The following is a 144,179-nucleotide window of genomic DNA, read 5'->3' as shown; positions in this document are numbered from 1 at the left end:
GGTCTCAGCGGAATAACTACAGAACCACATGACTAGCCTGCATTGGGGTTTGGGTGACTGACTGGCTGCACAAATTGTTGGAGCAATACAGCTGTTTGTGAATTCTGTGCTCACTTGTTTGTGCTTGATATTGAGCCAATGCTGGGTTGTCAGCTGTTACTTCCTCTGCTTGTGGTTCAAAACAGGCTACAAATTCTGCCCTCCCCTCAATCTTTGTTTAGAAAGAACCTACATAATTGATGTATGCCCAGTACAAAACAAAGTAAAAAAACAACATTTGTACATGTTAAATCAAGTTTATTGGGATACTTTACGGCATCGTTTAGAAAAAAACATACTGTTTTTTATACAGTTTTGTCAAGGGTTTTGGGCGGAATCAGATTTAGTGAAAGAGGTCAACATCTGTTACCAAGTTCTTGTGTCCTCTCCAGTTAGAATCAGTAAGCGATCCAGCTGCATGCTGGTTTGTATCTTGTCTGGGGTCCTGTGAATATTATAAATTGTCCACCAGATTGGTTCAACTCTGAAAACTTGTTTTTGCTTGTAAAAATTGTCCTGCTAAATGCGCTTTTTTATTGAGCGTTTTATCTTTCCCTCAAGGTAAATATACATTAAGGATTCAAATAAAAGGTCACAATGGGACAAGGTCTCTAGTTACTCATTCATCTGTGTATTATCGCACACCCGGCAGTAATGGTGCCTTGGCCTTGTAAGACCCAGAAATACATTTTCTGGTAATTTAATTACCCCTAGGTGTTTTTCAAGTCTTGACTTAATCAGTCTTCTTGAGTAGTTGTTTAAACAGTCAAAAGAATAGGACCAGAGACTCAGGCCTTTATAATCACAAACACACTGACTCGATCAGGCGAAGAACCAGCTGGCGCTTATCTGGTTGGCACATACTGAACAGGGGTGCCAAGGCCATCATCTGTAGTCAGCGTACTGGTTTAGGAGGAGAGAAGTTCACTGAACCTGGAGTCAAAAGCCCAGAGAGAGACAGGCTTGACTTTTAAACTTGAGAAAGTCATAGAAGGACAGATGTAAAAAAGGAGGACCGAGCACGCCCCCGTTCTAATCGACGGGCTGTAGTGGAGCAGGTTGAGAGCTTCAAGTTCCTTGGTGTCCACATCACCAACAACATTAGAATGGTCCAAACACACCAAGACAGTCGTGAAGAGGGCACGACAAAGCCTATTCCCCCTCAGGAAACTAAAAAGATTTGGCATGGGTCCTCAGATCCTCAAAAGGTTCTACAGCTGCAACATCGAGAGCATCCTGACTGGTTGCATCACTGCCTGGTACGGCAACTACTCGGCCTCCGACCGCAAGGCACTACAGAGGGTAGTGCGTACGGCCCAGTACATCACTGGGGCTAAGCTGCCTGCCATCCAGGATCTCTACACCAGGCGGTGTCAGAGGAAGGCCCTAAAAATTGTCAAAGACCCCAGCCACCCCAGTCATAGACTGTTCTCTCTACTACCGCATGGCAAGCGGTACCGGAGTGCCAAGTCTCTAGGACAAAAAGGCTTCTCAACAGTTTTTACCCCCAAGCCATAAGACTGCTGCCTGAACAGGTAATCAAATGGCTACCTGGACTATTTGCATTGTGTGCCCCCCCCCCAACCCCTCTTTTACGCTGCTGCTACTCTGTTTATCATATATGCATAGTCACTTTAACTATACATTCATGTACATACTACCTCAATCGGGCCGACCAACCAGTGCTCTCGCACATTGGCTAACCGGGCTGTCTGCATTGTGTCCCACCCACCACCCCCTCTTTTACGCTACTGCTACTCTCTGTTCATCATATATGCATAGACTTTAACCATATCTACATGTACATACTACCTCAAATCAGCCTGACTAACCGGTGTCTGTATGTAGCCTCACTACTTTTATAGCCTCGCTACTATATATAGCCTGTCTTTTTACTGTTGTTTTATTTATTTATTTACCTATTGTTCACCTAATACCTTTTTTGCACTATTGGTTAGAGCCTGTACAGTGAAATGCTTACTTAAAGTCTACACCTGTTGTATTCGGCGCACGTGACAAATAAACTTTGATTTGATGTACAACCTGAATGACTCTTATAGCCCATGCAACTGGAGGTTGTCATACAGTATCAGTAAAATATGGCTTTTGTTTGACTGGTGTTCACAAGTAAAGATAGACCAAGACTAGTGGCTACGGGATGTGTCTCCTCTCCCTGGACAGAGGATGGATGGTATGGATAGAACCTCATCAGCCTGGGGTGTGTGACTGGCATCCCTCAAGAGTAAGAGGGGAGTCTGATCCCCCTCCAATCGATGTTGAAGGACGGAGGACACATCTTTCAGCGTCCCACAGAGTCAATACCTGGCAGTGCCACAGAGAGAGATATTCAATAGGATATTTATTGATCCCCATTGAAAATTGCAGTGAAGAGGCAAGGTCTGATTAATAAATTCAATAGAATTGTCAGAATCCCACATTAATGCTTGTTATAGGAGAGGACAAGACCCAGACCAAGCCCCTCCAAGTCATATGTTTCCGTGGCCAACTGTCATTTTTCGAACATTGTCAATCATTTTCATATTGTTTTCATGTTGTTAATAATCTGACTGATTTGATTGAATTTGTATTGATGTCATTTACATTCTTTTTTTTTATTTAACCTTTTTTTAAACTATTAAACATACTGATTGAGTCTTTGTATATTAGTAGGGTTGCCTGAAATAGCATTGTGAATGTAAATACAAATGGTGCAGGCACCATTATATATATATATATACTGCTCAAAAAAATAAAGGGAACACTAAAATAACACATCCTAGATCTGAATGAATGAAATAATCTTATTAAATACTTTTTTCTTTACATAGTTGAATGTGCTGACAACAAAATCACACAAAAATAATCAATGGAAATCCAATTTATCAACCCATGGAGGTCTGGATTTGGAGTCACACTCAAAATTAAAGTGGAAAACCACACTACAGGCTGATCCAACTTTGATGTAATATCCTTAAAACAAGTCAAAATGAGGCTCAGTGGTGTGTGTGGCCTCCACGTGCCTGTATGACCTCCCTACAACGCCTGGGCATGCTCCTGATGAGGTGGCGGATGGTCTCCTGAGGGATCTCCTCCCAGACCTGGACTAAAGCATCCGCCAACTCCTGGACAGTCTGTGGTGCAACGTGGCTTTGGTGGATGGAGCGAGACATGATGTCCCAGATGTGCTCAATTGGATTCAGGTCTGGGGAACGGGCGGGCCAGTCCATAGCATCAATGCCTTCCTCTTGCAGGAACTGCTGGCACACTCCAGCCACATGAGGTCTAGCATTGTCTTGCATTAGGAGGAACCCAGGGCCAACCGCACCAGCATATGGTCTCACAAGGGGTCTGAGGATCACTGGCACAGGGCGCCAGTGGCAAATTTGCCAATCTTGGTGTTCACTTGCAAATGCCAAACGTCCTGCACGGTGTTGGGCTGTAAGCACAACTCCCACCTGTGGACGTCGGGCCCTCATACTACCCTCATGGAGTCTGTTTCTGACCGTTTGAGCAGACACATGCACATTTGTGGCCTGCTGGAGGTCATTTTGCAGGGCTCTGGCAGTGCTCCTCCTGCTCCTCCTTGCACAAAGGCGGAGGTAGTGGTCCTGCTGCTGGGTTGTTGCCCTCCTACGGCCTCCTCCACGTCTCCTGATGTACTGGCCTGTCTCCTGGTAGCGCCTCCATGCTCTAGACACTACGCTGACAGACACAGCAAACCTTCTTGCCACAGCTCGCATTGATGTGCCATCCTGGATGAGCTGCACTACCTGAGCCACTTGTGTGGGTTGTAGACGCCGTCTCATGCTACCACTAGAGTGAAAGCACCGCCAGCATTAAAAAGTGACCAAAACATCAGCCAGGAAGCATAGGAACTGAGAAGTGGTCTGTGGTCACCACCTGCAGAACCACTCCTTTATTGGGGGTGTCTTGCTAATTGCCTATAATTTCCACCTGTTGTCTATTCCATTTGCACAACAGCATGTGAAATTTATTGTCAATCAGTGTTGCTTCCTAAGTGGACAGTTTGATTTCACAGAAGTGTGATTGACTTGGAGTTACATTGTGTTGTTTAAGTGTTCCCTTTATTTTTTGAGCAGTGTATTTTGCTACATTGTGTTGGAGCCTTATTTCTTGAGGTCACAGGCTCTATGAATATGATTAACTGCTTGGTCTGTGTAGTCCTGTATGCCCCATGTTTAAAGGCCCAGTGCAGTCAAAAACGTGATTTTCCTGTGTTTTATATATATTTCCACACTATGAGGTTGGAATAATACTGTCAAATTGTGAAAATGATGATAATTTTGTCCTGCCTGGTGACATCACCAGGTGTTAAATCGGTTAATAGACCAATAAGTTCCAAACCTCTCTATTAATAACAGCTAGTTTTCAGTTTTCCCCTCCCCACTCAGACCACTCCCAGACAGTCTAGCTAAATTATTTATTGTAAAATTGCTCTTTAGCTATTTTCCTTTCTTTTTGAAAATTTTAATTCAAAATCACAGTAAGATACTTAATTGTTACCCAGAAATGATTTGATATTGAGATAAAAATGGCTGCATTGTACCTTTAACAAAGTTAGCAATAGGACTCCATTAGAGACAGACAGAGAGACACCGAGGAGGCGTGATAGAAGGAATGCTTTAGTTCTCCCATTAAAGCTGATTAAGAACAATAAAGGGAGTGTTTACAATCCTGACAAAGACGGGATTGATGGTGTTAGATGCGGGTAGGCCCTGGTGTTTTGGGCAACAGAAGATTAGTTTGTTTTATTCAACAGATAGCAACAGATATTTCCTTTCTCAGCAGCACAGAAGGGGACAGTGTCCTTTATAGGTTTGATACAGTCATGTAGTGGTAAGAAATAGGTGGGAAAACTCTGATTGCTGGTTATGTTGAAAACAATAAAGTTTCCTATACTCTCAATGCATTTTCCCATAAAAGGTGGGTAAACTGCATTTACTTGCGTTTACCCTCCACATACCACTGGTTTGATATTAAGCAATAAGTGATACTGTTTACCATGCATTTCATGTATTACATTCAATACAACAGTCACACTTAATGTGTCAAGCCATTTTGCTGTACATAAAGAGTACTGCCTTAGCATTAAGATTGATGCATACGCCCTCTAAGTCAAAGGCAATGGGACAAGTGGAGACATGCAGGAGGCGGAGCTAAGGGCAAACAGAGGTAATTATCCATGCAGATGTGTGTGTGTCCATATCCACACACAGTCAGTTGGCCATGGACTGACTGGCCTCATTCGGTGTGTGGAAAAGCTGCTGCAGAACTAGCCTATTGCAGAGGCTAGGCTGTTTGTTTTAGCACTGGTTTCCGTCAGACAGGTCAGGTGACGTCGACCCACATATGATACAGGCACTGGAGAGATGTATCACACAAACCACATGCCACAAGCAAAAGTGATTTATAGCGCTGGTAAAACACACACATAAAAACATTGAAACATGCTTACTTGCATTTTCTCAGTTAAAGGAGTTAGTGTGCTTGTGTGTTGGTGTCAACACATGCACTCTGTCACCCTCCTCCCAGTAGGAGCTCAGTCAAGGGCCTCCATTAGGACACTAACTTCAGTTTAATTGGCCAGTATTTGGCTACTGTGGTTCTCCATGCTTCATTACTACCACATGTTCTCCACAACCTTTGATAGCCACATGTCCCTGAGGGGGAGGACAGAGACAGTCAGACAGGTTTTATGACCATTCCTCTCTTCTCCCGCTGGGGTTGGCTGGAATCCCAGAGACTTCCTGAAAGGACAAGATGTCGAGGAATGGGTTTTCATGCCAATGTGATGCACTTGATAGATGCACCAATGTCTGATGGATGTGTCAACAGTTGGGATTGGTCTTTAGATACTCTGCCAAGGTGGAATGATCATAGATGTGGCCATGGAGCATGTGCAGTGTCAGTGTTCCAGGACCCAAGAAAACCACAGCATATGACAGTGATATGGAAAAGGATCAGGAAGCATGTATTCACTGAACTTCAGTGTTACCAGTGGTGTACAGCCACGTGTTCTTGGAACCCTACCAATGAAGCCTCAATCATAAGTATCTCCCCATTGAATCTGGCAAAGTGTTAAGCACTTGACTTATGTATGGTAAACTGACATAGCAGGAAGGTGAGGGCGTAACTATATGCAAAGGGCACAGCTCGACGTGCACACGCTTTCACAGGTTTCTCCAAGAATGTGCAAGACAAATTCATCAGCAGGCCAGAATGCGCTGTTTGCTAGGCCGGTGACTATGGTTACTACATAATGGGGCCAGTGGAGTGGTTTTGGTATCACTGAGGTAAGACAGCTTGAACTGTTTCCCGTAGTGGAGTTACTCTACGCTACATAGAAAGGGGAAGTAGGCAAAGAAAACAAAAGAGACAGTAAACGTGAACAATTTCACATTGCACTCTTGGCCAGATTGAAGTCTTTTGCTAGGCGAATATTTAACATGACCTTTGATAAACCTGTTGAGTGGTACAGCATTGTAGAAATGACCTCAGCCTGATCCCTGTCTATGGTGTTTAGGCTTACTAAAGCATCAGGCCTTGTGAGTAACTCACCTCTGTCCCACCCTCCTCTGCTCTTAGTTTGGGCTGTGAGTGTAGTCAACTGATGGTCCAATGCTGTAGCTTATGTTCAGCCACCACACCCAGGGGGATAATCAGTTTGTGGTTCGTGAGTCACGCACACACACAGTGATTCAGGCAGATTATTTTACATCTGCCAAGGGAGCCCCACTCTAAACCACATTCCACAAAACTCTGTTGGGTAACTGCTTATCCTCAAGAACAGTAAAACATCCATTATTCAACCCAGTGAGGGAACCTCTCTCCTCTGGTAATCAAATTAAATTGTATTTGTCACATGTGCCGAATACAACGGGTGTAGACCTTGCCATGAAATGCTTACTTAAAAGCCCTTAACCAACAATGCAGTTTAAGAAATATAGTTAAGAAAATATTTACTAAATAATAATAATAATAATCCCAACCCACAGCAAGTTAGCTACCTAATGCTACATTGTCAATAATCTACACACACACACACAGAGGTGCTCAGTTTAAAGCTGGGACAGGAAGTGGTTTGAAGTTAGCTCTGGGTTTCCTGCTGGGACTCATGAAGTCATACGTGCCTCAAGCTCTGAGCAGACCAGGGTGAAAATACATACAGCTGCTGGCTGTGAGCAAAATAGAGACTTTAGGTTGAGGATTGGTTATCACTAATGAATGTATGTTGGTGTAAATACCAGTGATGTAAAAAGTACCCAGTTGTCATACTTGAGTAAAAGTAAAGATACCTTTGTAGAAAATAACTAAAGTAATAGTGAAAGTCACCTATTAAAATACTACTTGGGTAAAAGTCTAAAAGTATTTGGTTTTAAATATACCTACGTATCAAACGTAAAAGAAAAAGTATAAATCATTTCAAATTGCTTATATTAAGCAAACCAGACGGCACAATTTATTATTTATTTACCGATAGCCAGGTACACACTCCAACACAAACAAAGCATTTGTGTTTAGTTGAGTCGGCCAGATCTAAGGCAGTAGGAAAGTATTTAGTCCCAGGGTCCTTAGCTTAGTGATGAGCTTTGTGGGCACTATGGTATTGAACGCTGAGCTATAGTCAATGAACAGCATTCTCACGTAGGTGTTCCTTTTGTCCAGGTGGGAAATGGCAGGGTGGAACGAATTGGAGTGGGTCTAGGGTTTCCGGGATGATGGCGTTGATGTGAGTCATGACCAGCCTTTCAAAGCACTTCATGGCTACCGACGTGAGTGCTACGGGGTGGTAGTCATTTAGGCATGTTACCTTCGCTTTCTTGGGCACAGTGACTATGGTGGTCTGCTTGAAACGTGTAGGTATTACAGACTAGGTCAGGGGAATGTATGGAGTAAAAAGTACATTATTTTCTTTAGGAATGTAGTGAAGTAAAAGTAAAAGTTGTCAAAAATATAAATGGTACAGTAAAGTACAGATACCCCAAAAAACTACTTAAGTAGTACTTTAAAGTAGTTTTACTTAAGTACTTTACACCACTGTTAAATACATAGTAAATATTGAAATGTGGTGGTCCAGTTTAGTGAGAATAAGGGCCAGAAAGTCATAGGTGTACACTGGGTATCGCTCCAGAATACATTCCAATCATATCTTAGGCCCAGGGTTACGTTATGAGAGAGGGGGGGGGGACAGAGAGGGGGAGAGACAGTGAGAGACAGAGAGGGAGAGAGACAGAGAGAGAGAGAGAGAGAGAGGGGGAAAGACAGAGAGGGGTAGAGACCGGGAGAGAAATAGCAAACAGTAGGGAGGCAGGGGTTGAATGGAGTCCTCTTATAAATGAGTAGCGACTGGTGGTCAGTGCTCTTTGGTGGACTGAGGCGGTGACATGAGCCTGTTAACCACCATAGCAATTTAATAAATTAAATGAAAGAAGAGCCCAGTCTAATTGGCAACTTGTGCATTGACCCATAATCATGATCGTTACTTTTTAACAGCGAAGCATTATGACTCACATAACACTCTTTTGTGAGGAACTCAGTAGGGGGCTTCTATTTATATCATATTATATGAAAGCCTGAAGTTTGTCCGTATAGGCCCTCTGGGGTATTGTAGCATGCCTATCACAGCTGTGTAAGGGTGTGAACACACAGAAAAGCTGATTTACAGTACTGTATATTTGTCCCAGAATGCCTGGCCTCATATGGAGAGAGCACTGTGTTTGATTAGCTGTACAAGATAAGGAGTAGAGAGAAGTGCTGGATCCAATGCTGGTCTCACTCCTTGATATGTGCTGTACAGTAGGAAGAACAGCACTTCAGACTACATCTGTTGTTGAGGGGAAATTAAGTAATTTCAAAAACTAGTTTATTACACATGTATAACTTCCTCATTGGATCTTTTACCCTCCACCTTCTGTGTGTGGGTATGTGTGCTTGTGTGTGAGTACAGTATGTGTGTGTTTTCTCTCTGTATCAGGTATTGTGAGTCAAAGGGCCTATATTTGTTCTGCACCTTTGTTCAAGACTTAGAGTGGAGGTGCAGCACTGACCTCTGTTATAATGGAATCACTTAGATTTACATATAGAACACAGACACTTCTCATACTCAGTTGAGGTTAACTTGACACTCGCAGGTGCTTTGAAGGGGGGGGGGGGGGTGCTCAGGAGTATTTCTGTCTGTAATAAAGCCCTTTCGTAGGGAAAAACACATTCTGATTGGCTGGGCCAGACCAACCCCTCCCAGGCCCACCGATGGCTGTGCCCCTGCCCAGTCATGTGAAATACATAGATTATGGTCTAATGAATTTATTTCAATTGACTGATTCCTTATATGAACTGTAACTCAGCAAAATCTTTGAAATTGTTGCATTTATATTTTTGTTCATTATATCTCTCATTATCTATATCATATACATATAAGTGGTGTTTGCAGCGACTGGTGGTTGCTCACTGATTGGCTCTTGCGGCAATGTTCAGGGACTAACCTACTCCACCAGTGACAGGGTGATGGAGATACAGCATTCACCGCTCAGAGACTTCTCATTACACTCCATCGACAAAGGAGCTCACCACCCCAGTGTCACACTCAATGACTGACTACGTCTGTGTGACTGACAGGATCCCATCTAATTGCAGTAGTGTCAGGGTTCAGAGTGACAGCTTGGCCCGTTATACAGCAGCCTCTGACTGCCTGAAGGAACTCCAGAGAGCCACAGCCCCTACAACCGGCCCGGCACGGCTTTGCTCACAGCCTCACACTACAGAGACTCAAACTGGTGAGAGGTAATGACTCAGGGAAACACTGGAACTACCCCCCCCCCATCCGCCTGCCTGCCTGCAGGGAGGGGTGGAGTCAACACTGTGGCTGCATCAGCTAGTTTTAACGTCGTTGGTCCATCCGTTTATTCTCTAGAACTGGGCTTTGCTCCATTGGCACTGTACACTCATTTTTAAATCAAATCCCATTTTATTCGTCACATGCATCATAAACAACAGGTGTAGACTAACAGTGAAATGCTTACTTACCGGCCCTTCCCAACAAAGCAGAGAGAAAAATAGAAAAATAATAGAAAGTTAACACGAGGAATAAATCCACAATAAGGAACGATAACTAGGCTATATACACAGTGTATCAGTACTGAGTTATTTTCTAGGGCTACGAGGTAATTGCGGTAGATACAGTGCCTTCAGAAAGTATTCACAGAGTTTGAATTTTTCCACATTTTGTTGTTACAGCCTGAATTTAAAATGGATTACATTTAGATGTTGTGTCACTGGCCTATACACAATACCCCATAATGTCAAAGCAATCTTAGGGAGGAGGTCTTTAGGGAGGGATTTAGTCATATCAGATTACCCCCACTTTAACACTCACGGTCTATTTTTAATAATCTCAATCTGATATCTATTCTTCAATTTCTATCTCAAGTAGAGCCCCACTTTAACCTTCCCGGTCTATTTTTAATAATCTCAATCTGATTTCTATTCAGTTTCTTTCTTAAGTAGGCAAGAAAATAAGTGTTCTTTTGTGACACAGAGACAGCATCTCCTGGCTGGGCTGAGCTGGAGGCAGCAATGTGATGACGATGGCACAAAGGCTCCTCTGTGTCACTGGGATGTGATGCAGCAGTCTCTCTCTCTCGCCACTCTCTCTTTCTCGCCACTGTTGTAGTTAGGGTGAGGCTGCTTCCTCATGTTATTTTGAGTACCCTTCCATAGGAACCCAGAAGAGGTATGCAGTCCGTGGAATTTATGCAAAGGTTTAGGAATGTGCTCCATAAGGGTGCAATACGTTTCTAATAGACACCAATAGTGTGTTAATAAAAAAATGTTTTCTACTCTAGCGAGAATGCTAAACACATTTACAGAGCACTTCCTAACCTGCGGATTAGGATCTGCATGCAAGACTGACACACAAAGATGGAAACGGTAGTCCCATCACATGGTCATCATCATAATGACTTCATGTTTTCCCTTTTCACAGAAACTGTGAACAAGGAGGATGTGGTACTTGGAAATAACAATGTGTAGGCAGGTTTTCAGAAGTATGCTCCACATGTTGAGGTTTTTGTAGTTATAGCGCCATCTGTTGGAAGAATTGCCTCAATACAGTATTTCCCAAACATTGGCCACCAGCAGTCCTTCTTGTTTTGCTGATCAGTATATTTCAAAAGGAAGTTATACCATTCACACATACAGCATAACTATAAAACTACAGAATGACATTTCCTGAAGAAATGTGTGTGTGCTTGCTAGTCTTGAAGTATTTATGGTTGTAAAATAAGTAGTGGTAGTGGTAGTGACTGCAGTGGTAATGGTAGTAGTACTAATGGTAGTAATAGGGTTGTCATAGGCCTATCAAGGCGAGACCCAGATGCAGACACAGGAGGCAGATGGTTGGAGTCTTACAATGTTTATTAATCCAAAAGGGGTAGGCAAGAGAATGGTCGTGGACAGGCAAAAAGGTCAAAACCAGATCAGAGTCCAGGAGGTACAGACAGCAGACATGCTCGTGGTCAAGGCAGGCAGAAAGGTCAGGCAGGCGGGTGCAAAGTCCAGAAACAGGCAAGGGTCAAAACCGGGAAGACTCGAAAAAGGAGAATGCGAAAAGCAGGAGAACGGCAAACCACTGGTTGACTTGGAAACATACAAGACGAACTGGAACAGAGAGACAGGAAACACAGGGATAAATACACTGGGGAAAATCAGCGACACCTGGAGGGGGTGGAGACAATCACCAGGACAGGTGAAACAGATCATAGCGTGACAAGGCCATGGTTTAGTTAAAGTGAGACATTTTCGGGTGGTTTGTAGGTGTGGAGTTATTATAGTGGGTTATAGGGGGATAGTATAGAAGGCTAGAGTGGTTACTATATTATCCTAAGCCATATAATGTGTATTTGAACTCTGAAAATGTTTTCGTTTTAACATTCTGAAAGGTCTGTGGCAGTGATTTCAGTTTGGCAAAGCCTGCATTCCGCCGTTGAAATGAATGGGGATACAACAAAGCAGTATAGTTTATAAAGAATAAATGATAGAGAAAAGCTGTGTTGAAGCAATCTATGTTGAGTCAGTCTGCACATGTCAACGTTGGGTTGGTGTTTGTAGCTGAAGCGGATCAAGTGCAGTGGTGAATCCAAATATTTCCCATTCAAGCCTATGGAGCTTTTATGAAGATATAAAATGGTTCTAGTTCAAAAAGTATAAATGGTATCAAAAAGCTGTATACAAGCACACTGTTACAGACCGGTCTGCACGTTTAAAAGTTTGAATGGCGTTTCTTGTAAAACAAATTGTCTACTAGTTATGACCGGAATTTTTACCATTCAAGTCTAGGCCCATTGAAATGCATTGGGATTTATGGAAATATGGTTGTAGTGTTAAAAGTATAAGTAGTATCAAAACGTTTTGTTTTTTTCAAGCACACAGAAGGCAGTCAGACTGCACGTTTTAAAGTTGTTTTGGTGTTGGTAGCTTTAACCATTTTAGTGCTAAAGGTGGCAGTGGAAAGAGAATAAGAATGAACTATTTCTAAAGTTGTGTTTGGCTTTCAGCAAGCACACCTTATAATTAGAAAAGGACATTTCCTGAAGTAAATGTGTGTGCTTGCTAGTATTGAAGTATTTATGGTTGTGGAATAGTAGTAGCAGTGGTAGTGACGGCAGTAGTAATGGTAGTAATACTAATGGTAGTAATAGGGTTGTCATAGGCTATGGGTTAGTTATAGTGACCTATTTTGGGGTGCGTTGTAGGTGTGTAGTTATTATAGTGGGCTATTACAGTAGGCTAGAGTGAGTACATGAAAGTTCTGTGATAGTGATTTCAGTCTAGAATGTTGATGCCTGCATTCCGCCATTGAAATGAAAGGGGATACAACAACATTTATAGTTTGAAGTATACTGTAGATGGTAGAGAAAAGCTGTGTTGAAGCAATCCAGTGGGGACCCGTCATTCAGGGCAGAGATTATTTGTGCCTCCCCGTTTTGTTTATTTAGCTTTGTGATGCAATTCCCTTCTTCATTCTAAGGTTACTGATAAGAAATTGCACATTATTTTCTGCTATGAGTGTGCCCATAGGAGCAAAGCAGTAAATTAAAGCATAAAATAAAAGCAGGAAGTGTACCCATCAATCTGTGCTCTAATTTGGTGAATCAACTCAACTGACATTACAAAAAATACATTCCATTGCATGAGGTCATCTGGCTTTCTCATCCAATGTGTTTTGAGAGAGGACGCAAGAGTATGTAATTGGGATCTTCCCTGTGTTTTGCATAACCCCACGGTGTAACGGCCGTCATCGCAATGAGACCAAGGTGCAGCGGAGGATGTGTTCATCATAAAGGATTTTAATAAACGAATGAACACTACAAACAAAACACGAAAAGAAACGACAGCCAAACAGTCCTGTCAGGATTAACACAAACCTAGACAGAAAACAATCACCCACAAACCCCAAAGGAAAAACAGGCTGCCTATGTATGACTCTCAATCAGCAACAACAAAGAACAGCTGTTCCTGATTGAGAGGCACACACGGCCAAACCAAAGAAACAAACCAACATAGAAAAATAAACATAGAACGCCCACCCATGTAACACCCTGGCCTAACCAAAATAGAGAACAAAAAAATCCTCTCTATGACCAGGGCGTTACACACGGTTCTCAAACCTTGTACCCAGAGAGCTACCGTCCTATTGGTTTTCAATCCAACCCAACCCTAATCAAGCTCACCTGTTGGAGTAGAAACCTAGAAGATGGTTGCTCTCCAAAAACATGTTTGTAAATCCCTGGTCTAACTAATGCTGAATGACAGTGTGAATGGCATAGTAACTGAGTAATTGTTTTGTTTTATAATAACATTACATTGGTTATTAAATGTTTTTTTACTACAATTGTATTTCTTGAAAATGTTATTAGTATAAGAAGTGATGAGCCTCCAACTTCCTGGAATCCATTGTAGCTGCTGTTGGGGTCAGGGTAGTTAGATGGAATTGCTGCCACCACAGAGGCTGGGAGTACCCATTGTTGGCCTTGACCTAGATGTTCTCCCTTCAGCATCCACTCCAGGGTGATCCGATAAGAGACCAGTCTATTGTCTGGAGAGACAATAGGCCTAGGCCTATACCACATAAAATATAACAGGCCCAGGGATAATTGCATATTCATTTATAAGCCATATTGATGATGGCACAACACATTTAGGTAATTTAGCAGACGAGCAACTAACAGGAGCAGTTAGGATTAAATGCCTTGCTCAAGGGCACATAGATTTTTCACCTTGTCGGCTCGGGGATTCGACCCAGCAACCTTTCGGTTACTGGCCCAAAACTCTGACCGAAAGGCTACCTACCTCCTGCAATGCTATTGACGGCTCTCTTGATCTTGTATACTTGAAGACTGTATAGCCAACTCATTGTTCAACGGGTGTTTGTAAGTGTGAGGCTGTTTTTCTTCCTTGTGTAAGTGTGTTTATACCATTAATAACCTAATTAGCCTATAAAAGCAAGACTGGCAATTGCAAGCAATATGTTATTCTCTACTAACCCGATTTACTTTATACTTCTTACACTGTTCGGTAATATACATTATTTTATGTCGACCCAGATTGTGGAGTGTGCGTCCCATACATTGTATTTCTATGGCACGCATCCACTCGTTCTAGACACTGTTCACCTAGCCAGCATGTCATTATTGTCAGACAAATTTGAAAGGGACTACAGTAGCCAGTTACATTATGGGGTATAGGCAGGACACTCAAACACAGTTGGAAGGGTGTCATTAGGTAGGCTATTTATTTTAATCTTGGAGAGTAATATAAATAACCTGTGAGTAATATTAGCCAAAACACTTACGCTTCAGCGAGCTTCCCATTGGCCCGTCGTGTGGCACTTCGTTTCCAGTTGCTCCTGGGCATTCTGAAGAAAGTCTCCAACACATCAGGGTTGATGAGCAACAAGAAATCAGAGTGTTTAGTTACACACGCGCCATCTTCTGCTGCATCGTCAGTCTGATGTTCTACCTCCTCCATTATCGGAATAATCTGGTCCCATTCTCGACAGCCGACCTCTGCCAATGTCTGTTGGTATAGGTAGGCATCTCCCACAACTGGTAGCACAAACGTCTGGCTCATATCTGGCCTGATTCCCGCATGCCAGATCTAAAACTGCTAGCCCAGGTCTGGCAGCTGGGTTCCGGCCCAGCAATGGCCCAAATCCACAGTATTCTACCCCCCACTAAAAAATATTTCTATAGGTAGTACTATAATGATAAAAAGGGATGCAAACTGGTGAGGGTTCAAAAAGGTGACAATATTTTCAGAGAATAACAACTACAGTGGCAAGAAAAAGTATGTTAACTCTTTGGAATTACCTGGATTTCTGCATAAATTGGTCATAAAATTTGTTCTGATCTTCATCTAAGTCACAACAATAGACAAACACAGGGTGCTTAAACTAATAACACACAAATTATTGTATTTGTCTTGTCTATATTGAATACATCATTTAAAAATGTACAGTGTAGGTTGGAAAAATATGTGAACCCCTAGGCTAATGACTTCTCCAAAAGCTAATTGGAGTCAGGAGTCAGCTAACCTGGAGTCGATGTTCATCAGTCCACGGTAAGACAAATTGTCTATAAATGGAGAAAGTTCAGCACTGTTGCTACTCTCTCTAGGACTGGCCGTCCTGCAAAAAATGACTGCAAGAGCACAGCGCAGAATGCTCAATGAGGTTAAGAAGAATCCTAGTGTCAGTTAAAGACTTACAGAAATCTCTGGAACATGCTAACATCTCTGTTGACGAGTCTACGACACATAAAATACTAAACAAGAATGGTGTTCATGGGAGGACAAGAGCACCTGGATGTTCCACAGCGCTACTGGCAAAATATTCTGTGGACAGATTAAACTAAAGTTGAGTTGTTTGGAAGGAACACACAACACTATGTGTGGAGAAAAAAAAGGAGCAGCACACTAACATCAAAACCTCATCCCAACAGTAAAGTATGGTGGAGGGAGCATCTTGGTTTGGGTCTGCTTTGCTGCCTCAGGGCCTGGACAGCTTGCTATCGTCTACGGAAAAATGAATTCCCAAGTTTATCAATACAGCAGAATGTTAGGCTCTCTGTCCACCAATTGAAGGTCAACGGAAGTTGGGTGATGCAACAGGACAACGACCCAAAAGACAGAAGTAAATCAATAACAGAATGGCTTCAACAGAAGAAAATACGCCTAGTCAGAGTCCTGACCTCAACCCGATTGAGATGCAGTGGCATGATCTCAAGAGAGCGGTTCACACCAGACATCAAGAATATTTCTGAACTGAAACAGCTTCGTAAAAAGGAATGGTCCAAAATTCCTCCTGACCGTTGTGCAGGTCTGATCCGCAACTACAGAAAACATTTGGTTGAGGTTATTGCTTCCAATGGAGGGTCAACCATTTATTAAATCCAAGGGTTCACATACTTTTTCCACCCTGCACTGTGAATGTTTACAGTGTTCAATAAAGACATGAAAACGTATAATTGTTTGTGTGTTATTAGTTTAAGCAGACTGTTTGTCTATTGTTGTGATGAAGATCAAATTGTATGACCAATTTAAGCAGAAATCCAGGTAATCAAGGGTTCACATACTTTTTCTTGCCACTGTACATAATACATACAGTGCCTTGCGAAAGTATTCGGCCCCCTTGAACTTTGACCTTTTGCCACATTTCAGGCTTCAAACAAAGATATAAAACAATTTTTTGTGAAGAATCAACAACAAGTGGGACACAATCATGAAGTGGAATGAAAGGTATTGGATATTTCAAACTTTTTAACCTGTTATGGCTAGGGGGCAGTATTTTCACAGCCGGATAAAAAACGTACCCGAATTAATCGGATTATTACTCCTGCCCAGAAACTAGAATATGCATATAATTATTAGCTTTGGATAGAATACACTCCAAAGTTTCTAAAACTGTTTGAATGGTGTCTGTGAGTATAACAGAACTCATTTGGCAGGCCAAAACCTGAGAAGATTCCATGCAGGAAGTGCCCTGTCTGACAATTTCTTGCCCTTCTTGATTATCTCTATCCATTACAGAGGACCTCTGCTGTTACGTGACACTTCCTACGGCTCCCATGGGCTCTCAGAAGGCGGCAAAAAGCTGAATCGTGGCTTTGCAGGCTCTGGCTGAAAAAAAGTAGCTCGTTTGGATAGTGGCTGGTTACAGTACTGTGAGACTCAGGCGCATGCCCGCGTCGACCCCATGCCTTGTTTTCTTACCTAAACGCAGATTCCCGGTCGGAATATTATTGCTTTTTTACGAGAAAAAATTGCATAAAAATTGATTTTATTTGATAAATCTAGACGTTCCGCTAGCGGAACACCTGCTCCAATATCCAATGATGGGCGTGGTGCGAAATACAAACTCTTCTAAAATAAAAAAACTTCAATTTTTCAAACATATGACTATTTTACAGCATTTTAAAGACAAGACTCGTTAATCTAACCACACTGTCCGATTTCAAAAAGGCTTTACAGCGAAAGCAAAACATTAGATTATGTCAGCAGAGTACCCAGCCAGAAATAATCAGACACCCATTTTTCAAGCTAGCATATAATGTCACAAAAAACAAAACCACAGCTAAATGCAGCACTAACCTTTGATGATCTTCATCAGATGACAACCCTAGGACATTATGTTATACATTTACATTTAAGTCATTTAGCAGACGCTCTTATCCAGAGCGACTTACAAAATGGTGCATTCACCTTATGATATCCAGTGGAACAACCACTTTACAATAGTGCATCTAAATCTTTTAAGGGGGGGGGTTAGAAGGATTACTTTATCCTATCCTAGGTATTCCTTAAAGAGGTGGGGTTTCAGGTGTCTCCGGAAGGTGGTGATTGAGTCCGCTGTCCTGGCGTCGTGAGGGAGCTTGTTCCACCATTGGGGTGCCAGAGCAGCGAACAGTTTTGACTGGGCTGAGCGGGAACTGTGCTTCCTCAGAGGTAGGGGGGCCAGCAGGCCAGTGGTGGATGAACGCAGTGCCCTTGTTTGGGTGTAGGGCCTGATCAGAGCCTGAAGGTATGGAGGTGCCGTTCCCTTCACAGCTCCGTAGGCAATCACCATGGTCTTGTAGCGGATGCGAGCTTCAACTGGAAGCCAGTGGAGAGAGCGGAGGAGCGGGGTGACGTGAGAGAACTTGGGAAGGTTGAACACCAGACGGGCTGCGGCGTTCTGGATGAGTTGTAGGGGTTTAATGGCACAGGCAGGGAGCCCAGCCAACAGCGAGTTGCAGTAATCCAGACGGGAGATGACAAGTGCCTGGATTAGGACCTGCGCCGCTTCCTGTGTGAGGCAGGGTCGTACTCTGCGAATGTTGTAGAGCATGAACCTACAGGATCGGGTCACCGCCTTGATGTTAGTGGAGAACGACAGGGTGTTGTCCAGGATCACGCCAAGGTTCTTAGCACTCTGGGAGGAGGACACAAGGGAGTGGTCAACCGTGATGGCGAGATCATGGAACGGGCAGTCCTTCCCCGGGAGGAAGAGCAGCTCCGTCTTGCTGAGGTTCAGCTTGAGCTGGTGATCCGTCATCCACACTGATATGTCTGACAGACATGCAGAGATGCGATTCGCCGCCTGGTTATCAGAAGGGGGAAAGGAGAAGATTAATTGTGTGTCGTCTGCATAGCAATGATAGGAGAGACCATGTGAGGATATGACAGAGCCAAGTGACTTGGTGTATAGCGAGAATAGGAGAGGGCCTAGAACAGAGCCCTGGGGGACACCAGTGGTGAGAGCGCATGGTGCGGAGACAGATTCTCGCCACGCCACCTGGTAGGAGCGACCTGTCAGGTAGGACGCAATCCAAGCGTGGGCCGCGCCGGAGATGCCCAACTCGGAGAGGGTGGAGAGGAGGATCTGATGGTTCACAGTATCAAAGGCAGCAGATAGGTCTAGAAGGATGAGAGCAGAGGAGAGAGAGTTAGCTTTAGCAGTGCGGAGAGCCTCCGTGACACAGAGAAGAGCAGTCTCAGTTGAATGCCCAGTCTTGAAACCTGACTGATTAGGATCAAGAAGGTCATTCTGAGAGAGATAGCAGGAGAGCTGGCCAAGGACGGCACGTTCAAGAGTTTTGGAGAGAAAAGAAAGAAGGGATACTGGTCTGTAGTTGTTGACATCGGAGGGATCGAGTGTAGGTTTTTTCAGAAGGGGTGCAACTCTCGCTCTCTTGAAGACGGAAGGGACGTAGCCAGCGGTCAAGGATGAGTTGATGAGCGAGGTGAGGAAGGGGAGAAGGTCTCCGGAAATGGTCTGGAGAAGAGAGGAGGGGATAGGGTCAAGTGGGCAGGTTGTTGGGCGGCCGGCCGTCACAAGACGCGAGATTTCATCTGGAGAGAGAGGGGAGAAAGAGGTCAAAGCACAGGGTAGGGCAGTGTGAGCAGGACCAGCGGTGTCGTTTGACTTAGCAAACGAGGATCGGATATCGTCAACCTTCTTTTCAAAATGGTTGACGAAGTCATCCGCAGAGAGGGAGGAGGGGGGGAGGGGGAGGAGGATTCAGGAGGGAGGAGAAGGTAGCAAAGAGCTTCCTAGGGTTAGAGGCAGATGCTTGGAATTTAGAGTGGTAGAAAGTGGCTTTAGCAGCAGAGACAGAAGAGGAGAATGTAGAGAGGAGTGAGTGAAAGGATGCCAGGTCCGCAGGGAGGCGAGTTTTCCTCCATTTCCGCTCGGCTGCCCGGAGCCTTGTTCTGTGAGCTCGTAGTGAGTCGTCGAGCCACGGACCAGGAGGGGAGGACCGAGCCGGCCTGGAGGATAGGGGACAGAGAAAATCAAAGGATGCAGAACGGGAGGAGAGGAGGGTTGAGGAGGCAGAATCAGGAGATAGGTTGGAGAAGGTTTGAGCAGAGGGAAGAGATGATAGGATGGAAGAGGAGAGAGTAGCGGGAGAGAGAGAGCGAAGGTTGGGACGGCGCAACACCATCCGAGTAGGGGCAGAGTGAGAAGTGTTGGATGAGAGCAAGAGGGAAAAGGATACAAGGTAGTGGTCGGAGATTTGGAGGGGAGTTGCAATGAGATTAGTGGAAGAACAGCATCTAGTAAAGATGAGGTCAAGCGTATTGCCAGCCTTGTGAGTAGGGGGGGAAGGTGAGAGGGTGAGGTCAAGAGGAGAGGAGTGGAAAGAAGGAGGCAGAGAGGAATGAGTCAAAGGTAGACGTGGGGAGGTTAAAGTCACCCAGAACTGTGAGAGGTGAGCCATCCTCAGGAAAGGAACTTATCAAGGCGTCAAGCTCATTGATGAACTCTCCAAGGGAACCTGGAGGGCGATAAATGATAAGGATGTTAAGCTTGAAAGGGCTGGTAACTGTGACAGCATGGAATTCAAATGAGGAGATAGACAGATGGGTCAGGGGAGAAAGAGAAAATGTCCACTTGGGAGAGATGAGGATTCCAGTGCCACCACCCCGCTGGCTCGATGCTCTAGGGGTATGCGAGAACACGTGGGCAGACGAAGAGAGAGCAGTAGGAGTAGCAGTGTTATCTGTGGTAATCCATGTTTCCGTCAGCGCCAGGAAGTCTAGGGACTGGAGGGTAGCATAGGCTGAGATGAACTCAGCCTTGTTGGCTGCAGACCGGCAGTTCCAGAGGCTGCCGGAGACCTGGAACTCCACGTGGGTCGTGCGCGCTGGGACCACCAGGTTAGAGTGGCAGCGGCCACGCGGTGTGAAGCGTTTGTATGGCCTGTGCAGAGAGGAGAGAACAGGGATAGACAGACACATAGTTGACAAGCTACAGAAGTGTTGTTTCTTGTATTATTGTCTCCTGTGTCTTTAGAGAACTGTTTCACTTTGATATCCTTTTTCTTCTGTCCTGATTTTCTCTTTCTTTTCTTCTGTTAACTAGATATTCTTTGTTGTTCTTCGTTAGCTAGCTAGCTTCTTCCAAAAGAGTCCCTAGCAACTGCTTAGCAACTGGTAAACAATTCAGCTTGCTAAGATAACTACAATTTTATGAAAAATAGTTATTTTTCAAAAGCCTATCTTCTTTGTTTGTTGCTTGTTTTTTCTCCTATTCAGTCTTGCAGTTTTCTTTTGCTTTTTTCCGATGTACTTCACTCTAAAAACCATGTAAATTTCAATATTTGTAGGAGCTCATTTTTCAGCTGCTGCTGCTCAAATTGGAGTTCCGGAAATAATTATAATTATACAATGCATGCAAGTTCATATTTATATCAAAAACCAGCTTTTTTACATTAGCATGTGACGTTCAGAACTAGCATACCCCCCGCAAACATCCGGTGAATTTACTAAATTACTCACGATAAACGTTCACTAAAAACTAATTATTTTAAGAATTATAGATACAGAACTCCTCTATGCACTCGATATGTCCGATTTTAAAATAGCTTTTCGGTGAAAGCACATTTTTTGCAATATTCTCAGTAGATAGCCCAGCCATCACGGCTAGCCATTTAGACACCGACCAAGTTTAGCCCTGACCAAACTCCGATTTACTATTTCAAAAGTTTGATTACCTTTGGTGTTCTTCGTCAGAATGCACTCCCAGGACTGCTACTTCAATAAATGTTGGTTTGGTCCAAAATAATCCATCGTTATATCCAAATAGCGGCGTTTTGTTCGTGCGTTCTAGACACTATCCGAAGTGTAAATAAGGGTCACGAGCATGGCGCAATTCGTGACAAAAGATTTCTAAATATTCCATTACCGTACTTCGAAGCATGTCAACCGCTGTTTAAAATCAATTCTTATGCCATTTTTCTCGTAAAAAAACGATAATATTCCGACCGGGAATCTGCGTTTAGGTAAACAGAGGAAAGAAAACAAAGCATTCTGTCGACGCGGGCACGCGCCTGAGTCTCACGGTACTGTAACCAGCCACTACCCAAACGCGCTACTTTGTTTCAACCAGAGCCTGCAAAGCCCCGATTCAGCTTTTTGCCGCCTTCTGAGAGCCCATGGGAGCCGTATGAAGTGTCACGTAACAGCAGAGATCCTCTGTAATGGATAGAGATGGCAAAGAAGGCCAAGAAATGGTCAGACAGGGTACTTCCTGTACAGAATCTTCTCAGGTTTTGGCCTGCCAAATTAGTTCTGTTATACTCACAGACACCATTCAAACAGTTTTAGAAACTTTGGAGTGTTTTCTATCCAAAGCTAATAATTATATGCATATTCTAGTTTCTGGGCAGGAGTAATAAGATTAAAATCGGGTACGTTTTCTACCCGGCTGTGAAAATACTGCCCCCTATCCATAACAGGTTAAGGGGGCTGAATAATTTTGCACGGCCAATTTCAGTTTTTTATTTGTTAAAGTTTGAAATATCCAATAAATTTCGTTCCACTTCATGATTGTGTCCCACTTGTTGATTCTTCACAAAATTACAGTTTTATATCTTTATGTTTGAAGCCTGAAATGTGGCAAGTTCAAGGGGGCCGAATACTTAAGGCACTGTATAATCTCAATACTCTGGAAACATGTTTGTGGTAGGCTGACATTGCTTAATTGATTACGTGGGTCAAGTTTTATCCGCAGAAGTGTAGTGTGCCATATCACAACGTGTTGCTGTTCTCACGAGCGGCATGATTTTCTGAAACCGGCCTATTTGTTTGGCAAGAGAGCTGTGCATGCTGCATCTCACTGTAGTAGACTGTTTTGGTTATTTGGATCTCCATTCACCTTTTGTTTACTGTTAATGTAACTAGCCTAAATATAGATTGTCATGCCTTTATCGATCTGATATTTTGTTTCCTAGGCCTACTACCTGGTACCGCTGTGTGTCGGTATTCTAAGCCAACTGCTATTCAGTATTATTGTTTGCATGCATGAATAACTAGACTACTACTTACTACATTTAGTTTGCAAAGACAGCCGTGTGTACAGCTGCATTCACATAGGGTAATTCACCTATTACAAAGAGCCTATCTTGTAGCCTACTGTATATTCATGACCAAAATGGCCTTTAGTGTTTAGGGCGCTGTCCATTCTACTGATACAGCGCATAGGAGATAGGTTTGACGTGAAATCTGTAGCCTGTCACTTCAAAAGCACTCAATCAGTGGTCTCAAAGTCTCAGCATTTGAACTTTGTTCATTGTGGTATAGCATGATATAAGCATAATTCAATATAATTACAATGCAAGAACACCCCCAAATGTTGCCCCATCACTGATTTCAACTGCCCCCTTAGTCACTTTATCCTGGCGCCAGGTCTGGAGAGCAGCTGAGTAGACTAATGGCTGGTTAGGCCGTTAGGGGATGTGGCTGGCTGCTCACAGCTGTCACGCGTGATATTATTGGATGAATTACTCATTCTGATATGACATATCACGCTCTGAACTCTGATATTCTATTTGTAGGATACGTAGAGATGCATTCTATGTTCAGTCATTAATTTCAATATGAGAAACACCATTATTCATTGGCAGGTGGTAATGTTAGCTTGCCAGTTTAGATGCTAGCTAGCTAACGTTAATAACTATTTAGGACACAGGTTGCTTACCTCAACCTGCATTCCAGATGTCCCAGTCAGGAACAAAGTGTGTTGCGTGGTGTGCGTGATGACACAGCTAGAGAAGGTAACGTTAGTGACGCCAGTGGGAGAATCTCAATTTCATACTCCTCAAGTCCTCTCTCCTCAAAACAAATTGGAGGAGAACGCCAGAGGTCTGATCTTCTCCAATGGGTTTTAAGGAGGCGAGGAGAGTAGAAGAGGATGCTAGGATTATGCAATTGAGATTGTCACAGGCCGGCTCATAGTCTGTGGCAAAAATGAGGGGACATCAACAGGTATAGGCCAATTCAAAAAGTTCTTTATTGTAAAACAAAACTATTAACTCTAAACAAAGAAAAAGGAATGAGGTGTGGAAATGTCATAATGTAAGGTGTGTGTAAGGTGCATGGATGCGTGAATATGTGTGTGTGGACATGACTGAGCACCGATTTGACTGGCGTCTACCTGCAATTTGAAATGTTTCCCAAAATTTGGTGCTACCAACACAGGTGCCAAACACAAAAGAGCCTTAACTGCATCAAATGCCTCTTGACACTGGGTGGACCAGATAAATTCAGCCTTGGCCTTCAGATTGGTCAGGGGGGGACACTACTACCGAAAAGTAGTTACAAAAAGCACGGTAGTACCCCGCCATTCCCAGGAAGCGCATCAGTTCTTTCTTTGTGCAGTGCTGTGGGAACTGCTTCACAGCCTGAACCTTGGCTTCCACGGGACAGACAACACCCTGACCAACAACCTTGCCTAGGTATGTGACTGTAGCTTTGGCAAACTCACTTGGCCAAATTGATAGTCAACCTGGCCCACACCAGTCTTTCCAACAGGGCTTGCACTCTACAGACATGCTCCTCCCAAGAGTCTGAGTAGATGACCACGTCGTCCAAGTACACGGCACACCCTTCCAGACCTGAGACCACCCGATTCATCAGCCTCTGGAAAGTGGCTGGAGCATTCCGCAACCCAAAAGGCATCACTGTATAAGAGATCAAACCAGATGGAGATATAAAGGCAGCAATCTCACAAGCTCTTCTGGTAAGGTGTACTTGCCAATATCCCTTTAAAAGATCAAATTTGCTAACATACTTTGCTGACCCAACTTGATCAATACAGTCCTCCATCCTAGGAAGAGGGTAAAGGTCTGCTTTAGTAACATTATTAACTTTTCTATAATCAGAAGACAGGGTGAAGCCCAATTTGAATAACATGGCGCCGCAATACCATTGTCCAACATATCCTGCACCTCTGTTTCCAATTGCACTCTTCTCCTGAGGTACGATAAAATCTGTTTGATAGGTTTAGCATCTCCGCTGTCTGTCATGCTCAATTAAATGGGTTTTCGATAGAGTGTCAGAAAACAACACAGGGTAGCTTCTAATAAGAGCTACCAATTCATCACGTTTCTCAGAGTCTAAATGATCTACCAAAACCAAGGTTTTTCAAAGTCTGAGTTTTTCAACCGACCTTGTAAGACCTCCCCGAAACCCTAACTACCTCTTCTCCCCCGAAACCCTAACTACCTCTTCTCCCCCGAAACCCTAACTACCTCTTCTCCCCCGAAACCCTAACTACCTCTTCTCCCCCGAAACCCTAACTACCTCTTCTCCCCCGAAACCCTAACTACCTCTTCTCCCCCGAAACCCTAACTACCTCTTCTCCCCCTCCACAAAGTTAAAGCCACAAGATGCAGTGACTGGAACAGCAATCAACGCTGACCTCACTGCTGGAGTGTCTTCCACTTTGCTTCGATCACGGGAGTAATAACATTTTAACAGGTTCACATGGCATAATTTAGAGGACTTCCTATGACCAGGGGTTTCAATAAGATAGATTTGAACTGACACTTTGCGCAACAGTGAAAGGACCAGTATTTTGCCTGAAAAGGTGAACTTACAAGAGGCAAAAGAGCAAGTACACAATCACCGGGACTAAACTCACGTAGCTCAGCCTGTCCGTCATATTTCAGTTTCATTTTCTGTTGAGAACATTTTAGTTTCTCTTGCCAGTTCACCAGCCCTATACAACTTCAACCTAAAACAATTTACATAGTCAATAAGGTTCTGAGGTGGTTCCTCAGGCAAACAACCATCCTGCAGCATTGCTAAAGGCCCACGCACCTTATGACCAAACACTAAGTCATTTGGGCTAAACCCTGTGCTTTCCTGCACTACTTCACAAGCAGCTAGTAACAGCCAAGGTAACCCCTCCTCCCAATCTGCAGACAGTTCTGTACAATATGCACAAAGCAAATATTTCAAAGTTTGATGAAAACGGTCCAAAGCTCCCTGACTCTAAGCATGGTAGGCAGTAGACTTGTGTTTAATTTTAAGCTGTTTGAGAACCTGAGCAAATAAATGTGAGGTAAAGTTAGATCCCTGATCTGACTGGATGATTTTTGGAATCCCAAATGTTGAAATAAATTGAGTTAACGCTTTAACTACTGATTTTGAAGTTATGGTACACAAGGGAAAAGCTGCCGGATATCTAGTTGCATGACTTATAACAGTTAACCTCTTACATCTAGACGTTCCGCTAGCGGAACACCTGCTCCAATATCCAATGATAGGCGTGGCGCGAATTACAAATTCCTCAAAAATACAAAAACCTCAATTTTTCAAACATATGACTATTTTACAGCATTTTAAAGACAAGACTCTCCTTTATCTAACCACACTGTCCGATTTCAAAAAGGCTTTACAGCGAAAGCAAAACATTAGATTATGTCAGCAGAGTACCCAGCCAGAAATAATCAGACACCCATTTTTCAAGCTAGCATATAATGTCACAAAAAACTAAACCACAGCTAAATGCAGCACTAACCTTTGATGATCTTCATCAGATGACACGCCTAGGACATTATGTTGTACAATACATGCATGTTTTGTTCAATCAAGTTCATATTTATATCAAAAACCAGCTTTTTACATTAGCATGTGACGTTCAGAACTAGCATTCCCACCGAACACTTCCGGTGAATTTACTAAATTACTCACGATAAACGTTCACAAAAAACATAACAATTATTTTAAGAATTATAGATACAGAACTCCTTTGTGCAAGCGAGGTGTCTGATTTTAAAATAGCTTTTCGGTGAAAGCACATTTTGCAACATTCTGAGTAGATAGCCCAGCCATCACGGCTAGCTATTTTGACACCCACCAAGTTTAGCCCTGACCAATCTCCGATTTACTATTAGAAAAGTTTGATTACCTTTGGTGTTCTTCGTCAGAATGCACTCCCAGGACTTCTACTTCAATAACAAATGTTGGTTTGGTTCAAAATAATCCATAGTTATATCCAAATAGCGGCGTTTTGTTCGTGCGTTCAAGACACTATCCAAGGGTGACGAAGGGTCACGCGCACGACGCATTTCGTGACAAAATTTCTAAATATTCCATTACCGTACTTCGAAGCATGTCAACCGCTGTTTAAAATCAATTTTTATGCCATTTTTCTCGTAAAAAAGCGATAATATTCCAACCGGGAGTGGTGGTTTTCGTTCACAGACGAAAGAATAAAAACATGGAGTCGACTCGTGCACGAGCCTGAGTCTCATAGTACTGTGACCGGCCACTATCCAAACGCGCTACTGTTTTTCAGCCAGAGCCTGCAAAGCTAGGATTCAGCTTTTTGCCGCCTTCTGAGAGCCCATGGGAGCCGTAGGAAGTGTCACGTATCAGCATAGATCCCCTGTATTGGATAGAGATAATCAAGAAGGACAAGAAATGGTCAGACAGGGTACTTCCTGTACAGAATCATCTCAGGTTTTGGCCTGCCAAATGAGTTCTGTTATACTCACAGACACCATTCAAACAGTTTTAGAAACTTTGGAGTGTTTTCTATCCAAAGCTAATAATTATATGCATATTCTAGTTTCTGGGCAGGAGTAATAATCTGATTAAATCGGGTACCCCTAGCCATAACAGGTTAATAAGTAGCCATGACCTGACTTGGACCGTGGTAAAGGCCCAACACAATCAATAATAAGATGCTCAAAAGGTTGCCTTACGGCTGGTATTGGATACAAAGGCGCTGGCTTTACAACCTGGTTTGGCTTGCTTGTGCGCTGACACATATCACAAGTTTTAATAAACTGAGAAACATCCCGCTTTAAACGTGGCCAGAAAAAAATAACGGAGTACGCGATCATAAGTTTTACGAACACCCATGACCTGCCACATCACCATGTGAAGTTTGCAACACTTTATTTCGCAAAGTAGTAGGTACAACTATTTGAAAGACTGGTTCTCCTAGACCCTGATCATAGTGTGGAACCCATTTCCTAACCAACAGCCCATCAAGAAGAAAATAACACTGAGCACTATTCCACCACTGAATCAGGAACAACTTTCTCAAACAGATCAGCCAAAGTAGTATCGGCCTTTTGCTCAGCTATCAATGAATCTCTAGAACTAGTCAACTGTTCTGTCTGGAGTTTGACTGGCAACTCAAGACTTTCTGGCTTACTCTCAACCTTATTACGAGAGGCAGCGCAGGTAACAGCACAAACTGGAAATACCTCAGACACAGTTGCGATCTGGAGATAACCTTGCTGGGGGCACTGAAGGTTGCTTCGTAAAGATGTTTACTTTTCCATCTGCCCACACCTTATTACATGCCAAGTCATTCCCCAAAATCATGTGGACTCCCTCAACTGGCAACTGGGGTCTAACCCCAACATCTACATCACCCTCTACCAGACCACATTTTAGGGTAACTTCATGTAAAGGAGAAGAGAATGGAACTAAACCCATACCACGTACCATTACACATCTGCCAGTATCAGACTCTTTAGAGAACGGCAAAACAGATTCTAGCATAAAAGAATCTAGAGCTCCAGTGTCTCTTAAGATCTTGATCGAAACATTTTGGTTGCCATCTTTCAGGGACACTACACCATCTGAAATAAAGGCTGAAAAATCAGTGGGAAGACTGAGAATCAAACTCAACTAGTGGCTGAAAACTCACCCTGGTGGTCAGAGGCTGTAACAGAAGCTGCCATAAGAGCAGGTTTAACTTGACTTTTTTGATTTAAGTAGAGGACAATCTTTCTTCCAATGTCCTTCAACTAACAGTAGCGACAGGTATTAGCATTAACCGGTGCTTTAAGTCCTCCAGACCCAAACTTCTGCTGAGGCCTTTGGAAAGAAGCTCCAGAAAAAGTTGACCTACTATTCCTAGAAGTAAAGTTATTTTTATGGTATATGTCACTGTTTGACTCAAAATGGCTTTTATGTGTTAGCCTGTACTCATCTGCAAGGACTGCTGCATCACTTGGAGACTTAACTTTACGTTCATTCATATATGTATGTAGCAACCTGGTCAGACAGAATTTTTGAACTGTTCTAACACAATCAAATTGACAGATCCTCAAAAGTACTAACTTCAGAAGCTGTACACCAACGATTAAATGCAGAAGTCAAATCACGAACAAACTCAGAATACGTTTGTGAATCTAGCTTTTTCCTGTAACGAAAACATTGACGTTATGCCTCTGGCATGTAAACCTTCAGAACTGCTGATTTAACTTTAGCATACACTTTACTGTCAGCTACACTCAGTGCTGCAAAAGCCTCACATGCTTTACCTGTAAGTACACATTGCAACATAGTCATGTCCAAATCTGACCAAGCTCTAGCTTCCGCAATACGCTCAAATAAAACAAAGTATGTGTCTGGATCTGACTCAAATTTAGGCAACAAACAAAGATTGTGAAACAAACTGGTAATTATTTTTGGTCTATTAGCATTTCTCAATCGCTCTATCGCCAACTGCATTTGCAACAGCTCCCGCTACTGCTCAAAAGTTAATGAAAGACTGAACTTGAACCCTCACTACTAGCAGACTGACCCGAAAAAACACCTATTTCCTTAAGACCCTGCTTTAATTTAGTTTTAACAGTCTCAAATTTTTTTATCAACAATCTCAATCTGATAATGTTCAGCAATTTCAATTAACTGCTCCTTAGTACATAACTCTAAGGCTACCTCTGAAGGAGCTTGAACAAAACTACTCAGAATGGAAGACATTTTCCTCAACCAATACAACTATTATACAATACAACTAAATGCTCCAAAAAAAAATACAACTCACCTACTGTCAGTCTGGGTTCAAGGACAGGAGCCACACCCCACTAGCCTCCAAAAATTACTAACTAACTGGCCCTGGTCTTCATGCAGTCACATGTGGTGGGGTTTTATGCACACAAAACCAGCGGAGTGGAAAAGACAACCAGAAATTGGCGGCCCCCCCATAACCACGGAGGTGCTCCCGAGCCGATGTAGGGGAAAAGGGAAGCTCTACCCACGTTCACTGCCACCTAAAACAAAAACACCACGAGCCTCCTACTGACACTCGCTGATAAGCCTGAACAGGAGAGGACTCCCACTTGAACAAAAACCCAGGGTGAATTGTTAACCAAATTTAGCTACCAAGCTAACTGAACCAAAAGAACACATGGCTCTCAATGCTCTCTCCAACAATATTGGCCCAACCAAAACATCCCTCTCAAACAAAAAAAATGTGGCAAACTAAACTAACCCAAGTTACCTATAAAACAAGTCAAATAAGCCAAATTACAAATAAACATATCTAGACAACCTTAACCAACTATGACAAAATGTTAAAGTAAACTAAAATACTAAAGACTAAAGTACAATTAACTTTAACTTATGAATGAGCCCCCACTTGTCACAGGCCGGCTCATAGCCTGTGGCAAAAATGAGGGGACATCAACAACAGGTATAGGCCAATTCAAAAAGTTCTTTATTGCAAAACAGAACTATTAACTCTAAACAAAGAAAAAAGAATGAGGTGTGGAAATGTCATAATGTAAGGTAAGGTGCATGGATATGTGTGTGTGAACATGACTGAGCGGAAACTAAATAAACCTACAAAGGAACAAACAAAACAGGATCATACCTGGAGGAGCAGGGAGAGAGAGAGGTTAGTGGAGCAGTTTTACACCCTGAGCCCAGGTGGCTCCAATCACGCCAGCTCCAATCACTAATGACCCTCCTCTGCCTGCAGGAGGAACCACCCCTGCACTGCAGAGGAGGAGCCGTGACAAGATTCTCCCAGAAAGATCTGTTCGTGCCTCTCTTTAATAGCTCAATGAGCTATTATAGCTCTGCATCTGCACACTTTTCATCATCAATTTTGCATCCCTATATGGAGCTTTTAAGCAAATGTAAAATGGTTATAGTTCAAAATGTATAAACAGTACCAAAGAGCTGTATACAAGTAACCTATTCCAGACCAGTCTGCATGTTTAAAAGTTTGAATGGTGTTTCTAGCTTTAACGGGTCAAGAGGAGTAGCTGCTCCATTTTTTACCTATTGTCTCTATTCAAGTCTATGGCCAATGAAATCCATTGGGATTTATGCAAATATGGTTGTTGTGTGAAAAGTATTATTAGTATTAAAAAAAAAAATCTTTCAAGCAACCTGAAGAGTCAGCCTGGTTTAGGTAGCTTTCCCTGTTTTGATGCTACAGGTGGCAGCGGAATGAAAAGAAGAAGTATGAACAATTTCTAAAGTTATTAGGTGTGCTTGCCGAAAGCCAAGCAAAAGTATGTACAATATCTAAACACTTATGTCCAAAGGGCCAAGTTCACCATCTGAATACACCAATTGCCAGAGCTCCGCTTGTCAAAGCAGCTGTTCTAATTTCAGTGAAAGCCTTCTTGCTGTGTCCCCTTGTAGTGCTATCCTAATTAACTGCCTACAAGAACAGCATAACCACATCACTCTGCACTCCCATGCAAATCTATTTTACAGAAAAAAAAGAAACATTTTAAGAGAGCTTAAGTTTTAACATTGTATAGCAAGAGAAACAGGCAGAAGAATTGAGAGACCATCTGAAATGCTGCTCAATGATACCATGTACTGAACCTCTCCTCCATCCCTCTCATGCCATGTCCTCACTACCCAGGGAAGCGGGAGACTCAATACCGGCTCTGTGTCAAAGTAATTAGGCTAAACATATGCTGGCCAATGAGAAGAGGGGACGAATAAGAAGCCCTACAGTCCAGTGGCACTTGGAAAGCATACAGAGGGAGAAGATGGAGAAAAGAGAGCCACCGGGAGTAATTATCTCAAATGATCTGTTGTGGTTATTTATAGCACAAGCAACAAATGGCAATTAATCTCTGAGTGAAATTGCTACATCCCTCCCGCCTTTTCCTGTATTATCCGCCAAGAAGTCCTTGAGGGATTTGAGGGTGGGGGTGGTGGTCTGTGATTCATTCAACTAACACGCACCCTTTCATCTCTGTCTTCTGTGTGTGTTTGTTGTGACTAGGACATTTTGAATGTACAATATGTGAATGTACAATATGTCTATTTGTTAAAGGCTTTTTTGTCTCTGACAAGATAGGGAGGTGTGTGTATACTGTGTGCGTGTGTGTGTGTGTGTGTGTGTGTGTGTGTGTGTGTGTGTGTGTGTGTGTGTGTGTGTGTGTGTGTGTGTGTGTGTGTGTGTGTGTGTGTGTGTGTGTGTGTGTGTGTGTGTGAGGATGGCTGGGGGGATGACAACAAAAGCTGTTTTTTGCTGAGCGTGTGAGAGCCATTTAAGTGGTTAACCCAGTACAGCAATTAAAGAACAGAATAATAATCCATGCCAAAAGCCTTTGATTATCTAAGTCCACTGTTTAATCATCCAAAATTGGATTATGGAGAACTAATTATTCTTTGTCTGACCCTTTTGTCCGACTTCCTTTAGATTAAAACAAATCTGTTTGAATTCACAGATTCCAATGAATTTGAAATTAGAAATTTGTGTAATAAATACAAAGGTCAAACTTTAACAAACACTCAGTGAAACACAAGCCCAAACTCAGGGGAGCGAATAGTATACATCACAGATGGATGGTCCTTTAAGCAGGTTTTAGGATAGTAAGTTTTTCTCAATCCTCTTTAGAGTCATTGCTAAGTGGACCACTTGATTGGACCCAGACAATGACTGGTAGAGTTTGATTACTACCAGGGTAAACTCCCTAATCAACAATAATTCATCTGCTAAATTGGATTCATGTAAGTAATTTGTCAGCAAGTATTTAACATGGAGTTTGAACCCCGCCCATCTCTATTTGTACATTTCATTGAGTCTCTCCATATAGCTGAAGAGAGGGCATTGGAGGCAAACCTTCCCACTACACTACAGACCCACTATGTAAACAGAGATCAGCATGAAAGGCTGCAAGGGGGCCAATGTATACCTGTGGGAGTTTGGGGCGTGCTTCATGGTTTATGCTTGAAAAATAAATATAATCTTCCTACTAATCTGTGGCTTGGTGAGGAATTCCTTCTGCATGGAGGTCATTCAGGAAAGCTGGCTATATGCTGGATGTACTTGGTGATACATGATCATTGAAATATAGTATGGAGTATAGAATAACTAAGACATATAACAGGCTACTTGTATAATTGCTCAAAAGCTACATTAAATGGTAAATTATATGATGGCTCATTTGTATTAATTGTGGTGATTGTCTACTTTAGCCTGTTATATGTTACCTCTAAATCAACATTAACACTACATTTATAATTAGGTAATGATGCCACTGCATGTTCATATCTAGCAGCACCTCGTCACCCTTTTCCATTGTGAGCAACTATTGCCCCCTAGTGCTCAGGAATGGAGGTGGCTGTGGTAATTTCTATAAAAATCATCCCGGGTCTCATGTGTTAGTTTAGTGGACCCATCTGTTTGTGACATACGACAGGCAATGGGTGCTAATCATAGAAGCAGGTCACAGGAGAGGACATGGCTAGAACCATTCCTATCCACCGGGTCTGTTCCCCAGGTATCTGTTTGCATGGAATCTAGTAATCAGCAAATGTAAATGATTTGTGAATTTATGGGGAAAACGCAAATTGGTGCCTGATCTGGTGCCTGATCTACCTGCCCCTTCATCGCTGGGACTGCCTGTGTCTGTGATGACTCCAACTATGCTGACTCCAGCAGCGGCTTCGTAGTCGAGTCTGACTCCTTTCCCTCTCTCTGGATCTGACGGGACACTGCCTGCTGTGGGAGGTCTGGACCTATCGCCGGAAGCTGCGGGCGTAGGCTATCCTGCTTCTTGTGGGCCCGAGAAAGTTTCCACAAATTGTGTGAAGTAGGATTGGCCCATTTTTCCATCTCCTTTTCCGGCCGCTGTATTGGGTAGTTTAATGGTGAGAAACTTACAGGACATCAATAAGCTGCTCCAAAACATTTTAAATCTGCATAAGGAAATTGAGCCTATCATAGTTAATGTTGGATTCAATGACATTATGAAGGGTAGCTCAGAAAAGTTGAATATGGATTTTAAAGAACTGATTGGGTCTCTGCTTGATACCAACAAACGCCCCACAATATCTGGCCCTGTACTCTCCCTAAATCGTGGCATTGAACATTTCAGCAGACTTTTAGACCTCCATAACTATGTGACTATTGCAGCTCTGTGGGTGTAACATGTATTGACAATTCTGATATATTTTGGAAACAAAGCTTGTTTTATAAGGAGAATGGGATCCACCCAAATCATTTGGGTTCCAGGATACTTCCACAGGATTATAAGGCTGCGTTGAAACAATGACCCAAGCCCAGCTCAGTTAATCCCTACCATTATGTCGCTGAGTTGTAATAATGCTTCAGCAAATGTACATTACTCCAGGGACGTTGGAAGACACAACTTAAGTAACCTAATTTATGTCCCTCTAACTGTCCTGAATGCCTCTGCTGATCCTACAGCTATTGAATGCAGCAATTATGTGCCTATAAACCAGAGATACTGTTAGCACTGAGGCGGTGTGCCCTAGTAGGATGTCCACTGTGTGCAGGTCACCCTGCACTAACATAAATAAAATCAGTATGTCTACTTCTGCTAAGCTTCCCAGTAAAGCAATGAAAACAATCAAGCATTGCAAAAAAGTGCTAAAAATAGCCCACATTAACATATGTAGCTTAAGAAACAAGGTCAATGAAATCAACAATTTGCTAGTTAGAGATGACATTCATATTCTGACCATCTCTGAAACTCACTTAGATATTACCTTTGTCTGTGCATATTTGTAAACAACAGCTGGTGCACGAAATCTAAGGAAGTCTCTAGATTTTGCTCGCCTGAAGTAGAGTATCTTGTGATAAAATTCAGACCACACTATTTGCCTAGAGAGATTTACTTTTCGTGGCTGTTTATTTACCATCACAGACGGATGCTGGCAATAAGACCGCACTCAGTCAGCTGTATAAGGAAATAAGCAAACAGGAAACCGCTCACCCAGAGGCGGCACTCCTAGTGGCCGGAGACTTTAATGCAGGGAAACTTAAATCAGTTCTACCGAATTTCTATCAACATGTTAAATGTGCAACCAGAGGAAAAACAATTCTAGATCACCTGTACTCCACACACAGAGACGCATACAAAGCTCTCCCTCGCCCTCCATTTGGTAAATCCGACCACAATTCTATCTTCCTGATTCCTGCTTACAAGCAAAAATTAAAGCAGGAAGCACCAGTGACTCGTTCTATAAAAAAGTGGTCAGATGAAGCTGATGCTAAACTACAGGACTGTTTTGCTATCACAGACTGGAACATGTTCTGGGATTCTTCCGATGGCATTGAGGAGTACACCACATCAGTCACTGGCTTTATCAATAAGTGCATCGAGGACGTCGTCCACAAAGTGACTGTACGTACATACCCCAACCAGAAGCCATGGATTACAGGCAACATTCGCACTGAGCTAAAAGGTAGAGCTTCCGCTTTCAAGGTGCGGGACTCTAACCAGGAAGCTTATAAGAAATTCTGCTATGTCCTCCGACGAACCATCAAACAGGCAAAGCGTCAATACAGGGCTAAGATTGAATCATACTACACCGGCTGCGACACTCATCTTATGTGGCAGGGCTTGCAAACTATTACAGACCACAAAGGGAAGCACAGCCACGAGCTGCCCAGGGACACGAGCCCACCAGACAAGCTAAATCACTTCTATGCTTGCTTTGAGGTAAGCAACACTGAGGCATGCATGAGAGCATCAGTTGTTCCGGACAACTGTGTGATCACACTCTCCGTAGCCGACGTGAGTAAGACCTTTAAACAGGTCAACATACACAAGGGTGCGCGGCCAGATGGATTACCAGGACGTGTGCTCCGGGCATGTGCTGACCAACTGTCAGGTGTCTTCACTGACATTTTCAATATGTCCCTGATTGAGTTTGTAATACCAACATGTTTCAAGCAGACCACCATAGTCCTTGTGCCCAAGAACACGAAGGCAACCTGCCTAAATGACTACAGACCCGTAGCACTCACGTCCATAGCCATGAAGTGCTTTGAAAGGCTGGTAATGGCTCACATCAACACCATTATCCCAGAAACCCTAGACCCACTCCAATTTGCAAACCGCCCAAACAGATCCACAGACGATGCGATCTCTATTGCACTCAACACTGCCCTTTCCCACCTGGACAAAAGGAACACCTACGTGAGAATGCTATTCATTGACTACAGCTCAGCGTTCAACACCATAGTACCCTCAAAGCTCATCACTAAGCTAATGATCCCGGGACTAAACACCTCCCTCAGCAACTGGATCCTGGACTTCCTGATAGGCCGCCCCCAGGTGGTGAGGGTAGGTAGCAACACATCTGCCATGCTGATCCTCAACAGTGGAGCCCCTCAGGGGTGCGTGGTCAGTCCCCTCCTGTACTCCCTGTTCACCCACAACTGCATGGCCAGGTACGACTCCAACACCATCACTAAGTTTGCAGACAACACAACAGTGGTAGGCCTGATCACCGACAACGACTAGACAGCCTATAGGGAGGAGGTCAGAGACCTGGCCAGGTGGTGCCAGATTAACAACCTATCCCTCAACTTAACCAACACTAAGGAGATGATTGTGGAGTACAGGAAAAGGAGGACCGAGCACGCCCCCATTCTCATCGACGGAGCTGTAGTGGAGCAGGTTGAGAGCTTCAAGTTCCTTGGTGTCCACATCAACAACACACTAGAATGGTCCAAACACACCAAGACAGTCGCGAAGAGGGCACGACAAAGCCTATTCCCCCTCAGGAAACTAAAAAGATTTGGCATGGGTCCTCAGATCCTCAAAAGGTTCTACAGCTGCAACATCGAGAGCATCCTGACCGGTTGCATCACTGCCTGGTACGGCAATTGCTCGGCCTCGACCGCAAGGCACTACAGAGGGTAGTGCGTACGGCCCAGTACATCACTGGGGCTAAGCTGCCTGCCATCCAGAACCTCTACACCAGGCAGTGTCAGAGGAAGGCCCTAAAATTTGTCAAAGACCCCAGCCACCCTAGTCATAGACTGTTCTCTCTACTATCGCATGGCAAGTGTTACCGGAGTGTCAAGTCTAGGACAAAAAGGCTTCTTAACAGTTTTTACTCCCAATCCATAAGACTCCTGAACAGGTAATCAAATGGCTACATGTGCCCCCCCAACCCCTCTTTTACGCTACTGCTACTGTCTGTTTATCATATGTGCATAGTCACTTTAACCATATCTACATGTACATACTACCTCAATCAGCCCGACTAACCAGTGCCTGTATATAGCCTCGCTACTGTTATAGCCTCGCTACTGTATATAGCCTCGCTACTGTTATTTTTCACCGTTTTTTTTACTGTTGTTTTTATTTCTTTACTTACCTATTGTTCACCTAATACCTTTTTTCCACTGTTGGTTAGAGCCGTAAGTAAGCATTCGACGCACGTGACAAATAAACTTTGATTTGATTTGTAGCGTCATACCCATGAAGACTCGAGGCTGTAATCGCTGCCAAAGGTGCTTCAACAAAGTTCTGAGTAAGGGGTCTGAATACTTTTGTAAATATGATATCCGTTTATTTTTGATGAATTTTTTACAAAATTCAAAAGGCACTCGCACATCTGAGCAATCTTTTTGCAGGTGCATGGCAACAGTTGAAACAGGATGAAGGTTAAAGGAAACCGCACACTGCTCTTGATATTATCACTGATATTTAATAAGCTTACGTATCGGCCTCATGGCCTTCGTCAGAGCTTTTGTGAATTTTTTTAAATCAGCACCCCTATGTAGACCTAGCCCCACCCATATCCGTTCCACGCATGGAAAGGGGTGAATTTTTTACAAAAAACTGTTTTTGCTTTTTCATTATGGGGTATTGTGTGTAGATTGATGAGGGGGGGGGGAAATATTTTAGAATAAGGCTCTAACGTAACAATATGTGGAAAAGGTAAAGGGATCTGAATACTTTCTGAATGTACTGTATATAATAGGAAGGATTTTTAGATGAGGTCTTCCAATATTAGTACTCTACCCTCTAAACACAATCACATAATGTTGGGGTCATCCTTTAAAGCACTGCTTTAAATCTGGTGTTTTTCTCAACATCTCTTACAAAATATGTATATTGTTCTGTTTGTTCCGATATCTTGTTCTCTGGTGTTGTGAACTCTTCGCCATTTAATCCACGCCCACCTAGACGTGTAGCACCACCCACCTGGCGAAATGCTGCCGAAGATGGTGGATAAATGAAGATAGGTAACTCAGGCCGTTTACCATTGGGAAAAAATAGTCCATTCCGGTCTATTTAAGGGGGTGGCTCTCAATTCAATTCAAGGGGTTTTATTGGCATGGGAACCATATGTTAACATTGCCAAAGCAAGTGAGGTAGATAATATACAAAAGTGAAATAAACAATAAAAATTAACAGTAAACATTTAACATACAGAAGTTTAAAAAGAATAAAGACATTACAAATGTCATATTGTGTATATATACAGTGTTGTAACGATGTACAAATGGTTAATGTACAAAAGGGAAAATAAATAAGCATAAATATGGGTTGTATTTACAATGGTGTTTGTTCTTCACTGGTTGATCTTTTCTTGTGGCAACAGGTCACAAATCTTGCGGCGGTGATGGCACACTGTGGTATTTCACCCAGTAGATTAGGTAGTTTATCAAAATCGGGTTTGTTTTTGAATTCTTTGTGGATCTGTGTAATCTGAGGGAAATATGTGTCTCTAATATGGTCATACATTGGGCAGGAGGTTAGGAAGTGCAGCTCAGTTTCCACCTCATTTTGTGGGCAGTGTGCACATAGCCTGTCTTCTCTTGAGAGCCATGTCTGCCTACGGCGGCCTTTCTCAATAGCAAGGCTATGCTCACTGAGTCTGTACATAGTCAAAGCTTTCCTTAAGTTTGGGTCAGTCACAGTGGTCAGGTATTCTGCCACTGTGTACTCTCTGTTTAGGGCCAAATAGCATTCTAGTTTGCTCTGTTTTTATGTTAATTCTTTCCAATGTGTCAAGTAATTATCTTTCTGTTTTCTCATGATTTGGTTGGGTCTAATTTTGTTGCTGTCCTGGGGCTCTGTGGGGTGTGTTTGTGAACAGAGCCCCAGGACCAGCTTGCTTAGGGGACTCTTCTCCTGGTTCATCTGTCTGTAGGTGATGGCTTTGTTATGGAAGGTTTGGGAATCGCTTCCTTTTAGGTGGTTGTAGAATTTAACGTCTCTTTCTGGATTTTGATAATTAGCGGGTATAGGCCTAATTCTGCTCTGCATGCATTATTTGGTGTTCTACATTGTACACTGAGAATATTTTTGCAGAATTCTGCATGCAGAGTCTCAATTTGGTGTTTGTCCCATTTTGTGAATTCTTGGTTGGTGAGCAGACCCCAGACCTCACAACCATAAAGGGCAATGGGTTCTATAACTGATTCAAGTATTTTTAGCCAGATCCTAATTGGTATGTTGAATTTTATGTTCCTTTTGATGGCATAGAATGCCCTTCTTGCCTTGTCTCTCAGATCGTTCACAGCTTTGTGGAAGTTACCTGTGGCGCTGATGTTCAGGCCAAGGTATGTATAGTTTTTTGTGTGCTCTAGGGCAACGGTGTCTAGATGGAATTTGTGCAGAATATATAGGTGCTGCTGTAGGCGCTCCTTGGTTGGTGACAGTAGCAGCAGATCATCAGCAAACAGTAGACATTTGACTTCAGATTCTAGTAGGGTGAGGCTGGGTGCTGCAGACTTTTCTAGTGCCCGCACCAATTCGTTGATATATATGTTGAAGAGGGTGGGGCTTAAGCTGCATCCCTGTCTCACCCCACGGCCCTGTGGGAAGAAATGTGTGTGTTTTTTTGCCTATTTTAACCGCACACTTGTTGTTTGTGTACATGGATTTTATAATGTCATATGTTTTACCCCCAACACCACTTTCCATCAATTTGTATAGCAGACCCTCATGCCAAATTGAGTCGAAGGCTTTTTTGAAATCAAGAAAGGATGAGAAGACTTTGCCTTTGTTTTGGTTTGTTTGTTTATCAATTAGGGTGTGCAGGGTGAATACATGGTCTGTTGTACCGTAATTTGGTAAAAAGACAATTTGATATGTGCTCAGTACATTGTTTTCACTGAGGAAATGTACGAGTCTGCTGTTAATGATAATGCAGAGGATTTTCCCAAGGTTGCTGTTGACGTATAACCCACGGTAGTTATTGGGGTCAAATTTGTCTCCACTTTTGTGGATTGGGGTGATCAGTCCTTGGTTCCAAATATTGGGGAAGATGCCAGAGCTAAGGATGATGTTAAAGAGTTTTAGTATAGCCAATTGGAATTTGTTGTCTGAATATTTGATCATTTCATTGAGAATACTATCAACACCACATGCCTTTTTGGGTTGGAGGGTTTTTATTTTGTCCTGTAGCTCATTCAAGGTAATTGGAGAATCCCGTGGGTTCTGGTAGTCTTTAATAGTTGATTCTAAGATTTGTATTTGATCATGTATAAGTTTTTGCTCTTTGCTCTTTGTTATAGAGCGAAAAAGATTGGAGAAGTGGTTAACCCAAACATCTCCATTTTGGATAGATAATTCTTCGAGTTGTTTTTTTGTTGTTGTGTTTTCCAATTTTCCCAGAAGTGGTTAGAGTCTATGGATTCTTCAATTACATTGAGCTGATTTCTGACGTGCTGTTCCTTCTTTTTCCGTAGTGTATTTCTGTATTGTTTTAGCGATTCACCATAGTGAAGGCGTAGACTCAGATTTTCCAGGTCTCTATGTTTTTGGTTGGACAGGTTTCTCAATTTCTTTGTTCGATCTTTGCATTCTTCATCAAACCATTTGTCATTGTTAGATTTGATAGAGAAGCTGAGAGGTCAAATATACTGTTAAGATTTTCTACTGCCAAGTTTACACCTTCACTATTACAGTGGAACGTTTTACCCAGGAAATTGTCTAAAAGAGATTGAATTTGTTGTTGCCTAATTGTTTTTTGGTAGGTTTCCAAACTGCATTCCTTCCATCTATAGCGTTTCTTAATGTTACTTGGTTCCTTTGCCTACCATTGACTATGTACATACCCAGCATGCGACAGAGCTGCAGGAGTTGTGACCCGTTTTTGTTGGTTATGTTGTCATAGTTGTGCCTAGGGGGGCATATGGGGGAGGGAATGCTGTCACCTGCAGGCAGGTGTTTGTCCCCCTGTGTGCTGAGGGTGTCGGGTTCTTGTCCAGTTCTGGCATTTAGGTCGCCACAGACTAGTACATGTCCCTAGGCCTGGAAATGATTGATTTCCCCCTCCAGGATGGAGAAGCTGTCTTCATTAAAGTATGGGGATTCTAGTGGGGGGATATAGTTAGCACACAGGAGGACATTTTTCTCTGTTAAGATAATTTCCTTTTGAATTTCTAGCCAAATGTAAAATGTTCCTGTTTTGATTAATTTAATGGAGTGAGTTAGGTCTGCTCTATACCAAATTAGCATACCCCCTGAGTCCCTTCCCTGTTTCACACCTGGTAGTTTGGTGGATGGGACTACCAGCTCTCTGTAACCTAGAGGGCAACCAGTGGGTCCGTCTCCTCTATATCAGGTTTCTTGCAGGATGACAATGTCTGTATTACCGATTTCTTTGGTGAAGTCCAGGTTCCTGCTCTTTAGGCCAAAGGCAGATGACCTCAGGCCTTGTATATTCTAGGATGAGATAGTGAAGGCTTTGTGTTCCATAAAGTGTCCAATGTTGTTGGTCGTGTGGTTTGGCCTCAGGCCAGTAAGTGTGAGCAGAGCCTGCTGAGCATCTGGTACATGCCATTGGCTTGGGCTAGTGTAAGAGTGGGTGTTGAGCCTGTTTGCCCGCTCACGGCCTGGGCGCATGTGTGACTTCCATGTTGAGGCCCTCTTTGCAGGGGTGGGGTGCATGGGGTGGGCAGGAGGGGCATAGGTCTGATCTGAGGGGGCCTAAATGGGGTGTGGGCATGGTTGACTTGGGGGGGGTGTTGATTGGTTGGGGTGGGGGTGTGTATGTGGCTGGTGGTGTTGTGGTCTGGATGTAAGTCCTCTCGGCGTGGGTCCTCTATGTGTAGGTCCAGGGGGGGGTCCCGCAGGTCTGGGAGAGTTTCTCGCTGGTCTGGGCGGGGTGTCTATTGATCTGTTGCTCCTATGTGAAGTGTTGGGGCTACGTTTGAGAGCGATGTCCTTTAGAGTACGGGCGAAGGTGGGCACTGCTGCCTTGTATAGGTGGACCTGGTCATAGAGGCTGTTCAAGTCCAGGGTGGAGTGGTGGGCCAGGAAAACATTTGGTTTTGAGGCACAGTCACGGGAAATACGTGTGTTTACCCGGCTGTATTGTGGCAGGATGGAAGTCTTTTCGTGGTAGCAGGGTGGAGATAACCACTTGTGCATTGGGGAAAGTAGAAGAAGCTTTTTCAGTCACTCCTTTCAGTGCCTTTCCTGCTGTGTTCTCAGGTCGTTTGTGCCTGTGTGTATTATTATGTGGCTGGAACCTAGTTGGTCCTCAGACAGAAGGTCTAGGGCGCGTTGGGTGTTTGGACACCAGAGTTTAGACACACTGTGTTTGGGAAAAAGTTTTTTTTCTTGTATATATTTCCCATTTGAGTCCATTAGGAGTACAATCTGTGTCTTGTGTATGTCCTCAGTGTGTGTGGGGGGTTGTCAGGAGGGCTATCAGGGTGGCTGACAGGGGGGGTGCTCAGAGGCTCTCCCATAGATACCAACGTGATATAGCAGCTGGGTCTGGTCTACTGCTGCGTTCAAATCAACTGGGAACTCGGTCATCTCCGACCTCAGTGCGTTCAGGACAACTGGAAACTCGGAAATAAACTAGTTCCGACTGGGGAAAATATTTTGAACAGTCATCCAACTCGGAATTTCAAGTCGAGAACTCCCGACTTTCTGACCTGAGTATCAATGGCGAGATTATTTGACCTAGGTTTTGTTTCCCCAAGATCCCAGTTGTTGTGAAAGCCCCATTAATGTTTGCTTTGCAATTACAGATGCAGTTTATTGTGTGAACTGTGCCTGGTATTACGCTCGTGCGCTGAACAAGTTAGCTGACTCGCGCCCATTGACCTGACGTGGCGGGAAAGTTACAAACGAGGGCTTCCTTGAGGTTAACAAACTGTGAAGTGTCCTACATTTATTATAATTTCTCCAAATTTGTGTGCCGAATCACCATCAAAACTCTTTAAATGCTTCGAAGTAGCACAGAGGAGTTGACACCTGGCAACACCACGGACTCCGGAAGAAGCTCGGTGCTGTCACCTTTGGATTATCGAGGCAAACAAAGTGGGCCTGTGTCACTCGGCCGTGGATCAACATCTGCAGGGCTGCTCACAAGAGGTAGGCCTACAGAAACTATTTAACGTTAGCTATGTAAACAAGCATGCTAGATAGCAAAACTAACGATTCTGATGAAATGGAAATCATGTTGGCAAAGTTGAGGACTGCTAAATTCTCTAAATAAGGCTTATATACAAGTTCATATGTTTCATTATCTAGGCTACAAAGCACTTAGCCAGGTAGGCTTATTTAGATTGAGTTGTAGTCTACAAGTTGATGGCCTCTTTCTTTGACTCTGGTCAAGTGACTCACAGCTTCAGAGGGGGAAGGACAAGTTCATCTGTCCCACCATCCAGTGGCTCCTCATTCTGTGGGACCCCCAGACTCATGAGGGGGACCCCCAGACTGGGGAGGACCCCAGGCTTAGCTGGGGCTCTAGGCATACATCCTGCATGGACGCCACAGACTGAACCCTCTGGTAAAGCCATACAGACACACGCAACTGAGTTGTTTTTCACTGGGCTGTCTCAGTTTGAGAGTTTAATTATTCCGCTCTCTCCATCCCTGCAGTGACCACTAGCTGCTCCTCCGTGATATCGGCCACTGCTGCCTCTGTGATTGTGGCGGTGGTAGAAGGGCGTGGGTTGGCCAGGGGGGAGATTGGCATGGCCAGTATCAACCTGAAATGCCCAGAGCTGGTCCTCTATCAGTTTGCAGACACTGGGACCTATGCCAAGGTAGAACATAATAAACAAACAGGCTGAATTGGTTTACTGTTTTCAATATCTCAGAACAGGGAGAGACAGGCAAATCCATCTCCATGCAGCTTAGCTAAGTGCATGGTTATCTCAGTGTACTGAAAGCACTAAAGGAGCGTTAAACTTGTCTGATCCACTACCAGGTTATCACCAAGCTTCACATACTGGTGCCACTCGAGATACTAATGCCAGACACTGCCAGTGAGAAAGGCAAAGGGACCAAGCTATACAGCCTAATCACAGAAAACTTTCAGGTACTGAGTCAAGGTGGTCTGTCTATACTGCTGAAGTGAGACTTTTGTCTTATGTGTTATTTGTTGCCTAACCTTCTTTATGTTTCAGTCAGTAGCTTTCACTGCAATCCAGAGAAAGTACTTCAATGAGAGAAAAGGGCTGGAATACATCCAGCAACTGTCTGCACCAGAGTACAGCACTGTTATTATGGAGGTGCAAGCTAAGTATGTCACTGGGCTCAGAGAGCACAACAATAATAGTCTGTCACTTCATAATAATCAATCAGGCAGAATAACCTGTCCAGTAAACTGCACTGTTCATCCCCAGATACTATTGCCTGGCAGCTGCGGCTGCTTTACTGAAATACTTTGAGTTCATTCAGAACTCCATCTATGCACCAAAGTCACTGAAAGTAAGCTTCAAAGGGAGTGAGCATACTGCCATGATCGACTCAGCGTCTGCCACTAACCTGGAGCTGGTTGTCAACAACAGGGACCACAGGTATGGTGACGTGGCAGAAGGATGTGAAACTGTCTCACTTATCAGTATTTCAAACATGGTCAATACATCAAGAGAGTATGTGACATCCAGTGTGTGTGTGTGCAGGAGTGAACATACCCTGTTAGGGGTGCTGAACTACACCAAAACCCCTGGTGGGGGAAGGAGGCTGCGCTCTAACATTCTAGAGCCCTTGCTTGATGTCGATACCATAAACATACGTCTAGACACCATTCAAGAGCTGTTACAGGACGAGGAGCTCTTCTTTGGCTTAAAGAACGGTTAGTAACAGCTACTAACTGCACTACCTTATATTACAGTGATAGGTTTTCAATATTGATTGACAATTCTGTACAGATTAGTGTGAACTTGTGTATTTCCGTTGCTCATTTCTACTGTGACTGCAGCCATTGGACATTTTCTGGATATAGACCAACTGCTCTCTGTTCTTGTCCAGATCCCCAAGCAGGAAACGGTACATATAGATTTTTTTTATATGGTTTCCTGAAGATAAAAGAGTTCTCAGAGCCATAATGATGGAACAGTGAGTAATGTTAGAATCTGTCAATGTTCCTCTCAATGAAGGTTCAAGTTGCAGAGTCAAAGATTACACATGTGATTCAGCTGAAGCATACTCTGGAGATGGTACCACCACTGAGGGTAAGTGCTCGGTGTCCTTATAATATATTCAAAATCATTACTACTGTTGTACCATGTGCCTTTTTATTACCAGTATTGTGTAAACAGATGGTGCTGAAGAACTGTAACACTGCTCTGCTGAAGGCTTACAGCAGCTCACTGGAAGACAACAGGTACATAATCACTGAAGGGATTGGGTTTTCCATTAACAAGCCTCTAGATAGAACACCTCTCAGGCACATTGCCTCCATTGATCCTGTTATGTTCTCAGGTTTGACATGATCCTCGAGCAGATCAAGTCAGTGATTAATGATGACACCAGCTACATGAAGGGGAGCCTCAACATGCGCACACAGAAGTGCTACGCTGTGCGCCCCAACATCAACGAGTTCCTGGACATCGCCCGGCGAGCCTACACTGAGATTGTGGATGACATTGCAGGTGTTCACTAGATGGTTATGATGTTTTAAAGGGATATGCAAATGTATAATCTCTTATCGGATTATCCCTAATTGATTTCAAACAGTCTCTGATGTGTTATGTGTAGCCTACAGTCAATCTTTCCTGGTGGGAATTACATAATGAACGATGTTGATGCACAGAGCTGGTTGACCAGGTGGGGGAGAAGTATGCCTTGCCGATACGCACCAGCTTCAGCACAGCTCGAGGCTTCTTCATCCAGATGAAACTGGAGGGGGTAGCTTTACCTGATGGGGAACTCCCAGCTGACTTCATCAAGGTAATAACTTATTTGATGAACACCTTTGTACCTGTCAATGCTGGACTGTGGCAATGGTGAATGGATTATACAGAGCATTAAGTGAGAGAAACCCATTACAAAGTGTCATATAGCTTCATGTTCATTGTTTAAAATGGCTGTACCTGTCAGAATTGCTTTGGCTCTATATTACACTAAAACTTGTTCGGTATTCTCCATAGTAATATATTTTCACATTCTTGCTGTGTTTTATTCACACTTTCCTCAGGTGACGAAGCACAAGAACAACTACAGCTTCACCACAGCAGACCTGATGAAGATGAATGATCGCTGTGATGAGGCCCTGAGGGAAATATTTCACATGTCCTATGTGTGAGTAAAGAACAGCTTCAGTCTCACAATTATCAGGCTACATTTTCAGTGTATAATGTGTACTGAAAAATATGTATTCTTTGCTTTGATCTGTCAAACCTACCCTTTATTTCTGTTATGATCATGTGTCATAAAATATAACTGAGGGAAGTTGGATTGACTTACTATTGTTTACCCAGTAGATGGGGCTATTGAGTTTGGTTTGACATTGTAAATCATTTTGTCCTGTTTCCACCTTTCTCTTTCCAGGGTGGTGTGTCAGCTGCTGAATACAGTTCATGAGCATATCCACTGTCTTTACAAACTGTCCGATGCTGTGTCCATGCTAGACATGCTGCTGTCACTAGCCAATGCATGCACCATCTCAGACTATGGTAAGCCAAGAAGGAAAGTTAAATGTAATCAATTATTAATTTCCTCCCTACATATCTGCAAAAAGTATGTGTTGCTCAAATTCATAGTTCATGCTAACCATATGATCCAGTCAGATTCAAGCTATCCCTGGAGTGGTTTGACCTCGCTCTGAGTCTAGACAGTATCTGAAGAAACCCACCCACTCATCCATCTCACATAGCAGCCAGTCATAGCAGCATGAGTAAATAGTGTGTCAGCAGCAGCACCCTCTGTTCTCCTTTATAAGTGACAAAGAGGCTGCTGTGATCTGCTCTCTATTTAACATTGGTTGTCCTGCTAGCTTAAGTTGTCTGGGCAGCAGCTCCCATAACCATGTGGTTGGTGACCAATGGCCCACAGCTGTCTGAAACAGGATCTCTGGAGAGACACGTGCTGACTGCCGGCCTTCTCTGTCTCAGTCCTCTCACTCTCAGATTACCCTGGTCACGAAACCATTACTGTATTTGACCAGACCAATCTTTCTGCAAGACATGATTACTGTAGATGTATGTTTCGACTGCATGCTAGAAGTGTTTTGAACTTTCTCATAAAATGTGTAATAAAATAACAAACCCAACTGTCATCCACAGCAATTCAACACCAAGTAAAACATTTATTTACCAACCATGTAATTATGAATTTGAATTGTATTGTGTTCTTCCTAAAGTTGTTTTCCTTCTCTGTGCCTGCAGTGCGTCCTGAGTTCACAGACACACTGGCCATCAAGCAGGGTCGTCACCCCATTCTGGAGCGCATCGTTGGCCAGCAGCCCGTGTCCAACAACAGCTACATCTCTGAGGGCAGCAACTTTGTCATCATCACTGGGCCCAACATGAGCGGCAAGTCCACCTACCTCAAACAGGTGGCGCTGTGCCAAATCATGGCTCAGATAGGTGGGTGGAGAAACCATAAAATTAATTTAAAATGGAATGTAGTTATATAATTAACTTCATTTTCAGTGTTGTAACCATTCAAAAGGCTTATTCACAGGCTACTTATATAATGAATCTCATCTTTCCTAGGTTCCTTTGTCCCTGCTGAGTATGCCTCCTTCCGCATTGCTGACCAGATTTTCACCAGAATCGGGGTGGATGATGACTTTGAGACAAACTCCTCAACCTTTATGGTGGAAATGAAGGAGGTACATTTCCCATACATATTTGCCACTCAGTGGTTTTGTATGTATTTTCGAAATACCGCAAAGTAATTCTGATTAATTTCTTTGTACTCCCAAGGTCTCATATTTAATCCATAATGTGAGTGATAGGTCTCTCATTATCATAGACGAACTTGGGCGTGGTACTAGTGCTGAGGAGGGTGTCGGCATCTGTCACTCTGTCTGCGAATTCCTCCTTAGCCTCAGGGTAGGTACGGTGTGGCCAACTAGCACAGTACCTCTCTCCTGTCTGAAACAATATATGATTAATTGGATTTTGTGTATGAATCATGGAGGCCTTTCTTTTCTTTGACTTCCTGTTACTTGCACTGCTCAGTTCACAATCTATCATAAGATAAATATGTGTGCTCAGCTGTTTACCTGCTGGTCCCAGGCGTTCACGCTGTTCGCCACACACTTCCTGGAACTATGTGAGCTGGAGACATTGTACCCCAATGTGGAAAACCAGCACATGGAGGTTCAGCACACCCGCACTGGTGACACAGGTACAGAGCGTGTCATCTATACCTTCCTGCTGAGCCGTGGAAGCTCTGAGGAAAGAAACTACGGTAAGGAAATACAGACAGACACTTAACATTGTCCAATCTCAATCATTCACCTTAATTGTAAAAGGTTTACTGTAATGTTCAACTTGCAGGTCTGAGGGCTGCGGAGATGACTGCACTGCCTTTAACCATAATCCAAGAAGCAAAGGCGATTAGCTCTAAAGTCAGCCAACAGCTCTTGGTATGCTTTTCCAGTAGGCCATGCTTTTCCAGTATCATTATTTAGATCTAACTTACTATCCATCATCTTATTCTCTGAAGTCCCTGCTTGTCCGTCAACCTGTCGTCTTCCTCCTACCTTAACTCAGGCCAAGCACCACAGTGATCCGGAAACGCAACGGCAGAGAGCAGTGTACCACCTGGCCACTCGGCTCCTGCAGACAGCCAGGAACTCCAGGCTGGACCCTGACAGCCTGCGCATCTATCTGAAGGGCCTGAAGAGACACTATGAAGCAGAGCTGCAGGTCATAGGAGAGCCTGTGTCCATGGAGACAGAGGAAGAATGAGTCAGATGAGGAAAGGGATGTCAAAGGGTGGGAAGGGGGTGATGAGATGGTGAGGAGAGAGGAAGCTTGTGGACTTATGAGTGATGCTCTTTGACTATCTTCTATAATGATATTCAATGACATTGTTAGATATTTGTAGTATTTGTTTTCTCAATGTTAATCTGTAATATTTAAATAAAACATTTTTATATTTTCTAAGTGTCTATTATTAACATGGAGCGGCACAAGGGAGGGGCCAACATTTTAAACACCCACGTTGCTTCAAAACCCCTATCAGAGAAGAAGGCCCTGCCTTTTCTATATCCTCATCTCCAGTCCTCTCTTCATTTTATTATACGCTGTGTGCTGAGACATATCGACCCGCCCCCGCGAAACAAGATACACAGGCAGCGTTGAGTTGTGCTGCTCTGGGGAACTCTCCATTTAATTTCAACATTTAGGAAACTGCGGCACTAAAACACCTCAGGGTATGTACATTACATTTTCTCATACATTATTATTTATTTTTAAAACGAGCTAGTCACGCAAGGCTTTGCTTAGCTGAAACAATAATCTGGGCCTTGCACTAGCCCCAACGCACTGCCGGAAAATCGGGACGCAAGAGCGGGTCAGATTTTAGGACAGAGGGCCGGATGACTTTAAAGGCGAGGCCTTTTTGTTGGGATTGGCTTCTCAGGTGCTGTACTCCTGGGTTAGTAGCTGTTTTGGGAACGTTATTTGTAAACAACAAATTATTGTTTCCAGCATTTCACCTGTTTAAAATATAACTATGTCCGTGCGCATCGAGACGTCACTCACTGACCAGACAAGTTTTCCCGCAAGTGTCATGATTTGTAGCACGTTGACACAGATGGAACTGGCTAACTAACGTAACGTTAATCACTTCATTTATTGCTGGCTGGCTAGCTAGCTTACCTTAGACAGCAAACTACTTAGCTAGCTAAACGCCCTGACCCAAAAAGACGGCGTACTTCGTTTGTGGCTAAAGTAAGGTAGGCTTCACTGGAAAAGCCGGAGTGGTTAGTTATCCATTAACTACCCACAAACATGTGGGCTCCTAGTTAAATGACAGTACGGCTTTGTAACTAGCCAGTTGGTATCCAAAGCAAGGCCTTACCAAAGCCCTCCAGTCAGTATCGTGTCCACCATTCAGATGTACATTGCTAGCAAGTTACAATGAACAAATGTATAAACGCAACATGTAAAGTGTTGGTCCCTTGTTTCATGAGCTGAAACAAAAGAACCCAGAAATGTTCCAAACTCACAAAAAGCTTCTTTCTCTCAAATGTGCTACAATTAGTTTGCTATTCTCCTTTGCCAAGATGTGATCCACCAGACAGGTGTGGCATATCAAGGTGATTAAATGGCATGATCACTACACAAGTGCACCTTGTGTTGGGTACAAAAGACCACTAAAATATGCACTTTTGTCACTCAACACAATGCCACATATGTCATGTTTTGAGGGCGTGTGCAACTGGCATTCTGACTGCATGAATGTCCACCAGAGCTGTTACCAGGGAATTTATTCTTCATTTCTCTACCATAAGCTCTCTCCAACGTCGTTTTATTTACTTTGTCACTATTTCCAACCAGCCTCATAACCGCAGACCACATGTATGGCATCGTGTGGGCGAGCGGTTTGCTAATGTGAACCGAGTATCCCATGGTGGGGGTATGGACAGGCAAAAGCTACAGACAACAAACACAGTTGCATTTGAATGCACAGAGATACCGTGAAGTGATCCTGAGGCCCATTCATGCCATTCATCGCTGCCACCACCTCATGTTTCAGCATGATAATGCACGGCCCCACGTCGCATGGAAACTGAAAATGTCCCAGTTCTTCCATGACCTGCATATTCACCAGACATGTCACCCATTGAGCTTGTTTGGGATGTTCTGGATCAACGTGTACGACAGCATGTTCCTGCCAATATCCAGAAACTTCGCACAGCTATTGAAGAGGAGTGGGACAACACTCCACAGGCCACAATCAACCACCTGATCAACTTTATGCGAAGATGTTGCGCTGCATGAGGCAAATGGTGGTCACACCAGATACTGACTGGTTTACTGATCCATGCTCCTACCTTTTTTGCATATCTGTATTCCCAGTCAAATGAAATCCATAGATTGGGGCCTAATTCATTTATTTAAATTGACTTATTTCCTTATGAACTGTTGCTCAGTAAAATCTTTAATTGTTGCATTTGTTTTTGTTCAGTATAGATAATACATTCGCATTATGGTTAGTAAGATAATAGCAGAACAATATCTAACCACAAGTGCTGCTTGCAAACTTACGCGCAAGGACATGGAAGGCATGCTAGCAGAGACGGAACATTTCATCACCTTGAAACAGAACTGATTAGCCTAGGGGCTAGGCCTTATGCAATACTAGCTAGGGGAGTTTTGCTTAGAACAGAGCCTGTTCTCATATTAAGCATGGCCCAAAACACCCATTGTAGGCAGTTTTGTGGGTGAAGGAAATTACTACTTTATCTGTAGAATAGTTTCATTAGCTAGCTGGTTACATTCACAGCATTACACTGTTTTAATGGGTGGAGGGATGACTGTTTTGAATTTTTCCAGTCATCTGCACCTAAATGGCTGTTAGGCTTATGTGATCTCTAATTGTCTAATACAATGATTGTTGTGAGCCTCACATCAGTGTGCATTTCTCTCCCACCATCTGTAGCTGTTGTGAAGAATGAGTGATCCTTGACGTTTGTGTTTAACTAGCTAGGCTACTCCAGTATTTAATATGATCTCTGCTTGTCATGTCTAACATTTTAACTGGATAAAGTCCCCCAAGTGCTCTTATTCATTACCCAGCGACTTGTGTTGACAGGGGCCATCTACAAAATCTCTATTGCATGACATTTGGTAAATGCTCTCCTTATGTTGCAGCCATATGAGGTATTTTTGCAGTAGGCGATATACGTCCAGACCCCTGGTCCTTTTCCTTACATTAGGGTTGTAATTATTAGCCCAAAGAAGTTTTGCAACTAAAACAAGAGTTTCTATTGGACAAATTCAGTTAGGTTCTTCCCCCGTTTGCCACCGTTTAAGAAACGTTTTGCAACAGATTCAGCGTAATTAATACAACCCAGTAGTGATTGGTCAGTTAGGACTGTGTGTGTGTGTGTGTGTGTGTGTGTGTGTGTGTGTGTGTGTGTGTGTGTGTGTGTGTGTGTGTGTGTGTGTGTGTGTGTGTGTGTGTGTGTGTGTGTGTGTGAATGGCAGCTTTCTCTTGTGAGTCTTATTCCAGATATGGCTTGAAGGGGTGGTGGTTCTATTTGTTGGCACCCACAGGGCTGACTGCTGAGATACCTTATCAGCCTCTGGCTTCAGAGAGGCGCTGCAGTAAACCTCATGGCTTAACCTGGATACTGAGGAATGTAATGGCTGGTTCTTATCAATGTCTCCCTCTCAGTATCTCTGTTGGGTTTATTTGCAAGACTTAAATTCTGCATGTTTTGGCCTATGCTAATATTTCAGTAGGATATATTCTTGAAGACTAAAAATAAGTTTACTGCTGTTATTTCGGAAGACGGTATTACTGACACATATTACAGATACAGGTCAGGTGTAGTGTGCCCTTAAAGGCTGGTTTGTCATGTTCTGTTTTCTCTCCTTGAGGACTGATAGTTTATAAAGGGTTCCTGACACAGAGGCCACAATGTCTGTCCCTGCCAAAGCAGGAGCTCCAGCTAGCCAGTGGCTGGATTCCGGAGAGCCAATGGCCCGAGAGGGCTTTGTCTTCTGGGCTCATTTCCATGCTGGGACATGGCTCCTGTTGTACTGGGAAACTTTTTCACCCTCCAGTCTAAAGCATAGCTAGGGCTGAAAGCAAGCAGGCAAGCATGATGCGATTTACCCCACCCATCCTGTCCACACTGCCTTAGTGTTCTTTTCTGCTTAAGAGGTGTTTACTTTCACAGCTCCAGTTGTCCCGCCTAGGGTGTTTCCTGGTGAAGTAAATGTTACGGTGGCTGCTCCGGTTTGGTCCTGAAAGGGTTTGTGGCCCAGCCCCTTGCTAATCAGTGTTGGCTTTTGCACCTATATATATTATGGTTTCTTTGTGTGTCTGTGTGACCTTGTATTCAAAATGTGAATTCTTCCATTGAGTACATTGTCCTATGTCCAATCATGCCCTTTTACTCCTGGTATCATGTCCAATATGGATGAAGTACTTTCAAATGAGGTATCCAATAAGCTCATTTTACTCAACAGATAAGCAAATCTTATTCAACAAAGAGATGTGGCAAAAAACCTTGTGCCAATATTTCCTCTTCTTATCAACTAGAAACTGGCACATTAACCATTATGGGGTTTGAATAGGGGCAAATTCATGAAGTTTAGACTGAACATTTTCCAAAAACACGTTTACTTGGAACAATGCAGATGTGAAGTTTGGTACCAGAAGGATGATAAAATCTGACTGTGACCAAGTTTTCCAAAAGCTCTGTTAAATATCTACTCCAAATTAAGATTCAAAGATGTCTGCATAAAGAATGGGGTGTCGGCTGTGACGTGACACCTTGGGGTAGAAAAACATCTATTTTGGTTATTGAACTACAGTAAGTGAAGTGGATCAACACCCTGTAACAGAATGAAGACATGGGTCCCTGATCTGTACTACACAGAAATGCGTAATTATGGATATGAATGTCGTTCTCTTTATGATGATGTGTCCTGATTAGGTACAATGGTAGAAATATGCAATATCCTCCTTTGCATATTTGGGTATTATTTGACACCCAGGCTATTTTAACAAGAACACAATTTATTCAATCATATATGTCTGTTTGGACAGCTCAATAGATTACAGTGCAGTAGAGTATAGTCAATACAGTGTACATTACTTTAGTGTGCTCTACTGCAATGGTTCCCAACCTTTTTCAGTTACTGTTACCACCAACTGAATTGCTCTCTGCCCAGAAAACCCACTCGTGCGCATTTTACCAGTAAGCTTATGGTCTCTCGAGTCTTGTCAAGTACCCCTTGTGAAAAGGCCAAGTACCCCCAGGTGTCCTAGAACCACTGCTCTACTGGACACTACAGTACTGTGCTGTCCGAACTTGTGAAACATGAACTGTTATTGGTTCAGACAAAGTCTACGACTGTGGACATTGAAATAAAGGCCAGGGCGGACTTAACTACTTTTCAACATCCATGAATGTCCGGTGTTCAGTGGGTGAGGATGCTGGTTGAAAGAAAGAATTTTCACACTCTTGTGTTGACCACCAGACAGAAAAAAAGGAACAAAGTTTAGCTGAACATACCAGTATGCCAGTGGAAGGGAGGACAGTAGCAGGTGACCCAACTGTGGTTTGTGACTACTATGATTTCCCATTGATTTATTCAATTGCAGTCATTCTGTTAGATTTTTCAGTCATTTTTAGGATTGAGAATGGCAGAAAAAACTGCCATTTTAAATTAGAAGTTTTCTTTTTAGAATTTTTGATGTAAATGGTATAGAAGGTTCCGGACACCTTTTATTTTTTTTGTGGTTTCACTTGTTTTGGAGAAACTTGCCCTAAACAGCAAATCACAAAGAGGCCAAAGATAACCCTGAAGGAGCTGCAAAGCTCCACAGCAGAGATTGAAGTGTTTGTCCATAGGACCACTTTAAGCCGTACACTCCACAGAGCTGGGCTTTACGGAAGAGTGGCCAGAAAAAGCCATTGCTTTAAGAAAAAAATAAGCAAACACGTTTGGTGTTCGCCAAAAGGCATGTGGGAGACTCCCCAACCATATGGATGAAGGTACTCTGGTTAGATGAGACTAAAATGTAGCCTTTTTGGCCATCAAGGGAAACGCTATGTCTGGCGCAAACCCAACACCACCTCACCCTGAGAACACCATCCCCACAGTGAAGCGTGGTGGCAGCATCATGCTGTGGGGAAGTTTTTCATCGGCAGGGACTGGGAAACGGGTCAGAATTGAAGGGTTGGTGCTAAATACAGGGAAATTGAGGGGAAACCTGTTTCAGTCTTCCAGAGATTTGAGACTGGGAAGGAGATTCACCTTCCAGCAGGCCAATGACCCTAAGCATACTGCTAAAGCAACACTCAAGTGGATTAAAGGGAAATGTTTAAATGTCTTGGAATGGCCTAGTCAATGCCCAGACCTCAATCCAATTGAGAATCTGTGGTATGACTTAAAGATTGCTCTACACCAGCGGAACCCATCCAACTTGAAGGAGCTGGAGCAGTTTTGCCTTGAAGAATGGGCAAAAATCCCAGCGGCTAGATGTGCCAAGCTTATAGAGACATACCCCAAGACACTTGCAGCTGTAATTGCTACAGAAGGTGGCTCTACAAAATATTGACTTTGGGAGGGTGAATAGTTAAGCACGCTCAAGTTTTGTGTTTTTTTGTGTCTTTTTTCTTGTTTCACAAATATTTCAAAGTGTTAGGAATGTTGTGTAAATCAAATGATACAAACCACACAAAACATCAATTTTAATTCCAGGTTGTAAGGCAACAGAATAGAAAAAAATGCCAATGCGATAAATACTTTCGCAAGCCACAATGTGCATCCTTTCAAGCACACCCTTCTCATTAACCTGTGGTGAGTTATTCACAATTTGATGAACAAATTAGGTTTTATATGTATGATGGTTAAAGAGCAGAAGTATTGATTATTTGTGCCTTGGTCTTTTAAGAGCTCTTTGGAACTTCCCATGAGCCGGGTTGTGATGACAACTCGCAGTCATTATGTTTTAATAAATGTATTTGTGTGTGTGTGGCAGGCTTACAATGATGGCAAAAAAAAAACATTTGAGTGCTGACCCTGGTGCTGCAGCTGGAGGTTGAATGTTTTGAAGGGGTATGGGACTATAAAAAGTTTGTGAACCACTGTCCTAGATTTATTTGTGTGCTTGTACATTTCTACTTAGGAGCACATGTTCTCCTTGTAAAAATGTCAATGTAGGTCCCTGAACTAATAATACGCCATATCACTCAGACTTTTGTGGCAGGTTAGGCACTTTTTGATTATTGATATTCAGTTGTAGAACTTTTTCTGATATGACTATTGTATCTAAATTATTTATTTTAACATGCAAAAGACGCAGGTCACAAAAATGAAATGTATCAATATACCCCATTTCTAGAGGTCGACCGATTTTAATCGGAATGGGCAATTTTAATTAGGGCAGATTTTGAAGTTTTCATAACAATGGGTATTTTTGGTCTCCGAATTTTTTTAAAATTATTAGATTTTTTTTTTTACACCTTTATTTAACTAGGCAAGTCAGATTAAGAACACAATGACAGCCCAGGAACGGGGGTTAACTGCCTTGTTCAGGGGGGATTCGTTTTTGCAACCTTCTGGTTACTAGTCCAACACTCTAACCACCTGCCTTACATTGCACTCCATGAGGAGCCTGCATGGGAGGCTGACTACCTGTTACGCGAGGGCAGCAAGAAGCCAAGGTAAGTTGCTAGCTAGCATTAAACTTATTTTATAAAAAAAACGATCAATCTTAACATAATCACTAGTTAACTACACATGGTTGATGATATTACTAGTTTATCTAACGTGTCCTGCGTTGCATATAATCGATGCGGTGCCTGTTAATTTCTCATTGAATCACAGCCTACATCGACAAACGGGTGATGATTTAACAAGCGCATTTGTGAAAAAAGCACTGTCGTTGCACCAATGTACCTAACCATAAACATCAATGCCTTTCTTTAAAATCAATACACAAGTATATATTTTTAAACCTGCATATTTAGTTAATATTGCCTGCTAACATGAATCTGTGTCACTTCTCTAGCGTTCATTGCAAGCAGTCAGGGTATATACAGCAGTTTGGGCCGCCTGGCTCATTGCGGACTGTGTGAAGTCCATTTATTCCTAACAAAGGCCATAATTAATTTGCCAGAATTGTACATAATTATGACATTGAAGGTTGTGCAATGTAACAGCAATATTTAAACTTAGGGATGCTACCCGTTAGATAAAATACAGAACGGTTCTGTATTTCCACTGAAATAATAAACGTTTAGTTTTCGAAATGATAGTTTCTGGATTCGACCATATTAATGACCAAAGGCTCGTGTTTCTGTGTGTTATAATTAAGTCTATGATTTGATATTTGATAGAGCAGTCTGACTGAGCGATGGTAGGCAGCAGCAGACTCGTAAGCATTCATTCAAACAGCACCTTTGTGCGTTTTGCCAGCAGCTCTTCGCAATTCTTCAAGCATTGCGCTGTTTATGACTTCAAGCCTATCAACTCCCAAGATTAGGCTGGTGTAACTGATGTGAAATGGCTAGCTAGTTAGTGGGTGCGCGCTAATAGCGTTTCAAACGCCACTCGCTCTGAGACTTGGAGTAGTTGTTCCCCTTGCTCTACATGGGTTACGCTGCTTCGAGGGTGGCTGTTGTCGATGTGTTCCTGGTTCGAGCCCAGGTAGGAGCGAGGAGAGGGACGGAAGCTATACTGTTACTGGCAATACTAAAGTGCCTATAAGAACATCCAATAGTCAAAGGTATATGAAATACAAATCGTATAGAGAGAGTCCTATAATAACTACAACCTAAAACTTCTTACCTGGGAATATTGAAGATGATAAAAGGAACCACCAGCTTTCATATGTTCTCATGTTCTGAGCAAGGAACTTAAACATTAGCTCTTTTACATGGCACATATTGCACTTTTACTTTCTTCTCCAACACTTTTTGTTTTTGCATTATTTAAACAATTGAACATGTTTCATTATTTATTTGAGGCTAAATTGATAGTATTTGTGTTATATTAAGTTAAAATAAGTGTTCATACAGTATTGTTGTAATTGTCATTATTATAAATGAATAAAAAAATGGCCGATTTTAATCGGCACCGGCTTTTTTTGGTCCTCCAATAATCGGTATCGGTGTTGAAATATCATAATCGGTCGACATCTACCCATTACTACTTACAAGTAATACATTTCTTGTTTTAGAAAAACAGAAATGTCTGTTAAGTTGTGTAATTATGGCCCAAAATATATTTTAACTGCAAGAAACAAAATCTAAAGTTAATTTGGTGTTTGTGCGTGTGGGAAGGTGCACAGAAGAAGCCAAGGAGATCAAACCGACAAACCTTGAAACTAGCAATACAGGCATTTGAAACATTGTGCTAATACATTCAAATTAATTCTATCACCCCGCCCTAATGGGATCCCTGAACAAAATAAAGGAAATGTCAACATAGTGTCTTAATAGGGCGTTGGGCCAACAGAACAGCTTCTATGCGCCTTGGCATAGATTTTTCCAGTGTCTGGAGCTTCCTGTGTGGAACCGCCTCATGCTTTCAATATACTTTGTATCCCTCGTTTCCTTTATTTTGGGAGTTGCCTATAAAATTGAGAGTATCGCTCGAGTCGCAACAAAATGGATTATAATGTTGTGGATAAAGTTCGGAATGACAATTTCATGTGTACAACATCAAAAGACCTGCATCACTATATTGAGAGCTGTGCCGTCTACAAATTTGCCATGCTCCGATGGACTTCAAATGTTGGTACTCATTGGTCTTTTTACATGGAAATGCCCATATGCATTATTGCTCTGAGAGAAATGTCCTTTCTGGTTTTTCTACTTAGAGATGTTAAGTGTCTGACCCCGTGGTATCACGATACCACTTGGTATCTTGATTCTTGGCGTGGTATCACATTGTTAGTAAAATGTTGGTATTGTGACAAGCTCATTCTGAAAATGGGCACATTTTCTTGCAGTTGGCACAGATTTTGTGTTTATCCGTGCTAAATTAGTCGCCTTTTTGGGCCCTCAGCAGTTAAAATCTCTGATCAGGCCCAGAGCATCACTGCAGCAGAAGGTTATTCTTAAATGTATTATCATGGGTAATCTGATTTATCCAAATTAGGGCCTACCTAAGAGGCCCAGCATGTATCTGCTAGACAGAGCCGAGTCCTGTGCTATTGCTGACACCAATCTGAATTCAGAGCAGGCGGGTATTGCCAGGTCAGCCACTGTCAGCGGCACTGTTTGTAATTTTGACAATAATAGTACACTTCAATCTAGACCATGACCCAGGGCTGAAATGTTTTATTTCCGCTCGGTGGCTTACAAATAAAGCAATGCCTGACTGAGTGAAACGATCTCTGTTCAGATGATCACTGGACAGGCAGTTCCTTGTAATGGTTCTTCTTTTTACCACTATCGTCTCTCCACTTGTGGTTTCTTGTAACCAATAGAGCCTAATATGTTTGCATCGATTGTTGGTCTCCTTCGTTCCCTTTCCTACCACAAACTCGTATTACTAAATTCCAGGTGTCCAAGGCTGTGCTGTCAGACAATATAGGCCTTTTTATTCAACCCTTGGTGATATCTCCATCCAATGTAGGAGCTAGGTGACATGCGTAGGCTTTACGCTGGCTGATGAGGACATATTGCTGTGTCCTGGCCTGGCAGGGCAAGAGGAGCCTTTTCTCCTTTAACCTCATAACGGGCTGGTTCAAAACTGCAGTACTGATGTGACATTTACATGTTGGTATTATTTTTGCCCCTTGCAAAGCACTTCTGTATTAAGTTAAGAATGTCATCTTACCCTGCAAGTGCATTGAGGAAGGGGAGTGGATTAACCACGGAGAGGGTCAATCCAGCAGGATGTCAATTTTTGTGTCCCTCATCTAATGGTATAGCAGCTAGCTAACATAGACTGCTTAATTCATTGTGTATTGTTTTAAGTACAAACTGTAGTAGCTAGTCTACCCTGTGTCAGTGTTTTCCATTAGCGTCAGCTAAATAGCTGGTTACAGACTAATTTTCAGCGGGCTACTTTTTCCACTTCATATTAACTACTTTTCATTTACAAGTTTTCATTTGTTATTCCGATGAGCCCACTGTCGAGCCCTCTCCCTTTATAACAGGCCTGGTCAGTTGTTTTCTATGGAGGGCCACATTAGAATATATTTTTGCCATCCCAGGCTAGAACGATATTACAGGATTATACATTGTGTATGACTGTGTTGACATATCTACAGTAAATCACGTCCAGATATGTTACTTATTTTACTTTAACATGCACAGAAATAAACCAGATCCATGTTCTCCTTTTTGTAGGTATTTTTATTATTAAACATGCAATGAACTACACGGAGGGAAAAGTACACTGTGCATTCAGCACCACAGACCGAACAAGAAAGAGAGCTCAACATTACATTTAAACTACTCAGTCCATGTGAGGAGGGAAGTATCTGATGGGCATTGACTAGAGCAGTAAAGTCGAGTATAGTTTCTGACGTCACTATGCGCAGGATTGCTGAGAGGTGAGTCATTAAGAGATGATCTATGCCTTGACTTGTTATATTTCATCACTGAAAATGTCTTAACATGCATAGTTTGACCCAAACAGTGCAAACATCTTCTGAGCATGACTCATCTTTGTAAAGTTTTGTTCATCGAGAGAGACATAGAACCTCGTCAGTGACATTGTTTTGAATAGTTCTCCAATCACTGCATCAGACTGAAGATCGATAAGCTCAAGTTGCAGGTCAGTGGGAGCGTTATCCACATTGATGGTGAATGTAGAGGAAACGACAGCATGTCATTTTCCAACACTTTGAAATCATCAAAACGAGGAGAGAATTCACAGTTCAAAGCACGCAGCAGCGATGTATGCTTCTCCCGCTGGTCATCTGATAGGGAACAGACTAGTAGTGTCAAAGGTGGGTGAGATTGTTGGCTTCTACTTGGTGGGTAATTTTTGCCCAATTTCTAGCTAGCTACTATTTGTAACTGTGACTGTGTGTCAGCCTGTCAGTCAGTCTGTCCTCATGCAGTTGTTATTTATACGTGCCTTCAAAATAAATGTCCCACAAGCGGTGGGAGTGAAATCATTACACAAAGGCGAGTATTCATTGGGCTTTTAATTTGAATATCAAATGCATTTTCTTTGATCTGAGCATGATTCCGCGGGCAGTATATCGCCCCCAGGCCAGCCTTTGCCCAGTTCTTGCTGTGAGATGTTACCCAACTCTTCCACCAGGGCACCTGCAAGTTCCCAGACATTTCTGGGGGGGAATGGCCCTAGCCCTCTCCCTCCGATCCAACACGTCCCAGACGTGCTCAATGGGATTGAGATCCGGGCTCTTCGCTGGCCATGGCAGAACACTGACATTCCTGTCTTGCAGGAAATCACACACAGAACGAGCAGTATGGCTGGTGGCATTGTTTAACATTTACATTTAACCTGTTGGGGCTACAGGTTAGCAATGAACCCTGAGACGGGATTGCTAGCAAGGCTGGAAATTCAAAACATCAAAAATCTAATAATTTCAATTTCTCAAACAATCAACTATTTTACACAATTTAAAAGATAAACATCTCCTTAATCTAACCACATTGTTCGATTTTCAAAGAGACTTTACGGCAAAAGCATAAAGTTAGATTATGTTAGGACAGTACATAGCCACAAAAGTACAAACATCCATTTTCAATTCAAGGTCAGGCGTCACCAAAAGCAGAAACCAGCTAAAATTATGCACTAACCTTTGACAATCTCCATCAGATGACACTCCTAGGACATTGTTATACAATACATGCATTTTTTGTTCCATCAAGTTCATATTTATATCCAAAAACAGCATTTTACAGTAGCGGTGAAATTCAGATTTTTTTTCTTCTCTGAAATGCTTCCGGTGAACAACGTTACAAATTACAAAATTACTATTTGAAAACATTGGTAAATTATAATATTGTCATTCAAATATTCATAGTTTAACATTTCGTAAATGCTACTGCATTGCCAGATTTCAAAATAACTTTACTGGGAAATCACAATTTGCAATAAACCGGGTGCTGTGCTAAGAACAATAGGCTAGGCTATACAGGTTAGCACCATCTTGTAACCATGTAATATCAAAATGACTATTGTCAATAATCCCTTACCTTTGATTATCTTCATCCATTGGCACTTCCAGGAATCCCATGTCCACAACAAATGTGGTTTCTTTCAACAAAGTTCATAATTGATGTCCAAATAACTCCAAGTTGTTAGCGCTTCGGTAGGCTACTAAAAAGTAGCGGGGGGAAGTCACGGCGAAAAGTAAAAAAAAAATCTATTTACGTTCGTTCAAACATGTCAAACGTTGTTTAGCATCAATCTTTAGAGCCATTTTTAACGTGAAACATCAGTAATGTTTCAACCCGACCTCTCCTGTGTCTTGAAAAACGTATTTGAAAAATGTATCGCATCACATGATTGCGCAGGTGCAGCCAATAAGGAAGTGACGACATCCCAGGGAGGTCAACTTCCCTTCCTTGTCATCCGGTCTCTGTTGATCATAGACGCTTCAAACAACTTTATAAAGATCGCTGACATCTAGTGGAAGCCGTAGGAGTTGCGAAATGAATCCTTTCTCACTGTGGTATCTATTAACCTCTTACATCTAGACGTTCCGCTAGCGGAACACCTGCTCCAATATCCAATGATGGGCGTGGCGCGAAATACAAACTCCTCTAAAATACAAAAACTTCAATTTTTCAAACATATGACTATTTTACAGCATTTTAAAGATAAGACTCTCCTTTATCTAACCACACTGTCCGATTTCAAAAAGGCTTTACAACGAAAGCAAAACATTAGATTATGTCAGCAGAGTACCAAGCCAGAAATAATCAGACACCCATTTTTCAAGCTAGCATATAATGTCACAAAAACCCAGAAGACAGCTAAATGCAACACTAACCTTTGATGATCTTCATCAGATGACAACCCTAGGACATTATGTTATACAATACATGCATGTTTTGTTCAATCAAGTTCATATTTATATCAAAAACCAGCTTTTTACATTAGCATGTGACGTTCAGAACTAGCATACCCCCCGCAAACTTCCGGGGAATTCGCTAACATTTTACTAAATTACTCACGATAAACGTTCACAAAAAGCATAACAATTATTTTAAGAATTATAGATACAGACCTCCTCTATGCACTCGATATGTCCGATTTTAAAATAGCTTTTTGGTGAAAGCACATTTTGCAATATTCTAAGTACATAGCCCAGGCATCACGGGCTAGCTATTTAGACACCCGGCAAGTTTAGCACTCACCAATATCAGCTTTACTATTATAAAAGTTTCATTACCTTTTGTTGTCTTCGTCAGAATGCACTCCCAGGACTGCTACTTCAATAACAAATGTTGGTTTGGTCCAAAATAATCCATCGTTATATCCGAATAGCGCCGTTTTGTTCGTGGCTCCCAGACACTATCTGAAATGGTAAATCAGGGTCGTGCGCATGGCGCAATTCGTGACAAAAAAAATCGAAATATTCCATTACCGTACTTCGAAGCATGTCAACCGCTGTTTAAAATCCATTTTTATGCCATTTTTCTCGTAAAAAAGCGATAATATTCCGACCGGGAATCTCCTTTTAGCTAAACTGAGGAAAGCTTTCGGTCGACGCGGGCACGAGCCTGCGTCTCACAGTACTGTAACCAGCCACTACCCAAACGCGCTACTTTTTTTCAGCCAGAGCCTGCAAAGCCACGATTCAGCTTTTTGCCGCCTTCTGAGACCCTATGGCAGCCGTAGGAAGTGTCACGGGACAGCTAACCTGTTAGGGCTAGGGGGCAGCATTGACACGGCTGGATAAAAAACATACCCGATTTAATCTGGTTACCACTCCTACTCAGTAACTAGAATATGCATATACTTATTACATATGGATAGAAAACACCCTACATTTTCTAAAACTGTTTGAATGGTGTCTGTGAGTATAACAGAACTCAAATGGCAGGTCAAAACCTGAGAGATTCCTTTACAGGAAGTGGCCTGTCTGACCATTTGTTGAACTTCTTTTCCATCTCTATCATTTACTAAGGATCTCTGCTCTAACGTGACACTTCCCACGTCTTCCATAGGCTCTCAGAGCCCGGGAAAAAACAGAATGTCGTCATTCCAGCCCCAGGCTGAAACACATTATCGCCTTTCTCAAGTGGCCCATCAAGAGACACTAGCTTATGCGCGTGACCCCGACCGCCCCCGCCTGTGGGATTTTTTCCTCTGTTTGCCGAAAAGGAGATTCCCTGTCGGAATATTATCGCTTTTCTACGAGAAAAATGACGTAAAAATTGATTTTAAACAGCGGTTGACATGCTTCGACGTACGGTAATGGAATACTTTGAATTTTATTGTCAGGAATTGCGCCAAGCGCGTGACACTTCTTTACTATTTCGGATAGTGTCTGGAACGCATCGAACAAAACGCCGCTATTCGGATATAACGATGGATTATTTTGGACCAAACCAACATTTGTTATTGAAGTAGCTGTCCTGGGTGTGTATTCTGACGAAGACAACAAAAGGTAATGACATTTTTATAATAGTAAATATGATTATGGTGAGTGCTAAACTTGCCGGGTGTCTAAATAGTGAGCCCGTGATGCCTGGGCTATGTACTTAGAATATTGCAAAATGTGCTTTCACCAAAAAGCTATTTTAAAATCGGACATATCGAGTGCATAGAGGAGGTCTGTATCTATAATTCTTAAAATAATTGTTATGCTTTTTGTGAACGTTTATCGTGAGTAATTTAGTAAAATGTTAGCGAATTCCCCGGAAGTTTGCGGGGGTATGCTAGTTCTGAACGTCACATGCTAATGTAAAAAGCTTGTTTTTGATATAAATATGAACTTGATTGAACAAAACATGCATGTATTGTATAACATAATGTCCTAGGGTTGTCATCTGATGAAGATCATCAAAGGTGAGTGCTGCATTTAGCTGTCTTCTGGGTTTTGGTGACATTATATGCTGGCTTGAAAAATGGGTGTCTGATTATTTCTGGCTTGGTACTCTGCTGACATAATCTAATGTTTTGCTTTCGTTGTAAAGCCTTTTTGAAATCGGACAGTGTGGTTAGATTAACGAGAGTCTTATCTTTAAATGGCTGTAAAATAGTCATATGTTTGAGAAATTGAAGTAATAGGATTTTTAAGGTTTTGAAAATCGCGCCACAGGATAGCCGTGGCTGTTACGTAGGTGGGACGAATTCGTCCCGCCTAGCCTAGAGAGGCTAAGATCCTCACTCTTCAATAAACAGAGACAAGAAGAACGACACCTTGTCAGACAGGCCACTTCCTGCCTGAAACCTTGTCAGGTTTTTGCCTGCCAAATGAGTTCTGTTATACTCAGACACCATTCAAACAGTTTTAGAAACTTTGGAGTGTTTTCTATCCATATGTAATAAGTATATGCATATTCTAGTTACTGGGTAGGAGTGGTAACCAGATTAAATCGGGTATGTTTTTTTTATCTAGCCGTGAAAATACTGCCCCCTAGCCATAACAGGTTAAACAATGATTAAAAAAAAGTTTTTTCTCTCAGGTTTTCTCAGGTTTTTGCCTGCCATATGAGTTTTGTTATACTTACAGACACCATTCAAACAGTTTTAGAAAATTCAGAGTGTTTTCTATCCAAATCTGGTAATAATATGCATATCCTAGCTTCTGAGTTGGTGTAGGTGGCAGTTAAAAATGGGCACATTTTTTTTCAAAATTGTCAATACTGCCCCCTAGCCCCAACAGGTCAGTCATTTAGCAGACGCTCTTATCCAGAGCGACTTACAAATTGGTGCATTCACCTTATGATATCCAGTGGAACATCCACTTTACAATAGTGCATCTAAATCTTTTGGGGGGGGGGATTAGAAGGATTACTTTATCCTATCCTAGGTATTCCTTAAAGAGGTGGGGTTTCAGGTGTCTCCGGAAGGTGGTGATTGACTCGCTGTCCTGGCGTCGTGAGGGAGCTTGTTCCACCATAGGGGTGCCAGAGCAGCGAACAGTTTTGACTGGGCTGAGTGGGAACTGTGCTTCCTCAGAGGTAGAGGGGGGCCAGCAGGCCAGCGGTGGATGAGCGCAGTGCCCTCGTTTGGGTGTAGGGACTGATCAGAGCCTGAAGGTACGGAGGTGCCGTTCCCCTCACGGCTCCATAGGCAAGCACCATGGTCTTGTAGCGGATGCGAGCTTCAACTGGAAGCCAGTGGAGAGAGCGGAGGAGCGGGGTGACGTGAGAGAACTTGACGGGCTGCGGCTTTCTGGATGAGTTGTAGGGGTTTAATGGCACAGGCAGGGAGCCCAGCCAACAGCGAGTTGCAGTAATCCAGACGGGAGATGACAAGTGCCTGGATTAGGACCTGCGCCGCTTCGTGTGTGAGGCAGGGTCGTATTCTGCGAATGTTGTAGAGCATGAACCTACAGGATCGGGTCACCGCCTTGATGTTAGTGGAGAACGACAGGGTGTTGTCCAGGGTCACGCCAAGGTTCTTAGCACTCTGGGAGGAGGACACAATGGAGTTGTCAACCGTGATGGCGAGATCATGGAACGGGCAGTCCTTCCCCGGGAGGAAAAGCAGCTCCGTCTTGCCGAGGTTCAGCTTGAGGTGGTGATCCGTCATCCACACTGATATGTCTGCCAGACATGCAGAGATGCGATTCGCCACCTGGTTATCAGAAGGGGGAAAGGAGAAGATTAATTGTGTGTCGTCTGCATAGCAATGATAGGAGAGACCATGTGAGGATATGACAGAGCCAAGTGACTTGGTGTATAGCGAGAATAGGAGAGGGCCTAGAACAGAGCCCTGGGGGACACCAGTGGTGAGACCACGTGGTGCGGAGACAGATTCTCGCCACACCACCTGGTAGGAGCGACCTGTCAGGTAGGACGCAATCCAAGCGTGGGCCGCGCCGGAGATGCCCAACTCGGAGAGGGTGGAGAGGAGGATCTGGTGGTTCACAGTATCAAAGGCAGCAGATGGGTCTAGAAGGATGAGAGCAGAGGAGAGAGAGTTAGCTTTAGCAGTGCGGAGAGCCTCCGTGACACAGAGAAGAGCAGTCTCAGTTGAGTGACCAGTCTTGAAACCTGACTGATTTGGATCAAGAAGGTCATTCTGCGAGAGATAGCAAGAGAGCTGGCCAAGGACGGCACATTCAAGAGTTTTGGAGAGAAAAGAAAGAAGGGATACTGGTCTGTAGTTGTTGACATCGGAGGGATCGAGTGTAGGTTTTTTGAGAAGGGGTGCAACTCTCGCTCTCTTGAAGACGGAAGGGACGTAGCCAGCGGTCAAGGATGAGTTGATGAGCGAGGTGAGGTAAGGGAGAAGGTCTCCGGAAATGGTCTGGAGAGGAGAGGAGGGGATAGGGTCAAGCGGGCAGGTTGTTGGGCGGGCGGCCGTCACAAGACGCGAGATTTCATCTGGAGAGAGAGGGGAGAAAGAGGTCAAAGCACAGGGTAGGGCAGTGTGAGCAGGACCAGCGGTGTCGTTTGACTTAAAAAACGAGGATCGGATGTCGTCGACCTTCTTTTCAAAATGGTTGACGAAGTCATCCGCAGAGAGGGAGGGGGAGGAGGATTCAGGAGGGAGGAGAAGGTGGCAAAGAGCTTCCTAGGGTTAGAGGCAGATGCTTGGAATTTAGAGTGGTAGAAAGTGGCTTTAGCAGCAGAAACAGAAGAGGAAAATGTAGAGAGGAGGGAGTGAAAGGATGCCAGGTCCGCAGGGAGGTGAGTTTTCCTCCATTTCCGCTCGGCTGCCCGAGCGGAAATTGTCATGCTGGAGGGTCCTGTCAGGATGAGCCTGCAGGAAGGGTACCACATGAGGGAGGAGGATGTCTTCCCTGTAACGCACAGAGTTGAGATTGCCTGCAATGACGACAAGCTCAGTACGATGATGCTGTGACACACCGCCCCAGGCCATGACGAACCCTCCACCTCCAAATCGATCCCGCTCCAGAGTACAGGCCTCGGTGTAACGCTCATTCCTTCGACGATAAACGCAAATCCGACCATCACCCCTGGTGAGACAAAACCGCGACTCGTCAGTGAAGAGCACTTTTTGCCAGACCTGTCTGGTCCAGCAACGGTGGGTTTGGGACTATAGGCGACGTTGTTGCCGGTGATGTCTGGTGAGAACCTGCCTTACAACAGGCCTACAAGCCCTCAGTCCAGCCTCTCTTAGCCTATTACGGACAGTCTGAGCACTGATGGAGAGATTGTGCGTTCCTGGTGTAACTTGGGCAGGTGTTGTTGCCATCCTGTACCTGTCCTGCAGGTGTGATGTTCCGATCCTGTGCAGGTGTTACACGTGGTCTGCCACTGCGAGTTTGATCAGCTGTCCGTCCTGTCTCCCTGTAGCGCTGTCTTAGGCGTCTCACAGTACGGACATTGCAATTTATTGCCCTGGCTACATCTGCAGTCCTCATGCCTCCTTGCAGCATGCCTAAGGCACGTTCACGCAGATGAGCAGGGACCCTGGGCATCTTTCTTTTGGTGTTTTTCAGAGTCAGTAGAAAGGCCTCTTTAGTGTCCTAAGTTTTCATAACTGTTACCTTACCGTAAATTCCGGACTATAAGCCGCAACTTTTTTTCCCAGGCTTTGAACCTCGCGGCTTAAACAATGACGCGGCTAATATATGGATTTTTCCCGCTTTCCAATTTTTTTGAAGACACCTGCCAGTGGGTCAGCACATGCCCGGAGCACACGTCCTGGTAATCCGTCTGGCCGCGCAGCCTTGTGTATGTTGACCTGTTTAAAGGTCTTTCTCACGTCGACTACGGAGAGTGTGATCACACAGTCGTCTGGAACAGCTGATGCACTCATGCATGCCTCAGTGTTGCTTGCCTCGAAGCGAGCATAGAAGTGATTTAGCTCGTCTGGTAGGCTCGTGTCACTGGGCAGCTCGCGGCTGTGCTTCCCTTTGTAGTCTGTAATAGTTTGTAAGCTCTGCCACATAAGACGAGCATCGAAGCCGGTGTAGTATGATTCAATCTTAGCCCTGTATTGACGCTTTGCCTGTTGATGGTTCGTCGCAGGGCACAGCAGGATTTCTTGTAAGCTTCCAGGTTAGAGTCCCGCACCTTGAAGCGGCAGCTCTACCCTTTAGCTCAGTGCGAATGTTGCCTGTAATCCATGGCTTCTGGTTGGGGTATGTACGTACAGTCACTGTGGGGACGACGTCCTCGATGCACTTATTGATAAAGTAAGTGACTGATGTGGCGTACTTATCAATGCCATTGGAAGAATCCCAGGAACATGTTCTAGTCTGTGATAGCAAAACAGACACATCTCAACATCAACTGTTCAGAGGAGACTGCGTGAATCAGGCCTTCACGGTCAAATTGCTGCAAAGAAACCACTACTAAAGGACACCAATAAGGAGAAGAGACTTGCTTGGGCCAAGAAAATTAGACCAGTGGAAATCTGTCCTTTCATCTGATGAGTCCAAATGTGAGATTTTTGGTTCCAACCACCGTGTCTTTGTGAGACACAGAGTAGGTGAACGGATGATCTCCGCATGTGTAGTTCCCACCGTGAAGCATTGAGGAGGTTTGGGGGTGCTTTGCTGGTGACACTGTCAGTGATTTATTTAGAATTCAAGGCACACTTAACCAACATGGCTACCACAGCATTCTGCAGCAATACGCCATCCCATCTGGTTTGCGCTTAGTGGGACTATTATTTGTTTTTCTACAGGACAATGACCCAACACACCTCCAGACTGTGTAAGGGCTGTTTGACCAAGAAAGAGAGTGATGGTGCTGCATCAGATAACCTGGACTCCACAATCACCCGAACTCAACCCAATTGAGATGGTTTGGGATGAGTTGGACCGCAGAGTCAAGAAAAGTCAGCCAACAAGTGCTCAGCATATGTGGGAACTCCTTCAAGAGTTTTGGAAAAGTATTCCTCATGTAGCTGGTTGAGAGAATGCCAAGGCAAAGGGTGGCTACTTTGAAGAATCTAATATATATTTTGATTTGTTTTAACACTTTTTTGGTTACTACATGATTACATATGTGTTATTTGATAGTTTTGATGTCTTAACTATTATTCTACAATGTAGAAAATAATAAAAATAAAAACCCTGGAATGAGTTTTTACTGTATGTAGCAGCCATACAATCATATTCATGATCTACTATACATGTGTAATGTACTGTATGCTTTATATGATATACCGTAAATTCCAGATTATAAGCCGCAACTTTTTTACCAGGCTTTGAACCTCGCGGCTTAAACAATGACGCGGCTAATATATGGATTTTTCCCACTTTCAAATTTTTTTTTTCTCAAAAAAACACATTCTGTGACGTGCTCAGTTTTTTGGCGGCATGAAGCTTTCATTAGACCAATGAAATTGCCGAACGGGTTAAGGTCAAACAACTTTTTTGTTTACTGTTTAGATTAAATCGAGCGCTCTCAAACTTCCCATCATTCTGATTACGGTAGTCATTTTGTCACCCTCATCATGGCAAAGACACGGAGAAATGCATATGATGCAGCTTTCAAGTTGAAGGCGATTGATCTGGCTGTTGGAAAAGGAAATAGAGCTGCTGCACGGGAGCTTGGTCTTAATGAGTCGATGATAAGAAACAGCAGCGTGAGGAATTGACTCAGTGCAAAAAGACAAAGCTTACTGCTAATTTTTTTTTTTTTGTTACAAGCCGTGTTTCGTTAAAGCCTGTGTAAAGTTAATTTGTTTCAATGTACCGGTAGGCACCTGCGGCTTATAGACATGCAGCTTATTTATGTTCAAAATAATATATATTTTTAAATTCAGTGGGTGCGGCTTATATTAAGGTTGTGCTTAATAGTCCGGAAATTACCTGTAATTGCCTACCGTCTGTAAGCTTAACGACTGTTCCACAGGTGCATTTTCATTCATTGTTTATGATTCATTGAACATGGGAAACAGTGTTTAAACCCTTTTACAATGAAGATCTGTGAATTTATTTGGATTTTTATGAATTATCTTTGAAAGACAGGGTCCTGAAAAAGTGACGTTTCTTTTTTTACTGAGTTTACATTTATAAGTGATTTCAATGGGGTTTTCTCCATTTATACTGTTCAATCCAACTCTAAGCAATTATTTTCTGCATTTCCTGCACTTTTATTATAATTTCCACACTGTACCACGTCGAATACTTAAAGGGATAATATGTGATTTTGGCAATGAGGCCCTTTATCTACTTCCCTAGAGTAAGATGAACTCGTGAATACCATTTTTATGGCTCTGTGTCTAGTGTGAAGGAAGTTGGAGGTAGTTTTGAGAGCCAATGTTAATACTGCCTCCTACCCAAGAGGTTTTCACGTCCGGATGAAAAGCGTGCCCAAAGTAAACTGCCTGTTACTCAGGCCCAGAAGCTAGGATATGCATATAATTTGTAGATTTGTATAGAAAACACTAAAGTTTCTAAAACTGTTAAAATTATGTCTGTGAGTATAACAACTGATATGGCAGGCGATACCCCGAGGACAAACCATCCCCCCCAAAAAATTCAGCCTACCACTGTTTTTAAATGGCTGTCACTTTTATTATAAGGCGAAATTCTCCCAGATTGTACTTCCTAGGGCTTCGACTAGATGTCAACAATCTTTAGAAAGAGTTTCATGCTGGTTTTTGGAAAAATGAGCCAGAAATTGTAGTTTTTCTAGGTGGCTCCCATTTTGTCTGTAGTGTTTCCAAGTGTGTGGAAGAGAGCGCGTTCTTTGGTATTTTTCTCCGGTAAAGACAATAACGATTCTGTCTTAAATTTGATCGTTTATTTACGTATTAGGGTACCTAAGGTTTGATTATAAACGTTGTTTGACTTGTTTGGAAAAGTTTATTAGTAACGTTTGGGATGCATTTTGATGGAGGGAAACTGGGATGGATTATTGACTGAAGCGCACCAACTAAACTGAGTTTTTATGGATATAAAGGACATTATCGAACAAAGGACCATTTGTGATGTATCTGGGACCTTTTGGACCCGCCTGGTTGAAATGTTTTTCATGCTTTTGTATGCAGGGCGCTGTCCTCAGATAATCGCATGGTGTGCTTTCACCGTAAAGCCTTTTTGAAGTCTGACACAGCGGCTGGATTAACAAGAAATTAAGCTTTATTTTGATGTATTACACTTGTGATTTTATGAAAGTTAAATATTTATAATTCTGTAGTTTGAATTTCGCGCTCTGCAATTTCACCGGATGTTGGACAGGTGGGACGCTACCATCCCACCTGCCCATAAGAAGTTAAAGACAACTTGCTTTGACTCTAGTGTTCCATTTGTACATGTGCATTTGCGTGGCAAAACAAACAAGAAGCCAAGCATTTATTTAACTTTTACCTAAATTCCCTTTCTCCTCCGTGTCTCATTCACTCAATTGCGTTCCGACTGCTCCCACAAGCTCCCACATAAATAAATGCCTATAAAAAAATATCAAACTTTTTTTTAATCCCTTTTATTTTACCAGGTAAGTTGACTAGGAACATATTCTCATTTACAGCAACGACCTGGGGAATAGTTACAGAAGGGATGAATGAGCCAATTGTAAACTGGGGATGATTAGGTGATGGTATGAGTGCCAGATTGGGAATTTAGCCAGGACACTGGGGTGTTCCTACTCTTACAATAAGTGCCATGGGATCTTTAGTGACCACAGAGTCAGGACACCCATTTAGCGTCTCACCCTACACAAGGCAATGTCCGGGGGCATTGGGATATATATCTTTAGACCAGAGGAAAGGGTACCTCCTACTGGCCCTCCGTCAACACTTCCAGCAGCATCTCGTCTCCCATCCAGGGACTGACCAGGACCAACCCTGCTTAGCTTCAGAAGCAAGCCAGCAGTGGGATGCAGGGTGGTATGCTGCTGGCATAACTGATGGGATACACAAGCTACATTCTTTGCAAAATGATACGTTCTATCACAAATTGGTTGATTTTGAAGTAGGAAAATGTGTTCCAACAATGAGCTGCAGTTTTGGAATAAGTGTGTCCTGTCTATTTTCCTCTTGGGCTACTTTGCAAACTACTTGTATCTTTTTCAAATTGATTAGCCTATGCTATAACCCCCCCTAAACATACAGGTTCCACACTGAAAATACGTGAAAACATTAGTTTGATAAAGACTGAGCATATTTAAGCGTAGGCCTACTTACCAAACGGATGTCGTGGCCGTAATTCATCCCCATGCGGTGTTCAATGTGGAATTGTTAGAAACCTCTAAAAACCAGGTAAAATAAACTAAATCTAAAGCCTGTATATCGAAAAGACAGATTTTTGTTGGTACCTTTTTTTTTTTTTTCAACTTGCCAAATTGAGCCCGGTTTGAATGATCACTTTTTAAGAACAACTGTTCCAGACGCACAACTTCCTTTTGAAAAATATTCAGTTCCATTTTATTATTTTTATATTACACGTTTTTTACTATAAAATAGATGTCTTGACTGTGATAAGGGCTCTGGAAATGGCAGCGGCTTTTCTTCTAAATTAACAAAGCAACGCTATGCCATTTGAGGTTACTGCATTTTTGAAGATTGTGTTGCTTAATATAATCATTTGACATTAGGTTTCAATAAATTCATCTTAAATGGCACTTGCTTTTTTTTTAGTGTGTGTGTGTGTGTGTGTGTGTGTGTGTGTGTTTCCACATTTTGTAATGTTTTAGCCTTAATCTAAAATGGATTAAATAAAAAATCCTCACAATACCCCATAATGACAAAGCAAAAACTGGTTTTTAGAAGTTTGCAAATGTATTAAAAATACAAAACAGATACCTTATTTGCATAAGTATTCAGACCCTTTGCTATGAGACTCGAAATTGAGCTCAGGTGCATCCTGTTTCCATTGATCATCCTTGAGATGTTTCTGCAACTTGATTGGAGTCTACCTGTGGTAAATTCAATTGATTAGACATTATTTGGAAACGCACACACTTGTCTATATAATGTCCCACAGTTGACAATGCATGTCAGAGCAAATATTAAGCCATGAGGTCGAAGAAATTGTCCATAGAGCTCCGAGACAGGATTGTGTCGAGGCACAGATCTGGGGAAGGGTACCAAAACATTTCTGCAGCATTGATGGTCCCCAAGAACACAGTGGTCTCCATCATTCTTAAATGGAAGAAGTTTGGAACTTCCAAGACACTTCCTAGAGCTGGCCGTCTGGTCAAACTGAGCAATCGGGGGAGAAGGGCCTTGGTCACTCTGACAGAGCTCCTCTGTGGAGATGGGAGAATCTTCCAGAAGGACAACCATCTCTGCAGCTCTCCAACAATCAAGCCTTTATGGTAGTGTGGCCAGATGGAAGCCACTCTTCAGTAAAGGGCACATGGCAGCCCGCTTGGAGTTTGCCAAAAGGCACCTAAAAGACTCAGACCATGAGAAACAAGATTCTCTGGTCTGGTGAAAGCAAGATTTAACTCTTTGGCCTGAATGCCAAGTGTCATGTCTGTCGGAAACCTGGCACCATCCCTGTGGTGGCAGCATCATACTGTAGGGATGTTTTTCAGCGGCAGGGACTTGGAGACTAGTCAGGATCAAGGCAAAGATGAACGGAGCAAAGTACAGAGATCCTTGATGAAATGCCTGGAGCACTCAGGACCTCAGACTGGGGTGAAGGTTCACCTTCCAACAGGACAATGACCCTAAGCACACAGGCACTCCTGCGTTGTCTTGGCTATCGGGACAAGTCTCTGAATGTCCTTGAGTGGCCCAGCCAGAGCCCGGACTTAAACTCGATCGAACATCTCTGGAGAGACCTGAAAATAGCTGTGCAGGGACGCTCCCCATCCAACCTGACCGAGCTTGAGAGGATCTGCAGAGAATAATGGGAGAAACTCCCAAAATACAGGTGTGCCAAGCTTGTAGCATCATACCCAAGAAGACTCAAGGCTGTAATTGCTGCCAAAGGTGCTTCAACAAAGTACTGAGTAAAAGGGTCTGAATACATCTAAATGTAGTATTTAAGTTTTTAAATAACCCTGGCAGACCCCCCCAGGGTGCTTGGCTGGCTACTTTTCTATTTGGCTGGCTACTCTATGCACTTGTGGAAAACGTGGTGTGTGTAAAGAAGGTAGGCTGTGGGCCGGGACAGTGTAGTCTAATAGGATCATATCACAGAGACGAGTGAGGGAGGACACACACTATCATCACTATCACCCCACACTCTCTCTCACTCACACACATACATTCTCACTGCACAGAGCTGGTTCTCTCATTCAGCAGACAACCTCTAGAAAAAGTAATTGAGTTATATTTATTACAAATCGATTCATGCGGTGTGGGAAAAGGCATTAGCTTTTCTGCTGTAGTATATCAAACCCATAAAGTATTGAGGAAGTGGCACTGGGAGCGAGGTGGAATGCCTTCTGGCATTCATATCAGGCTGGCTGGAAGTACCCAAAGCTGTTTTAATAATAATTTGGGGCGTGATTATATATGTCCTGTTATACACTTGTGTGCGCAAATGTGTGTTTTTGCCTATCCCAACTCCCACTGAGACACCCACAGGGAGTGGGGTCACATTGTACAGCGCCACTGGAACTAGGTTAAGTGCCTTGCTCAAGGGCAGAGTAACAGATTTTTCACCTCGGCGGGTCCAGTATTCAAACCAGCGACCTTTCGGGTACTGGCCCCAGTGCTCTAACCTAGAGGCTACCATCCGCCCCATTTCACGTTAGCCCATTTCCCTTTCACTGGGCTGCTCTGGCATTGGATGGGGCTGTGCCAGTGTCTGGCTGGCCTTGAAGTTTGGACTTAAACCAACTTTAAAAAAAAAATCTAAAATGTGTGTCAACAAAGAGATGTATAGGACTTTTGGGCATGAACTGATCAGCTATTTTGCTATTCAATATTTGCAGCTATGCAGCATTCGTTTTTATTTTATTTCTTGGCTGTGTTTATGACGTGCATGATACCAAAGACTCATTCTTGCTCTCTCTTCAGAATGGCGCTGGACATCTATGACTCTCAGTACCTGGTGATCCTGGCCCCATCCCTGGTCATCGCCCTCATCTTCCTCTTCTTCTGGCTCTTCATGAAGGAGACCTCCTATGACGAGGTGCTGGCCAGGCAGAAACGAGACCTCAAGCTGCCACCCTCCAAACCAGAAACCCGCAAGAAGAATGATAAGAGAAAGAGCAAGAAGAAAGAGAGCAGTAGTAGAGGGGAAGGGGGAGAGTCTGAGGAAGACCTGCGAGACTTTGACGTGGCTGACGCTGTGAGCAGCTCAACTGCGGAGGAGGAGGAGGAGGAGGAGCCTGTCCCTGTGGCTCCACCCACCCCTGTTTCTGCCCCTGTGGCAGCGCCAGCCGAGGCCCCTGCAGGGGTGAGGGAGAGGAAGAAGGAGAAGAAAGCCGCAAAGGCAGCTGCCGCTGCAGCCGCTCCTCCTGCCGAGATACCTTCGGTGAATGGCTCCAAGCAAGCTGGCCACAAAGCAGAGCCCCCTGCCCCAGTGGCTAAACCCAGTCCCCCCATAGCCCAGCCTGACCCTCAGCCCCCAGCCCAGGCTCAGACCCCCCCCCAGTCCTCTGGCAAGAAGAAGAAGGAGAAGAAGCAGAAGACAGAGGCTGGTGAGTAGAAGGCCAGGGTGGCTTTCATAGGATAAGAGGATGTGGTTCACTATGCGCTTGCCTGTGTCTGCAACGGGGGCCACTCGTTAGTGTCTGAGTGCACATCTATCCTCCCGAATCAAATCAGATTATTTAAAGCCCAGTATGAGTAGTGAGCAGGACCTTCTACACAAATGGATCACAAGGCCATCATAATGGCATCCTCTTTTCCTCCATCTCTAAAGCCTAATTGTCCTTGTGTTGGTTCCTGTCTAGTGGAAGAAGAGATTAAGGTGGATAAAGCTCCAGCTCCAGTCAAAAAGGAGGTTCCCGTGCCGGTAGAAACCAAAGCCCAGGATGGAGCGGCCCCCCCAGCCACCACCTCAACCAGTGGCAAGAAGAAGAACTCTGCCAAGAAGCAGAAGACTGAGCATGGTAAGGATGATGTAGACCTACTGATACTGCAGGTTAATCAAAGTCAGAGCAGGTTCAGACATTGTTCAAAGCTGCTAGCAGAAAGCAAAACAAATCTTACTCTGCCTTTTTTTTTAAATGTATTTATTTATTTATGAAATCCTTGGGCCCACTCTCAATTTGTGTGCCTTGTCTGGCCCCAAACATGACAATGTGTTTCGGTCTCCCTCAGCCCAAGTAGATGATATCCAGCCTGACTCTGCAGGTCCTGCTAACCACCATGGTGATGCGCCCTCTAAGGGAAGTGTCAAGAAACAGAAGAATGAGATGGATAAAGGTGAGTAACCTACACTCCAATATATAGCTACTATATCATGTTTTAAACCTGACATATGAACAATTACATCTGATAAATCTATTTAAACTGCATCATTCTATTCCACTCCGCTGCCATGCAACACTTGTATAACACATCATAGTTCATCCTCTGCCTGTATGTGTGTGTATTTGTAGAGAACTCTGAGGTGAAGCTGAAAGAGCTGCTGGTGGGCCTGGGAAGTCTGGCCCTGTCACAGGCAGAGGCTGTCAGTGTGGTCACTGTGCTTAAAGAGAAGAACCCGTCTGCCCTGGACGCTTGGCAGAAATCTGCAGCGAAGGCTGACCCCTCATCCCTGGAGAGAGAGCGGCTCCTCACCACTCTGCAGGAGGAGGCCTCCATCGCCAAGGACAAGGTCCAGCAGCTCAGCAAGGTGCAGCTATACATAATCATAAGATGACCTTAACCCGACCATACCGGTACCATAATATATATTCATTGACTACATCACTGGTTTATTACCTGTGGACTCTGGCCGTGGCTTGGTGCCATTTCATTCCAATGCTGATTCGCTGCCATTTCTGCCCTGTCCGTTGTTAGGAGCTGCAGCAGGAGAAGCAGAAGACTGTGAGGGCGGAGGCTGTTCTGAGGGACCAGCGTGGGGCGCTGGAGAAGGAGCTGAATGTCATGCAGGCTAAATCCCAGGGAGAGCTCCAGGGCATACAGATGAAGGTGACCACCATCCACCACTCTGATACCTTTACTTAAACAGGCCAAACCTCAACTACCATCACTTTTTACTGTCATGCTTTATACTCCAACATCAGTCCTGAGGCAGTATAGACGAGTGTTTCTGTCTGATGCTGTATGTTTGGTGGTACTGACTCCCAATGTTGTGTAGTTCCAGAAGCTGAGGGAGCAGCTGGAGGGTCAGATCGCCAGGCTGCAGCAGGAGAACGGCATCCTGAGAGATGCAGTCAGCTCTGCCACCAACCAGATGGAGAGCAAGTGAGTGCCACCTCCCAGCCATCTGTTTTCTAGATTATAAAGATGTTAAGTTCTTTGATAGGTATTGTATTGCACTGTAAGAATACTAGTTGCTTTTGAGGCACGGCATGGATGAGCGTGTGGGTTGTAATAGTGGTTGTGGTGTGCATGGCAGGCAGTCGTCGGAGCTGAACCAGCTGCGCTCTGAGTACTCTGGTCTGATGAAAGAGCTGACGGAGAACAACAACAAGCTGCAGCAGGAGGAGCACCAGAGGAAGTCGCTGGAGGTCAACTACAAGCAGAATGTGTCTCAGCTGGAGGTATGCGGTTTGTCAGGGGAGGGGCTATGACTCACATGGGCATCTAATTTAGTTATTTATTCAGCCCATAGTTTACTAGGCTGCCCCACAGAGATTAAACACAAAGGAATCTCTCCTTCGTGGTCAGACCTGGACTGTTTCGGGTTTCTCACTGTAACCATGGGAGGGCCTGTGTCCACCCTTCCTAAGGGAGGGGTCTGGGTGGTGTGTAATAGAACAGGGAAGTGGAGGATTGTGTTAGCTCAGGAAGTGGGTCTGTTTGAGGCTTTGTGCTCAGTATGAACACTGCTTCCCTGCAACAGACACCCAGGTCAGCCTTTCCTGTGTTCATCACCATAACCACAGTACAGTGAGATGGATTCTGAGAGGTTGTGTCAGTGTATGTTCACTGTCAAAGTGCCAAGTGTTGTCCCGTGATCACCAGGCTCAACTGCAGGAAGCTAAGCGCCGCTGGGACGAGCTCCAGAACTACCTCCACAACGTCAACGCAGAGAGGGAGAAACTTCATGCTGCTAAAGAAGGTGCTCACAAAGATTCTATAAACAGACCTCTGAAACGCAAACTAATGCGCGACTCATTGCCAATATGTAAGAAATGTTACATATGATGAATGTGATATGACTGGGTCTGGTGTCTCTCCTCTCTCAGAGCTGCAGAGCCAGCTGCTGGCGGTGGAGACGGAGATGAGCAACAAGAACAAGGAGATCCAGACGCTGCACAGCAGCCTGACCGACACCATAGTGTCCAAGGACCAGGTGGAGCAGAAGGTGATGCAGCTGCTGGAGGTGTCCCAGCACAGCCTGGCTGACAACTCAGCGCAGGTCCAGGTAGGGGAACACAGCCCTTATTGTTGTAATGACAGATGTGATGTGTATAACAATAACACATTCCCTAGTGTTTACATTCACCAATGGTTGACAGTTAAACTTGGATGTTAAAGTTATTGTGCCACGTATAAACAGGACTTCACACTCAAACCATTTGGAAACGAGGGAGAGAAGTAGTTAAAGGGAAACTGTTTTAGTTGAGAGACTGAAATGGGCCAAATATTTGAATTATTTTAGTATTTGTATTTTTCATATTCTGCTATGCACTGAACATAACGTCCTTTTAATCCTGACAGGATCTCCTAAGGGAAAACAGTGGCCTTCAGGCCCAGATTGAGACTCTGCAGAACCAGTTGAGCTCACAGGTATGTTTCAACATGTTTCACCCTTTAGTTCATCAACAAGAGTTCATATGTTTCGATGTACATTACCAGTCAAAAAGGTTTGGACACACCTACTCATTCAGGGGTTTTTCTTTATTTTTACTATTTTCTACATTGTAGAATAATGGTGAAGACATCAAAACTATGAAATAACACATATGGAATCATGTAGTAACCAAAACTTGTTGGCTGCTTTTCCTTCACTCTGCAGTCCAACTCATCCCAAACCATCTCATTTGGGTTGAGGTCAGGTGATTGTGGAGGCCAGGTCATCTGATGCAGCACTCCATCACTCTCCTTCTTGGTCAAATAGCCCTTACACAGCCTGGAGGTGTGTTTTGGGTCATTGTCCTGTTGAAAAACAAATGATAGTCCCACTAAGCGCAAACCAGATGGGATGTTGTATCGCTGCAGAATGCTGTGGTAGCCATGCTGGTTAAGTGTGCCTTGAATTCTAAATAAATCCCCAACAGTATCACCAGCAAAGCACCCTACATCACGCCTCCTCCATACTTCTCAGTGGGAACCACACATGCTGAGATCACCCGTTCACCTACTCTGCGTCTCACAAAGACATGGCGGTTGGAACCAAAAATCTCACATTTGGACATTGCCTGTGTTTCGTGGCCCAAGCAAGTCTCTTTTTCTTATTGGTGTCCTTTTAGTAGTGGGTTTCTTTGCAGAAATTTGACCATGGAGGTCTGACTCACTCAACGTCAACTGTTCAGAGGAGACTGTCTGTTACGTGAACTCTCTGAAGCGTTTGTTTGGGCTGCAATCTGAGGTGCAGTTAACTCTAATGAACTTATCCTCTGCAGAAGAGGTAACCGGGTCTTCCTTTCCTGTGACAGTCCTCATGAGAGCCAGTTTCATCATAGCTCTTGATGGTTTTTGCGACTGCACTTGAAGAAACGTTCAAAGTTCTTGAAATTTGACTGACCTTCATGTCTTAAAGTAATGATGGACTGTCGTTTCTCTTTGCTTATTTGAGCTGTTCTTGCCGTAATATGGACTTGGTCTTTTACCAAATAGGGCTATCTTCTGTATACCTCCCCTACCTTGTCACAACACAACTGATTGGCTCAAACGCATTAAGAAGGAAAGTAATTCCACTATTTAACTTTTAACAAGGCACACCTGTTAATTGAAATACATTCCAGGTGACTACCTCATGAAGCTGGTTGAGAGAATGCCAAGAGTGTGCAAAGCTGTCATCAAGGCAAAGGGTGGCTACTTTGAAGAATCCCAAATATAAAATATATTTTGATTTATTTAACACTTTTTTTTGGTTACTACATAATTCCATATGTGTTATTTCATAATTTGATGCCTTTACTATTATTCTACAATGTAGAAAATAGTAAAAGATAAAGAAAAACCCTTGAATGAGTAGGTGTGTCCAACCTTTTTGACTGGTACTGTATATGTGAGTGTGTTGTGACCACTGTCTTCCCTCTTTCAGGCCACTACTGTATCCCACTTTGAGGAGCTACAGAAGCTGTAAGTGTTTCCCCAGCCCACTTGCACATCTGTGTAGCCTGATCCTTGAATGTCCGTCTGTTCCATATAATGTCCTCTCTGACTCTTGTCCCTGTCATATGGGTTGTGTTGCTGACTCTTGCCCTGTGTGGTTGTGTCCAGGCTGGCTGAGAAGGAACTGCAGAGGAAGAGTCTGGAGGACTCCCTGAATGGTGAGAGGAGCAGTGGCGCCAGCAGGGAAACTAACATGCAGGTACCTCCAGTAATACTCTGTAATACTGTCTAAACCCCCATTATTACACCAGCTCTGTAAAATACGGTCTGTTAACCGGATGGAATGTGTTGAGCTGTAGGAATGCTGCTCACAGTACAGTGGATTGATTTGTTGGCTTACTATACATGGAAGTTATTTATTTGTGAAGCATAGTAGCTAGTACAGTTATAAAACAGAACTATGATAAGCCCTCTGGGCCGCCTTTGTTCATTAAAACAAAGTAAATTAGCTGAAAATGGTCATTAGGATAAAGATATTATCAAACTACTGTAGACCTACATGCACACTGTCAAATGAATAGTGATATCTCCTTTGTGTGAGATGAATGTTGTTGAATCTGGGCTTCCTGCCCTCACCCTCCTCTCTCCTCCACAGGCCATGCACAATGAGAACATGTCACTGAAGGTAGAGCTCCAGAATCTGCAGGCTCAGATTTCTGAACAGGTCAGAAGTGAAACACACCTGTTTTCTTAGATGGAACTCCTGCTGTGATCTACCAGTTCCTCAGTATGCATAACTCTCTGACACACCCTCTCTCCCCATCTAGACTGCTTCTCAGCTGGCCTTGGACCAGTTCCAGAGGAGGTATGTGAGAACGGAGAGCATTAAGACCACACCAGAAAACAATGTTATACTTCACATTGACCCTGTCTCACTATGTCTCTTTGTGTTGTTGTCTCCCCCCCCCCACCGCCACACACAGTTTCCAAGAGCGGGAGGAGAACATCAAGACTGTGGAGGACCTGCTGAAGATGGGGCTGATTGAGGTGGCCAATAAGGAGGAGGAATTGAAGGTGAGCAGTGTTCAGGGGAATGAGCTTGATCACCCCACCAGATAAACACAGTTTTGATCGTGCATTTTGTAAACAAAAATGATGTTGAAGTGTTTGAAATCAAATTGCTTTCTCGGTCAGACTGTAAGAGAAGAGAAGGAGGTTTTGAAACAAGAGATGGTGGCTTTAAAGCTTCAGACTACTGAACAGGTATGTTACGCACACTTTTTTCCCCCCACACGGATCTGCTGTCTCTTTTTATTTTGATAGTCTCAACTCCGTTCCCTCATGGATTCTCCCTCTTGTCTTTTCCTACTCTCAGAAATTGTCCGATTCGATAGTGGACGCACTACAGAGCAAGTAAGTCAATGAAAATACCTATTTTTCCCTAGCAACTGCTATGAAACAGCTTGCCATATTCATGGACAATTTGTTCTGTGTTCGCCAAGTTTTGTTGTTCTGTGTTTCAAGGATCCAAGAGAAAGATGAGCAGATTAAGTCAATGGAGGAGAGCCTACAGGCAGCACAGGCGAGTGACTCCAGCAATGGGATGACCATTGAGGTGTGTGTTCATAGTCTCTCTCACTCACTCTCTCTCTCTCAAAATTCAAGTTAAGGGCTTTATTGGAATGGGTTTAGACTTTTCCCAATGTTACTGTATTGGTTCTAGACTGTGCTGTGTCTCCCTGCTGGGTGTTTGGTGTGACCCTGTGTTTGTTGACCCTGCAGTCTCTGGAGCAGCAGGTGGTGGGGCTGGAGCAGCTGAGACAGAAGGAGGCTGAGGACACCACCAGTGCCAGAAACCAGCTCCTAGAACTACAGACACAGTAAGCCTACTGTACTATCCTTAAGCCTATTGTACTACTCTTTCCTACTCTTTAATGGCATTGTACCCTGAGAAATTAGACTGACACACACTTTGTTGCAGGCTTGTTGCTAAGGACCAGGAGATCCAGACCCTACAGAGTGAGTTGGAGGCGAGGGCCATGGAGGTGAGCGACAAGGTGCAGGAACTACAACAGGTGAGGGAAGAGGTGGAAACAGTTCATTAGTCATCTGTATTGGCTGAATGGGAGAGGGTGAAGAATAACAAGTTAAGTAACTTACTTCTTGTTCTAGCTGACCCACACAGAGGCCCCAAGCCCGGAACTGCTGACAGCGTGAGTAACAGCAATACTTCACAGAATTCCCTTCAGTATACAGTAGGTGTCCCTTGGCATGGGGCTATCCAGCAGCGTTATGCTTGGTAATGTATGTGTGGTGGTGTTCTGTCCTCCAGGTTGGCAGAGAAGGAGAAGCAGGTGTCTGATCTCCAGGGAGAGCTGGCTAAGATGAGGGAGTCCCTGGAGCTTCACAGGAGCAAGAACAACGTAGGTGTCCCGTCCTGTGCTGCAGACAGTCCTGCTGCTTCCCCAGCCCACACCCACACTACCTACCTCTCCAGTCTAGCCCTGACATACATCTGCAGACCTCATCCTGTATATACTCTGCTGAACCAGGGGTTCTCAAACCCTTCCTCAGGGACCCCCCAGCCATTCTATGCATTTCAACTATTCTGGAGCTAACACACCTGATTCAACTTGTCAACTAATTATCAAGACTAGGTGAATCAGATGAGTTAGAAAAGGGCTACACCAAAATTGTGATTTCTGAGGGGTCCCTGAGGAGAGGTTTGAGAACCACTGCCCTAAACCACACCTCTCAGTTATGTCACTCTACCCATGCATCTGCAGTCCTGTGCACCTCTGCTTCAAATGAGTAATCTCACTCTATTCATTTTCCCAAGTGGATAAATTGCATTTTGTCACAGACTATGAATGAAATTAATAAAGCTACTTGAAATTATTCAAGTCAATGATTTCTCTACCATTACATTTTAGTTCTGTTAATTTGAAATTCCATGCTTATGTTGGCTAAGGCTTTCTACAATCAAACATCATAGCTAAGGGCTGTCAGTCTACTCTGCTCTGTTCTTGGCCATGTTTACAAGGAGTCCCTATTTCTGTTTCCACAGTATAACAACAGCCTTGTTTTACAGAGACCGAGAGCTACCTTGTTGACTAGCTCTATATAATGTGATTTGGCTTTTCCTATCTAGGTACATTTTACTTTTTTGGCAGTGAGCTGCAGCTCTCATTCTTCATATTCTTTCAGTGTCTATCCCAAAGACCTCTACTGAGTGACAAACCGTTTCACTGTTTGTTTTTGCCGATACAATTTAGTGGCCGATCCTTTTTAAAGACTCAATCGTTAGATGGGCAGCTCATGTTAAGCTGCGCTTGACCCTTAGACTGGTTTACAGGTAAAGTACAGTGAGGATTTTCTTTTAAACCTACACTCAGAAACAGGATAGGACAGGACAGCTGTACAGAAAAGGAGAGTAGAAAATAGTATTAGCTAATGGTTCTCTGTTCGTCCCTATATGAATTGTGTTTGTGGGTCACTGCATACTTTTCCCTGAGGCTGAACTGAAAGTCGTATCTCTCTTGAAACTGACCAGGAGCTTCGGGTGAAAAACTGGAGCGCTATGGAGGCTCTGGCAGCCACCGAGTCCATGCTTCAGGGGAAACTTGGCAAAGCCCTCAAGGTTCGGACGCTGCTTCCAGTCTGCTTCACTCTAGATTGAAAACCTGATTCATCCCCAAACAGCTATTGCCATAATCGACCAGTGAGGTTACTCCATTATTCATACATATGCTGCTGCATACTGATTTCTCCCCTCTTTCTGCACTCTGGCCCTGAATAATTGTCTCCATTAGCTATTCCCCTCAGGAATTTCAGAAAGACTAATGAATTTTATGTAGAACTTTACCACTCCTGTTCTTGAGTTCTGCTTGCTATTCTGCACTAGAATCTGCTTTACTTGTACAGTTATATAACTACCTAAATTCCAGTACAAAGAAAAACTGGGAATTGAAAATGAGTGTGCTGTGACTGACTCCAGATTTCATGTAGCTGGATGGTCATAATGAGTTTGAGATCCATGATCTTCGTGATGCTCCTCTCATTTCCTGCTATGTGCTTCTCTCATTTCCTTTCCCCAATTCTGCATGTGTTCCATTTGATCCTGCAGAATTGCCGTCCAGAATATGTGCAATCAGTCAACATCATTATTTTGTGTAAAATCTTTTTTGAAAACATGATAAAATAACAGTGATACTATTGATCAACATACAGAAATCTTTCAATTTGTGTACGCCACCACCTTACTGCATTGACTTATATACTGAACAAAAATATAAACACAGCATGCCACAATTTAAAATCAGCAGTGGTGGAAAAAGTACCCAATTGTCATACTTGAGTAAAAGTAAAGATGCCTTAATTGAAAATGACTCAAGTAAAACTCACCCAGTAAATACTACTTGAGTAAAATATACTTAAGTATCAAAAGTATGAATCATTTCAAGTTCCTTATATTAAGCAAACCAGTAGACACAATTTTATTTTATTTACTGATAGCCAAGGGTACACTCCAACACTCAAACACATTTACAAACAAAGCATGTGTATTTAGTGACTCCGCCAGATCAGAGGCAGTGGGGATGACCAGGGGCATTCTCTTGATAAGTGTGTGAATTGGACCAGGGAAAATGTATGGCGTAAAAATTGCATCCTTTTATTTAGGAATATAGTTAGGTAAAAGTTGTCAAATATAAAGTACAGATCTACAAAAAAAACCACTTTAGTACTTTAAAGTATTTTTACTTAAATACTTTACACCAATTGAAATAAATAAATGAGGCTCTAATCTATGGATTTCATATGAGAATGGGAATACAGATGTGCATCTGTTGGTCACATGCTGTACCTTAAAAAAAAAAGGTAGGGGTGTGGATCAGAACCAGTTAATATCTGGTGTGACCACCATTTGCCTCATGCAGTGTGACACATCTCCTTTGCATAGAGTTGATCAGGCTGTTGATTGTGGCCTGTGGAATGTTGTCCCACTGAGCGTAGTTGCTGGATATTGGCGGGAACTGGAACATACTGTCATACACGTCGATCCAGAGCATCCCAAACCTGCTCAATGGGTGACATGTCTGGTGAGTATGCAGGCCAAGGAAGAACTGGAACATTTTCAGCTTCCAGGAATTGTGTACAGACCCTTGCGATATGCGGCCGTGCATTGTAATGCTGAAGAAACATGAGGTGATGGCGGCGGATGAATGGCACGACAATGGACCTCGGGAACTCGTCACGGCATCTCTGTGCATTCAAATTGCCATTGATACAGTGCAATTCTGTTTGTTGTCCGTAGCTTATGCCTGCCCATAACCCCACCACCACCATGGGGCACTCTGTTCACAACACTGACATCAGCAAACTGCTCGCCCACACGATGCCATACACGTGGTCTGCGATTGTGAAGCCGGTTGGACGTACTGTCAAATTCTCTCAAATGACGTTGGAGGCGGCCTACGGTAGAGAAATGAGCATTCAATTCCATGGCAACAGCTCTGGTGGACATTCCTGCAGTCAGCATGCCAATTGCACGCTCCCTCAAAACTTTTGGCATCTGTAACGTATTGTGTGACAACTGCAGAGATTTGTGCAGATATGCGAGAAATACGCTATTTTGTTCTTGATCTTTTATTTCAGCTCATGAAATATGGGACCAACATTTTACGTGTTGCTTTTTATATTTTAGTTTAGTGTAGAAAGCAGACAGTAATATTGGCACATGGTCTTCTGCTGTAGCTGCTGTTAATATCCACCCAGCTGTTTCCTAGGGGTTTTTCTAGTCTTCTTCATCAGTGAGAATATGATCTGCCATGACCCTTTGCTTAGCCGTGTGTATTTAGGGACCCACTAATAAACCATAGACTAACAGATTGCTCTCCTACTATAAACAGTTGTGGGGGCTCGGTATATTTTTGCCACAGTTCTAACCCCTAGTGACTCGCTCCTCATGTCCATAAAGCAGACCGGGTACATAGTGAACTGATTTTCCCAGCAGCTGCTCTCGGCCATCTTGGTACAGTAAAAATGGCCTTCATTTAAGCTGAGTGTAGGAGTTCCTGGACACCTGTTGTGTGCGCTCAGGAAAATGCATGCTCATACACAATCCAAAGCATATGTCACAGCGTAGATCCCTTTCCCCTTACAACACAAGGTGTTAATGAGAGTAGAGGTGACTGCGCCAGCGGTCCCTTACAGGACTCACTCCATCGGAGGGTAAGATGGGTTATACAAGACATCTCTCTCCTCCTGAGAGTTTCGAGCCCTGTGCAGCTAGTGTGATTAATGGTACCAACGTAGTGTGTTTTGTTTGGTGGTTCTTCATAATGGAAGAACGTGTGGTGCTCCATGGGAAAAATGTTAGCTCCTCCGGGGCATTACTGCAACTGAGTGAACAAGAGTGAGTAACATGTTCCTCCTTGAAAGGAGACCAATGTGAACTTTGTGAACCTGAGGAGAGCAGAGCAGGGTCTAAACTTAATGAACTCGTCTCGTGGTGGTGTGGCTGCTGAACACTGGGGTGGATGAATACTTGCTTGAAGCACACTAAATAATTGAGCCGCTGTTTGTTACACTGGAGTGTCGTCGAGAGGGAGTTGCGTTTGTCACAGGCCATGCTCCTGTATGCACTCTGAGATGGGAGGGGTGAAACCAAGCGAGCAGAGGTAGCGATTTGAGGTGTTGGCTGTTTCCCTGCACAGCTGTGTGTGTGCGTGTGTGTGTGTGTGAGAGAGAGCCCTGAGTGTAGTCCATGTTGAACGTCCCCTTTTCTCTTCCTCCTTCTCCCTCTCTACCTCTTCAGGAGCACCAGACAGCCCTGGAGACAGCTCAGGTAGAGTGTCGAGATGTTTTGCACAGACTGCTACCCAACGTGCCTCTTCCCACTGAACATGTAAGGTCTCACATAATACAGTATATAATATGCCATTTAGCAAACACTTTTACCCAAAGCGACTGTCATGCATGCATACGTTTTACGTATGGGTGTCCCGGGAATTGAACCCACTATACTGGCGTTGCAAGAGCCATGCTCTACCAACTGAGCTTCAGAGAACCACATGATGTGATATTAAATTCTAAGTTAATCTGTTCCACATGGTCTATTGTTGTGTATCTCTCAGAACCACCAGGAGTGGCTGCAGAGGTTTGAGACTGCAGTGAAAGAGGCCCCGGCAGCAGAGGTGACCCTAGCAGCAGAGCCCAGACCTCCAGCTCCAGGGGGCTCAGAGGACACCAAGGTTTCCTATAAAAAATACTTGTATGTTTTAAAATGTCTGAGAACTGAGGTGGAAAGAAGTGAAACCAGAGCTGTTCTGTTCACCAGATATTGGCTGATAAGCTGAAGGAATCAGAAGAGACCCAGAAGGTTCTACAGAAAGATTGTGAGACATACAAGAAAGTGTTGGCTGAGACGGTGAGGCGACGCTCTCTCAGTGTCCTGTAGATTACGTAAAAAATGTGTCATGAGGCTATGAAACTAACCTGTAATACCCTCTACTGTCCACAGGAGGGTATCCTGCAGCGCCTCCAGAGCAGTGTGGAGCAGGAGGAGTCTCGCTGGAAGGTGAAGCTGAATCTGTCACAGACAGAGCTGAAAGAGGTGAACACTGAAGAACATTCAATTAACCTCAAGTTGTGTTTATTGCACTTTTAACAATATCATTGGTATGTGGGGTGCAGTGGAGGCTGGTGGGAAGAGCTATAGGAGGATGGGCTCATTGTAAGGCTGGAATGGAATAAATGGGACAGCATCAAATGCATGGAAACCACGTTTGACTCAGTTCCTTCATTCCCGCCATTACAATGACCTCCTATAGCTCCTTCCACCAGCATCCTCTGGTGTGGTGCTTATAGTCACTCTCCTGCCCTTTCTTTCCTAGATGAGTGTGAAAGTGGCAACACTGGAGCAGGAGGTGGACAGAATGAGCGACCTCGGGGAGCTGGACAACGTCAGTCCTTCAGTTTAACACTTTACATACCGCTCAGCAATTGTATTATTTAGGCACTTTACATCAGTTGACTCATTCACTTTAATTGATTTTCATATATAGCTAAAAATGCAGTATTTTGTTCGTCCATAGTTGAGAAGAGACAAGCAGTACCTTGAGTCTGAGCTGGAGAGAGCAGAGTACGAGAGCGCCACCTATGTGACGGAGGTCAGCGAGGTGAGCTGACTCAACTTCCTGTCATACTCGGTCATGTCATAGTGGTTATCCATCTATATAGTCATTGGGCGGCAGGTAGCCTAGTGGTTAAGAGCGTTGGACCAGTAACCAAAAGGTTGTTGGTTGGAATCCCCGAGATGACTAGGTGAAAAGTCTCTGTGCCCTTAAGCATGGCACTTAACCCTAATTACTCTGGATAAGAGTGTCTGATAAAATGCAAATGTAGTCATTCCCCTCTGCATTGTTTATGGGTGTTACTGTACTTACTATATGTTTATGGAGCATGTCTCTTTGTTTACTGTTTGTGGTATCCACCATTGTGTTAGTACATGCAACAGTTGGACATTACATTCATACACACAACACACATTTTTCATTGTAGAATGCTCTGTTTTAGAGGGTTTGCGAACTTCACACAGTAACTTACAGCACTTCATGTTTTTCTAGTTGTTTCCTGTTAAATCAATGGAGTCCCTTTGCAGGCACACAGAACAGAAACATTCCAGCTGCATTCATTCATATCATCACAAGTTTCTCCAGAGAGTGAGAGTATTTTATCTAGGTCGTTGTAGATCATTGGTCAGATCTAGAACAATCGAACTCTCCTAAACAGCTTTAGATGCTATTACACTCACACCCTAATTCTCTACTAGGACACTCACACCCTAATTCACTACTAGGACACTTGTAGCCGATCACCCAAGCCGTTCCCTTGCTTCAGCTGTGTAGCGTTGTTTCCCCGGGTCCCACAACCGCTCGTTAAAAACATCTCACACTTCATTTCAGTTTAAAGATCTGTTGACTGAACTGCAGAGCTAACTTGATGGCGCTTATACAGAAGCAGTCAGGCAGAATGAGGAGTTGAATTTGGTAAGCCTTGCTCACCCATATAGGTAGAGCTCCCGTAACCTGTCCCTCCCTACTTCACCACCACCACCCAACGTTATCTCTGGGGTCATCACCTGCCTGGAGAATAAAGGTTCTCAATGTCCTTTGGGTATCATTCCATCTTTCTACAACCTCTGGATACAGTAGTGATATAAGCTTAAATACAACAGGCTAAGCTGTTTTTATATGCATGTGTAAGGTGGGTTTTCTTAGCTTTTTAGGAGGCAGTTACACTAAGAATATAACGATAGACTGAGCTATTGTATCCCCCCCCCTTGTTCTCCTGTTGTCAGGGACTGATTTAGGTGGGTGCAATTATCAGGTAGAACAGAAAACCAGCAGGCTCCAGACCTCATAGAGTAAGAGTTGAATACCCCTGCACTATCCCATCACTACCACTTAAAGGCTTACGGTGGCTTTCTGCTACTCCTGTACAGGCCAATGAGCTTCTCCATGTCGGCCATCTTTGGGGATACATTCTATGCCTTCAACTGCACGCACACACATCATATTGTCCGTAATTTGCCTCGAAACGCAGTTGAAACATTTTCAACGTCTGTCTCTGTTTTCACGTCTATCTCTTGTCTTGCCACCCTTCTGTCTGTGAATGCCTTCAAGGATACCTGAACATTTAATGGTTTTTCATTTGACAATGCATTCAAAAAAATAAAGAACTCTTTGTCAGTGTCTCGCTAATTATTATTAGTTTAGTAGATATAGCTACATGTCTACCTCGACTGCTCTAAAAGCTAAGTGAAAAAAGTATTGGTGTAGAAATATACAAATATATCACCTTGTGTATATGCAAATTCCCCCCTCCAAACAGTTTGAGATCAGATTTTATCAGGAGTGGAACGGTCATTGTCATGTGTTAAGTGTCTCGTCTCTCTGGTGTTTGGTTGCAGCTGAAGACCCAGCTGACTGAGACTCGGTCTAAACTGGAGACCGAGGAGCGTGAGAGGCAGAAGGTGGCTGGGAATCTCTATAAGGTAAGACAGCCCCTCAGGATTGGACTATGTTAAGTTTAGGTTTGGATGTACATTGTTCTTAGAGAAATAGTTTGTTACCAGTCCCAAGTCTAGAATGAAACACTAGGAGCTAAATACACTCTGAACAGTTGAATACGTGGATGTGTTGAACACACTTATATTACCTGAAATGTAAGCTTAAATGTTTCTTGTAATTTCCCCCATCCTGCTCTACCACAGGCCCAGCAGTCTCTGGACATGATCCAGGAGGAGATCTGCAAAGAGACTGGCCAGGGTGACCTGATAGAGAACAGCAACCTCTCATCACACGTAAGAATTACTGGAGGGAAAGGGGAACTTTGTGGCTGGGTGGATTTTTTTTATTTTAAATATTTGTTTTGAAGTCAGTCACACATATGATGTAGGTAGTGTACATTCATGCTAAAAACACAGGTAGCTATGAGTAGTTGTAGTTTTACATTTACATTTTAGTCATTTAGCTGACGCTCTTATCCAGAGCGACTTACAGTAGTGAATGCATACATTTCATTTCATGCATTTTTGTACTGGCCCCCCGTGGTATTGTAGTTGTATATTAAATGTAACCAGTCTTTACCTAGGGGTAGTTTTATTGACCAGTAGGTGTAGTTATATTGAAAGTGACCAGAGGGGGGGGTAACTAAACTGTCACTATGTCCCTCAGGAGGAGATTGACAGGAAGGAGAAGAAGACGGCAGGCCTAAACCAAACTGTTAGGGAACTGCAGCAGCTGCTGCTGGCTGTCAACCGGCAACTCACCAAGGGACAAGAGGCGGTAGGACATTGGATAACACAGCAATCAAAAGAAGGCTTTGAAATATAGGAGTCAATTTACAATAAATGGAGGGTATAACTGGCATGTAAGTCTTCGTTGTAACTCTAAAGAGATATTGAACTGTGCTTTCTTGCAGGAATCAGACTCGCCTGAAGTATAGGGAGGGGAGGATGGACCCTCTGTACAGAGAAAACCTCTCCACCTCTACCTCTCCTATCATGCACTCTCATCCTCTCCTGCTACACTCCTCGCTTTCCCTTTCACCTGTACTGTAGGCAGCCTCTTGCTGACCCCATGCCCAGCGCTGACCTATAACCTCTGACCCCCACCTGCTCCTCCTCAGCAGGGTCAGGGAGAGACCTGGCTGGGCCCCAGAGCAGAGGGGCTCCCTCAAACTACAAACACGCCGAACACCAAACCAGACCTTACTACTGCAAAGTCCCACCACATTCCTCATGATCCCAACGGCACAGCCAGAACTAAAGGCATCCTACACATTGACTGTGTGGCACCCCCCCCCCCCCCTGTTTAGTACCCCCTTTTTTTCAATGGAACGCTTTGAATATATCGTATTTCTCTGTTAGTTTTCTTTGTCAAGAGGGCGATGAAGTGGATTCCAAAATGAACTTTGGGTTGTTTGTCCTTTTTAAGTTAAAGGAAAAATATATTGTTTAAAAAAGTAACTGTTAGGACCTGCTGACTGTACACGACAATTGTTGATCTCTTTGACTCCTGTCCTGACAACTCAAACACGTACTGTACATGTGTTGATTCATGAATACATAGCTACTGTACATGCATACTTTGGCTGGGTATTGGGAGGGAGGGCAAGGGGATAGGGGAGGGTCCCAGCATGTCAGATGGGACACTAAGCAACTGTAACCATGGAGATCCGTAGAGGAAGTCTAAGTGCAGAGCCAGTAGGAGGGAGGCTGTGGCCCTGCCTCGCTGTGGGAGCAGAACGACAGGTCTACTGAGCTGAGGTTTTTAATCCTTCTGTAACTATTAGAGGAATCCCATATCTGTAATCAACGCTCGCTATATTGTTGGTAATTTCATTAACACTGAATATTTCGGGGGGTTTTTTGTAACAGGTGATCGTTAGTAAAAGGGATGCTTGAAAAATCTGCTTCGTGTCCTGTCTTCAGTTCTGCTTGTGTTGACTGCACTTTCTTTACTATACCACTGTGGGGCACCAATCTCCCAGACCTTTTCTCTGCTTTTTAAGAGCAAAGATGGGGCCTTGTTCATTGCAATTTTGTCCATCCTACACTTACAAAATCAACCCCTCACCACATCTAGAAACCATCTTGAAATGTAGTGCCTACCTGAGGGTTGAGGGAAGCTTTTGTCGTTGCTTTCATCTATCGGATACTTTCAGACCTATGAAGAGCCATCAGGCAGTCTAGGGGTTAACTTTTCGGCTAGATGAACATGTATCTCCACAATGAGGCATTCAATTTAATTTAGACCCTAACTAAACAAATGGAAGGCCATTAACTCTGCTCAGTTTTTACGCTGATGCCCAACATTCTAAGGAGTGCATGACTAATAAATAGAATAATGTAAGGCTGGCCTCCCCTTTCAAGACAAACATGTTTCTGTCATGTGGTGAGTAATTTTAGGACACAGGAGGGTATTCGTGTGATTATGGTGTGTTAGCATGATGCCTCAATTATGAAACTTTGTGACCCGGAAACGTTACTCAACCGGTTAATTCCGCATTCTTGCAAAACATTGTGCAACATGTTGATTCATCATGTGGGCTGAAATGGTATAAATAGGTGGGGTTTAGCTAGAATAATGACTTTGTGGCTGTGGTAACTAGTGACGACATAATGGATCGCCAAGAAGGACAACTGCCCCCTACTGTTATCTGGAAACTTTACAACTGGAAATTCTATCAGGTTTGTCACTGGCAGCTGTACAAGCAGTGGATCAGTGAATTACATATCCTGCTTTTACCTCCCATTCCCGGTGGAGTTCAACATGTTAGGGAGGGAGAACATCGCAACTCTGGCACATACTTCTGACCACATTCAGATGATTCAGAGGGGTTGTGTTAAATGCTGAAGACACATTCCGGTTGAATGACTAGGTATCCCTTTCCCATATACTGTAGTTAAGAATTAGCCTTGAGTGTTTGTTTCCGACTTTACCTTAGCTAAGACGGAGAGGAAACACCAGTTCTAAAATGGCATGATCATAGAGGAATTGACATGTGTGTGAGTCAATGTAGTACACTCGTTGCTCTGCGCTTGTCACCTGTACACCTGCATGTGGTCCTTCAGGACTGAAGAATAACAGGACTTTTGTTCAGCACGGGTCAGGGGCGAAAGAAGGACAGGATCAGCACATTCCTAAAATTCTCCCACTGTCATGCTGCAGTCAGCTGATTAAGGGCCTTAGCCATCATGGAGACCTAGCTAGCGACAAAACAGGCACCACACCATAACCTCAGCATACCCCTCTACCCTGATATGATACAGGACCGTACATCAGTGCCTCTGTCAAACACCTTAATAAACATAGTTGCTTCACTTTCCTATGATGCAGATCTCCAGGAATCCAGTCTCTAGATTTCTCACACACATGCATTGTCCTGTGAAGTATATCTCACTCAGTTTAAATAATGACTAGTCTGTTCTTGAAAGTCTTATGCCCATATATGCCCTTATGCCCACTGTGCAGCCGTATTTATCGATCTGGCCAAGGCTTTCGACTCTGTCAATCACCGTATCCTTATCGGGGTTCACCCCTGGTTCACCAACTACTTATCTGATAGAGTTCAGTGTGTCAAATCGGAGGGCCTGTTGTCCGGACCTCTGGAAGTCTCTATGGGGGTGCCACAGGGTTCAATTCTCAGGCCGACTCTCTTCTCTGTATACATCAATGATGTCGCTCTTGCTGCTGGTGATTCTCAGATCCACCTCTACGCAGACGACACCATTCTGTATACCTCTGGCCCTTCTTTGGACACTATGTTAACTAACCTCCAGACGAGCTTCAATGCCATACAGCTCTCCTTCCGTGGCCTCCAACTGGTCTTAAATGCAAGTAAAACTAAACGCATGCTCTTCAACCGATCGCTGCCCACACCTGCCCGCCCGTCCAGCATCACTACTCTGGACGTTTCTGACTTTGAATATGTGGACAACTACAAATACCTAGGTGTCTGGTTAGACTGTAATCTCTCCTTTCAGACTCACATTAAGTATCTCCAATCCAAAATTAAATCTAGAATCGGCTTCCTATTTCACAACAAAGCATCCTTCACTAATGCTGCCAAACATACCCTTGTAAAACTGACCCTCCTACTGATCCTCGACTTCGGCGATGTCATTTACAAAATAGCCTCCAACACTCTACTCAACAAAATGTCAGTCTATCACAGTGCCATCCGTTTTGTCACCAAAGCCCCACATGCTACCCACCACTGCGACCTGTACGCTTTCGTTGGCTGGCCCTCACTTCATACTCGTCGCCAAACCCCCTGACTCCAGGTCATCTACAAGTCTCTGCTAGGTAAAGCCCCGCCTTATCTCAGCTCACTGGTCACCATAGCAGCACCCACCCGTAGCACGCGCTCCAGCAGGTATATCTCACTGGTCACCCCCAAAGCCAATTCTTCCTTTGGCTGCCTTTCCTTCCAGTTCTCTGCTGCCAATGACTGGAATGAACTGCAAAAAACACTGAAGCTGGAGACTCATATCTCCCTCACTAGCTTTAAGCACCAGCTGTCAGAGCAGCTCACAGATTACTGCACCTGTACATAGCCCATCTGTAAATAGCCCATCCAAGTACCTCATCCTCATACTGTATTTATTTATTTTGCTCCTTTGCACCCCAGTACCTCTACTTGCACATTCATATATATATATATATATATATTGGAATGGTAGATGTGCAGAATATATATTCTGCACATCTACCATTCCAATGTTTAATTGCTATGTTGTAATTACTTCGCCACCATGGCCTATTTATTGCCTTACCTCACTTTTCCTACCTCATTTGCACATACTGTATATTGACTTTTTCTACTGTATTATTGACTCTATGTTTGTTTATTCCATGTGTAACTCTGTGTTGTATGTGTCGAACTGCTTTGCTTTATCTTGGCCAGGTCGCAGTTGCAAATGAGAACTTGTTCTCAACTAGCCTACCTAGTTAAATAAAGGTGAAATAAATAACAAAAATATATGAGAGGAGAAGTAGTTTAAATTAGTTCCATGTGAAGTTTATGTAGCTGTCACCGAAATAGTACTCTACAATCACATCCCATTCCCACAAGTTCTTAACACATGTACACACTCTCTCTCACAGTCTAAGACGTCCAGGGAACTTGACCACTCCTGATGTAGAGGAGGCTGCAGGGGGAGGGCATGGAGGAACTAGGAAGGAAAATAGGAGCTTTGTCTTCAATACGTCATCATGGCTCATACAGTTAGTCACCATTGTGCAATTTGTTCCATTGAGTCTCTGTTCCATGCCTATTACCAAGAAACATCTGACTTTGTACACACGCACACACACTCAAGCAAGACCCACCTCCACAGAGCAGCTCTCTCTGCATCTGCTCCCCATCAGTGTGGTATGTGCTAGAGAGCTTTTGATCTCCCCGCTTTGTGTTTGGGCTTGTGTATGTTTGGTGGTGGGGATGGGGGGGGTTATTGAAAGGGAGTCTCATGGTGCTCTTTTAAACAGACAATACCCTCTCTATGAAATGGGGGGACAAAGACTGTCTCACACAAAAGGGCTGTAGTTATTATACCCCAGGCTGTTAAGACTAGCCTGAGAGGAAGAAAGTTGGGGTATATAGCACAAGCAACTTGATCCTAATATACAGACAGACATAGAGGTTTGTCTGTAGTAACAGTAGTATTAATGGACTGATATGGAGAACCATGAACGTAACCAACAAATGCCATGGTTTAAAGGGGGTTGTTGTATTACTTCGTTTTTTTGTATTTTGATATTATTAATATTTTTTTTCTTACATTTTTTGTTTGTTTGTTTTTTATTTTATTTTTATTTTTGTTTGTTTGTATTACTTACAGATGAATAGACAGGATTGGTACATCAAAAATAACATCAAGTTGTCACTATTTTTGGTGATGCATTACACCGCCGTGGTTGCCCTCACTACCTTTTTGTTTTTGTGTTAACTGTTATTGCACTTTTAAACTGAACACCACTTCAAACAGGTTGTAATAGCAGAGTGGAGCACACCACTGAAGGGGGGCTCAATGCGCTATTTACAATGGAGAGTTAGGAGGAATGGGGCACTTAGCCAAGCAGAGCCTTGTGAAAACAACAGAGACAGCCAAGTATTGATGAGGGTGGTAGACAGAAGTGTAGAAGTGGCACATTCATCAGAAAGGTGTGACAACGACTGGACATAAAGGATAGGGGAAGTGGAGGGATTTCCTAGTTGAAAATGTGAGATTAATTTAACATTGGTTTGGCTGCTGCCACTTTTAGCTCAGTAAGACTGACAGTGAATGGCATTTCATCATTGGGTAACAGCGAATCACATTAAAGTGAGGCTAGATGCTTGCTGGAAGGTGTAAGTCAGAGATATTCACTCCTGGAGGTAACAGGGAACTTTTCCCCAGCTCCCCCCATTATAAATAGCCAACCAATTGCAGCCTTGGACTGGGTGTCTAATGTATATTTTAGTGAGCATGCAGTTTCTGTGTTATTCACTTGAGGCAGAACTGCTGACTTTGTCTTTGACCAGAGGGAGAATGTTCTGATTCGGCCCGTCAGCACTGTGGCCCCCCATAGTTAGTCACAGCAGCCAACAGTATTTACATTTTCATCACTCACTCTCAACACAAAACCGAGAGGATATAATTTGGGTCTGCTCAGTTTCACGCTGCATTAAAAATAATTTGTCATAATATGTTTAGAAAGCCAGTCAGAGGGTTTGCGCTCAGGCTAGAATGAAAAGCGGATGGTGCGTGAGAGAGAAAATATCTGTAGAGTTCAAAAAGTACTAGCACTCAAAACCATGAAAAGGAATAACCAAAGGAGGCTTAATTTAATCCATGCTCAAAATAATACAAAAAGTGAAAGCGCAAGGTGCTAATAAAAAAAGTAACAGAGCATTTGTTTCGGCCTTACATGCTGACCACACCGCTCGCGTGTGTCTGCCCGCATGTTGCTTTTGTCCACCCACACCAGATGCGATCAGGACACGCGTGTTGAAATATCAAAACAAACTCTGAACCAACTATATTAATTTGGGGACAGGTCGAAAAGCATTAAACATTTATGGAAATTTAGCTAGCTAGCTCGCTGTTGCTAGCTAATTTGTCCTGGGATATAAACATTGGGTTGTTATTTTACCTACTCTGACAATTAATCCACAGATAAAAGGGTAGGCTGAGTTTGTTTCTAGTGATCTCTCCTCCTTCAGGCTTCTTCTTCTTCTTTGGACTTTATATGGCGGTTGGCAACCAACTTTAAGGTGCATTACCACCACCAACTGGTCTGGATTGTGGACCTCAGTTCATCTTTCAATCACCCACGTGGGTATATGCTCCTAAAAAACAATGAGGAGATGGGAGAAGTGGGACTTGCAGCTCGTCAAGCATCACAAATAGAACTAAGTTCTATTTTAGTAGCTGGCTATGCAGACGTTCGTTGACGCGCAAGCCACGCGAGTGGTGTGGTCAGCATGTTACTTGTGGTCACCATGTTACATCTCTTTCCAATTATATGTGTTCAGAATGTTATGCCTTCATCAGTGCTGTACAAACAACAAACAAATTAAGAAGATGCTGTCCGTAACAGGCCCAACAGGTGCAAGCAGATAGTGGATTAGAGACTGGCGAATAGGGAATCAATTAACAAGGAACATATAGAAGAGCCTAAAAAATAGACAATTCATATGTCACATATAATTGGGGAGACACCGTATAAGGGGACACTGCTGCTGTGGATGTTTGGCTCAGGGCTCTGTTCCCTACTACCTACCTACATTGTACTGTTGTATGAAATGTAATATCTTTACAGTTTTTTATAGTTAAAAAAAAAACAATGAGTACATGTCTACTTGGTCATTGTGTAAGGTTGTTAGTTTACAGCTGTTTGTATTTTTTTATAGTGTAATGAAACTGAATTGAGAACTATCAGTGGGGTGGATGGGTAATAGTAATATGAATTTGCATCAGGACACTTCTGGAGGGATTCTGGCAAAACACCGGCAGTGTCGGCTTAGTTCTGGCTTACTCTGGGCAGTCCGAGCCCGGCACCCGGTCAGTCCAAGCCCGGCACCCGGATTCGGGCCGATTAAATCAGTCCCGGCGCGCGGAAATAGGGTCGCGTCCTCATTGCTAGCTGGGTCCCCTTACAGACACATCCAGGCACGCCTCCCAGCCTAAAAGAATCATACTGCACCCTGAAAGCTATATTAACATAGGAATCCACCTGGACCCCCTGCCCAGATTTGGACAGGTTTCATCTATGTCGGTGAGTTTGGAACGTTCTGTTGTTTCAAAATGATGTGGAAAGTGGAAGCTATGATCCCTTTATGAATTTCCAGATTGTACTCTTTGTTTACATAATAGAAGGTGCCGCCTCATATCTAGCCATACCCATCATGTGATGTAGACAAACAAGGGAAGTCTGTCATTTGTAGAATTTCTTTAACAAAATAATTATTATAGAAATCAAATGATGAACAAAACAATATCAAATCAAGATATCAGTATACATCGATAAAGTGTTTGATCAATAAATGGGTTTTTAAAAAAGTGTGGAATGTGTCTAAAGTCCCCCCACCCCCATATAAAGTAAAGGACAACTGAATGGTATGGTCCACCCTCTGCTCCTGGCTGTTTTTGGATCTGCTTTTAAAGCGGATTGAACCACCGAGTTGCGTTAACTAGGACTCACAAAACAACGTTTTTGTTCCATTAATTTTAAAAGAAAGACTGTTCTATATAGTCGTAAATACTTATGCAACGAGATATACAGTGAAATGGCAGTTGCGTACACTCTTTGTAGGGAATTCCTTGTGTTCTTTTCCCTCTGAATTTGAGAGAGTGCATTGAGATCGAGGGGCGCCTGCTGTCCATTGAAGCAAGAACCCTCATGTTTTCGCCAAGCCAGGAGGAGCAGTGCGCCCCTACAAAAGACCCAATAAAATACGGGGAGTTGGTAGTATTAGGGTAAGTTGAAGAAAAACTTCCGTACTTACTAAATGTAAGTGTTGGTATTTTAGAAAGTCAACAAGTTAGCTAGCTAACAATTTGTAGGCTAGTTGGAGAAGTCGAGGCTATGTTTGTGACTGAACTTTTTTCCAGCACTGAAAACACAGACTGGAGTTAGCTATCTTCGCCGTGAATAAAATTAACGCTTTAGTTACTTCGATTAAGATATGTAAACACACTTTTCCTATGTACACTGCTATCGTTCGAGGCCACAGCGAACTTGACGCGCCCACGTTACTCAACAAATCAGAAATGTGTAACGGTTTAGTAGCTATCTGTTTTCATTTACTTTTTCGGAAACGGTATAAACGTTCTATTTATTTACAACGTAACCCACAATGCATGTGTAGATTGTGGTGGAAGGGTTTGAGATGATAGTACATATGAGTAAATCACAGAATTCCCAACCTTGCAACAGTGTTCTTTTAGCGCCTGTGTTGTATATTTTTGTTCCAATAAAAGTTGCTCACAAGTAATGACTGGATTCAGGGCGGATGAGGAATTCGGAAGTGGCGATTTCCCCCATCCCCCCGAATCCTCACTTTTTTCCAAACATGTTGCTTTGCTTACGTGATAGTCATCTCTCATAGCATCAGAGTATGCTAGTGTTTCCACGCGACTTTAATGAAGGCTCAGACTTCGGCTAACGTAGGCCTGCTTCTACGTTCCAAATTTTAACCCTCTTTTAAAAAATAAAAAAAACATTTCATGTAAACTGATTCAGCGATAATATAGTCTTTAATGTTTTAGTGCTCACAACTTTTTTTTTGAACTGACAGGAGCACTACCCACAGGAAAAAAAAGTAATCAACTATGTTCTTAATCGATACAAATGCCATTTAGGGAATGTAAGACTCCTTGATTCATCTCTTACTGACATATTTTCGGGAACATCCAGAACACCAGTGGACATGTTTGTTCCGTTTATTCATTAAATGCTATACAGTAAGTAGGTCTACCATTCATAGATGCTAAAACTACTTTTAGCACCAATTGATGATAGCAGGGATGCCACTTTGGTTGTAGAAGTGGCGTGGGTCTGGGGGTCCTCCCCCAGAATGGTTTTGGGCATCTAAAGCTAATTTCCTGCATTTTTACACAATCCAATATGTCTTCTCTATTTAGAACATAAAGTAAAAATATGCCCACAGTCATTAAGCTAGGTAAGATATAATTATTACATATGTTTGTGATTAATAAGACTGAGCTAAATCAAAGGTAATTCAATAATAAATATTGTGTTGCACCTTTAACCAATTGCCTAACAAATGAACAACTCTTCCTTACATTTTTGTTTGACATGTTTTGTCATTGGGAAAAGCCTCTATCAACCCTTGATACAGTTTGGAAATCAACTTTGGAGGTTTGTTGCTTTAAAATAGCATCTGGCTTGTCTAGTGTTTGCTGCACAGAGAGAACAAGTGTTATATCTGAAAAAACCACCTCACCTCCATCAGACTGGTCTTCCCTGGCTGCCTGACCCTGCTGAGATCCCTGTCATCATCTGAGCCTCTTAAAATGAGGCATGACAAAGAATTACCTTGGTGTACATTTATACATTATATTATCCAATAATAGAATCAATGGTTCCATAATTGAAATGACCATTATTCCCAGACTGTAGCTTTAAACTGCTGTCCTGTAGCTACTGTAGGTCTACCCATCACTTCAAGATAGAACTTTGTATCATTTACGGATATTGTTAATATACAGTGCATTCGGAAAGTATTTAGACCCCTTGACTTTTTCCACATTTTGTTACATTACAGCCTTATTCTAAAATTGATTAAATACATGTTTTCACTCAATCTACACACAATAGCCCGTAATGACAAAGCAAAAAAAAATTTGCACATGTAATAAAAATAACAGAAATAGCTTCTTTATATAAGTATTCAGACCCTTTGCTATGAGACTCAAAATTGAGCTACACACAATATCCCATAATCACAACGCAAAAACAGGTTTTTACATTTTTTTAACATTGATTACAAATAAAAAAACATACCTTATTTACAGAAGTATTTACAGAAGTATTCAGACCCTTTGCTATGACACACGAAACTGAGCCCAGGTGCATCCTGTTTCCATTGATCATCCTTGAGATATTTCTACAACTTGATTGGAGTCCACCTGTGGTAAATTAAATTGATTGGACATTATTTGGAAATGCACACACTTGTCTATATAAGGTCCCACAGTTGACAGTGCATGTCAGAGCAAAAACCAAGCCACGAGGTCGAAAAAATTGTCCGTAGAGCTCCGAGACAGGATTGTGTCGCAGCACAGATCTGGGGAAAGGTACCAAAAAATGTCTGCAGCATTGAAGGTCCCCAAGAACACAGTGGCCTTCATCATTCTTAAATGGAAGAAGTTTGGAACCACCAAGACTCTTCCTAGAGCTGGCTGCCTGGCCAAACTGAGCAATCGGGGGAGAAGGGCCTTGGTCAGAGAGGTGACCAAGAACCCGATTGTCACTCTGACAGAGCTCCAGAGTTCCTCTGTGGAGATGGAACCTTCCATAAGGATCTCTGTAGCACTCCTCCAATCAGGCCTTTATGGTACAGTGACCAGACGGAACGCTCTCCTCAGTAAAAGGCACATGACAGCCTGCAGTTTGCCAAAAGGCACCTAAAAGACTCTTAGACCATGAAAAATAAGATTCTTTGGTCTGATAAAACCAGTGGTACAAAAAGTACTCAATTGTCATACTTGAGTAAAAGTAAAGATGCTTTAATAGAAAACTACTCAAGTGAAAGTCACCTAGTAAAATTCTACTTGAGTAAAAGTATTTGGTTTAAAATATACTTAAGTATCAAAAGTAAATGTAATTACCAAAATTCCTTAAATTAAGCTAACCAGACGGCACCATTTTGTTTTATTTATTTATTTGCGGATAACCAGAGACACATTAAAACATTCCAACATAATTTACAAAGGAAGCATGTGCGTTTAGTGAGTCCGCCAGATCTGAGGCAGTAGGGATGACCAGGGATGTTCTCTTGAGTGTGTGAATTGGACCACTGTCCTACTTAGCCTTCAAAATGTAACAAGTACTTTTGGGTGTCAAGGAAAATGTATGGAGTAAAAAGTGCATTGTTTTCTTTAGGCATGTAGGGAAGTAAAAGTAGGAAAAAATATGAATGGTAAAGTACAGATACCCCAAAAAACTACTTTAGTAGTACTTTAAAGTATTTTTTACTTAAATACTTTACACCACTGGATAAAACCAAGATTGAACTCTTTGGCCTGAATCCCTACGGTGAAGCATGGTGGTGGCAGCATCATGTTGTGGGAATGTTTTTCAGTGGCAGGGACTGGGAGACTAGTCAGGATCAAGGGAAAGATGAACGGCGCAAAGTAGAGCATACAAGACCTGTTTTTTAATAGCCATTCTCACACGGGTTTGTCTTAAACTGGTGGTGGCATAGATGCTTTGCCTGGCAGCGGGCTGGCTGGGTGAGTGGGTCTTAGGGAATGAAAATAGGGATTGATCACGATACAGCCTCTGCCTCTCCTCAGTCCCCTCTCTGTCTATTCATTGTGCCTGTGGGACTGAAGCTATTGACTGCATTGTGAGTCTCCTAGGAACGGCTCTGTGAGGGAAGCTTGTATTCGACTGGGACTTCTCCGGGTAGGTGGAGCACAGACCTCCAAACCACCAATACAGGAGGGTGGTGACTAACTGTAGATGACATCTGCTGTTGAGGATGAACCAGAAATGTTGCTGTACATTGTCACAGTTTGGACTGGTTGTGACCTAAAGCCCCCCCAACTCTGTCACAGTGACTAGGGGAGTGCAGATGACTCTTTCCTGTGAATGACAAGGCTGTTGAACTGGGCTGCTCAGTCTCTAGTCTAATCCCTGCTATTATCCAAAGGCAAAATCCGCTATCTGTCTGGGCCAGGTCAAAAGAGAAAGGGATTACAATAGCTACAGCACAGATGCTGTCCCAGCTAATGCAACGATGAAGATGGCTCCAGGTGACATTACATACTTCACTTCCTGTCCTTAAAGATTGATAATGGACTGGTATTTATGTCCAGTCTTCCCATCTGACCCCAAATGGCTTAACTGGAGTGGGGGAGAGATGTTATGGCCCAGTAGCATCAAGCTAGGGAGAGATCAACTTTTATGTCACATGCTTAGTCTATACCTGTTGTTTACGAACAGTGAAATGCCCATCCCAACAATGTTGAGAGAAATAGAAAAGTAATAGAAGACACAAGGAATACATACACAATGAGTAACGATAACTTGGCTGTATTCACAGGGTACCGAGTCGATGTGCAGGGGTATGAAGTAATTGAGATAGATATGTACATATGGGTAAAGTGACTAGGCAACAGGAGCAGTAGCAGCAGCGTATGTGATGAGTCTAAAAATAATTCATGCAAAGGCTGGTCAATGCCCATAGTGAACTCCAAAATTATTGGGACAGTGACAATTTTTTTTGTTTCGGTTCTGTACTCCAGCACTTTGGATTTGAAATTCTACAATGACTGTGAGGTTAAAGTACATACTGACAGCTTTCATTTGAGGGTATTTTAATCCATATCAGGTGAACCATTTAGAAATGACAGCACTTGTTGTACATAGTCCCCCCCCCCATTTTAGGGGAGCAGAAGTATTGGGACAAATTGACTTATGTGTATTAAAAAGTTCCAAGTATTTGGTTTTGCATTCAACAACTACATCAAGCTTGAGACTCTACACATTTGCTGGTTGTTTTGGTTCTCAGATTATTTTGTGCCCAATAGAAATTATGTATTGTCATTTTGAAGTCACTTTTACAGTACATTTGAGTAATTTAGCAGATTCTTTTATCCAGTGACTTACATAGTGAGTGCATACATTTTCATACTTTTTTTCATACTGGTCCCCTGTGGGAATCAAACCCACAACCCTGGCATTGCAAGCACCATGCTCTACCAACTGAGCTACACGGGACTATAGTGAATAGAATGTTTATAAACACTTCTACATTCATGTGGATGCTACCATGATTAGAGATAATGATGTGTGGAAATTAGAGGCATAAATATCATACCCCCAAAATGTTAACCTCCCCTGTTATTGTATTGGTGAGAGGTTAGCATGTCTTGGGGGTATGATATAAAATGTTAACCTCCCCTGTTATTGTATTGGTGAGAGGTTAGCATGTCTTGGGGGTATGATATAAAATGTTAACCTCCCCTGTTATTGTATTGGTGAGAGGTTAGCATGTCTTGGGGGTATGATGTAAAATGTTAACCTCCCCTGTTATTGTATTGGTGAGAGGTTAGCATGTCTTGGGGGTATGATATACAATGTTAACCTCCCCTGTTATTGTATTGGTGAGAGGTTAGCATGTCTTGGGGGTATGATATACAATGTTAACCTCCCCTGTTATTGTATTGGTGAGAGGTTAGCATGTCTTGGGGGTATGACATAAAATGCTAACCTCCCCTGTTATTGTATTGGTGATAGGTTAGCATGTCTTGGGGGTGTGATATAAAATGCTAACCTCCCCTGTTATTGTATTGGTGATAGGTTAGCATGTCTTGGGGGTGTGATATAAAATGCTAACCTCCCCTGTTATTGTATTGGTGAGAGGTTAGCGTGTCTTGGGGCTGTGATATTTGTGCGTCTAACTTTGTCACTCATCATTATTCACTATTCATTCATGATTTTCCCTAATCATGGTAGCATCTAGGCTTTGGCGGTATACCGTATACCAGGGTATTTGAAAATAGCCACAGGATGGTTTTTCAATAGCGTCAATACATTTAGAAACTACATTTTTATATTATTAGCTACTTTTTAAGTAAATACCTGCAGTCAATTTGTATAATATGTTAGGAGATGAAGATTTCGTTCTTCATTTCACCTGTCGTATTACGAAGCTTACTCTAGTTCCCCAGAACAGTTGAGCCAGTCATTTCTTTGTTTGTAAATAGCACAATTGGAGATAGTGGGATCACGTGAGTCCAGCTGTGTATTGACAGGGGTCGCGTTTTGTATTGATAGTCAAGTGTTTTTTTTTTTTTGTGTTTTTCTTTGCTTCGATTGAGTGATAAGAGACGTGCAACTATAGTTTTCTTTCACAGATGACAACAGAAGTGCAAAGCTATTTGGCTGGCAGCCATACATGTAGGCTAAGTGAGCTTACAATAATAAATTAAAAAACTATGCATGGCCATCATATTTCTGTTTATCATAGAAAGAATGTAGCCATCTGCATTTCCTAAAGTTAATCTTGCATTTTACTGGATTTTTTTTTTTTTACATTTGTATTTATTTTACCTTTATTCAATTTGGCAAGTCAGTTAAGAACAAATTCTTATTTTCAATGACGGCCTAGGAACAGTGGGTTAACTGCCTTGTTCAGGGGCAGAACGACAGATTTGTACCTTGTCAGCTCGGGGATTTGATCTTACAACTTTTCGGTTACTAGTCCAACGCTCTAACCACTAGGCTACCTGCCGCTCCATGTATGTAGTCTGGCTACACATCAGTCAGAGTGCTGTCTGCTGATAGAATACCTGTTCGTCAATTCTCAACCAAGTGGAGAAGTGCAACTGAACCACAAATTGAGTCTGATGCCAAGCAGAAATTACAATAAGAAGATTTTTAGATCTGCGTTTACAAAACGCAGCAAGATATTTCTTATGTGTTGTATCTTTTTTTCCTGTGTGAAAAACCCATTCTGCTTTAACGTGACCCCGAAGTTTAACTTGTTATTAATTCAGCCACATACTTAGATAAGGTGATAGGGCATCGTATTGTTGGCTTTCTGCTGTGTTTGAGAAGTCAAAGCTCTTTGAAGGAGTTATCTGTACAGCTGCCACTGCTATCTTTTGATTTCCTTGTTTTTTGTTGCCCTCCTCTCTGTTCTCGGCCCGTCTGCTCCTCCCCATCTTCTCCGAGCAGAGCAGGCAGGCCCGTTGCCATAGCGACTCCAGACTCCATACAGACACAGCGTGTATACAGGCTGCTCAATGTCTCTGGTTCACAACACAAAAAATGACATTCGTTAGCTCCTACCTATATATGTATAACTTTATGAGCTGGACTGCATGTCTTTGCTATAAAAAAAGTGTTTTATTTACCTAGCAGCCTCCATGAAAATTCACTATTACTTGTGCTAGTTTTGTTAGCATTCTGCTAATAGATGCCCAATGGGCTTTTATGCATTTTGTTGGCGCCCCCTTGTGTACTAAACTGGTAATACTGTAAAACCAGGGATAAGAGGACAGTAGGATGATATGAACATCTGGATACTGCCCAAACCCTACTAGCGTCTACATAATGTAGAAGTGTTTAGAAACATATTCTTATTTACAATAAAAGTGACTCCAAATGACACTACAATATTTAACATTTATTTTTGTGTACAAAATAATCTGAAATGGCAACATGCATCCAACAGGTATGGATGAAAATACACTAACATCATAGTCCATTATTTAATTTCAAATCCAAAGTATTGGAGAACAGAGCCAAAACAATAAAAATGTGTCAATGTCCCAATACCTTTTGGATCTCACTGTAGTCCGGGTAGCTATTTAACTTTTTAGCCATCTTATTGCATGGGGGTAGAAGCAGTTCAGTGTCCTGTTGGTTCCAGACATGGTGCATCGGTCCTGCTTGCCGTGCGGTAGTAGAGAGAACAATATGATTTGGGTGGCTGGAATATTTGGAATTTTTAGGGCCTTTCTCTGACATCGCCTGGTACAAAGGCAATGGTATTGACTGGTACCGCTTTAGAGACAGGTGGCTGCCGAAGGCTAAAAGAAGAGTGCAATTGATCCTGCCTGATTGTGGACTGATCACTGCGGTTGTGACTTGTTTCATATTGATCGTACTTGTGTGCAGTCAGTCAGTGATGGCAAAGATAACATATTCCCCTGTGAGAGGGTTGTGTCGCGCAGACCAGCTCTACCCTGTTCTGACTGAGGCCATGTGTTTGCCTGGCTGTGGGGACAGGTGGCCCGGGCAGGACGGAGGAGTATGGAGGGGGGGGATCACTCGCTGCTGTTGCATCAGTGTTGCATTAAGGGGGCTTTGGGGATTACAGTGTAATGGTTTGTTGTTTAGCCCATTCACTAATTAAAATAAAGGAGGTTGACTGATTTACTTAGTGAACACAATTCATTCTGAAATAATGTGATCTCAGTCTACGTGTCAGTCTGAACTCTCTTATTTGCACAATCATTGTGGGTGGGTGGGTGGGTGATAGGCCTGTGTTGGATGGGAGGAGCGCATGGGGTTTCCCAGCTGTAGGGGCCAGCTGGTGGATGTAATTGTTCTGGAAGGGGTGTCTCGATTCACCAGGCAGACCAGGCTTGTAGTAACAGCAGACTGAGAGACTGGGCATCACAAGGGTGCACCAAGATGGAATTGTGAACCACACAATTGTTATGATGAGGCCATTTTGTCCTGTGTTTTTATGAGTCAGACAGTTCAGGTTCCAAGTTATTGTGACTAATACGGTAGAGCTATTACGCTGTTGAACCTTCATGTGAGTCAGAGAGCCTCGCCGGTCTGGACAGTCCAAGACTAAGGAGATGATTGTGGACTACAGGAAAAGGAGCACTGAGCACGTCCCCATTCTCATCGACGGGGCTGTAGTGGAGCAGGTTGAGAGCTTCAAATTCCTTGGTGTCCACATCAACAACAAATTAGAATGGTCCAAACACACCAAGACAGTCGTGAAGAGGGCACGACAACACCTATTCCCCCTCAGGAAACTAAAAAGATTTGGCATGGGTCCTCAGATCCTCAAAAGGTTCTACAGCTGCAACATCGAGAGCAGCCTGACTGGTTGCATCACTGCCTGGTACGGCAACTACTCGGCCTCCGACCGCAAGGCACTACAGAGGGTAGTGCGTACGGCCCAGTATATCACTGGGGCAAAGCTGCCTGCCATCCAGGACCTCTACACCAGGCTGTGTCAGAGGAAGGCCCTAAAAATTGTCAAAGAACCCAGCCACCCCAGTCATAGACTGTTCTCTCTATTACTGCATGACAAGCGGTACCGGAGTGCCAAGTCTAGGACAAAAAGGCTTCTCAACAGTTTTTACCCCCAAGCCATAAGACTCCTGAACAGGTAACCAAATGGTTACCCGGACTATTTGCATTGTGTGCCCCCCCCCAACCCCTCTTTTACGCTGCTGCTACTCTCTGTTAATCATATATGCATAGTCACTTTAACTATACATTCATGTACATACTACCTCAATTGGGCCGACCAACCAGTGCTCCCACACGTTGGCTAACCGGGCTGTCTGCATTGTGTCCCGCCACCCACCAACCCCTCTTTTACGCTACTGCTACTCTCTGTTCATCATATATGCATAGACTTTAACCATATCTACATGTACATACTACCTCAATAAGCCTGACTAACCGGTGTCTGTATATAGCCTTGCTACTCTTATTTTCAAATGTCTTTTTACTGTTCTATTTCTTTACTTACCTACACACACACACACACACACCTATATACATACCTTTTTTCCCGCACTATTGGTTAGAGCCTGTAAGTAAGCATTTCACTGTCTACACCTGTTGTATTTGGCACACGTGACAAGTAAACTTTGATTTGAAAAGGGCAGCAGGAGACCTGACGCACATTCAAAACTCTGCTCTGCTACAGGCTAGTAAAGATCAACAGCTGGAGCTACATCGTGGCTAGCTTAGACAGGGAAAGCATTTAAAGTGCATTATGTAATAACTCGGTAATAATCCAAGGTGATGCTTATATCACAAATAAAATGAATGGGATTTCTGGTGGTGGATTAATGAAAGTGGATAGAAATGGCCCTTCTCTAAAACCCCAAGATCACATTTTATTATTCATCACACATTCATTTCCAGACGTGTGTTCTGTAACATATTCTCTAAGACCTTTTCTCTCCTGGAAGCATATGTTTACCCACCCTTTGTGGACAATTAATTCCCGTTGTCTGAAATGTTGAACACTCACGTCTTTCTCCTCTTCTTTCTGACAGGTACAATGGCTCTCTCCCGAACGGAGACCGGGGCAGAAGGAAAAGCCGCTTTGCCCTGTACAAGAGAAGCAAAGCCAACGGTGTTAAACCCAGCACCGTCCATATCCTCAACACACCACAGGCCAGCAAGGTAAACCAGGAACCTAGGCTACTCATGTAGGCTATTCATGAATGAACTAAGTCATTGGTTGGATTAATACTTGATGCGTTCTCATGAATATGTTATGGCCCCACTTATCAAATTGATAGTCATTTTTAAACATTTTCTTTTACACACAAGATTTTTCATGTATCTACGTTGGAATCCCAGTCAAGAAAATATTGCTGCTCTATTGATAGATCTGTGACATTTACTACACAAAAGCTGCAGACTGCAGCCAGTAAACTTGCCAATCCTGTATATGTCTGCCCTCTTGTAATTGGTCTCCTAGATAAATCAAGCACACATTTCGGAGTACTTCTCCTTTTTGAAGTTTGCGTCTTCTGGCTTCAGGCCCGAGTCTGGGTTGGTCTCCCACCCTGTAGCCTGACTGTGAAGTCTGCGAGAAGTTTAGGCGCTAGCTGATAAAGGCTGTGTAATCTCTGACGGCCTGTTTACTTTACTGTGCTGTGCTCTTGTCTGTGCTGTTTCATGACACTAGGGCTGACCCCATTTAGTCGATTGTTTGGTCGATAGGCTGTTGGTCGACCAAGATTTCTTTAGTCAAGCAGTTGCAACAACAACAAAAAAACAGTGTACCAGACACCTGTCTGATTTGTTTCTGTCTGAGTGGACTAATCCATGGGAAGGGCACAGTCCATCACTCTAAGACATGTCGTACTGTATTTGTATATGGTTAAGGACAATGGTGTAACACAAAAAATAATGTTATTTTATAACAAATGTGCTTTCTAACGTTTGATAGCGGTTGCTGTCCGCGGTTCTGAAACATCAGTGAGGTGTTGAATTAGTGCCTTTTACTAGATCATGTTGCAATGTGGATAATAGCAAAGTTAACCAGCATATTGATGTTGAGAACAATACGGCAGAGGCAGCAGCGGAGTAAGAAGACGAGAAAACAGCCCTTGCCTTAATTGTCTAGGAAAATTGAGGAGAAGAAACCCCAACTTAATTTGGTCGATAATAAATAGTCTTAACTGTTAAATGTGCCTGGCTTTTTAAATTATCCATATACTTTGTATATATAGTGTATGTGCACACCTTCAAATTAGTAGAGTTGCTATTTCAGCGACACTTGTTGCTGACGGTTGTATAAAATCGAGCACACAGTCATGCAATCTAATAGACAAACATTGGCAGTAAAATGACCTTACTGAAGAGCTCAGTGACTTTCAATGTGGCACCGTCATAGCATGCCACCTTTCCAACAAGTCAGTTTGTCAAATTTCTGCCCCGCTAGAGATGCCCTTGTCAACTGTAAGTGCTGTTATTGTGAAGTTGAAACGTCTAGGAGCAACAACAGCTCAGCCGCGAAGTGGTAGGCCACACAAACTCTCAGAACGAGACCGCTGAAGCAAATTGTCTGTCCTCGGTTGCAACTCTCGCTACCGAGTTCCAAACTGCCTCTGAAAGCAACGTCAACACAAGAACTGTTTCGTCGGGAGCTTGATGAAATGGGTTTCCATGGCCGAGCAGCCACGTACAAGCCTAAGATCACCATGTGCAGTGCCTAGTGTCGGATGAATTTGCGTTTGGCGGATGCCAGGAAAATGCTACCTGCCCCAATGCATAATGCCAACTGTGACGTTTGGTGGAGGAATAATGGTCTGGGACTGTTTTTCATAGTCCAAGCTAGGCCCCTTAGTTCCATTGAAGGGAAATCTTAAAGCTACAGCATACAATGGCATTCCAGACGATTCTGTGCTTCCAACTTTGTGGCAACAGTTTGGGGATTGCCCTATCCTGTTTCAGCAGGACAATGTCCCTGTGCATAAAGCGAGGTCCAGACAGAAATGGCTTATCGAGATCGGTGTGGAAGAACTTGACTGGCCTGCACAGAGCCCTGACCTCAACCCCATCGAACACCTTTGGGATGAATTGGAACACCGACTGTGAGCCAGGCCTAATCGCCCAACATCTGTGCCCAACCTTACTAATGCTTTTGTGGCTGAATGGAAGCAAGTCCCCGCAGCAATGTTTCAACAACTAGTGGAAAACCTTCCCAGAAGAGTGGAGGCTGTTATAGCAGTAAAGGGGGGGACCAACTCCATATTCATTCCCATGATTTTGGAATGAGATGTTTGTTGAGCAGGTGTCTACATACTTTTGGTCATGTAGTGTATCTACAGAAATAAGACAGATCTAGCTAGTGTTGGCAGTTTGAGTGTTTGTTTAATAGTCTACTGATTCAGTGAGCATCAAGCCTCACAACACGTCGGTTGATAAACTATTTCACCAATTCGGCTGTTTTTTAATCGTTGCTATGCTATAAAAGCTTTACAATTATTATTTTAATTAAAACAGGCTCTCTGTTATTTATTTAGTGTTTACACTTTCAAATTGTCAAATTATATTAACAATAATAACCCTCCTTTTTCTTGATCTCCTTATTGTTATCATTACTATTATGATCATTATAAGAAGCAATGTCATTAATAGGCTTAGTATAGCAGCCTTGTATAACCACCATCGAGCCGTAGGCCTAAGAGCACGTGCTGTTTATTCTTAATCCCGTAATTTATGTAGGCCTATATTTCAATACTTTTTAAAAATAAAATAACAAAGTGACCCTTGAATAATTAGAGTAAACAATAAACTGTTCTGTTTCGACAATTGCGTTCGAATCGTCCCCGCGATATGCAACTGTTCAGGGAAGTCAGGAACCAATACACGCAGTCAGTCAGGAAAGCAAAGGCTAGCTTTTTCAAACAGAAATTTGCATCCTGTATCTCTAACTCCAAAAAGTTTTGGGACACTGTAAAGACCATGGAGAACAATAGCACCTCCTCCCAGCTACCCACTGCACTGAAGCTAGGTAACACGGTCACCACCGATAAATCCATGATAATCTAAATTTCAATAAGCATTTCTCTACAGCTGGCCATGCTTTCCTCCTGGCTACCCTAACCCTGGCCAACAGCTCCCCCCCCCCAAATACAGATAGCAGATGTTCTGAAAGAGCTGCAAAACCTGGACCCGTATAAATCAGCTGGGCTAGACAATCTGGACCCTCTCTTTCTAAAATTATTGTTGCAACCCCTATTACCAGTCTGTTCAACCTCTCTTTCGTATCATCCAAGATCCCTAAAGATTGGAAAGCTACTGCGGTCATCCCCCTCTTCAAAGGGGGTGACACATTAAACCCAAACTGTTAGACCTATATCTATCCTGCCCTGCCTCTCTAAAGTCTTCGAAAGCCAAGTTAATAAACAGATCACTGACCATTTCGAATCCCACCGTACCTTCTCCGATGTGCAATCCGGTTTCCGAGCTGGTCACGGGTGCACCTCAGCCACGCTCAAGGTACTAAACGATATCATAACCGGCATTGATAAAAGACTACTTTGCAGCCGTCTTCATCGACCTGGCCAAGGCTTTCGACTCTGTCAATCACGGTATTCTTATCGGCAGACTCAATAGCCTTGGTTTCTCAAATGACTGCCTTGCCTGGTTCACCAACTACTTCTCAGAGTTCAGTGTGACAAGTCGGAGGGCCTGTTGTCCGGACCTCTGGCAGTCTCTATGGGGGTACCACAGGGTTCAATTCTCAGGCTGACTCTTTTCTCGGTATATATCAATGATGTCGCTCTTGCTGCGGGTGATTCTCTGATCCACCTCTACGCAGACGACACCATTCTGTATATATCTGGCCCTTCTTTGGACACTGTGTTAACTAACCTTCAAACGAGCTTCAATGACATACAACACTCCTTCCGTGGCCTCCAACTGCTCTTAAACGCTAGTAAAACCAAATGCATGCTTTTCAACCGTTCGCTGCCCGCACCCACCTGCACGACTAGCATCACTACTCTGGACGGTTCTGAATATGTGGACAACTACAAATACCTAGGTGTCTGGCTACACTGTAAACTCTCCTTCCAGACTCATATTAAACATCTCCAATCCAAAATCAAATCTAGAATCGGCTTTCTATTTCGCAACAAAGCATCCTTTACTCACGCTGCCAAACTTACCCTAGTAAAACTCACTATCCTACCGATCCTCGACTTCGGCGACGTCATCTACAAAATTGCATCCAGTTTGCTGAGTAGAGTATTGGAAGCTGTCTATCACAGCGCCATCCATTTTGTTACCAAAGCCCCTTATACCACCCACCACTGCGACCTGTATGCTCTAGTTCTCCACTGGCTCCAGGTCATCGTCTATGCTAGGTAAAGATCCGCCTTATCTCAGCTCACTGGTCACGATAACAACACCCACACGTAGCACGCGCTCCAGCACGTATATCACCCTGGTCATCCCCAAAGCTAACAACTCCTTTGGCCGCCTTTCCTTCCAGTTCTCTGCTGCCAGTGACTGGAATGAATTGCAAAAATCGCTGAAGCTGGAGACTTAATTCCCTCACTAACTTTAAACATCAGCTATCTGAGCAGCTAACTGATCGCTGCAGCTGTACATAGTCCATCTGTAAATGGCCCATCCAATCTACCTACCTCATCCCCATATTGTTTTTATTTACTTTTCTGCTCTTTTGCACACCAGTATCTCTACTTGCACATCATCATCTGCTCATTTATCACTCCAGTGTTAATCTGCTAAATTGTAACTACTTCGCTACTATGGCCTATTTATTGCCTACCTCCTCCCGCCATTCGCACACACTGTATATAGACTATTTTTTTCTATTGTGTTATTGACTATACGCTTGTTTATTCCATGTAACTCTGTTTGTGTCGCTTTGCTTTATCTTGGCCAGGTCGCAGTTGTAAATGAGAACTTGTTCTCAACTAGCTTACCTGGTTAATTAAAAAAAGCATGAGACTGTTTTTAGTCTTTGCTGTAATAAAGGCATAAACGACAGACTTTCTGGTACGCTTTTAATTTAGTTTGTGTTTACATTGTTCCAAATGGTCAGAAGAAATTATATTGTAATCTATAATATGCATGCAGTGCATGTTTCTTATTTTTCTTGATCTCCAGTATTTTCCACAGCTAGTCAAATTTATTCCACAGAGCAAGCAGTGAACATTCTCCCATTTCGAGTTTTTTTTGTAACGTCCTCTTCATGTGTTCGGAGTTTGTTATAGCATATCAATAAATAGGTTATAACTCAGACCTTATTGGTCATGTGCATGCGACGCATACATGTGTCACGTGAAGAGAGCAAGGGTTGAGGGAATAGAGAAATGTTTTTCCTAAACAAATGAGGGATTTCAGTAATCAAACTTTTCAGTCAAATGGCTGTAATTATGTTGCAGCTTCAGCAACAGCGTGACAAACACTTGATGTTCTGTGGTGGTCGCTGCAGCAGGGAGGAGAGAACGACAACGGTTGCTAGTCAGTCATTTTTATTTTTTTACACAGCGCAGCAACTCTGGGCCTGGCACAATCAAATTGCGGTCGGACTCCCTCTTGTCATTTGTGTGTCATCATTTCATCAAGCATAGCGCTTAAAGCATCAGGCAAGCTCAGTGCATATAGTTGATTTGATTAAAACGCATAGGATGTGTCTGTGTGGAAAAATACATGTTTTAAAATTTCGAGCAAATTCTCATTCAACAAAGTTTTTTGAGTCGGAGACAGCCCTACATGACACACCACATTAGAACAAGTTAGGTTTATGTAGGAGGTCATGTACTGTCTGGTTTAAATTGATTGGGCTTTATTAATCCCCCAGCACCTTCACCTCCCCTTTCCCTCTGCTATCACCCTGGTATCAGGGCCTGTATGAAGCTTGGTTTAGCGGGTGAAGTGAGGAGGAAGTTGTTGCAGTTGGCTGACCTTCCGCTCACAGCTGTACACACAGAGATGAAATGGCTGTTCTTTCTGGCAGGCAAGAAAGGGAACCTTGTTTTGAAATTCTCCCTTTTGTGGCCCTCCGTAGCCTACCACTGTCAGTGAATGAGTTCAACATACCTATCGTCCTTGAGCCTGCACAGAGTTCTGTTTGAAAGCAGAGATTTGAGAGGGCAACTATTATGGATATCCGTGTGTGTCCCCCGATGCCTTCTCTCGCTCAGCAGGAATGTGTTTTTCACTCAAGATACACACGCCATGTGAACATAATGAGAAAGCTGACTGACTGAGTGAGTGGGGCTATGCACACTCTGGTAGATAATGAGGATCTCTGCCACTGCCAGACTCCTATTCAAATCCTGCCCTGCTCTCTAATCTGCCCACTTGATCTCAATTAGAGGGGTGTGTGTGTGTGTGTGTGTTCCTTTGGGTGTTCCCTAACATACGGTTTAGGCCACTTCGTTCTCCAGATCTCATTTGGTTGCGTGGGGTTTTAGTGGGACTTTAGCACTGGATATGCGGAAATCCAAAAGGAGAACCAAATGTTCTGTTGAAAATGTTAACTCTATCATGGTTGTTTCTTACTCCTGCAGACTCCCGTAGCGCGGCACGTATGTAGACCGTGCCTAGCGTAGTGGGAGGGCTGTGACTGAGTATAAACTGTATCTGAGCCCAGACAGACACCGGAGGATGGATGTTGGCAGTGTGCACTGTGTTAAGACAAGCCCCTGTATGTCTCGCTACAGGATCTTTTTTTATTTTTTTAAACTTTTTTTCTGCAGCTGCACAATACAGCAATCGTGAGTGACCCACTTTTACCTCTCCCTTGCTCACGTGATGGAGCTGTTAGGGGAAATGGAATTTAGATTCCGATTTAGAGTGGATGGGCTGGGTGGCTGTAGGGCTGGGTGGCCGCAGGGCTGTGTTTGAGAGGCTTGAAATGAATCCCCCTTCATGAAGCTCAGCTGATAGCCTGGTCTTTTGACTGAGCCTAGAGGCCGGTTCATGGTCACTATAATGGAAGTGTTATATCACAGGAACACTGATCCCTACTGTTCCATTCTGAGTATTACTGTCCCAACTCCTATTTGTTTTTGTCCAGTGATATAATCAAGGGGTTGTACAATCATCTAATGATTCCCCCAACATGAGTGGTTGCGGAAAGCATTAGTTCCCTTCGTGACTCCCTGGTACATGGCTGCTCTTTGCTCTAATGTTGTGAGAACAAACAGTGGTCATCAGATGCTACCGGGTCGATAGTAACCTGCCTAAATGTCTACCGACCCATAACACTCACGTCTGTAGCTATGAAGTGATGTGAAAGTCTGGTCATGGCTCACATCAACACCATCATCCCAGAAACCCTAGACCCACTCCAATTTGCATACTGCCCCAACAGATCCAAAGATGACGCAATCTCTATTGCACTCCACACTGCCCTTTCCCACCTACACAAAAGGAACACCTATGTGAGAATGCTGTTTATTGACGACAGCTCAGCGTTCAACACCATAGTGCCCTCAAAGCTCATCAATAAGCTAAGGACCCTGGGACTAAACACCTCCCTCTGCAACTGGATCCTGGACTTCCTGACGGATCCCCCAGGTGGTGAGGGTAGGTAACAACACATCTGCCACGCTGACCCCTGAGGAGCCCCCGTGTTGAGGATGTGTGCTTTGTCCCCTCCTGTACTCCCTGTTCACCCATGACTGCGTGGCCAAGCACAACTCCAACACCATCAGTAAGTTTGCTGACGACACAACAGTGGTAGGCCTGATCAACGACAAGACAGCCTATAGGGAGGAGGTCAGAGACCTGGCAGTGTGGTGCTAGGACAACCTCTCCCTCAACATGATCAAGACTAAGGAGATGATTGTGGACTACAGGAAAGGAGGACCGAGCACGCCCCCATTCTCATCGATGGGGCTGTAGTGGAGCAGGTTGAGAGCTTCAAGTTCCTTGGTGTCCACATCACCAACAAACTAGAATGGTCCAAACACACCAAGACAGTTGTGAAGAGGGCACGACAACACCTATTCCCCCTCAGGAGACTGAAAAGATTTGGCATGGATCCTCAGATCCTCAAAGTTCTACAGCTTATTTTTTTCCCGCTGCTGCTACTCGCTGTTTATTATCTATGCATAGTCACCCTACCTACATGTACATATTACCTTGACTAACCTGTGCCCCCGCACATTGACTCGCTACTCTTACCCCCTGCATACAGCCTCGTTATTGTTATTTTGTTGCTCTTTTATTTTTTACTTTATTTCATAAATATTTTTCTTAACTGCATTGTTAAGGGCTTGTAAGTATTTCATGGTAAGGTTTACACCTGTTGTATTCGGCGAGTGTGACAAAACATTTGATTTGATCACCTTTATCACTGAAGAAGCCCTTTGTTTCAATAGGTTTGTATGATTTCATTAGTAATGAGCTCATACAATGTCATTTACAAATGACTTAATATCCTATTAAGAGTTTCAATGTAAGATAACTGTCATTATCAGTCCATTATATACATGTGTAGAATGCATCTTTTGATCTTCTGTTGTTGTTTCAGGCGGTGACCTGCAAAGGGCAGCACAGTATTTCCTACACTCTGTCCAGGAACCAGACAGTAGTGGTGGAATACTGCCATGACAAAGACACAGACATGTTTCAGGTAAGTTTCAATATTCCAGATGATCCATTGGTCTAAATTTATCAGATTATGTACATTTCATTATCCTTTTTACTGAAAACCCTCAAACCATAAGTTTATAAGGCAGTCTGCTTAGTAATATACAATTCATGTTAATGCATTTTTAACAAAACTCTGGTCTGTTTTATTTAAATCTTTAATGAAGTCTCTGTCTTCCCCATGGAATCGTTTGCTACGAAGCTGGGCAGTGTTTCTATAGCACTGTGGTCTCTGTGATCGTCTGTCCCACTTTCTTTGTCTTCTCCCCACTCTCCTTCCCTCAAGTGAACACGTGTTCTGTTCTGCACGCGGTTCTCCCCCTAGCGTTAATCTACAGCACAGAGACCGCTCCACTCCCACTGCTCCAGACACGCTTTACATTCTAACCTTTATTGTGTCTGTGTCTGCAAACGGTACTAAGTAAACAAAAGCCATACCCAGCAGAGAGCTGTTTAAAAACCCACTCGAGGACAAACGTTGGCCTACTAAAACAACGTTTGACAGATCAGACAGTTTGATCTTCAACTCTACAAACTGAAAATCGTATTAGTAAATCTCGATACCAAAATGATGAACATGGAGAGAAATTAGGGAAAATGTTAGCACACCAGCTGTGTCAGAACCGCGAATCAAACCATACCTGAGATAAATGAAGAGCTGGGTAAGAGGTGTATTGAACATTTAGAGATTAGTTCATGCTTTCTTGACTTTTACTCACAATTATACATTTTGGAATCCGCTGGTAACGCTACCTTATTCAACACCTTCTTTTAGAACTTAGATATTCCCACAGTTGAACCTGAGATACTGTAGCTGCTGAATTGGAAGAACATTTCTCTGTAGAAGAGATTGTGTTGGCAATTAAATCTATGCAGTGTGATAAATCCTCTGGGCCTGGTGGATTTCTGAGCGAATTCTTAACAAAATTCTCAGATCAACTTTTTCCTCTCTTGCTTTCCGTATTTGAGGATTCATTCTCATCATATTCTTTACCTGGCAGGTAGCCTAGTGGTTAGAGCGTTGGGCCAGTAACTGAAAGGTTGCAAGATCGAATCTCCGAGTTGACAAGGCAAAAATCTGTTGTTCTGCCCCTGAACAAGGCATTTAACCCACTGTTCCTAGGCCGTCATTGAAAATAAGAATTTGTTCTTAACTGACTTGCCTAGTTAAATAAAGGTAAAATAAAAACTGGCTTCATTTTAAAATCCTCTTTTTCAACATTGAACGTCTTTATAATATCCTTTCTAATCCCTATTCATCTGATGCTCCAGAGATATTGTTATCACTTGATGCTGAGAAGGCGTTTGATTAGGTGGAGTGGGTTTATCTTTTTTTTATACTCAAGTAATTTGGATTTGATCCAAATTTTATCCTGGATCAAAGTCCTTTACTCCTATGGCTGCAGTACGCACAAATAATAACCTTTCATCCTCTATGGCTGCAGTACGCACAAATAATAACCTTTCGTCCTCTATGGCTGCAGTACGCACAAATAATAACCTTTCATCCTCTATGGCTGCAGTACGCACAAATAATAACCTTTCATCCTCTATGGCTGCAGTACGCACAAATAATAACCTTTCATCCTCTATGGCTGCAGTATGCACAAATAATAACCTTTCATCCTCTATGGCTGCAGTACGCACAAATAATAACCTTTCATCCTCTATGGCTGCAGTACGCACAAATAATAACCTTTCATCCTCTATGGCTGCAGTACGCACAAATAATAACCTTTCATCCTCTATGGCTGCAGTATGCACAAATAATAACCTTTCATCCTCTATGGCTGCAGTACGCACAAATAATAACCTTTCATCCTCTATGGCTGCAGTACGCACAAATAATAACCTTTCATTCTCTATGGCTGCAGTACGCACAAATAATAACTTTTCATCCCATCTCCAACTTCAACGTGGGACAAGACCGGGTTCGTCAGCTGTTTGCCATCGCAATCAAGCCTTTAGCCACAGCAATACGCTATAACGCCACGATCAAAGGTTTTCGAAGAGGGGGCTTAGAGAATAAAGTCTCACTCTATGCGGATGACATGCTCTTATATAACAAATATAGCTTGCTCTGGAAAGAATTAAGAGACCTGCAAAATTATCCGTTTCTCTGGTTTTACTATTTTATAGGTATGTGTTTTATTCTATAAACTACTGACATTTCTCCCAATTACAAATATTGTCATTTAGAGCATTTATTTGCAGAAAATGACAACTGATCAAAATAACAAAAAAGAGAGTTGGGGAACATTGTCAGAGCAGAAGGAAGCAAGTTTTCTTCCAGGACAACCTTGTATGTGGCTTGATTCATGCGTCATTCACAAAGACATAACTGCCCGATTCTAGCCTTGCTGAAAGACCCCCAGATCATCAGCGATCCTCCACGAAATTTCACAGTGGGTGCGAGACACTGGCTTGTAGGCCTCACCGGGTCTCGCACCCACTGTGAAATTTGGTGGAGGATCAGTGATGATCTGAGGGTGATTCAGCCAGGCTGGAATCGGGCAGTTTTGTCTGTTAACTGACTTGCCTATGTAATAAAATAAGTTTATCCTTATATCAAAGGGGGCATAGGCATGGTCTATACCAGGGTTCCCCAACTGGCTGGCCACATTTTTCTGAGCAAATTATTTTATTAATAATGTTGTTGTTTTTTTACCAGGTAAGTTGACTGAGAACACATTCTCATTTACAGCAACAACCTGGGGAATAGTTACAGGGGATGAATGAGTCATTTGTAAACTGGGGATGACTAGGTGACGGTATGAGGGACAGATTGGGAATTTAGCCAGGACACCGGGGTTAACACCCCTACTCTTACGATAAGTGCCATGGGCTCTTTAGTGACCACAGAGAGTCAGGACACCCGTTTAACATCCCATCTGAAAGACTGCACCTTACACAGGGCAATGTCCCCAATCACTGCCCTGGGGCATTGGGATATTTTTTTAGACCAGAGGAAAGAGTGCCTTCTACTGGCCCTCTGTCACCACTTCAAGCAGCATCTGGTCTCCCATCTAGGGACCGAACAGGACCAACCCTGCTTAGCTTCAGAAGCAAGCCAGCAGTGGGATGCAGGGTGGTATGCTGCTGGCATGGTAATGTTTTGTGTGGAATTTTTATTGTTGGACATAAGACTGTAGAAACAGGAAATCGGCTTCAATTTACTTTAATTTAAGAAATCTGTTCCCAGGTTTTTCCACACAAATGTAAGAAAGGATTATGTTTTAGTTAAACATAATCCTATCTGTTTGGGCTTCTTGAAATCAATTTGCAGTTATGTTCCGGCCCCCCGACCATCCGCTCCAGAACAAATTGGCCCGCGGCTGAATCTAGTTCATGATCTATACGTTATTAAACTCGCACAATCCGGAATCCCTGGACTCTCTTAATAACCAATGGGAAGAGGATTTACGTGAACAACTTTCAGATGAGTATGCTTCAAAGAATCCATTCTTCATCTATATGTCTAAGACATGCTGTAATTCAATTTAAAATAGTTCATCGTCTGCATTGGTCAAAGGCAATGTTTTCCAAGATTAGACCAGAAATAGATCCCACTTGTGACCGATGTAAGCAGGCTCCTGCTACTTTACTGCCATGTTTTGGACATTGCCAAAATTGACAGATTTCTGGATAACAATATGAGACATTTTCTAAGATACTGGAGAGACCTATAGTGCCTTCGGAAAGTACCCAGACCCCTTCCCTTTTTCCACATTTTGTTACAGCAATATTCAAACATTTTCCTCATTAATTTGCACACAATACTCCATAATGACAAAGCGAAAACAAAAGTATTAAATAACCAAGCGTTGAGGTCGAAGGAAATGTCCGTAGAGCTCAGAGACGGGATTGTGTCGAGGCACAGATCTGGGGAAGGGTACCAAAACATTTTTGCAGCATTGTAGGTCCTGAATAACACAGTGGCCTCCATCATTCTTAAATGGAAGAAGTTTAGAACCACCAATACTCTTCTAGAACTGGCGGCCCAGCCCAACAAGACTCCAGGCTGTAATCGCTGCCAAATGTGTTTCAACAAAGTGCTGAGTAAAGGGTCTGAATACTTATGTAAATGTGATATTTCAATTAGCAAAATTTTCTAATTTTTTTTGCTTCATCATTATGTGGTATTGTGTGTAGATTGATGAAAAAGTCATTATTCGGAGTGGCACCGTAGGAGGCCCCCTCTGAACAGTTCAATGGGCAACATGCTGGTAATTTACTAGTCTTCTAGGTAGATGTCTTATGCTATTTAAGTGGAATGATCTGTTTCCTCCTAATTTTAACGATTGGATAAAGGAAGGCATGCAACATCTCAAGCTAGAGAAAATACGCTGCTCCGTTAGGGGATCTGCAATTACATTTGATCATATCTGGCAACCTTTCCTATCCTTTGTAGAAGACATGGACCAGCTAATTTCACAACTCCATAAACCAACTATAATTTAACATTTGTATCACTATTTTTATTCTACTTTTTATTTTATTTATAAATTATATATATTACTTAAATTCTATATCATGCCTGCTTTAAGTCTGGTTTTAGGGTGGGGTTTTGTTGGAGCATGGGGGGGTTAATTTAGGTTTGGTCTGGGAGGAGATCCGTGCGTGTTTTTCCCTCTACTTGTTCTGTCTGTATAATCATCATTAAAAATGCCAATTAAAAAATTGAGGAAAATGTTAAACAAGGACAAACGTTGAAAGAAAATGAAAGACAAAAGCATTTACTTTTCTGTGTGAAGCTCAAATTGATATATCATTATTTAATCAGTATCACAATGCATACAAATTCTATTGGTTTGTGACCTTGTTTGATTAAACATAGCATCCTTAGCTAGCTGATGGAGGACTATATATCGATACAGTCACTGTTCATCCTGGCTATGGAGCATTCATTGACATGCTCTCATTCATTATTTTTTTTTAATTTAAATTGTGTGATCTCTGGTGCTGGCAGCATCTGAGCCTACTGTTTTTACTATTTATTGAGGAAATAGCCCATGAACGCAGGCACTGACCTAAAAACAAACACTTTCTAAACCACCTTGTTTTACAAATGGATGTTCAGACCCTAATGGTGCAGGTGTCTGTTGTAACCAGGGCTGACTATATTGTCCTGCAGATTGGCCGCTCCACAGAGAGTCCCATAGACTTTGTGGTGACGGACACTGTGTCTGGGGGTCAGGAGGGAGATGAGACGCCCATCACCCAGAGCACCATCTCGCGCTTCGCCTGTCGTGTCGTCTGTGAGCGGGTCCTGCCCTACACCGCCCGCATCTACGCTGCTGGCTTTGACTCCTCCAAGAACATCTTCCTGGGGGTAAGACTGGGCTCACGGGGGGCTGTCCCAGGGCTAGGAATGTCTCAAGGGTTGATTGGTATTCCGATTTTCTTTCTTTTATGACAATAATGCACAATGGAACACTTCTAGCATGTTTTTACTTCTCCTGTTTTCCTCCTAAGAATCTGAGCCTGGTTCGCATGTGCTTGTCTAGCATTCCAGACAGAATCAACTAGATTAGCACACAATTTATACTAGCACCAGTGTTAAGTAAGCCCACTACTGTGACTTTTTCCCCCTGTCCCATCCTCAGGAAAAAGCCGCCAAGTGGAAGAACCCGGATGGTCACATGGACGGGCTGACAACCAATGGAGTGCTGGTGATGCACCCCAGGGGTGGGTTCACAGAGGAGTCCAAGCCAGGAGTATGGAGAGAGATCTCTGTGTGTGGGGATGTTTACACCCTGAGAGAGACCCGCTCTGCTCAGACCCGCGGCAAACTGGTCAGTAGCACTGATGACGCTCCACCATTACCCTGATTGAAATCTGTTGTCAGGCATTTAGGTCAAATAAAGAACCATTAAAAAATATTACAGCATTCAACATCATACCGTATACTCTTAAAAACGTAGTTTCCATAGACTTAGTGCTCTAACCCAGCTGTCAGTGTTGAGCCCAGTGTAACCTAATGGAGCTGTGTGTGCTGCGTTGCCCCCTGCAGGTGGAGTGTGAGAGCAACGTGCTGCAGGACGGTTCCCTGGTAGACCTATGTGGAGCCACCCTGCTGTGGCGCACAGCTGACGGCCTCTTCCACACACCCACCCAGAAGCACCTGGAGGCCCTGCGGCAGGAGATCAACGCAGCGCGCCCCCAGTGCCCTGTGGGCCTCAACACCCTAGCTTTCCCCAGCATGCAGCGCAGCCGCGCCCTCTCCTCCCTGGAGGACAAGCAGCCCTGGGTCTACCTGGCCTGTGGCCACGTGCATGGCTACCACAACTGGGGCCACCGCTCGGAACAGGAGCCCAGTGCCCAGCGGGAGTGCCCCATGTGCCGGACCGTGGGCCCCTACGTGCCGCTGTGGCTGGGCTGTGAGCCTGCCTTCTACGTGGACGTGGGCGCCCCCACACACGCCTTTGTGCCGTGCGGTCACGTGTGCTCAGAGAAGTCGGCAAAGTACTGGGCGGAGATCCCTCTGCCCCATGGCACCCACGCCTTCCATGCCGCCTGCCCATTCTGTGCCACCCAGCTCAGCCTCACCCAGGGCTGTGCCAAGCTCATCTTCCAGGGCCCCATTGACTGAGCTGCGAGGCCCTGGGGTGGGGGAAAGAATGAGGCAGGAGGGCCAACATGCTGTGAAACTGTTCAGACTTTTTAGTGCTTTGTTTTTTTATCACCAGACTGTAAAGAGGAGGAACGCTTCACAAGGTTGATGGTGTACTACAACAGTGTGTTCCAAGTTTCCGTGGAGATGGGCCTGAAGGCAGTGGTCCATTACACAGTGTTTGGGCTTCTGGTCCTCTGGATGGCCGCTGGCGTAGTGTACACAGCGATGTGGACCTAAGGCACAACCACAGAAACCATCATACTCTTCAGCTGCCAGCCATCAGCTTTCAACTCAACTGAGCTAACTCTCTGGACTGTGCAAGCTAAAATGGCTGCTCATTTCAAGTAGAAGGGCTACAAAACGTGTTTCTCGATCGTAAACTCCAAACGGATTACAGAGAGTAGGTGTAGTTAGGGTCTGTGGGGGTTGGGTGGGATGGTTCATGGTGGGTCTGAGGTGCATGATTTTCACAGAGCCAGACAGCTGGACTGTTGGCTGGGAGGAGGACCGAGCGAGCCAGCAAGGTTCATGGGTAACTAGTTAAGTGCTCTCCATTGGCTCCTCAGCTCTTATCTGGTTTTTAATGGTATCCAGAACATTTAGCCTTTCCAGAGGTGAGCTGAACTCTGTTCTGTTCAGGGAACAGATCCTTAAAAGAAAACAAGTGTTTTTCTCTCCTCTTGTACAGAGATGTATCCAGTGCCTGGGGCTCCCAGTAAAACCCTGGGAATATTTTTACTAAATGAAAAAAGCTATTTTGTTGAGGGTTATTAAGGGAGGGGGAGAGTTTTACATAAAGTATAAAGAAATTTAACCCACAGAATATTTTCCATCTTTTTATTCTTTGTTAAGAAGTATTTTACTACACTGAGGTGTACATTTTTTTGTATTTTATTTTTTATGAAAATGTTAATATATTTTTCTCTTGTAACTATTGTGTGCATGTAGGTTGGATCACATGGGTGTGCTTGAATGTGTCAACACCGGCTCATACGGAGAAATTAGTCCCTTGTGACGTAACCACCAAAAGGCAACAACAGGCCACTGGCATCAACCTTGTGGGTCATGACAATGAATCTATTAAAATACATACTCTCCTCACCATTGGCGCTTTAGCCTAAATTATGCAATTGCTTTGCTGAATGGCTATAGGTCTGTTCCTTAATATACTGTAAAACTCTGGTGTCTCATATCAGTAAGGCCTTTGTCAACTCTTGTGAAATAGATGAACTTTTGGAAGTGTAACTCACTCACACCTGTGAGCTTTCTTTAGTCTTTTCCCATACTCAGTGTGCACTGTTGAATTTGTAGCTTTATCTCATGCTGGGTTTTATCCAATGATTTTTGTCTGCTCCCAAACCTGGGCACAGTCACTGCAGCATTGATGGATTATACCAAATATAAAATGAGTTTTCTCTCCTGATGCAACAACTGCTTCCTGCAACGCAAAGTGTTACTGTACGCAAATTAAAAACCTAATTGCTATTGTAGAATACAAATCTAGTTCAGGATGACAGTCAAAGCTATTTGTTTGTACTCATTATCATAAGGATATTATCATGTGCCAACGCCAAATTTATCAAATCCAATTGTGGAGATGGATCAAGTGGGCCAAATGCGTATGAATGGATATAAGATATGACGTTGTAGGTGGGCTGTGAGGTGGAAATAAGTTGAAACTAAAGAATTTGAATCAAATCTAATACACTCTTCGTCGATGCGGGTGAGTTTGATTGTACCCGTGTATGTAGAGTGTAGCTCAACATATAGTACCTGTCAAAAGTTTGGACACCTACTCATTCAAGTGTTCTTTTTTTACTATTTTCTACATTCCAGAATAATAGTGAAGACATCAAAAACTATTAAATAACACTTATGGAATCCTGTAGAAACCAAAAAAGTATTAAAGAAATCTAAATATATTTTAGATTCTTCAAAGTAGCCACTGCCTTGATGACAGCTTTGCACACTCTTGGCATTCTTTCAAACAGCTTCACCTGGAATGCTTTTCTAAGTCTTGAAGGAGTTCCCACATATTCTGAGCACTTGTTGGCTGCTTTTCCTTCACTCTGCAGTCCAACTCATCCCAAACCATCTCAATTGGGTTGGGGAATTGTGTAGGTCATCTGATGCATCACTCTCCTTCTTGGTCAAATAAAAACAAATGATAGTCCCACTAAGCGTAAACCAGATGGGATGGCGTATCGCTGCAAAATTCTGTGGTAGCCATGTTGGTTAAGTGTGCCTTGAATTCTAAATAAATCAGACCGTGTCACCAGCTAAGCACCATCACACCTCCTCCATGCTTCACGGTGGGAACCACACATGCGGAGATCATCCGTTCACCTAGTCTGCGTCTCACAAAGACACAGAGGTTAAAACCAAAATCTCCAATTTGAACTCGTCAGACCATAGGACAGATTTCCACTGGTCTAATGTCCATTGCGTGTATTTCTTGGCCCAAGCAGTGGTTAGTAGTGGTTTCTTTGCAGCAATTCAACCATGAATGTCTGATTCACACAGTCTCCTCATCAGTTGATATTGAGATGTGTCTGTTACTTGAACTCTGTGAAGCATTTATTTGGGCTGCAATTTGAGGTGCAGTTAACTCTAATGAAATTATCCTCTACAGTAGAGGTAACTCTTGGTCTTCCTTTCCTGTTGCGGTCCTCATGAGAGCCAGTTTCATCATGGCGCTTGATGGTTTTTGCGACTGCACTTGAAGAAACGTTCAAAGTTCTTAATTTTTCGCATTGACTGACCATGTTTTAAAGTAATGATGGACTGTCGTTTCTCTTTTGCTTATTTGAGCTGTTCTTGCCAGAATATGGACTTGGTATTTTACCAAATAGGGCTATCTTCTGTATACCACCCCTACCTTGTCACAACACAATTGATTGGTTCAAACACATTAAGAAGGAAAGTAATTTCACTTTTAACAAGGCACACATGTTCATTGAAATGCATTCCAGGTGACTACCTCCATGAAGCTGGTTGAGAGAATGCCAAGAGTTTGCAAAGCTGTCAAGACAAAGGTGCTTTGAAGAATCTCAAAAATAAAATATATTTTGATTTAACACTTTTGGTTACATGATTCCATGTGTTCTTTCATAGTTTTGATGTTTTCACTATTATTCTGCAATGTAGAAAATAGTTAAAATAAAGAAACCCTGGCATGAGTAGGTGTCTCTAACCTTTTGACTGGTACTGTATACAAACCACCACCGTATTAATGGGTAAGGATTGTGCGCATCATGATCCTGAGATGGCAAGTGTTCTTACTGTAGCTATGTACAAGTTGCATAATTAATGAATATGTTGGAAGAGAGCTATTCTTTTCAGCTACACTGAGAAGCCAAATAATATAGTGACATGTCACGTGTGTCTCTAAAATGCACATGGGCTCAAATACAGTACAGAAGTGGTGTGTCCTCTCCTTTGTTGGTGGACTGCAGAGGTTCCCCCTCCAGTCTGGAGGGTAAAGACATGACCTTGGTAGTATGAAGCTAACAGTAGGACAGATGTGGTGACATAACAGGTGCTAAGTAGCAGTGTAAAGGAAGGGTATCTTACACTAGTATTCCCCCTACTATGCCCAGTCAGTGCTGACAGTACGCAGATAAAGACCCTGCTCTGGAACAGCTGTAATGTAGCACAAACATTCCTCCCTGAATACTTGGGAGGCATAGCTGTGGGAAGTAATGGTGCTGAGGGTGCTGCAGCACCCCCTGAAAAATCAGAACGCAACAAAGAACTAACAAAATGTCTCACTAAAGTAGTGCACTGGTCCTTTAAGAGTCCTGAAATAGTGGACCAATGTAGCACGTCTCCGAAGAAATGCAGCACCCCATCCCCAAGCATCTTCCTGCTGCAATGGTGGAGGGGTCCTGTTGTTCACTCAAGGACCTGTCTCTGAACTCTGTAACCAGGTCATAGCCTGCACTGACGCTCCCAAAGCCTACTTGCAAAAATAAAACATTAGTTTAAAACAATGTTGCTTGTCTTTGTTTGGTTTCAGTTCGGTGTAGGATCTCACTACACGTTAGTATTTTTTTTCTCCAGGGGAGATCTCAGACACAGTCTAGTCTGGCTGACACCAAACTCCAACACTTCCTTTGCTGTGTATCATGTGAGTTGCATCAGCCAGGCTAGACGCAAGCAGTCCCAAACTACCACCTCCTCCACAGGATAACAGGCATTACTGCATCTCCCGGAGGCTTTCTTCATAGTTGCTAACATGTTGCATCATTCCCAATCTTCATACAAGCATATGTAAATAAAGTTGGCTCTATAAAAGAGTTACAATTTGAGATAAGATGGAGAAAAAAAGATTGCAGCTTTCTTTGTACGTGTCATATCTCATCAGTGACAGCCCACTTTTTATTTTACCATACAGAACACAGCAACATTTCCTGATACTATCGTTGTTTCAAAATGGTCATAGCAAGTTAGTATAGGCCTCATTTTTAACTGAAAAAAAATGAATAATCGGAACATTTCCTGACCCTTTGTTTCCTGTTTGTGCAGGTCACCTTACCAACCACTAGAGGACACTATTCCCTCAACTATGGATATGGCGCTACCCAGTGTCCTGTAAGGAGCGAATGATGTCCATTGGAACTATTGGACCCACAACCCATGGCAGCAGTGGATGACACAGATAAAAGAGAAGGAATACATTTACAACAAATTATGAATAATATTTATGATAGAGGACACATCAAGATTGAATATAGATGTCATGCTTTTTCCTAAATTGACGATATTAATATGTGAAAAGTACAAGGTCACATGGGCTGGGGAGGTAATGTATAATTCCTTGGCATTCCTCATGTTGCAATTTATAGAAGCTAGCTATACCAGTGCAAATCATGGATCCAAGTCATGTCATTGAGTTTTCTTGACATTGTAGAATAATTGTATTCATGTAGAAACATTGTACAATGACGGTGACATTTTCCCTCAAACACATTTAACTTGCTCCCCTCTAAACTAAGGGCGCATGAAAGGATTTAAATACATAACATGTCATTTAGTCAGTTTGAGGAGGATAGAGCAGTGGGACGCCATGCCTCCTAATTAACATTACTCCTGTGGATGTGAGGGGGTTCATGTGTTTGCACCCTCGCCTGTTTTTCTGAATGACAGAGGAGACACTGAAGGTGACAGAATGCTAATTTGGGAGATCACTGGTTGGCTTTCCTGCTTTAAGCGGGGCAGGGTTATGCAAATGAATGAGACTTAAACAGTGACAGTTAATAAATGTGAATGAGCTGTTTTATATAGACTTTATTATACATTTACTATTGGTAAAAGAGTGATATAAACAGTTTAATTTCATCAGCCCTTGATATAGGAAAGAAAATGTCGAAAACAAGCAGTGAATTAGAACTGCCCTTAATTCATATAGTCCATTTTAACAATAACTTCACAAATTCAAGTGCATATTAACATTATAGATTAAAGCAGCACATTGAAGGGATCAGGCATGACTAAAGCATGGAATTAGCTTCCAGTTTTTTTGCCATTTGCCAAGAAAGTATTCATTTTTTGTGTACACTAAATGTCTCTACCATGTATCCTCCTAAACAGTATTGCTTTAGTCTTAAGCTAGTACTACAGCAGAAGTTTTGGTGGGAGTGATGATACAATGTTGAAGCATTAACCATCAAGATGGACATAAGCCATTAGTAGACTGACAGCCGCTTTGGTCTCTGGAAGTGTGGAGCTTAGTGCCTCTGTGCTGTAGAGGCTTCACAGTTTGTGTGGCGTTGCTGAGCGGTACGTCAAGAGTACACCACAAACAGAAAGGTAGACCGATACAATGTGTGTGATTATTTCAGCCCACTGACAGACTCAGTCAGGATGCCTGTCTTCACAAGAGGCCCGTACCTGCAGGATCAAAGACGGAGGCAGGATATGTCACATCCTATCAGTCAGAGATTCAGGCGCCCACAAAAGGAGAGATGCAGGCACCCAAGGAAGCAGATTGAAACCAGAACAGACAACCGAGTCTGTGTCCTCTCCCTTCTGATAACCTTGACTACATCACCCCTCCCTTTCATGTTGTACTAAAGCATCTTTTGAAGTGATCAGGTGAACAGTGTTTGATGAGTAGGGATACATGTGTGTTTTAACAGCTGTTGGACAGGTGTTTAGATGGGAAGCTGGCAGTGGGTGAGGATGGTGGGGCAGTTTTAAGAGGAGATCAGAAGATGTCAACCTCTGAATGGTGGGTAAATTATATTGGGAAGACAGCCTGGTCTTATAGACTAAACGTAACATTAGTAAATGTAAATCCGAGACACTCAAATTTGCTTGATATGTTATGTTTGGTATGGTTACATTAGACAGAAGGTTACTTAAGGCAAAAATGAAAGTAGGGGGATGGGTGGTCGAGGTGGAAGTGTTGGCCACTTAGCTAACGTTGGTGTTAGCTACCTAGCCACCTAGCTAAAATTAGACACAACAAACTGGAACCAATAACATACAGTACAAGTTAAATGTTTGGACACATACATTGTAGAATAATAGTGAAGACATCAAAACTATGAAATTGCACATGGATTCATGTAGTAACCAAAAAAGTGTTAAACATAACATATATTTTATATTTGAGATTCTTCACCACCCTTTGCCTTGATGACAGCTTGTACACTTGGCCTTCTGTCAACCAGCTTCATGAGGTAGTCACCTGGAATGCATTTCAATTAACAGGTGTGCCTTGTTAAAAGTTAATTTGTGGAATTACTTTCCTTCTTAATGTGTTTGACTCAATCAGTTGTTGTGACAAGGTAGTGGTGGTATATAGAAGATAGCACTATTTGGTAAAATACCAAGTCTATATTATGGCAAGAACAGCTCAAATAAGCAAAGAGAGACGACAGTCCATCATTACTTTAAGACATGAAGGTCAGTCAATCTGGAAAATGTCAACAACTTTGAACGTTTCTTCATGTGCAATCACAAAAACCATCAAGCGCTATGATGAAACTGGCTCTCATGAGGACCGCCACAGGAAAGGAAGACCCAGAGTTACCTCTGCTGGAGAGGATAAGTTCTTTAGAGTTAACTGCACCTCAGATTGCAGCCCAAATAAATGCTTCACACAGTTCAAGTAACAGACACATCTCACCATCAACTGTTCAGAGGAGACTGTGTGAATCAGGCCTTCATGGTTGAATTGCTGCAAAGAAACCACTACTAAAGGACACCAATAAGAAGAAGAGACTTGCTTGGGCCAAGACACATGAGAAATGGACATTAGACCGATGGAAATCTGTCCTTTGGTCTGATGAGTCCAAATTGAATGAGTATGTTTGTCCAAACTTTTGACTGGTACTGTATATGTTTTGCAAATTCGTAACATATTGTACAAATTGCAAGTCGTAACATACTATTTAAACTGTAATTTGTAACGTATAATAAATGGATGATGGACAACCGTCACAAATTAATACACACCATATCAAACGTAACATATCATACTAAGTGGGAGTGTCCTGGATTTACATTTACTATGACACCCCTGAGTCCAGGTTGGGGAAGAGAGTGGGGACATCATGAATTATCATTTGCAGTCCATTACAAAACCACAAAAATTACATCAATTACATCAAAATCCATCTTACAGAAAGTGTGAGTCTAAATATAATGTCTTGATGCCACATACGCCTACATATTTAGATAAGTAAAAAATATAAAATAATAACATGATAGTGGTGGATAATAATCAAATAGTAGGGGAGAGTGGGATAAATGCTAGGTTTTAGCCTACTTGAAAATGGTTTAGAATAGATGGCCATGGGGTATGTATGGTGAGCGGCAGAGTATAATGCAATGTCGCCATGCAGCTATGTTGTCCTGTAAACCTTATTATCCTTGGTGGAGACGCCATCTCACTTGCTGTGTCTGAATGGTGTAACCACCCTCATGTCTCTTTGTCTCCTGATCTATTTTCTGTCCAAGACCCGGTGAACTGGCATGCGAAATGCCACAGGTGGCTAGAGGCTGCACGCCAAGCTATCAATAGGACACCTTAGCCGGCGAGTTGGAGGCTGTGATATTTACCTCTCCCAGCATGCGGCCGAGGCAAATGATATGCAGATCATCGTCTGTAAATAAGAGATAGGGTTCTCCCCCCTCGCTTTAAAAAAAATGAAGTAACAACACACGCACACCAACTCACGCACAAACACAACAAGACGAACGTTTGTTTCCCTGCTTTTTAATTGAGTAAATTTGGCAGTCGTTTTAATCTCCTGGCAAATTGAACCGGTAGGGGATCGTGGCAAGCGTTGGATGAATGTTATTAATTCTTCGCTATATCTGTGTTGCGCAATTAGTCACTGTTTGCTGCGGAAAACGTCTCATTAATTATCAACACCCGGTATTCAACCAAAGTTATATTTACCTGGAAATACGCACCAGTCAGCAGCCAGCCAGCCAGCCCAGCAGCCGTCCACGCTTCCCGGGGCACTATGGTTGAGCACCTCTGCAAATAAGAGAGGGGTAGAAAAGGTATTTGAATGTTTTTTTTTCTTCTTCCTGAAATCCCAACCTTTATTTTTCTTGATATATTTAACAGTAGGATCCCAGCGTCTCATAAAATAGGCATAGCCTACTCTAGGTCTAGTTTGAATATTACATGTGACATTATTGCTCTAGGATTCTATTGGTTTTTAATAAACTATATGTTTTTAATACACTATATGTGACGCGTTTCAGGAAACTAGGCGTATGTCGCAAGTCATGACTTCACAGGAGAGCCGTTTTAACTTTAAATATATATATAGAGAGAGAGCTTAGAGCTGCGCTGGTCAACTGTAACCACTGTTATTGTGAAGTGGAAATGTCTAAGAGCAACAACGGCTCAGCCACTAAGTGGTAGGCCACACAAGCACACAGAACGAGACTGCTGAGTGCTGAAGCATGTAGCGCGTAAAAATCATCTGTCCTCGGTTGCAACACATGGTCTGGGGCTGTTTTTCATGGTTCAGGCTAGGCCCCTTAGTTCCAGTGAAGAGACATCTTAACGCTACAGAATACAATGACATTCTATATGATTCTGTGCTTCCAACTTTGTGGCAACAGTTTGGGTAAGGCCCTATCCTGTTTCACCATGACAATGCCCCTGTGCACAAAGCAAGGTCCATACAGAAATGGTTTGTTGAGATCAATGTGGAAGAACTTGACTGGCCTGCACAGAGCCCTGACCTCAACCCATCGAAGACCTTTGGGATGAATTGGAACGCCGACTAATCAGCCAACATCAGTGCCCAACCTCACTAATGCTCTTGTGGCTGAATGGAAGCACGTCCCCGCAGCAATGCTCCAACATCTAGTGGAAAGCCTTCCCAGGAGAGTGGAGGCTGTTATAGCAGCAAAGTGTGGACCAATTCTGTATTAATGCCCATGATTTTGGAATGAGATGTTTTGGTCATGTAGTGTAGGGCACCAGAGTGGCGCAGCGTTCTAAGCCACTGCATCTCAGTGCTAGAGGCGTCACTACAGACACCCTGGTTTGATTCCAGGCTGTATCACAACCGGCCGTGATTGGGAGTCCCATAGGGCGGCGCACAATTGGCCCAGCGTCGTCCTGGTTTGGCCGGTGTAGGCCATCATTGTAAATAATCATTTGTTCTTAACTGACTTGCCTAGTTAAATAAAGGATAAATAAATAAATAAAAACATGTAAATGTCACATTTGTCATTAAAATTGTCCTCACTCTCCCCTATACAGCATATGCCTATTGGAACGCAAAACCGACCCAACCTCATTAAGAAGACCTTGACTTTGATTATGACCTTTTCGCTGTTATTTTGCATAGGCCTACTCTGAATGTGTATTTTTGTCATCAACTAAATTTGTTTGGGGGCAGATGGCCTTTATTCTTCTGATTTTACACCCCTACCCTTCTTTCTTTTCTCTGTCACTCCCACCTTCTCCAATTTCCTATTTTGTGGCAGCTGTGGCATATAGTCTACTCATCCCAACAAGGGGACAAATTACTTTAATTACATAGTAATTGCAGAGTTGTGTGTTAATTAAATCTTTATCAGTTTAAGTAAGTGGATTGCTCCCACATGGAAGTCATGCTGTGACATTCAGTCTCTCTCTCCCTCCTGTTATTTCTAAATTCTCCACACCGCAGTCCTAGACCATCTTATTTCCTTTATTCTCATACTCTCAGCCCTGTTCTCTCTCTCTCTCCTCACCCTTCTCTCCCTCTCCCTGTCTAACTGCATTGTGTAGTAGGATTAGTGCCATTTTGGAGGGGTAGTTTGGACCAACTCTGTCAGTAGCCAGCTGCTTTTCTGAAATGCCACAACAAACATGATAGAAACCAAAGTAAGGGAGTGGCCTTCACTGCAAACTGAGATACAAGATTTATCTTCAGGTTCCTGTTGTTTTGCAAAATTGAATCCTCACATTTTAATTGGTCTCCGTTATGTGTACTGCTCTGGGCGATTGGAACAAGGGCTCACTTTGTTGTCCTCTGTTCTCCCAACCCCATTGTGTTCCATTGTGCAAAATGTTGATTATCATTTGTCTTATCCTTTCCATCTTGCGGTGTAGTTTAGAAACATTTTGTAAACCACATGGTTCAAAGGTAAAACAGCTGGCTTTAGTTTACAACATCCTTGTCATTCAGTTGATACACAAGTGTGTTGAGACCCGTGTGTATTTGTGTCCCCTGTAAACAGACTTAGGTTGAGAGTGGTACCTAATTTGCTTTTTGAATCACAACAGGATCTGTGAGAATCCTCACGTCTGAAATGGCTTTGCCACCTGCAGTGTTTAGACCACCTATCAGAACGCACAAAGAAAGACTCAGTATACAGTAGACCTAGGCCTAGTTATCACCTCTGGACATAGAAGATGAGTTTCTCTGGTGTAGCGATACATCCCTGTGCAGCTTTTGTATGAGGCTGACTTTCTGCTTGTTTGCATTTGATCTCCATGGATATACACAGTGTCTGAATCCTGGCAGTATATGAATCTCTGGATCTCTATGAATATACACCGTGTCTGAATCCTGGCAGTATATGAATCTCTGGATCTCTATGAATATACACCATGTCTGAATCCTGGCAGTATATGAATCTCTGGATCTCTATGAATATACACCATGTCTGAATCCTGGCAGTATATGGATCTCTATGAATATACACCATGTCTGAATCCTGGCAGTATATGAATCTCTGGATCTCTATGGATATACACCGTGTCTGATTCCTGGCAGTCGGCCTGTACTTGTAGACAGTATCACTTAGTCTGTGTGTGCAACTGTTTGGTGGGAGGATGAACAATTCTATTAGGACTGTGAAGCATATTTCACAGAGGCTTTAGTGGATTACACAGGGTTTGCAGGATGCTTAAGGTAAGATTAAAACAGATGTATAGTAAATCACAGTAAGAGGAGGGAAGTCTGATCAAATAGATCTCTTTGAGTAGCCATTTGTCTGTATGAGTGTGTAGTTTATAAGCTCTGTATGGGTATTTGACCATGTAAGACATATACACTACCATTCAAAAGTTTGGGGTCACTTAGAAATGTCCTTGTTTTTGAAAGATTATTTTTTTTTGTCCATTAAAATAACGTCAAATTGATCATAAATGCAGTGTAGACATTATTCATGTTGTAAATGACTATTGTAGCTGGAAACGGCAGATTTTTTATGGAATATCTATATTGGCGTACAGAGGCCCATTATCAGCAACCATCACTCCTGTGTTCCAATGGCACGTTGTTAGCTAATCCAAGTTTATAATTTTAAAGGCTAATTTGATCATTAGAAAACCCTTTTGCAATTATGTTAGCACAGCTGAAAACTGTGCCTTCTTTAGACTAGTTTAGTATCTGGAGATTAAGATGGGCAAAAGAACACAGACACTGGACAGAGGAACTCTGCCTAGAAGGCCAGCATCCCGGAGTCGTCTCTTCACTGTTGACGTTGAGACTGGTGTTTTGCAGGTACTATTTAATGAAGCTGCCAGCTGAGGACTTGTGAGGCGTCTATTTCTGAAACAAGACACTCTAATGTACTTTTCTTTCAAAAACAATGACATTTCTAAGTGATCCCAAACTTTTGAACAGTAGTGTACATTGTGGATATTAATGATGGGCTACACTCTGACAAGGGTTGGGAGAGCACCAGTGTCATCAGATTGTCCTGAATGCTTACCTTTGCATTGAAAATATTCCTCCAAGAATTGAAAAAACAACATGACCAAGTACTCATGCAATACTATCAGGAGTGCTCTTTCCCATTTTCAACATATGGGTCTTTGTCACATAGAGGCCATTGATTACTCCATCCTAGTGAGACTTTAGAGCAGCTTACAATGTGCCCAATGAACATACTGTACAGCAGAATAGTGCTATAACAAGATAGACAAAAAAAAACTGAATTCTAGTTCAGATGCCAAGCACTAACCCACAAGCTCTAGCTTACTTTATCTAGGACCCGTAACCACCACTACCATTTAAAGTGGATGCCCTTACCCTATCACTGCACTTGACAAATTCCCCTTGCTAACACATTAACTTTCTCTCTACACACACATACAAAGATAATGAATGTAATACCACAGCCATTACAGAGTAGCAATATTTTGCTAATATGGAACCGGGGCATCTTTGGACAAGCTGTCAATAAAAACGCATTGCATTTTCAGCAAGCGTTGGGGATGCTGGGGATGCTGCATAATCCCTCAGGCTCTGGGATGAGTTCTCTATGTCACTAATGTGGCCTGCCAACCTGCCACATACTGTACAGACATGCCTCTGTACTTTGTACACGCAGTCGAATTTGTAGCTACACTAACAGCCTAGCATGGTCTGTATACAAATATCATAAATGCAACATGAGACAAATAGAGGTGAATAGTTGTGGTGTGGTGGGCCAATTTGGGTTTCCTAGCCAAGAGAGACATTCCAAATAACTAATGAAACATGTTTCAAGCTAGAAAATGGGAAAATACAGAGTAGCAGCAGTTCTGCATAGTCCAACGATCCCCTTGGAGAATTCCTCTGTTGACAACCCTGTTGTTTGGAAGATCACTGGAATCTGTGTGTATTTTAATTACACCACCATTCATCTGTGCATCTATACGGTCTGCCGTAAATCCCCCTTTTCTATGTGCTGGGATTTGTGAGGGTAATGGAACAGGCAGTTTAGAAGGAATGCTTCCTGGTGTGCCTGAACGAAGCCCCCCCCCTCCCTCATATCCCTCTGCCAGCACTGCAGCCCAGCGGATAACCAAGCGTGGATTAAGAGTGACATCACATTGAAGAGATAGCTGAGCTGAGAGTGAAGAAGGGTGTGTGTGTGTGTGTGTGTGTGTGTGTGTGTGTGTGTGTGTGTGTGTGTGTGTGTGTGTGTGTGTAAGACTGATTAGACAGAACCATCTCTGAGTTCTTTAGGTGCTGACACCACTCCACCTCGCCAAGGGCTCAATTTACTGAGGGATCAGACTCATTTATGATAGTAGTGGGATTATTAGCAGTTCAATAGGGCAATTTATTTATTAGGGTAACCCTTCAACTTTGGAACGCGGACACTTGTCAGACATTTAAGGACGCATGTACACCTCATTTCAGAATCATTGAAAGGTACAGTATATTATTGAGCAGTAGCACGCATTTGAACCTATACATAGATGTAGCTGGACATATAGAACAAGGGCTCTAGCTATGCAGCTATAAAATATTGGGAAAGTACAGTATATACTTTACTCCCTAGCATTATGTGGTTACACTTCCCTCACAACCATGTTTTAATGCCTAAAGTGAACAAAACACTTGACTATTTTAGTCAATTTTATGAACAGATTTGTAGAACTGTTCAAATGAATCTGCACCATCTACATTCTACACAAGTGAACATATGATTTGATCTGAGAAGATGCTGACTAATTATCATCGGCTGTAATCTCTTCTCTCTCCATCATTTAACAATTTAGAGCCTTTTTCAGCTTGATTGACTGTATCAACACCCCCGTTAGGGAAACCAAGTAAAATAAAGCTTCGTTCAGTCATTCTTTAACACCTCACCAGGTTTAAAGGGGGCTCGGATGACCGTGGCGTATAGCTTCTTTCAAAAGGCTCTAAATCCGATAAGGCGGTCGGCTATGTTTGACTTTAGGTTTACCTGGTTTGTCAACATTCTTAAGCTGGCCCGGTGTATGGGCTCCCTTGTAATGCATTGTGCTTCCTCCTCTGACTTGTACAGAGTAGTCCATCATTGATTACAAGCTCAAAATCAGGTTAGAAGATACAAAAAAGACAGGGAGTAATAGTCCCCATTCTCAGCATATTGAGCAAACTACAGGACAACCTAGTTTTGCTCTACCCTTTCTTACTCAATTTCCCTAAACACCTCTGTTATAAACATCTTCAATCTTCACATTTTATGGAGCCTTATGATTATCACAAGGAAAATTATTTTGACCACACAGAAAGAACATACCTAAATATAGGTTAAAATAACTTTTTTCCTTCAGTCATACATGGCAACCAAAGTGGCTTTATCCAAATATGATAGCCACTAATCACTCTGCAGAGACTGATAACAGTCAGGGTGATTGGTGTCTGTATTTTAGTAAAGAATATCTATGCTATAAATGGATGTGGTTTGATGGATGTGGTTTGTTTGTTTCACATAAAGACAAGAAATAAATGTTATGCTCAAGGCTACTTTTGGTTTGTTTCCTATGATCAATAAAATGTTGATTCCACATGAGGCTTGCCTGGACTCGATCATCAACAGGTAACAACGACCAACTGACTGACTGTATGTGGTTGCCTTAATGGTGGCAAATTCTGATCATCTACAGCTGATTGTGCGTAACGACGGAGACGCTATAGAAATCGGGTTCGACGTTTGATGAAGCGCTAACAGACTGACATGCCTGTCTAATTTGCCAGTTTATCCTATTGATGCTTTTAGAGGTTGGGCCTTTACACATGTAGATCAGCAACGGCAACAGCCAAAAACAACACCCTTGCACTCGAGGTTAATGGTTGGTTGATGGCACTCCTCTTTTACCCAAATATACAGTTGAAGTCGGAAGTTTACATACACCTTAGCCAAATACATTTAAACTCAGTTTTTCACAATTCCTGACTTTTAATTCTAGTGAAAATTCCCTGTCTTAGGTCAGTTAGGATCACCACTTTATTTTAAGAATGTGAAATGTCAGAAAAATAGTAGAGTGATTTCAGCTTTTATTTCTTTCATCACATTCCCAGTGGGTCAGAAGTTTACATACACTCAATTAGTACATACTTTTCCTTCCTTATGATGCCATCTATTTTGAAGTACACCAGTCCCTCCTGCACCAAAACACCCCCACAACATGATGCTGCCACCCCCGTGCTTCACGATGGTCATTATGGCCAAACAGTTCTATTTTTGTTTCATCAGAGCAGAGATCATTTCTCCAAAAAGTGCAATCTTTGTCCCCATGTGCAGTTGCAAACCGTAGTCTGGCATTTTTATGGTGGTTTTGTAGCAGTGGCTTCTTCCTTGCTGAGCGGCCTTTCAGCTTATGTCGGTATAGGACTCATTTTACTGTGGATATAGATACTTTTGTACCTGTTTCCGCCAGCATCTTCACAAGGTCCTTTGCTGTTGTTCTGGGATTGATTTGCACTTTTCGCACCAAAGTACGTTCATCTCTAGGAGACAGAACCCGTCTCCTTTCTGAGCAGTATGACGGCTGCGTGGTCCCATGGTGTTTATACTTGCATATTATTGTTTGTACAGATGAACGTAGTACCTTCCGGCATTTGGAAATTACTCACAAGGATGAACCAGATTTGTGGAGGTCTACAATTTTTTTTCTGAGGTCTTGGCTGATTTCTTTTGATTTTCCATGATGTCAAGCAAAGAGACACTGAGTTTGAAGGTAGGCCTTGAAATACATCCACAGGTACACCTCCAATTGACTAAAATGATGTCAATTAGCCTATCAGAAGCTTCTAAAGCCATGACATCATTTTCTGGAATTTTCCAAGCTGTTTAGAGACACAGTCAACTTAGTGTATGTACACTTCTGACCCACTGGAATTGTGATACAGTGAAATAATCTGTTTGGAAACAATTGTTGGAAAAATTACTTGTGTCATGCACAAAGTAGATGTCCTAACCGACTTGCCAAAACTATAGTTTGTTAACAAGAAATTTGTGGAGTGGTTGAAAAACGAGTTTTTAATGACTCCAACCTAAGTGTATGTAATCTTCCGACTTCAACTGTATATACACTGCTCAAAAAAATAAAGGGAACACTTAAACAACACAATGTAACTCCAAGTCAATCACACTTCTGTGAAATCAAACTGTCCACTTAGGAAGCAACACTGATTGACAATAAATTTCACATGCTGTTGTGCAAATGGAATAGACAACAGGTGGAAATTATAGGCAATTAGCAAGACACCCCCAATAAAGGAGTGGTTCTGCAGGCAGGGACCACAGACCACTTCTCAGTTCCTATGCTTCCTGGCTGATGTTTTGGTCACTTTTGAATGCTGGCGGTGCTTTCACTCTAGTGGTAGCATGAGACGGAGTCTACAACCCACACAAGTGGCTCAGGTAGTGCAGCTCATCCAGGATGGCACATCAATGCGAGCTGTGGCAAGAAGGTTTGCTGTGTCTGTCAGCGTAGTGTCCAGAGCATGGAGGCGCTACCAGGAGACAGGCCAGTACATCAGGAGATGTGGAGGAGGCCGTAGGAGGGCAACAACCCAGCAGCAGGACCGCTACCTCCGCCTTTGTGCAAGGAGGAGCAGGAGAAGCACTGCCAAAGCCCTGCAAAATGACCTCCAGCAGGTCACAAATGTGCATGTGTCTGCTCAAACGGTCAGAAACAGACTCCATGAGGGTGGTATGAGGGCCCGACGTCCACAGGTGGGGGTTGTGCTTACAGCCCAACACCGTGCAGGACGTTTGGCATTTGCCAGAGAACACCAAGATTGGCAAATTCGCCACTGGCGCCCTGTGCTCTTCACAGATGAAAGCAGGTTCACACTGAGCATGTGACAGACGTGACAGAGTCTGGAGACGCCGTGGAGAACGTTCTGCTGCCTGCAACATCCTCCAGCATGACCGGTTTGGCGGTGGGTCAGTCATGGTGTGGGGTGGCATTTCTTTGGGGGGCCGCACAGCCCTCCATGTGCTCGCCAGAGGTAGCCTGGCTGCCATTAGGTACTGAGTTGAGATCCTCAGACCCCTTGTGAGACCATATGCTGGTGCGGTTGGCCCTGGGTTCCTCCTAATGCAAGACAATGCTAGACCTCATGTGGCTGGAGTGTGTCAGCAGTTCCTGCAAGAGCAAGGCATTGATGCTATGGACTGGCCCGCCCGTTCCCCAGACCTGAATCCAATTGAGCACATCTGGGACATCATGCCTCGCTCCATCCACCAACGTCACGTTGCACCACAGACTGTCCAGGAGTTGGTGGATGCTTTAGTCCAGGTCTGGGAGGAGATCCCTCAGGAGACCATCCGCAACCTCATCAGGAGCATGCCCAGGCGTTGTAGGGAGGTCATACAGGCACGTGGAGGCCACACACACTACTGAGCCTCATTTTGACTTGTTTTAAGGACATTACATCAACGTTGGATCAGCCTGTAGTGTGGTTTTCCACTTTAATTTTGAGTGTGACTCCAAATCCAGACCTCCATGGGTTGATAAATTGGATTTCCATTGATTATTTTTGTGTGATTTTGTTGTCAGCACATTCAACTATGTAAAGAAAAAAGTATTTAATAAGATTATTTCTTTCATTCAGATCGAGGATGTGTTGTTTAAGTGTTCCCTTTATTTTTTTGAGCAGTATATAATTTGTTACCTCAGGTAAATGGGGCAGTGGGCTCACATCTGTGTGACTCAGTTCGGTGATTCAATTGATGTATCAGGTAGGCCTATCCCAGAGATGGGCAACATTGATGGTGGTGGGGGCCACAAAAAATCTGAACTCATCATGAAGGGCAGCAGTTATGAGCAGATCTGCACACACACATCCATACCCACACCTAGCCTTTTGGGGACCTTAACTGAAATTATGTTGCTTACCTTGTGAGCAAAACATTTTAGTGGCCCCCCTCTTGACAGCAGAGATTTTTGGTTGTTGTTTTAAAGTTAATTTCCTGCAATTTTGCCATGGGGCGTAGAGAAAATGTTGCAGTTTTAAAGCAGGTTTGATGCAATTCTACACATTTTGCCAAGAGCGGACTGAAGATTTTGCAATTTTATAGCTTATTTCATGCAATTCTACTCATTTAGCCATAGTGTGGAGAGAAATGTTTGCAGTTTTGAATATGATATCTGAGTGAGAGTGACTAACGAAATCAGTGTTGGCCACCCAGCAGTGATAAGTAGTACTTTAAAGAATTTTTACTTACAGTGCATTCGGAAAGATATCAGACCCCTTGACTTTTTCCACATTTTGTTACGTTACAGCCTTATTTCAAAATGGATGAAATCGTTTTCCCCCCTCATCAATCTACACACTGTACCCCATAATGACAAAGCGAAAACAGGTTTTTAGACATTCCTGCAAATGTATTAAAAATGTATCAGGTATTTCAGTTTTTTATTTTTAATACATTTGCAAAACATTTCTAAAACCCTGGTTTTGCTTTGTCATTATGGGGTATTGTGTGTAGATTGATGAAGGATTTAAAAAAAAAATACATTTTAGAATAAGGCTGTAATGTAACAAAATGTGGAAAAAGTCAAGGCTTCTGAATACTTTCCAAATGCACTGTAATTTTTTTTGGGGGGGGGGTATCTGTACGTTACTTTATTATTTATATTTTTGACAAC

The 144,179-nt window shown here is 43.1% G+C and overlaps 3 protein-coding genes across 6 annotated transcripts; all 3 read left to right on the top strand.

Moving 5' to 3' along the window:
• Positions 1–42,737: 42,737 nt before the first annotated feature.
• On the top strand, positions 42,738–49,186 carry msh4 (mutS homolog 4). 2 transcript variants are annotated; one of them, XM_014210956.2, is made up of 20 exons: positions 42,738–43,211; positions 43,456–43,629; positions 43,722–43,888; positions 44,053–44,163; positions 44,252–44,367; positions 44,471–44,644; positions 44,750–44,922; positions 45,049–45,116; positions 45,227–45,301; positions 45,389–45,453; positions 45,552–45,721; positions 45,883–46,019; positions 46,267–46,370; positions 46,620–46,744; positions 47,456–47,656; positions 47,786–47,904; positions 47,999–48,127; positions 48,314–48,488; positions 48,578–48,666; positions 48,794–49,186. In XM_014210956.2, the coding sequence occupies exons 1-20, from the start codon at positions 43,061–43,063 to the stop codon at positions 48,989–48,991; spliced, it is 2,721 nt and encodes a 906-aa protein (XP_014066431.1). In that variant the 5' UTR covers positions 42,738–43,060; the 3' UTR covers positions 48,992–49,186. The 2 variants fall into 2 exon arrangements, with proteins under 2 accessions (XP_014066431.1, XP_014066433.1); XM_014210958.2 differs by having other exon boundaries at positions 48,293–48,488.
• Positions 49,187–49,280: 94 nt separating this feature from the next.
• LOC106611015 (kinectin) lies at positions 49,281–93,037 on the top strand. Of its 3 annotated transcripts, none has more exons than XM_045723483.1 (34): positions 49,281–49,458; positions 75,734–76,359; positions 76,615–76,773; positions 76,985–77,089; positions 77,266–77,501; positions 77,669–77,800; positions 77,970–78,076; positions 78,231–78,375; positions 78,800–78,896; positions 79,024–79,202; positions 79,499–79,567; positions 81,048–81,085; positions 81,227–81,317; positions 81,714–81,782; positions 81,886–81,923; positions 82,042–82,132; positions 82,253–82,321; positions 82,434–82,471; positions 82,583–82,673; positions 82,841–82,938; positions 83,040–83,133; positions 83,231–83,271; positions 83,391–83,481; positions 84,612–84,698; positions 87,876–87,965; positions 88,195–88,311; positions 88,398–88,487; positions 88,581–88,673; positions 88,954–89,022; positions 89,155–89,238; positions 91,032–91,115; positions 91,335–91,424; positions 91,798–91,908; positions 92,045–93,037. In XM_045723483.1, exons 2-34 carry the CDS (start codon positions 75,735–75,737, stop codon positions 92,066–92,068), a joined length of 3,642 nt encoding a protein of 1,213 aa, XP_045579439.1. In that variant the 5' UTR covers positions 49,281–49,458; position 75,734; the 3' UTR covers positions 92,069–93,037. The 3 variants fall into 3 exon arrangements, with proteins under 3 accessions (XP_045579439.1, XP_045579438.1, XP_014066287.2); XM_045723482.1 differs by lacking the exon at positions 49,281–49,458 and adding an exon at positions 49,534–49,682; XM_014210812.2 differs by lacking the exons at positions 49,281–49,458; positions 84,612–84,698 and adding an exon at positions 49,536–49,682.
• A 6,707-nt stretch (positions 93,038–99,744) lies between these two features.
• LOC106611016 (E3 ubiquitin-protein ligase pellino homolog 2) lies at positions 99,745–126,826 on the top strand. Its single transcript, XM_014210814.2, has 6 exons — positions 99,745–100,088; positions 110,127–110,256; positions 118,607–118,708; positions 123,860–124,057; positions 124,332–124,520; positions 124,739–126,826. Exons 1-6 carry the CDS (start codon positions 100,012–100,014, stop codon positions 125,315–125,317), a joined length of 1,275 nt encoding a protein of 424 aa, XP_014066289.1. The 5' UTR covers positions 99,745–100,011; the 3' UTR covers positions 125,318–126,826.
• Positions 126,827–144,179: the final 17,353 nt, after the last annotated feature.

This window comes from Salmo salar, chromosome ssa09, assembly GCF_905237065.1.
Source record: "Salmo salar chromosome ssa09, Ssal_v3.1, whole genome shotgun sequence".
Lineage (NCBI taxonomy): Eukaryota > Metazoa > Chordata > Actinopteri > Salmoniformes > Salmonidae > Salmo > Salmo salar.
The sequence above is the reverse complement of the archived record's forward strand: the minus strand, read 5'-3'. Positions and strand labels throughout refer to the sequence as shown.

Coding starts and splice junctions, on each gene's coding strand:
- msh4 (XM_014210958.2), top strand. CDS start 43,061: ATGCTTCGAAGTAGCACAGAGGAGTTGACACCTGGCAACACCACGGAC. Junction 45,722..45,882: donor GATTGTGGATGACATTGCAG/GTGTTCACTAGA, acceptor GTTGATGCACAG/AGCTGGTTGACCAGGTGGGG. Junction 48,489..48,577: donor CTCTGAGGAAAGAAACTACG/GTAAGGAAATAC, acceptor TTCAACTTGCAG/GTCTGAGGGCTGCGGAGATG.
- LOC106611015 (XM_045723482.1), top strand. CDS start 49,624: ATGACTTTAAAGGCGAGGCCTTTTTGTTGGGATTGGCTTCTCAGGTGC. Junction 84,699..87,875: donor AACTTGGCAAAGCCCTCAAG/GTTCGGACGCTG, acceptor CTACCTCTTCAG/GAGCACCAGACAGCCCTGGA. Junction 88,312..88,397: donor GGGGCTCAGAGGACACCAAG/GTTTCCTATAAA, acceptor TCTGTTCACCAG/ATATTGGCTGATAAGCTGAA.
- LOC106611016 (XM_014210814.2), top strand. CDS start 100,012: ATGTTTTCGCCAAGCCAGGAGGAGCAGTGCGCCCCTACAAAAGACCCA. Junction 100,089..110,126: donor GGGGAGTTGGTAGTATTAGG/GTAAGTTGAAGA, acceptor TCTTTCTGACAG/GTACAATGGCTCTCTCCCGA. Junction 124,521..124,738: donor CTCAGACCCGCGGCAAACTG/GTCAGTAGCACT, acceptor TGCCCCCTGCAG/GTGGAGTGTGAGAGCAACGT.